The sequence below is a fragment of the Pistacia vera genome, unplaced genomic scaffold (genome assembly GCF_008641045.1).
Source record: "Pistacia vera cultivar Batoury unplaced genomic scaffold, PisVer_v2 Contig292, whole genome shotgun sequence".
NCBI lineage: Eukaryota > Viridiplantae > Streptophyta > Magnoliopsida > Sapindales > Anacardiaceae > Pistacia > Pistacia vera.
Window position 1 is genome coordinate 599,916 of NW_022196104.1, and position 113,660 is coordinate 713,575.

General features: G+C 35.1%; 13 protein-coding genes, 1 long non-coding RNA gene and 2 pseudogenes across 21 annotated transcripts; 8 read left to right on the plus strand and 8 right to left on the minus strand.

Moving 5' to 3' along the window:
* The first annotated feature begins 6,314 nt into the window (after positions 1-6,314).
* On the plus strand, positions 6,315-8,381 carry LOC116134917 (aspartyl protease family protein At5g10770-like). Its single transcript, XM_031420602.1, has 4 exons — positions 6,315-6,369; positions 6,600-6,672; positions 6,791-7,239; positions 7,375-8,381. The coding sequence occupies exons 1-4, from the start codon at positions 6,315-6,317 to the stop codon at positions 7,920-7,922; spliced, it is 1,125 nt and encodes a 374-aa protein (XP_031276462.1). The 3' UTR covers positions 7,923-8,381.
* Positions 8,382-19,951: 11,570 nt separating this feature from the next.
* LOC116134918 (aspartyl protease family protein At5g10770-like) lies at positions 19,952-20,584 on the plus strand. The gene has a single exon (XM_031420603.1). The coding sequence runs from the start codon at positions 19,952-19,954 to the stop codon at positions 20,582-20,584; it is 633 nt and encodes a 210-aa protein (XP_031276463.1).
* Positions 20,585-25,111: 4,527 nt separating this feature from the next.
* Positions 25,112-27,254, minus strand: LOC116134874 (aspartyl protease AED1-like). Its single transcript, XM_031420552.1, has 2 exons — positions 27,017-27,254; positions 25,112-26,307 (listed from the first exon to the last, which is right to left on the minus strand). The coding sequence occupies exons 1-2, from the start codon at positions 27,177-27,179 to the stop codon at positions 25,244-25,246; spliced, it is 1,227 nt and encodes a 408-aa protein (XP_031276412.1). The 5' UTR covers positions 27,180-27,254; the 3' UTR covers positions 25,112-25,243.
* A 1,315-nt stretch (positions 27,255-28,569) lies between these two features.
* On the minus strand, positions 28,570-29,698 carry LOC116134833 (aspartyl protease family protein At5g10770-like). The gene is made up of 2 exons (XM_031420480.1): positions 29,575-29,698; positions 28,570-29,486 (listed from the first exon to the last, which is right to left on the minus strand). The coding sequence occupies exons 1-2, from the start codon at positions 29,681-29,683 to the stop codon at positions 28,648-28,650; spliced, it is 948 nt and encodes a 315-aa protein (XP_031276340.1). The 5' UTR covers positions 29,684-29,698; the 3' UTR covers positions 28,570-28,647.
* Positions 29,699-36,593: 6,895 nt separating this feature from the next.
* LOC116134956 (protein ENHANCED DISEASE RESISTANCE 2-like) lies at positions 36,594-38,003 on the minus strand. Its single transcript, XM_031420631.1, has one exon. The coding sequence runs from the start codon at positions 37,874-37,876 to the stop codon at positions 36,953-36,955; it is 924 nt and encodes a 307-aa protein (XP_031276491.1). The 5' UTR covers positions 37,877-38,003; the 3' UTR covers positions 36,594-36,952.
* A 4,332-nt stretch (positions 38,004-42,335) lies between these two features.
* LOC116134992 lies at positions 42,336-44,502 on the minus strand. Of its 2 annotated transcripts, XM_031420676.1 has the most exons (3): positions 44,241-44,502; positions 44,053-44,136; positions 42,336-42,353 (listed from the first exon to the last, which is right to left on the minus strand). In XM_031420676.1, the coding sequence occupies exons 1-2, from the start codon at positions 44,331-44,333 to the stop codon at positions 44,077-44,079; spliced, it is 153 nt and encodes a 50-aa protein (XP_031276536.1). In that variant the 5' UTR covers positions 44,334-44,502; the 3' UTR covers positions 42,336-42,353; positions 44,053-44,076. The 2 variants fall into 2 exon arrangements, with proteins under 2 accessions (XP_031276536.1, XP_031276535.1); XM_031420675.1 differs by lacking the exon at positions 42,336-42,353 and having other exon boundaries at positions 43,789-44,136.
* A 1,064-nt stretch (positions 44,503-45,566) lies between these two features.
* LOC116134976 lies at positions 45,567-48,187 on the minus strand. Its single transcript, XR_004128825.1, has 3 exons — positions 47,926-48,187; positions 47,738-47,821; positions 45,567-46,038 (listed from the first exon to the last, which is right to left on the minus strand). It is a non-coding gene; the product is annotated as an uncharacterized LOC116134976 (long non-coding RNA).
* A 180-nt stretch (positions 48,188-48,367) lies between these two features.
* On the plus strand, positions 48,368-55,449 carry LOC116134834 (uncharacterized protein slr1919). The gene is given in 17 exon segments (XM_031420481.1): positions 48,368-48,669; positions 49,284-49,410; positions 49,496-49,736; positions 49,956-49,997; positions 50,329-50,400; positions 50,536-50,671; positions 50,817-50,974; positions 51,826-51,910; positions 52,604-52,721; positions 52,723-52,826; positions 52,993-53,053; positions 53,055-53,126; positions 53,419-53,422; positions 53,545-53,694; positions 54,294-54,554; positions 54,686-54,955; positions 55,109-55,449. Coding segments are annotated over 17 exon segments (2,208 nt in total). The 5' UTR covers positions 48,368-48,611; the 3' UTR covers positions 55,358-55,449.
* An 841-nt stretch (positions 55,450-56,290) lies between these two features.
* LOC116134869 (probable protein phosphatase 2C 59) lies at positions 56,291-62,047 on the plus strand. The gene is made up of 9 exons (XM_031420544.1): positions 56,291-56,610; positions 56,802-57,049; positions 58,493-58,620; positions 59,325-59,423; positions 59,520-59,678; positions 60,416-60,502; positions 60,611-60,702; positions 61,132-61,206; positions 61,456-62,047. The coding sequence occupies exons 2-9, from the start codon at positions 56,964-56,966 to the stop codon at positions 61,612-61,614; spliced, it is 885 nt and encodes a 294-aa protein (XP_031276404.1). The 5' UTR covers positions 56,291-56,610; positions 56,802-56,963; the 3' UTR covers positions 61,615-62,047.
* Positions 62,048-63,811: 1,764 nt separating this feature from the next.
* Positions 63,812-65,244, minus strand: LOC116134868 (zinc finger protein CONSTANS-LIKE 4). Its single transcript, XM_031420543.1, has 2 exons — positions 64,438-65,244; positions 63,812-64,331 (listed from the first exon to the last, which is right to left on the minus strand). The coding sequence occupies exons 1-2, from the start codon at positions 65,116-65,118 to the stop codon at positions 64,005-64,007; spliced, it is 1,008 nt and encodes a 335-aa protein (XP_031276403.1). The 5' UTR covers positions 65,119-65,244; the 3' UTR covers positions 63,812-64,004.
* A 2,144-nt stretch (positions 65,245-67,388) lies between these two features.
* LOC116134870 (ADP-ribosylation factor 1-like) lies at positions 67,389-69,624 on the minus strand. 5 transcript variants are annotated; one of them, XR_004128818.1, is made up of 6 exons: positions 69,480-69,624; positions 69,350-69,388; positions 68,818-68,836; positions 67,984-68,095; positions 67,765-67,856; positions 67,389-67,541 (listed from the first exon to the last, which is right to left on the minus strand). XR_004128818.1 is itself a non-coding variant. In XM_031420546.1 (6 exons), exons 1-5 carry the CDS (start codon positions 69,580-69,582, stop codon positions 67,769-67,771), a joined length of 312 nt encoding a protein of 103 aa, XP_031276406.1. In that variant the 5' UTR covers positions 69,583-69,624; the 3' UTR covers positions 67,389-67,541; positions 67,765-67,768. The 5 variants fall into 5 exon arrangements, 3 of the variants coding, with proteins under 3 accessions (XP_031276406.1, XP_031276408.1, XP_031276407.1); XM_031420546.1 differs by having other exon boundaries at positions 67,765-67,807; XR_004128819.1 differs by having other exon boundaries at positions 67,476-67,515.
* A 6,698-nt stretch (positions 69,625-76,322) lies between these two features.
* On the minus strand, positions 76,323-77,189 carry LOC116134967 (protein GLUTAMINE DUMPER 5). The gene has a single exon (XM_031420643.1). It carries the CDS (start codon positions 77,143-77,145, stop codon positions 76,555-76,557), a length of 591 nt encoding a protein of 196 aa, XP_031276503.1. The 5' UTR covers positions 77,146-77,189; the 3' UTR covers positions 76,323-76,554.
* A 5,525-nt stretch (positions 77,190-82,714) lies between these two features.
* On the plus strand, positions 82,715-86,437 carry LOC116134895 (uncharacterized protein At1g32220, chloroplastic). The gene is made up of 10 exons (XM_031420581.1): positions 82,715-82,913; positions 83,421-83,535; positions 83,641-83,729; positions 83,925-83,980; positions 84,060-84,115; positions 84,353-84,446; positions 85,183-85,262; positions 85,419-85,461; positions 85,778-85,869; positions 86,100-86,437. Exons 1-10 carry the CDS (start codon positions 82,858-82,860, stop codon positions 86,277-86,279), a joined length of 861 nt encoding a protein of 286 aa, XP_031276441.1. The 5' UTR covers positions 82,715-82,857; the 3' UTR covers positions 86,280-86,437.
* Positions 86,438-87,117: 680 nt separating this feature from the next.
* On the plus strand, positions 87,118-90,253 carry LOC116134899 (transcription initiation factor TFIID subunit 10). 3 transcript variants are annotated; one of them, XM_031420586.1, is made up of 6 exons: positions 87,118-87,261; positions 87,351-87,415; positions 87,955-88,017; positions 88,399-88,456; positions 88,531-88,581; positions 89,936-90,253. In XM_031420586.1, exons 1-6 carry the CDS (start codon positions 87,166-87,168, stop codon positions 90,014-90,016), a joined length of 414 nt encoding a protein of 137 aa, XP_031276446.1. In that variant the 5' UTR covers positions 87,118-87,165; the 3' UTR covers positions 90,017-90,253. The 3 variants fall into 3 exon arrangements, with proteins under 3 accessions (XP_031276446.1, XP_031276447.1, XP_031276445.1); XM_031420587.1 differs by lacking the exon at positions 88,531-88,581 and adding an exon at positions 89,123-89,173; XM_031420585.1 differs by lacking the exons at positions 88,399-88,456; positions 88,531-88,581 and adding exons at positions 88,991-89,048; positions 89,123-89,173 and having other exon boundaries at positions 89,936-90,252.
* Positions 90,254-92,909: 2,656 nt separating this feature from the next.
* LOC116134919 lies at positions 92,910-96,403 on the plus strand (annotated as a pseudogene).
* Positions 96,404-99,850: 3,447 nt separating this feature from the next.
* LOC116134920 lies at positions 99,851-108,425 on the plus strand (annotated as a pseudogene).
* Positions 108,426-113,660: the final 5,235 nt, after the last annotated feature.

Here is a 113,660-nt window from a genome sequence, read left to right on the forward strand (position 1 = left end):
CACACACATTTCAATCACTTGCTATGTCAAAACCAATGGAATGTTGTGGCACAAACGTTTAGGTCACCCCAATGCAAATGTTCTTTCCAAAATTCTGCATATTTAAAACTAAACAATATGTTTCACACACCTTCGATTTCTGCACTGCATGTCAATTTGGTAAACTTCACCAATCAGTTTTTCCTAGAACCAATTCAAGAGCCTCTCAACCCCTAGAACTGATTCATTCAGACCTTTGGGGACCTTTTCCCATTCCCTCACCTGAAGGTTTTCGTTATTCATTCAATTCATGATGACTATAGCCGATTTACTTGGACTTTCCACTGAAAAATAAATCAGAAACTCAACATATCTTCAAACAATTTCATATTCTAGCAGAGAAAAACAATTTAACTTCACCAAAAATGTGTTCAAACAGATTGGGGAGGGGAATATAGGAGTTTAGTTCCATATTTTCTTGATCATGGGATTGTTTTTAGGCATCCATGTCCTTATAACACCAAAAATGGAAGGGTTGAAAGAAAAAATAGACAATTAGTAGAACAAGGTTAACTTTTGCTCAAGCTAAAATGCCTTTAAAATTTTGGTGGCTTTCTTTCCAAACCGTGCTTACCTTACAAATAGGCTGCCCACGTCTGTATTATCTGGTTTGTCTCCATTTATATTTTGTTTAAACAAATTCCGATTATAAGTGTATTAAAATCTTTGGTTGTTGTCTATCTTACCTTAGACCTATAAACTCACACAAATTTAATTTTCACACCACCACATGCACGTTTGTAGGAATAGCATGCATCACAAAGGATACAAATGCATGGATTCTAAAGGCAAGATTTATATATGTCAAAGTGCTAAGTTTGATGAAAACCATTTCCTTTTGCAACCATGAAAATGTTGCTTTCTGTCCTAAAACGAGTCAATCACCACAGTTTCTTTCTTGTGATAAGAGCTCATTTAGAGTCAACCTTCCTTGAACATGCACCTATCTTCTTTTCCTTCACCACCTTTTCCTACAATTGGTCAGCAAAGGTCATCTATAGCTCCATGTCAAAATCCAGTCCACTTTCCAAATTGTTACTATTCAGCTCCACATCTTTCTTAGTACAAACTCCTCACATAAAACACCAATGCTGATCCTTTAGAAAAACCTTCCTCACGTCACCTAGTCATTACCAAGTTCACCTTTTATAGAGCCTTCTCCACAATCTGTCCATAAGTCAGCTCTTGAACCTACTAAACACTTTGTCCAGCCTCTTACAAATTCTCCCACTACATTACAAGACAACTCTACTAGTTCTCTGAATCCATTCATCTTGTGTCGTTTCCCTTTCCTAAACACCAGTACATCATGCCACCATTGACACCACTACTCATAACTCACATTCATTAAATACCCACCATGGTTACTCGGTTAAAGCTAAAATTCTTATATCCATGTTAGTTCATCTAGTTCGCACCTAGATACAAGTGAACCAAAGAGTGTAGCTGAAGCTTTATCTCATCCATCCTGGAAAGTTGCCAGGAAAGTGAGTTCAAAGCCTTAATATCCAACCATACTTGGGAACTTGTTCCAGCTGAATACACATGAACATAGTTGGATGTAAATGGGTTTTTGAGTAAAACAAAATTCTGATGGGTCCATTCAAAGGTTCAAAGCAGTAGATTGTTGCAAAAGGTTTTCAACAAAACCCCGGGATTGATTATCTTGAAACCTTCAGCCGTTATAAAGTCTTCTACCATTCGAGTGTTCTAAGCTTGGCTATACATATGGCTGGGATATCAGCAAGTTGATGTAAATAACGCTTTCCTCAATGGAGAGCTTAGTGAGACAGTTTTTATGACTCAGCCACAAGGTTTCATTGATGATAAAAAGCCTCTCGTGTGTAAATTGGTAAAGGCACTCTATGGACTTAAGCAGGCCCCTCGGGCATGGTTTGAGAAGCTCAAAAATGCCTTCTTAAAGTGGGGTTTTCTCTGTTCAGTTGCTGATCCTAGTCTATTTTTACAGACAAACAATCAGGTTATATGGTATTGTATGTTGATGACATATTATTGACAGGAAGTGATGATAAGTTAGTTCAAGACATTGTGTGCAAACTGAATCTTGAGTTTGCCTTAAAAACCTTGGGCTCTCTTAAGTATTTCTGGGATTTGAAGTTCAAAGAACAGGTTCAGCAGTACATATGAGCCAAGACAAATATGCACGGGATTTACTGATTAAACTGGAATGTCAGACTCCAAACCGTGCTCCACTCCAATGGCATTAGGAAACAAATTAACATTTGAGTAGTGAGCCATTTGACAACCCATCTCTCTACCGGAGTACTATTGGTGCACACAATATCTCACACTATCCGGCCTGAGATTGCATTTTCTGTCAACAAATTAAGTCAATTTCTAAAAGCTCCCACTCAACTTCATTGGCAAGCGCAAAAGACTTCTTCGGTATATTAAAGGCACTTCAAATTTGTGGTCAAGTTCACCAAAATACAAAGATTAATCTTGAATGTTTCACTGACGCTGACTGGGCAGGAAGTATTCAGGACAGACGATCAACCAGCGGTTGCTGCCTATTCCTTGGATCTAACTTGCTGCAATGGAGCTCCAGGAAACAAATAAGTAGTGGCCCTATCTTCTACTGAAGCTGAGTATAGAGCTCTTGCTCAAGGTGCAACAGAAATAGCCTGGTTTCATAGTTTATTCACTGAAATGGGTCTGCATCTTCCTGAAATTCCTGTTATATGGTGTGATAATCAGAGTGCTAACTCACTTGCATCTAATCCAGTTTTCCATGCTCGAACCAAGCATATTGAGTTAGATATGCACTACATCAGAGAACAAATTGCAGCCAAAAAGTTAAAAGTCTGCTATGTCCCTACAGAGCACCAAACCGCAGATATTTTTACCAAATCCTTGTCCACTACGAGATTTGAAGCTCTCAGACATAAACTTACGGTTGTTTCCTCTCTTTCACAGGAAACCTCAGATACTAAAGTCATCTCTCCTGACCAAGAAATCTGAGTTTCTTTTTAATCCTCTCTGTTTCAGAATTACCTCTGTTTAATCTGTAAGATAATACTGGTGCTGTAACAGCCTAGTTAAATACCGAAGCTTCATCAGATCAGTTTACAAAAGAACTGCTGCACCAAGTTCATGAGAGTGTTGTTGCTAACGTGGTTCAGAATCAGACGTTAGTATGCATGACAAAAAGGATGGCTTGATTTACGGAAGGATGTCAGTAAAACACTGAATGATGATTAAGATAGTTTAGTTTAAGGGAGGATGTTAGTAAACTGATTAATGAAAGGATGGCTTGATTTACGGAAGGATGTCAGTAAAACAATGAATGATGATTAAGATAGTTTGGTTTAAGGGAGGATGTTAGTAAACTGATTAATGAAAGGATGGCTTGATTTACGGAAGGATGTCAGTAAAACAATGACTGATGATTAAGATAGTTTGGTTTAAGGGAGGATGTTAGTAAACTGATTAATGAAGTTGTTAAAGCTGTTAATCAGTTTAAGAAGTTTGTTAGAAAAGTTGTTAAGATAGTTTTACCGGTGTAACAGCTTTGCAGTCTGTTTTACGTCTCTGTAACAGTTTTACGTTCTGTTTTCTGCTTTACGTATTTTGCTCTGTTTTCACTATAAATGTCAACTTACTGTACTTCTTCAATATAGTGAAAAATACAGAAGAACTTCAGATCTCTTTCTTTCTTTGTTCCTCCCTGTTTTCTTCGTACCTCTCACACACCTCATCGCTGCGGCGAAGACTGTAACCTCAATATTCCGCCAAGTCTTACAATTTTCAAGGCAATCACTCAACCAAACCAAGATACCTTTTCAACCAAGGGTAAACTAAGCAATATTAACAACATACAGACTCAAATAAGGATAAATCAACAAACATTCAAGTCATTCATCAAATCTTAACCACGTACCTCAAGTGGGGTGTTACACCAATATTGAAGAATTTGATAATTCAGCTCATTGCAATAGCTTCATATGGTTACCTTCAAATGGCACAATCTCCAATAGATATGATTTAAGTATTTTTCCATTGTTTTGTTTTCATGTATTTTAAATAATTCATATGTAGATTGTTTAAAGACTGGATTTCAAATTTTGTTAATTCTAATGTCTTAACTTTGTGGGGGCTCCTGTTTTTGCAGAGCCTCGCTCTGTGGTTTTAATCAAAGACCGTAGTTATCTGTTTTTTTCCTTATACTTGTAAGGTGAATGTTCTATAGCGGAACAGTTAGTGGGCATTTGCAGTGGCCAGCAATTTTCTCATTAAAGTTCCCACATTTGTACCTTAACATCAGTGGCAGCATATGCATAACAAAATCAATGCAGCCAGAAGTTTAAAGTCCACTTGTAAAGAAAGAAAACTGTATAATTACGAAGTAAACTGTGTTATAACATTAATTATCAATTTAGAGAAATCAATGGATGAAAGCCTAATTGACCTTCCGGCTTTTGGGCCTCGTACTTTGGAAGTTTCTCTAACCATGAAACATGTAAATAGGACGAATCAATGAAAAGTAAATTCTGTGTGTTTATATAAGCTTTCGTCTTTCATTAATTACTTATTTCTTCAAGCTAACAATAGACCATCAAACAAAGAATCTTTGTGCACCAATATAAGCAGTGTTGCTCATTCAACATATTTAGTAAGAATATGCTTATGGAGTTTCTCTTACCATGTGTCGCTCATTTTCATGTTTGGGGTCTAAACTCAAAGTAGTGGAAAGGCCACAATCTTACTTGTATGGTCATATTCTAAGGTGTCCAATTATGGCTCATTCTACCACTAAATATGTTGGCGTGAGAAGTGGTTTGATTATTCTGAAAAAGTGGGGAATCCATTCCCACACGTTGCTTTTGATTCTCCATTCTTTTCCTTCTTTTTGTTGGGACCGATTTCGGTCTCCCTAGCTGGTTTGAAAATGTGTATGAAACCAAATACAGTGGATATTATCTGGCCCCTGCCACCATGAAATGAAACTTTTGATTGTGCTAGTTAGTGGCTTGCTCAAATAATGGACGGTGTGTTTAGGTTTTAGTGGGACTAGCGATGAAAATGTACCTATTTTGTTAGGGAATATTCAGCAAAGAGTAATAAACGATGTTGCTAATGGGAAATATAGATTCTCAAATTTTCTTGATTCACAGAAATGTGGACGAGGGAGAAATATAGATCAATTCAGAAAAGAATGGCCAATATGAAAGCTTAAAAACTCGACATAACATATCAATTATTTCTCGTCTGATTCTATAGGGTAGCATTCCGCTTAGTTGTTGATAATGACAACACTGTTTTTGTTAGCTGGAATTAAGTTTGAGATATGATCAATGTTTTAATGGGGAATTGCTTCACCATATGTTGCAAATATCTCTCATGTGGTTCAAAATTTTACAACCCAATAAAGATTAAGCTTCGAAGAACAAAATGCAGAAATACTGGACTCAGTTAACTCAGGGCCCTCCCCCCGAAATAGTGATATGAATTATGAAGTGATTAGGAATTACTTTGACATGGCCGGCAATTCCATCAACTTTACTATTTTTGTTTTTTCAGCACTCGACAGCTCGAGAAATATTGGATCAATTAGTTTGAGTTGTAATTTATCACTGAAAACAAAAGTGGAAATGCAACAAACGAGGCTTTCTCTTTATTGTTCAAAACAAAAGTGGACAGCATCCCATGCAATCCAATCTAAGGATGGATTTGATTGGATTTTTCTGGCTAATATTATCTTCTTTGCTGGGACCAATTAATGGCCCGATGCCTCACGTCACTGAATTTTTTTTTTTTTTTTTTCCCCCTAGGTTTCGATTATGGTTGTCACTCCATGTGCTGAAACATTTTATACCCACTAAAGACTTGAAATGTCATATTCTAAGGTTTCAATCCTGAAAATGAAGTAAAAATAAATCTAGCCGTTAACGGCCTGATCTTTGACTATAGATCTAACTGTTTCTAGCTAGATTCATGGTGGATCTGGTCGGAAACAATCAAATCGATGCATGATCAACCAGATTCGATTGATCGTACATAGTTTCGGTGCCAGCGGTGATTGGAAACCAACAATGGTTGCTAGCGAGCGACTGTGGCTTGAATCGGTGTGGGTGTTTTTTTAATTTATAAACTTTTATTAGAAAAGGTAATTGTTAAACGTTTTGAATTAAAAAGAATATTATTAAACTTTGAATTGAATAGTAATATTAAAACCAACACGTTTTTATGTTTAAGATAAGATATTAAGTCAAACAAACAAGGGTAAATATTACTTTGAAATGAATGTGCCTATCATGTCGTCTATGGAGCTAATGGAGAAAACAAAGTGTCCGCACATTCGAAAATCAGGTAAAAGGAGACTAGCTTGCACTTAATGCGATTAGATTTTACGGTCTCCTCCAATGTTTCAGCCAGCTGCTTATATAAAGCGACCCAAGAAAACAGAGTTTGCACGTTCTTGCTAGTAAGCGACTAGAGGTTAAGCTTCTTCCCATGTCCACTTATATCTCCATGTTTCTCAGGTTTCTCCTACAAGCTTTCTTTCTTTTTTTATGTCTTCTCTGTTCTGTAAAGAACAGTTATGCTAAACAAGCTGAAGCCCAATGCTCTGATTGTCACATTGTTGAAGTCAGTTCTCTATTGCCCCCAACTGTTTGCAACCGGACTTCCACCACAGGTTATATACATTAATTAATACACACTTTTGAATTTTCATAATTAATTAAAAAAGGCTATTATTTTGTTGTAATTATTATTGAGAGTCTGACAGAATATTATGTCTTGCTGTTTCAATTCCAAACAAAGCATCTCTAGAGGTTGTAAGCAAATATGGTCCATGCTCTACCATAAATGAGGGCAAAGTAAAATCTCCAAATTACACGGAAATTCTGCACAAAGGCCGAGCCCGAGCCAAATACATTCAATCCAGAATCTTCAAGCCCAAACATTCTGGTAGTGATGATGATGACCATTTAAAGCGAACAAAGGCCTTAACAGTCGGTTCCGTGCCTTTTCTATCAAATGGGGAGTTCTATATCACTGTATCCCTGGGAACGCCAAGACAAGTTGTTACTCTCCTTTTGGACACTGGTAGCGACATCACTTGGACGCAGTGCAAGCCATGCCTTAAATGTTTTAAACAAAAGACCCCGTTATTTGATCCAACCAAATCCTCGACTTCTTCTCCCGTTCCATGCCGGTCGAAAGCCTGGTTACCAGGTACAAATACCTATTAATAAATTTTTTTTTTTTTTTTAATTTGAATTTAAAGATAGATGATTGCGTGCACCAATCCCTTTTGGAGCATAAACGGTATTTTTGTAACAAGAAATTTGTTGATTACTGTACATGCAGATTTCGAGCCAACTTGCAATTCCAATACGTGCCTCTACGGTGTCTCATACGGTAGCGGTAGTTCCGATGGCCACGTAGCAACTGAAAAGTTAACCATAATGAATGGCTTTGGTACATTTGTCAAATACCCTTACATTTTCGGATGCGGCACTAACGATTCCGCCGATATTGATGGAGTAACTGGGTTAATGGGTCTCGCTCGAAATCCATCATCCTTCATATCACAAACTTCCCAAAAATACTTTTCTTACTGCTTTCCATCATCTTGTGGTTCCACTGGATACATAACCTTTGGCAAATCTGATGACGATATCAAAAACAAATTTGTCAAATTCACTCCAATAATCACTTCTCCCAAACAGTCATTGTTTTACGATATTATGGTAACTGGAATGACCGTCGCTGGGGAAAAGCTACCAGTAGCCAGTTCAGAGTATACTAAATCAGAAACGGTTACTGATTCTGGAACAACCATCACGGCTCTGCCACCATCCCTGTATGTGGCCCGAGATCAGCTTTCCGTAAGCAAATGTCAAAATATAAGATGATAAAACCAGAGAGCGATGATCTTGATACTTGTTATGATTTTCGCAGTTATGATGAAGTTGTAATACCAAAGATTTCTTTCTTCTTCAAAGGTGGGGTTGAATTGGATCTGGATGTGAAGGGAATTATGGTGGTGTATAAAAAGGATTTAAGCCAAGTGTGTTTAGCTTTTCAGACAGCAGACCCTGATAACCCTACTTTTATTTTGGGTAATAGTCAACTAAGGGGAAAAGAGGTGCACCATGATATTGTTGGACAGAGGGTTGGATTTGGTCCCGGTGGTTGCAGCTAAGCTCAGCTGAAGAGGAATGAATCTTCCAACTTAGCACTTGAAAGTTAAGAAGCTGAAATTCTCTTGCTTAAATTTTATGTTTTGAATAATGTATTCCTAGTTATATGCTTGTACTTTCAAGAAACATTGAATAAAGTTTGTTATGCGCGATGCGCAAGTTTAAGTAGTATACATCTTGCATGTTAAGTCACCATTTTGTTATCATTATTGTTAGAAGAAGCATATAAGTGTTGGAGTTTGTCGATTACTTCAGCATTAAAGGGTAACGGAGACGCACTCGGGGGTCGCAGGGGCAGCGCCCCCGAGCCTGTAGGTGGTTTTGGGCTTTTCCATGTATAACCGCTATAGGATTTCTTTTAAGTTATTAATTCCTTTTTGGGTTGGGCTTAAGAATAGGAATCCTTGTAAAACTATGTTTAATCTCTTAAACCTAGTATATAAACATACTTTTCTCTTGTTATGAGTGTGAGAGCAATTCATTCATTGTAAACGAGAGAGGTGAGGCATATTGCAATAATATTGACTCATCTGGACGTAGCCCACATTAGGTGAACCAGGGTAAATCGCGCGTATTAACTTTCTTTGTTTACTGTTTGTTTTATTTTACTATTATTATTTTGTTCCTGTTGTTGTCTCTATTTCGTTCAATAAGTTTACCTCTTGTCTTGTTAAAGCAGTGAGTAAGTGAGACAAATTTAGAGAGAAAAGTTTCAACCAACAAAGTGAATTCAAATTCTGCAACATCCAATTCTATTATTGCTGTGTTTATCCTCTGTTTCTGCAGCAACTTTCCATGTTATTTTTCATTTTCATATATAACACTTCCACCCTCATTTCCTTGTGCATTTTGTGTGTAACAAAGCTGACATTTAAGCCGACAAATTATATAAGCAGCACTTGGCACTTGGGAGGATCCGAAAGAAATGAAACTTCACGCCTTGTTTATATATGGGGTTTGCTTTAGTACTGTGTATTCCACGTAGCAAAAGTGATCGGGCTTTGCTGTTAGGCAGAGAATGTCTATAGCCATTGTTTTGTTAATTCTGATTCTGATTGGGAATAAAGTCTCTCTGGTATCTATAATAACAAACAACAGCTGAATGGTCATATTTGTTACATACTTGGAAAGTCGGCTTAGCAACATTCTTCCTCCTCCAGAATTTCCTCCACCTCTACAACGGCTACCTCTGTAATTACCACCTCTATTGTTTCCATTATTCTGAAACTTATTATGAGAATTATTATTGTTTTGATTTCCATTGTTCCCAGCATTTCCATTATTTCTAGATTTCACATAGTTTGCAGCTAAATTCTGATTCAAATCAAAACTCATTGTGGAATTCAACCTTTCAGTTCTGCTGTTGTGGTGAGTTTGGCACTTCTTTGTCATGTCACTAGCCAAGTCAGCAAGTTGTTTTTAATGTTTGAAAAGTCAAATATTGTGGCTTATTAAAATGGTGCCGTTTTGGAGAATTGAGGATCATTTTTTGCTTTTGTCTTCGTAGCATTCATTCACCGATAGCAAAAACAAATTCAGTTGCTCTCTCTCTTTTGCAATGTCGCACCATTCAGTTAAGATTCTTCTTGATCTTCATCCTATGGCTGGAAGAAAGCTTGATTCCAGGAGAAGCTGATGCTGAGATCCTTTGATTGTATAAAAACTCACTCTTGGTTAACAAAGAGTGTGAAAAAGTTGATTGGATTCAAAGGGGGCTAGGGTTTATAAATTAATCATGTGTGATTCTTCCTTGTTATTGGGTTTAGAGATTAATATGATCTGTAAATCTAAGGATATTGCTGATTCAATGAAATACTACTTACCTTGAAGAGTGGACATAGGCCTTGAGTGCTGAACAACTATAATGGATTGTCTCCTTTATTTTTTTCTTGTTTTTCGCTTTATATCTTTGTTAATGAGTAAAGCCTTTACGCTTTCGTTTTAGCTTTAATACATCTTGCATTTTGGCCATTGATCTCCAAGCAATCTAACGGCTGAAGACTTACTGTTGGTCAACCATATAAAAGCTGAATTCTTTCCTCATTCTGAACTGTCTCTTTTGATCAAAATTGCTCAATCAAAACTACTCTGCTAGGGTTCTTTGAATAGTACTTTGCTCTTGTGTAAATCAGTGGTTGATCCACCCAACAAAATTGGGTCTCTTTGTGGTGTAGAGAATCAGGGTTAGAATTATCATTAGGATTATAGATTTACAGCTATAGAAGTGAAGTCTGCGTGATTCTTGTTAGTAAGGGCTTGAAGGGAAGACTGGGTACTAGTGTGTTGTAATCTTTGGTGACAATAATAATAGTGCAGCGAGCCTCCATATTCTGGAGCTCAACGTGGACATAGCTTGTTCAATCTTGAACAAGTGAACCACGGTAAAAAGATTGCGTGTTGTTCCTTTTCTGTATTTGATCTATGTTTGATTGTGTTGAATCTTGATTAGGATAAGATTGACTCAGGTTTACAACAGTGGTATTAGAGCTGAGTTCAGGGTTCTTTGAATTTTACATTCTAGGGTTTTCTTGATTTGGGAAATTTTCTAGGGTTTCAAAAAAAATTTGGGGCTTTTTCAATTAAGTAGTTCCAAGAGTCCTAGGGTTCCAAATAGAACAAGAAGTTCCAAAAATCTTAGTGAATTGAGTCCATAATCATAATCTTGATTCCTTAGGGTTTACTTCTGAACCCAAACCATGAGTATCACATGCATGGAAATCTCCCAATATGATGGGAAGATTGATTTCAACACCTGGAAAAAGAAGATGAAGGCCCTCTTATCCCACAATAAGGTGGGAATTGCTCTAGAAAAGGATGACACCAAATGGCCTAAAGAAAAGCTGAAGAAGAAGGCAGAGGTAGACGAAGAAGCGTATAATTTGACCATCATGAACCTATCCGACACCGTGCTGTGGAAGGTGGATGGCTTGGAATCTCCAATCGCTCTTTGGGGTAAACTCAAATCTTTATATGCTCTTAAGTCTGCATCTAATTTAGCTTTCTTAAAAGGTGCATTGTTTTCATATAAAATGGACACAGCTAAATCTTTAGATGAAAACTTGGATAAATTTCTAAAGATGACCCTAACCTTAAAAGGTACTTACCAAGAACTAAGAGACTTTAGTCTTGCCATGATTCTGTTAAACTCCCTGTTAGAAGAGTACCTAGTTGTAAAGAATGCCTTACAGTATAGTGGCACAGTACCTGGTGTGGATTTGATAGTTTTCGGGCCAAAATCTAAGGAACTAGAATTGAAAATTCAAAAAAGAAATGGTAGTAATCTGTTTGTAAAAGGTAGGTGTGATATTGGACAATTTGGTAAAGAAACTAGAAAGAACTCTTAGAGAAACTTAGGCTCTAAAACTAGAAAGAAAGATAAGGGGAATGGGAAACCTAAGGGAGAATCTAGAAAGTGTTTCTTTTGTAACAAAATAGGGCACCTTAAGAAAAATTGCTACGAATGGATTAAGAAGAACAAACAGGCTAGTACTGAAACCAACCTAGCTAACACTAGCAATAACATTGAGATCTCTAAAGCACTTACTATTTCCAACACGGCTAGAGGTAATGAGTGGGTGCTAGACTCAGGATGTACCTTCCATATGAGTCCAAAAAGAAATTGGTTCCAAAGACTTAAAATTGGTGAACAAGAAACTGTATTCATGGGTAATAACCATTCCTATGCGGTTCAAGGCATAGGTGACATAACCATTAGGTTGAATGATGGTAAAGTGGTTTTGCTCATTAGGGTTAGATACATACCTAAGCTTAAGCGTAACCTGATTTCACTTGGAACATTAGATGAATCTGGTTGTTCCTATAAAGCACAAAATGGATGCCTGGAAGTGTACAAAAATGGAAATGTATTGATAAATGGTGTTAAACAGAATGGCCTTTATATCTTATGTGGTCAATACTATCCTGATGTGTTTCATACTGCTCAACTATCCATTAATGTATCTGCTACAGAGAAATGACATTTGAGATTGGGCCATATAGGCCAAAATAGCATGAATGCATTGAAACAGCAGGATTATTTTGGTAATGATTATGTCTCTGATTTAAGTTTTTGTGACACATGTGTTCTTAGGAAACAGCACGGGATGAGTTTCCACAAAGGAACTCATCTTGCTGCAAAGTGTCTAGACTATGTGCATGCTAGACTTTGGGGTCCTAAAAGGGTCAAGTCACATGGAGCGAACACATACTTCTTCTCAATTGTAGATTATTACAGTTGGAAGGCATGGATATACCTTCTCAAGACTAAGGATGAAGCCTTGACTAAGTTCAAAGGCTGAAAAATCTTGGTAAAAACCCAATTAGATAGAAAAGTCAAGGCCCTTAGGACTGATAATGGGTTGGAGTTCTGTAACCTAGAGTTTGATACTTACTGTAGCAATTAGGGGGTATTAAGGCATAGGACTGTCAAGGGAACCCTACAACAGAATAGGGTTGCAGAAAGGATGAACATAACACTTCTAGAAAGGGTTAGATGCCTCTTATTTACTACTGGTTTGTCCAAAACTTTCTAGTGAGAAGCCCTAACCACTGTAGCTTACCTAATCAATAAAAGTCCCCTAAGTTCGATAGGCTTTAAATATCCAGAAGAGAGATGGTTAGGAAGGAGACTAGACCTTAATTACCTAAGGGTGTTTGGGTGTGCAACTTATGCACACACTCGAGATGCCAAGTTAGAGCCTAGGTCCCTTAAATGTGTCCTTTTAGGGTATTAAGAAGGGACCAAAGGCTATCGATTGTGGGAAAGGTATGCCCCAAGGGTTAGGGTAATAATCAGTCGAGATGTAGTCTTTAATGAGATCATGTTTCCTTACAAGCTTTCAAATGACAATGCAAGTAAGTCAATAAGTATCCTGAAATGTTCGATCAAATTGAGAGATCTCAGTTTGAGGTGGAGCCAGCAAGCTTGATAGAGCATCTTGAACAACCAGAAGCTTCTAAACCACAAAATCCTTCACTGCCCAACAATGAGGACCAAGATGAAGAAGGGGAACAGCCTTAAAACATTGATGAAGCCCAAAATGAAAACCTGACAGAATACCAGCTAGCAAGAGTTAGAGTTAGAAGGGAGATAAGGCCCCCTAACATGTTCGGCTATGCTTACCTACCCTACACAGCCTTGGTTGCTGGTGTAGAGATACAAAATTTTGAACCTGAAACCTATCAGGAAGCCATTAGCTCCAGAGATAGAGACAAATGGTTGGAAGCCATGAAGGAGGAAATGAAGTCCTTAACGTTGAACAAAACTTGGTCTCTGGTCCCAAAACCAACTAACCAGAAACTGGTAGACTGTAAATGGCTTTACAAATTAAAGGAAGGCATAACAAGCTCAAACCCGCCAAGATTCAAAGCCAGACTTGTGGCTAAGGGCTTCACATAGAGGGCAGGAATTGACTTTGCTGAAATCTTCTCACCTGTAGTTAAGTTTAAGACAATTAAGCTAATGCTATCAATTGTGGCTCATTATGATTTAGAATTGGAACAATTGGATGTTAAAACAACATTTTTGCTTGGTGAATTGGAAGAAAAGATATATATGTGTCAACCTATTGGGTTTAAGGATAGGAACCTACCTGAACATGTTTGCCTATTGCATAAGTCTCTTTATGGCCTTAAACAATCCCCTAGGCAATGATACAAGAGATTTGACTTTTTCATAGTAGGAGTTGGGTTTACTGGAAGTAAATATGATAACTGTTTCTATTTTGCTTGCATAAATAACATGCATATATACATATTGTTGTATGTAGATGACATGCTATTAATATGCAAATCTAAGTCACACATAGATGAACTAAAAGCAAAAGTAAGTGCTGAGTTTGATATGAAAGATTTAGGGTTTGCAAAAAGGATTTTGGGGATGATAATTGATCGAAACAGAAAATTAAATAGGTTGAAACTTCACCAACTACCATACCTGGAAAAACTGATTTCTAGGTTTGGAATGACTGAACCTAAACCTTTTAACATACATTTAGTAGGTCACTTTACATTGAGTAAACTACAATGCCCCAAAACTGATGCTGAAAGGTTAAAAATGAAAATTATCCCCTACTCAAGTGCCATAGGATGTGTCATATACTCCATGATAAGCACAAGACCTGATCTTTCATTTGCAATATCATTACTGAGTAGGTTTATGTCAAATCCAGGAATAGAACATTGGGTTGCGTTAAAATGGCTGCTTAGATACATTAACAACATAATGCATGTTGGATTAGTCTTTTGCAAAGGAAACTCTACATTTGATCTTGTTGGGTATGTAGACTCTAATTTTGCAAGTGATCAAAACTCGAGGAAATCCACTACAGCCTACTGCTTCACCATAGGAGGAAATTGCATCAGTTGAAAATCACAACTACAACCATTGGTTGCACTGTCCACAACAGAAGCTAAGTATGTGGTAGTGACTAATATATTTAAAGAGGCGATATGGTTGCAAGGGATTTTGAAATAAGCAAGTTTGATGGATGGACTTGTGACTGTGTATTCTAACAGTCAAAATGCCATTCATCTAAGTAAAAACCCTGTATATCATGAGAGGACGAAGCACGTGGATATGAAGTATCATTTTGTCTCAGACTAAATCACAAAAAGGAATTCAAATCTGCTGAAAATACCAACTGAAGAGAACCCAGCTCATATGGGAACAAAAGTGGTAACTCCTGCAAAGTTCAAGCATTGCTTGAACCTACTACACATCAACTGGGTTTATAGAGCTAAGAAGGAGTATATGAGAAGCTTGCTGCACAAATTTGTTGCTGTCTGGAGAAAGAATGAGGCTTCAAGGTGGAGATTGTTAATGAGTGAAGCCTTTACGCTGTCGTTTTAGCTTTAATACATCTTGCATTCTAGCCATTGATCTCCAAGAAATCTAACGGTTGGAGACTTATTGCTGGTCAACCATATAAAAGGTGAAGTCTTTTCTCATTCTGAACAGTCTCTTTTGATCAAAATTGCTCAATCAAAAATGCTCTGCTAGGGTTCTTTGAATAGTACTTTGCTCTTGTGTAAATCAGTGGTCAATCCACCCATCAAAGTTGTGTCTCTTTGTGGTGTAGAGAATCAGGTTAGAATTCTCATTAGGATTATAGATTTATGGGTATATAAGTGATTGTTAGTAAGGGCTTGAAGAGAAGATTGAGTGGTGTGTTCTAATCTTTGGTGACAATAATAATAGTGCAGCGAGCCTACATATTCTGGAGCTCAATGTGGACGTAGCTTGTTCAATCTTGAACAAGTGAACCACAGTAAAAAGATTGCATGTTTTTCCTTTTCTCTATTTGATCTGTGTTTGATTGTGTTGAATCTTGATTAGGAAAAGATTGACTCAGGTTTACAACAATCTTGATGCCTATTGATTGTTCTGTGGTTGATTGTTTTTCTAATCTTGTTGGGATTGTTCATTTAAGAGCATAGTTTTATCATATTTGATCAAAGAAACTCTGACAGCTATCATGTGCAAGCAAAAGTGAAAACATATCTTGCAAATCAAAATCATCCCTCTTTGTTGTAACAACTGTGACAACCGAATCATATTCTACACCTACTCCATTTAATATGTGCATAATGAGATCATGATTGGAAACAAGATATCCAACAATAATTAGATCATCTGCTACACTTGTAGTTTTATAAAAATAACTCATCTGTCATTTCTAAGTACTCTGTAGTTGTAATCAAAGCTTCATTATTTTGACTGGGAAGCTTGCAATTTCTCAAGAGGACTCTAAACTTCATACGATGTCTCATATTTTGACATATTACTTACCATCCTAACAAAGTTTGATCCAATTTGTTCTATAAAAGAAAATATAGATTTTCAACAATTCAATTGCGTAATAATTGCTTTTGGTTTAGGTCAAGAGCCATCGATAAAGTCGAGCAAATCATTAGCTCTTATAGGTGGAAGAACTTGAGTTTTCCAAACCCTAAAATTCGATATTTCCAATTTGATTGGAGTCACAAAACTTTACAGAGTTGTTATGAAGTTTTTGGTGATGTTGGCTATTGAGAAGAACTGATTCGAGTTAGTTTGATGATTTATCAATTTGTCCATAGCTCTGACAACAAGACTAAAAGTGAGAATTTAGCCAAGAAAGTGATAGAAAATGTTGTGTGTGATTTTTCCCTCAAGCTCGGAGAATTGTGAGTTGTAGCTTGACCCAAGACCAGCCCGACTCTATCGATTGTCTGACTCAACATAAGTTCATAAGCTAGTTGCGACCAATCCTTATAGTTGTTCAACCAATTCATAGATAACTTCAGATCCTGGATATCTCATAAACAATCAGATCAACACCAATCTTTGCGCAATCACAACGCTCTATCGCGAAAATATCGGAGTTGCATTTCAAACTTAATTGTAATCCCTTTATTTTTTGCTCTTTCTTTTATACAAAATCTGTATATAAACCCCCTCCAACAATGAGGATGGGCTTAGCAAATTATTCTAGGATTATCATTATAAGCTCTCATAGCAAATACAAAAAAAGTGGACGTAGGCTCAAGAGTTCAACTCGCTGAACTACTTTAAAAATCTCTTTGTCATTTACTTTATTGCATTTATCTTTTATTCATTGTTGGTTACCCGTAAACACGCACATATCAATTCCAATCCCGTCAAGGTTGATCGGATCACTTATAGAAAACTCTTCTTTGTAACTCTATAATTTTTTACTAATGAAAAACGTGTACTATTGTATGACAGCCTATCAACTTCACATGGATAACTAACTTTGACTCATATAGTGCCATGTCATCAAGCTTACTTAGCAGGCTAAGCTAAAACTTGCTTACTCTAACAATGTCAAATCCATCTCCATTGATACCAAGAACTTCTTCTTTGATCTCATCATTGATGATGACCACCATGGTCAGGCCTTGCAACAGTGATGACGACCATGGTTGCAACTAACTACTTTTTTCCTCTTTACATACTCTGTTGAAGAAGATGTGATGGAAAAAGACATACATGCCATTTGATCGTTATTCTTACCGTTTGAAATGAAAATCGGGTGAAACGTTGATGTTTTTTGAAACTAAGGGTATCAACTAGTATTTTTGCTAAACCTAGAGTGGAAAAATGTCATTCAGCCAAAGATCAAGTGGGTTGTGCATGCATTAGCAGTACTCCTCTGGGGTTAATTACGAATATTAATGGTATTAAAAAAAAGATATGATGCGACTTATCCAGCCCCTCTTCAGAAACTAAACACAATTTTGGATTTTCTGTGTATTTGTCTTTGCATGAGCATATCTTATGATATGAATTTGCAATGGCCAGCAATTCGATGAAGTTCTCCACACCATCTATATTGTGTACTCATTTCAAAGTATGATGATAAAAACATGTATGAAACAAATCGTAATGCCTTAGACTTTCACCAGTCCCCTGTGCTTGCACCTTGACATCATTCACTATTTTCTTATCAACTTTTTCGTGTAATGCTAGCTAGAGGATATTTTTACAAACACAATCTTAACCATTCAAGCTTAACTAATGCAAGTACATTACATTAATATGAACCTTAATCACCAGCTGCATTCACCTAAAACTATCACATAAACATTTTAAAAAACAACAGTTTCACCAACTGATTTCATTATTTTGACTGGGAAGCTTGCAATTTCTCAAGAGCACTCTAAACTTCATACGATATCTCATATTTTGACATATTACTTACCATCCTAACAAAGTTTAATCCTATTTGTTCTACATAAGAAAATCTAGATTATTCAGCAAAGAGTAATAGATGATGTTGCTAATGGGAAACTTGGGTTCGCTATTGGTAGTTGCAACTAATTAAGCTTAGCTAAGATTTATCTTCCAATTTAGCTCTGGCAGTTAGTGATAATTTGCTCAAATAATGTTAGTGTATTGTAATTGCAAGGGATGAGCTCAAATTTTTTGATGAGAATCTTCAAATTCGTCTCGATATAATAGGATTTATAACTTCACTTCTCCCTTAAAACTTATAAGGCCTCGTTTGGATCGAGGGATTATAAATAAATGATTTTGTTAAATCCATGGATTTGGTAAAATCCTTCATTTGGTTTAAAAAAAATAAAAATAAATTGAAGTCCATGGATTTTGGAAGATCTACTACCCTCTAAAATCCTTCATTTTTTAGGGTTTTAAAATCCCACCTAGTAGGTGGGATTTTGCCAATTCCATCAATTTTAATAAAATGACGGATTTTGTTAATAATTTAATTTTTCAATGCTATCCTTGTAAATAATTTAATATTTCAGCAATTACCTTTTACTCTAATTAAAAGAAATATATTTGTTGTTTTTTCTTTTTGAACTCTTCACCTTTACATCATCATCATCATTTTCAGAACATACTAGAAAAATAATCTACCCATGAGTTTTCATTCCTTTAATTAATTATTTTCAATTTCTTATTTGCAAAAAACTTTTTTATTATTTAAATTTCTCACTATGATTTTTTTTGTTATCTGGTTAAGAACTTAATGGTGGTGGCTTCTTGTTTTTCATGAAATATTAAATCAACAACGTCATTGCAAATAGCCCTCAATGCCATTACTACTGTAACTGAATATTATAACAATTACGGATTACAAATTCAGTTTAGCAATCAATCACAAAATCAATCAATTAACAAACCTTTTTAATCAATTAAATCTGATAATAAATAAAACAAAGAAACACCGATATACGAATAGAAGAATAACTAAGATTAAGAACAAAATCTCACAATTATGCTAACCGGATTGGAGTTTCCATGAACGAACTAAAGAATTTAACCCGATATGATGAGATGAAAGGCACAAATAAAAGGAAAAATAAAATTGCGTTCTGTCTCCAACCTCCAAAACCCTAGCAGCCTAAAAATTATATTTTCTATCTCAAAGGAACATATAAAAGCTTCCCTTTTAAAGTCAACTCCTAACATTAAGACAAATAACTAAACCCTTTTAGGAAAACACTTATTTCTCTCTCTTTAAACCTGCCCTTAATTTGTGCAAGTGAAATTCCAGTCATACACATGAATTTCCAGCCCTCCAGACTTGTATTGAACTCCCTCTTGAACTTGGACCAAGTCTTTATAGGAGCCGTACAAAAATAATCAAAATCAGCTCAGGATTAAAGCTTCTAGGCTAAAGCCATAAATTCCAGGTCAGTTTTGGATAGGACAACGAGCTTTCTGGACTTTGGCCCCTCCATAAGAATTGTAGTTCAGGATGTATACTTCAATTTGGGCTTTTGAATCGTCTCATTTGAGTTTCAGAAGCTCCAGTTATGCCCTTTTAAAGCTCCAGTGGTTGAACAGAAATCCTACTCTAATTAAGATTCAATTTCAGTTTTTAGCTCTGACTTTACACCAACAATTGGAGGCCCAAGTGAAGTCATCTCTGGACGTGCCACTTGGAAAGCTTAAGATGTCTACTTTAACTTCATAGATGATCCAGAAACCAAACTGCAACTCTAAGTCCATCAAAAATCTGCAAACGACCCAAAACATCCAAAAGTAAAAATGTTGAAACCTTCTAATTTTAAGTATATTTTACTAACTCTTAACCACAAATGTCTTATACATAAAAATCATCACAAATAGGCACCATAAGATATTAAACATGCCAAATAAACTAAATGCAAGGATAATAAAATTATAAAATTATAAGTCTATCAAAAACTTATCAGGAGCTTCCGGAATAATTGGACTCGACCAAAGTTCAGTATCCATAATATCACAAATGCCCGCTTTATTCAACAAGTACTTCTCATACTGTCTACCTTCATCTGCTAGCTCGCCTGGATACATAACCATTGGTAAGACCGCTGATAATGGAATTAAAAATAAGTTTCTGAAATTCACTCCACTAACCACTAAACCCCAGGATAAGGAGTTATACGGAATTGTAGTAACCGGAATCAGTGTTGGTGGGAAAAACTTATCGGTTAAAAGTTCGGATTATATGAAATCGGGTGCGATAATAGACTCAGGAACAACATTTGCATACCTGCCACAGAAGGCGTACATAACTCTAGAAATCTCTTTCGTTAAACAGATTTCGGAACATAACAAGTTAACCCCATTGAGTGATGATGAAGATCAAAGTATTTGTTTAGATTTAAGCACAGCTGAGAGTTTTATAATACCAAAGATTTCAATCTCCTTCAAAGGCGGGGTTGAGCTGGAGCTGGATGTGAAGAGAATTTTGTCCATTATCAATAAGAATAACAAACACTATGCGTGCTTAGCTTTTAGAGCGAGTACTGATAAAACAGAGCCTCTTATTTTAGGGAATGTTCAGCAACGAGCAACAGACGTGCGCTACGATGTTGCTGGAGGGAAGGTTGGGTTTGGTCCCGGAGGTTGCAGCTAATTAAGCTCAATTCGTTTATCTTCAAGTTTAGCTCTTGATCGAAATTAACAGCCAGCTGTAGAGTGTTTTAAATTTATGTTTGAAAATGTAATCCTATTATGTAAGGTAATTTGAAATATTACTGAATAAAGTCTGGCTTTTATGTCCTAATGTTTATTCTGGGAGCTCATCGTGGTTTAATTTCAGATTTTGTATTTTCTGGTGATATTAAATATTAATTTGAACCATCAAAGTCCCCTATAATAATGAATAATTTTATTAATCATTGCTATATAAGTAGTTCTATTAGTGTGAAACGTCAATCAAATCAAGCTGTTGTGGAGGCTTACTAAACACGTACTAAATGGTCACATAATTGACTGTCCCGTCTGTATGTGAATTATGGGATTGATTTTCATATTAAAAAATAGAAATATAATTCAACCACTTATTCTTGAGGTGACAGAACAACATAATATCATATTGATCACTACTTTCGCTCCCAATAATTCACACTTTAAATCTCAAGCCTTAGACATGGTGGATTTTAAACTTTCTGCTACCAGTGATATTAACTCTCATCTCATCTAATGTAAATTCCTATATTAAGTTGAAAGCTATTATTTAAGAAGGTGAATTCTTCTCAGTATATTTACGTTTCCGGCGAATTTTTTCTACAAATTGAAGAAAACAGTAATGAAAGAAGCTTAACCCAGACTCGATATGCATTATGAGTGTATTTATAAATTAGACGGTGTGTGAGTGGGACTAACATCAAATATTGATAGAGAAATTGAAGAAAAATATGGAACAAAGCCTAGATGATCTTTAGGCCTTTGAGCCATATAAAGAGGAAGTTTATGTTAAAAAACAATATTGGGTGGAGTCAAAATGATTTTTAGACTCCATATTTTGTCTTTAGCCCCATCTTCTACCTTCAAAATGTAGTATCCACATTGACCATGCAACCCAGCTCATCCAATTAAAAGTAGAAGAACAATCTTCTAATTTAGCTCTGGAAAATAATGTAAGTGTCAAGTGTGCTTTGATGTTTGACATACTGCGACCTTTCTTGGATCTAGATCATCCCCTTTTCTAACTTATCTAATTTATGAAGAAACTAAATACACGTGACAGTTTGCCACTTAACAGTTATAATTTATTCATATAAAATATTGAGATGCTTGATTAATTGATTGTGATAATCAACACAATCTGTAAACTTATCATCTGTATGAATGTCAGATTCTTTTTGGCATAAAATCAAATATTAAAATAAGCCCTCATATACATAGAAGCAAGGAGTACAATGTTAAATGAAGGCATGCTTGATTAATGATCAATTGAAATATTAGTGAACATCTGGATTGATTCTTAGCTCTTTATATCAAGTTATTTGTACGATAATCGCTGATATTAATTGCTGCTACTACCAGAAGCCCGAGAAAATCCCACTTGTTTATCATGTACGTCTTAGAATATTTTTATATTCCGCTGTTGATGACTGCCGATAATTGTTTCAGTATCTTCAGCAAAAGCCAAGCAGACTTGAGAATTACTCTCACCCAAAACAACAGAATTATGGTCCAAAGGTAAGTCTATATCATTATCAAAATGTAGGATCACAATTGGTATAATATTGATTTGATCGTAACCCTCAAGATTATAGCATGTATCCATCGGTTTTATTGGCTCAGCAGGAGGATATATTGACATCAATTCCTTAAATGAAGAGCGAAGTTGTGAATAAACTGATGGAGGTAAGCGACTGACGAGAGTTCCAGTCTATTATGGCGATTTGCGATGATGAACCATCATTTGAAAAAGGCATTTGCAGTCTTTTTTGCCCAATTGTTATACCAACAAGGTTGATAAAGTAACGATTGTATCCATCTGGATCTCTTAGAAGTGACGGATATTTGAGGAAAGCAAATTGTTGTTGCTGCTGCAATTCCAAAAACAAGAAACCCACTTGAGGTTTATGAGGATGGGAGACAGTAACAGAACAATAGATAAAAATTTCGTAAAGTTTGAGACATGAAAGAATCATCACTTAAGCCAATGCCAAGTACCCCGGCAACTTCACCAAAGGTTCCACTAACATTATGCCCACAAAGGAACTCAAAGTCATGAAACACCTCAGTGGCTATGGTTAAGGTGCAAAATTTCCACTGACATAAGACTTGTCGTGGTAGTTTTGTGTGTATTGGCGTGAAGATTTAGAAAAGGTTAAAGATAGAGAAGGATCAAAAATGGGTTCATTTTGTTGATAGCTATGAATGCATGGTTTGCACTGGATCCAAGTGGTGGGACTGCCTGTGTCAAACATTAAGGTTAAATCACGTTTAGGTGTGCCAAAGCCAACTGTGACAACATAATTGTCATCGCCAATTGGCTTCTTCTGCAGAGAAAGTTCAGCCCCTTCAATTAAATCACTAATGTTGGGGAACAAAAAGAGAGAGCGAGCTTTGGATTGGCATAGGTCAAATGGTGAGCGGGGTCCTGAAAAAAGAATTGTAACTGTCAGAATTATTTTATATTGGATTGATATATACGTCTTGTGTCAAAATAAGTAAATAATATAAGAATGGAAAATTAACCTTTATTAGTGAAAGGAGAGCTCTTAGATGCCGCAGGCATGAATGGCGCTTCACTTCCACTGCATGTTTGCGATCATCTGCCAGTTCTGTGGCTCCATAAGCTAAAGAGAAAAATAGGAAACAAAAGCGAAGAAGATGGCCAAAGTTGGCCCAGAAACGAAGGAAATCTCTCGTGTTTGAATGAATGAATCTGGTGAAACACAATGAGAGCAAATTGCCGTGAATACTTTACTGCATTTATGATCCCACTTTAGTGAACAAGTACTGTTTTATAGAAGGAGAAATATATCTATAATTTCCTTTACAATGCCACAAATTACTGAATGGAAATTTGTTGTTAAACTAAAGAGCAAAGGCCAAAGAACTTGACTCCAAAGTCGACACACAACAGCTAGCTGCAGGTCTTGCACTGCATGAGTGTAATTTTTGCTACAAATATATTCGATACCGAATTTGTTTCGTAGCTCCTACGGCTGATCCTCTTAGTAAGTTCAGACTTCCAAACAGCTGGTGGCTTATGTTTGTGGAGTAACATATGGGCCAGACAAGAGACTTCTTCTGACACTCTAGAACATGCAACGTCTGTGGTCCAGGTTTATATTATCAGACCCTTTTAACGAAAAAATATTTTCGTTAAAAGAATATTTTCTCATCAGTTCTTCAGACGCATTAACCACATTATCAATTAAAAATAGTAAATAAAATTAGGATGTGTTGATACATGAATTACACCCATTAAAATGATGCGATTGACTAATCGGAACATATAGCAATGAATGTAAATGCATAAAAAAATACAATACTATACCAACAACTTTTTCTCGTCAACTTTATCTCACAATCCTGATGTGCCAATTCGCAATCTATCACGTTAAACTTATGAGAGAAGGTTTATAAGAAAATGTTGTTGATGTAATATTATTCCATAAAAAGCAAAGAACACAACCGATTTTAAAGTGGTTCGGCAAGTTTAATCTTGAGCTTACGTCCACTGTATCTCGTATTGCTTAGAGCTTACATGAAATAACAATATGTCTAAAACAATTTGCGAACCCTTCTTCCATAATTGGAAGGGTTTTATATACAAGTTTCTTACAAAGGAAATAATGAAATTAAAAGAATTACAATGAAGATAAAAGTGCAACTCCAATATTCTCGTAATTAAGCACTAAGATCGCGCTATCATTGCTGTTGATCTGATCTCTTCCAAAATATTTAAGATCTGAACTTATTTGCGATCTGTCGAATAACTGTCAGGATTGGTTGCGACTAATTTATGCTGGGTCGAGCTATACTTTGATGAGCTTATGCTGGATCGGACAAGTGTTGAGCTGAACTAATTCTGAATCAAGCTATAACCTCGTAGAAATCTAACTTCTCCGAGCTTAATAAAAAAATCACACACAAGAGCATGAATTACTGATTCAAGCATAATAACTCTTGATGGGATGGTATCATCATATAATTCTATGAATCAGCAAAAAATGTTTAAAGATATTTTCGTTTTTACTTTTTGTTTTTTCTTCTCTGAAGAGTGTTTGTCTAACATTAATTATTAAAAGAGAAATTGAAAGAAAATGTATTAAAGACCAAATGACCTGCAGGCCTCTGGCTTTGAGGCTTGTAGTTACGAAGTTTCTGTACCTGTGTTAGCTCATTTGATAAAAAGGAGATCAACAATTTTCTCATTTAGCTCTTGAAAATAACACTGCTTTTTATATATGTTTGAAATGATGCGATCTTCCTCACATGGCAACATATCAATCACCCATGGCGGATGCTTGATTAGTTGTGGTAATCAACATGAGAATCTGCAAGCTTATCATCAGTGTGAGGTTAATGGTAATGTCAAATTCTTTTTGGCAAAAACATCGACATTAAAACAATCCCACGTATACACAGAAACTAGGTTGAGTACAACATTAAATTAGGCTAAAAAGAATAGAAGACGTTCTACTTATCTATGGTTTTGAGGATATAAAAAAGCTTGCTTAATTAATTATTAATTGCAATATTAATGAAACATCTCAATTGCTTCTTAGATGTCTACATTCAGTTACTTATACATGAATATATGACATTAGTTGCCGCAAGATCCAGCAGAAAATCCCACTGTTTTATCAACTATGTCGTAGAGTACATTTACATTCCGTTGTTGATAGCTACCAATAATTGTTTCAGTATCTTCAGCGAAAGCCAAACAGACTTTATAATCAGTCTCACTCAAAACAACAGAATTATGGTCCAAATTTAACTCCACGGAATTATCAAAATGCAATATCATAGATGGTATGATACTGCTTTGATCGTACCCCTGAAGATTATAGCACGTGTCCAACAAGCTAGAGTTTGGCGCAACAGGATATTTTGACATCAACTTGTTAAATGAAGAGCGAAGTTCTGAATAAACTGATGGAGGCAAGCGACTGATGCGGGTTCCAGAGTCAATAATGGTGTTTCGTAATGATGAAGCGTCATTTGAAGATATTTGCAATGTCTTGTTTCCAATTGTTATACCAACAAGGTTGACAAAGTATCGATTGTATCCATCTGGATCACTTATAAGTGGAGTACCAAATTGAGGAAGGCAAGTTGTTGCTGCTGTAATTCCAAAAACAAGAAACCCAGAGGAGTTTTCTGTGGGTGGGAGACAGTAGCAGAACAATTGAAGAAAATTTAAGAATGTTTGAGATATCAGAGAATTGTCACTTAAGCCGATGCCAAGAAGCCCGGCAACTTCACCAAAGAATCCACCAGTATTATGGGCACAAAGGAACTCAAAGTCTTTAACCTCATAAGTATCCATGGTTAAGGCATCGTGTGCAAAATATCCACTGGCATAAGACTTGTCGTGGTATTTTTGGGTGTACTGCTCTGAAGAATTGGAAAAAGTTGAAGATTGAGAAGGATCAAAAATGGGTTCCTCTAGTTCATAGCAATTAATGCATGGTTTGCATTGGATCCAAGTGGTGGCACTGCCTGTGTCAAACATTAAGGTTAAATCACGTTTAGGTGTGCCAAACCCAACTGTGACAACATAATTGTCAGCGCCAATTGGCTGCAGAGAAAGTTTAGGCCCTCCAAATGGGAGGGAAACGAGAGAGCGATCTTTGGATTGGTTTTGGGCAAGCTGTGAGCCGGGTCCTGAAAAAGGAATTGTTATTGCTAAAACTCGTGTAAAAAATAAAATAAATAACAACAAATATGTGAAGAATATCAACAGAGATCCAATATTTTACATAGTTCGATATGATTTATCTACATCCACAAATGAGAGAAATTCACTAATATTTTCTGAACACAATACATGAGTGCATCACACCATCAATTTACTACTTAGGCACATCACACCATCAACCTAATACTTAGGTAGACATTTTGTTCCTATAATGTTTAATACTCTTAGTATGGTACCCTTACATCAAAACTTTTGTGTCCTCACATTTTCGCATTCTCTTATTCCCTCTTTCATAATCTTGAATTGGTCTAAGCCCTCTATTTAAGGTAGAATAAAATATTATTTTTCTACTAAAATTCATATTTTAAATCCTAATAGAACTTCCTTAATTTAATTCATTCTCCTATTTTAACCCTAAGTAAAATCTCAAACCAATTCTTCTTTCCTAATACAACTTAAAATAAAGAAAAATAAATATTCTCAATTACAAATTCCTAAAATATAAATTTGAATAAAACTTAAATTCTTTTTCTTCTTGTTCACCTTTTCTTTTTTAGTAACATTTTCATCAATTACCAAAAAATGTTCACATTCCAATACGAATGACTTTATACTGCACTGATATATGTGTTTGATCTATCAAATAAGCAAATATTATAAGAAAGAAAAACAAACCTTGGTTAGTAATTAAAGGAGTGCTCTTGGATGTAGGCATGAGTGGCCTCATTTCCATAGCATGTTGGCGATCATCTGCCAATTCTCTGGCTCCAGAAACAAAAGAGAAAAATAGAAAACAAAAGCAAAGAAGACGGCAAAAGTTAGCCAAGAAACGACCCATTTTTGTATGTATGAATCTAGTGAAACACAATGAGCAAATTGCAGTGACTACTTCAAAGCATTTGTGAACCTACTTTAGTGACGAGTACTCTTTATATAGAACGAGAGAGATATCGGTATCTTCCGTATAAAGCCAAAAAATGCCGAGTGAAAATTTGCTCTTCAGCTAAAGGCCAAAGACCTGGACTCCAAAGTCGACACACAGCAGCAGGTCTTCACTTCATGAGTCTATTCTGCTACAAATATATTCGAAACGGCAACTGTTTCGTAACTCCTACGGCGCCTAATCCTTTTAGTAAAGTCACACTTCCAAAACAACTAGTGGCTTATGTTTTTGGATTTATATGCATCGAGTAACATGTGGGCAAGACCTCTTCTGAGACTCTAGAACATGTAAGGTCGTCTGCGGTCCAGGTTCTGTGTTAATATTTACGCGTCCATATGTATGATATATCCCAAGTTGTTTCAATTTCCACTAAAGGAATCTCTGAGACTGCTCTCTTTCTCCCCAAACCCCCAAACAAGTTCAGTTTAGTTCAAATTCACGTGCTTTGATTTTTATAAAACATGCATGCAGCTGTACCGGATTTGGTATTGTGACAATATGAAAATACTTCTATGCACATACAATTAGGTAACGAAAAATGTGTATATATTATGAGTGTTGACGTTATACACATCCTTATTAATTGGTTCTATATGCATTCGTTACACGAAAGATTTTCTCAATCTCAAATTACTTCACTGAATATGTTTTTTTTTTTTTCTTTATAAAAATAAATGTAGACTTCATATCTTAGTTACTTTCAGTTTTGGAGTTTGGAGGGTTAGACAACAAGGCTTCGTTTGTACAGTTGCCAACTAAAGTATGCAATAATTTGAATATAAGCTGTATGAACTAAAGGTTCTACCAGATATACAATTGGATTTAACAGATTCATTAGATTTTTACAGAACACTGAAAGTACAAAATCTGTTCACATTTGGGCATCATAGAAAAGAAGACTTGGTAGATATTTTCACACAGTTTATAACAATTATTACTTTATTTTTCTCCTTGGTCTTGTGCTTCAATATTATTATAGTTGGCCTTCAGTTGCCACAACCACCCATCCTAAATCCTACCTTTCCATTTTGGATGTCATACAGTACATTCATGTTCCTTTGCTGATGATTACCAATAATGGTCAATTTATCTTCTTTTTCGCTTCCAGCAAATGCCAAGCAAACTTGAGAGTTGCTTTCTCTCCAAGTTACTGCCGTTGAATCCAAATTTACATCGACTGAATTTTCAAAATGCAGCACCGTGCTTGGTATTTTCACATCCGGGTAATTCTCAAGATTGTAGCCTGTGTCCAAATTAGGTTTCAAAAACGCAGCACGAGGGTATTGTGACATAGATTTTCTGAATGCAGAGCTGAGAGCTGAATAGGTTGAAGGAGGAAGGCGAGTTATAACAGTTCCAGAGTCTAGTATAGTGTTAGGGACGATTGAAAATACGAAGAAACGTTCAATCTAAGTTCTCCAAACGTTATACCAATAAGATTAACAAAATAGAAGGTACTGTCACGTGGGCCAGTTACAAGAGGTGTGAATTTACTTGTTTGACAAGCTTCAAGCGATTGGGGGCCGAACCAGAGATATCCTCTGGAGCTATCAGCAGCTGGGAGACAGTAACAGAAAGTTTTACGAAACTTTGAGTTTTTTTGCGACAATAGAGTATTAGAACCCTTTTGTCCAAGACCAAGCAGCACAGCAGCACGACCAAATTTATTATGGCTAATATTTTGGCCACAACCAAAAACGAAGTTGGGGAAAACTTCATTAGGCACTACAGTAAGGGTATCGCGTATATAATATCCTTCGGTATAGGATCCGTCCTCGTAGTTTATAGAATAATTACAAGATGGTGAAGAAGAACAAGTAGCATTCGAAAAAGTTGAAGATTCAGCAGGATTATAAATGGAAGCAGTTTGTTGGCAATTCACAGAACATAGCTTGCATTGCATCCAAGTGACGTCACTGCCTGTGTCAAAAATGAATGGATAATCTTGTTTTGGAGTGCCAAAACCAACCATGACAACAAAATTGCCAGCTCCAATGTCAGCGGCGCCAAAGAGACGCATCCCAGTCCCCTTCTGCTCATCTTGGTCAAGTGTTGTATACACGTTAGAGGTTAAGGAATTGATAGAGCGAACTCTGACTTCATCTTTCAGAAGAATTTGGCTTGAATCAGGAGTTGAATTCTCCTGGGCCAGTGGCGAACAGGGCCCGTATCTCGAAGCTATTCGTAAACCATGAAATTTTCCTGCAAGCACCAGTAGAGAAACTTTAAGAACGATCAAAATATATAGGGCAAGAATTAAGTATTGGCTTTGGAAGAAGATATAGGATACCTTTAGTAGAAGCCGAGCAAGTCACCATCGCAGCTCCATAAACTAATGTCTTGCTCAAATAACAAGAGAAAAGTAAAGCAAAGAAGAAGAGAAGACTGGTAATGGCCATAGATAAACAAGAACACGGCACTGATTTGTGAAGCTAATGAACAATCATACATAAATTTATAGACTTACAACTCTACAGAGCCGAAGACTTTGTGTCAACATATAATCCAAAGCCCGCCCAATTTTTTCTTCTCCAAGGCCCCATAATACAAAACAGAAATTACGAACTTCTTTGAATTCTTCTTCAGTTTTCAAAACCAGCATTAGTAACAGGGTCCACGGGAAGATACAATTAGGCAAGTCGTTAACCAATTTAGGAAGCGAACTATAATTCGATTGACATTGGGAAATATACTAAACAAAGAGTACATTATAGATAGAATTAGGGCAATTATACATTTCGCGCCAGTTGAAGGCCATAAAACAAAAGGTTGAAATTTCTTTAAGGGTAGGTGCCATATTGCCGTAGACTTGACCCAGTACAACGCAAATCACAAGTTAATCTTTGGTGCTGTTTTAGTTTAGATACGGCAAGATATTCAGAATATCGTTTGTCAAATGGAAATGCAAATTGAGGTGCCCAATTAACGGAGAAAATCCAAACTGAGTTTCATCGTGTTCCGGCTTAAGCTACACCATAGTTGAATATTCAAATTATATATATATACAGTAAAACATCTCTATAATCATAATGATGAGATTAATTAATTTTATTACTACGAAAATGTTATAACTTAATAGAGGTGTGGTAACAATTTTTTTTTTATAATTCATGTTTTAGTAGTACAGTATTAGGATTTCAATTGATGTTTTAATACTATTAAGATTTTAATTTAACGCTTTAATTGTCTACTTTTGAAACGGATAAAAGATCATATCTTGAAACAAGCAAGAATAAGTATCCTTGATAGAATTACAAATGCAGTTATTGTATGGTCAAATTGATGTAAAGCCACAAACTATTGCCAATTGTTTTAATCATTACAAAATTATGCAACAAATTGATGTGAAGCCACATACTATTGCCAATTGTTTTAATCATTACAAAGTTAGGATCCTCGATGTTGATGAATTACAAGTTACAAATGAAGTGGATGAGGAGAATCAAAGAGTCATTGTAGAATTGAGTGATCAGATTCGATAACTTCATTACACTAATCGAATGAATATTAATGTATTTTTCAATCATCCAAATGAGCAATAGGTCATGTATGTTTTAATGAAAGAAGAAATCATTATTACAATTAGACAAGAAGATAAAGGAAATAATTATGAGGATGATAGTACGGAAATACAAAAATTTTATGTCAAAAAGCTCTAAACATACTTGAGAAGCTAGAAATATTTGGCTTCAACAAGAAGATGTTCATGCTAGAGAGTAATCTACTCACAAGTTAAAAGATGTGGTAACAACTCTAAAACATAAATCATTATCTCAAGCAACTTTAGACAAATATTTTATTTCATCTTAAACATTTAATGTAACATATCATATATTTTTTTTGTAATATACAGATAATTATTACTATGTGAAGGCAACTTTTCTTAAAACGGGAATTAAAAAAATTATAACTTATTACAATGTAGAGTTTATTCATATGTAGAGTATAAAATATCATTATATAAAGGTTTTACTATGTGTATGTGTGTGTGTATGGTAATAAAGGTAATGTGGGAGCATAAAGGAAAAAGGATAAAGAAATTAAATTAAATTAATTATATTTATGTTGACTTTTGTTTTGTTTTGTCCCACCACATGGGAGAGACATACTTTACTTTTTCACTTAGGAGTCTATAAATAAAGTCTTACTTTGTCCTTTATAATCATCTTTGAATATTATTAAATATGTTTAGAGTTGAAGCATTTGCTTTCTCTTTCTCTTTGAGGTTATAGTTATCCTTGACTTAGCCAACCAAAATGACATTTTTTGGCTATTCTTGCCATAGTAGGGTTATTCTAACCTCACCACAATTGACATCCATAGTGAGGTTTTCAACCTCGCCAAAATTGGGGTTTCTCACAACATCCTAGTGTCAGCTTGGTACCAAAGATTTGGTTTCTTCTTCAGGTATTTTTCCTCCTTCTCACTTTTACTTTCAAGTAGCCATTATTCAAGTTTTTTTCCTTGCCTAATCATTAGTTTACAGAGCTTTGGTTTAGGACAGTGAGTAGCTATTTAATTCATATGCATGTCTAAGAAAATTATGTCAACAAGACAATAAGAGTCTAAGGAAAGTGAGTTTTAAGTGGAAACGCTTGTGACCCCTCCACTTTCTTGGGAATTTTCTTGGTGCGTATTGAACCATAGTAGCACTTACTACTAAATTAAGTTCCTTTGAATTATTTGATTTTTATACCTCATCACCCCTACCAAAAAATGCCACAAAAACCCCAAAATCGTCAAAGAACTGTTCGAGATGTTGAAATTGAGGAATTACGAAACCAAATCAGAGAATTACAAGAACAACTTACAAGATAGGGAGTCACACAAGATCAAGATGATGAAATCGGCAATAGCTCCAACAGTGAAGGTGAGGGCACCAATCCATTTGGGGAAGACTCTTTATCTCGAGATACGTAGTGAATTTGGGATTTCAAGCTTCTGAGTAGATATTCCTGATGTAACGGACCGCCTGGCTCTGACACCCTGACTAGCCTGGCCACGGAGTTCACACAGCTCCCTACGTGGCAGGTAGTGTTCCCCCCCCCCCCCCCCCCCCCCCCCCCCCCCCCCCCCCCCCCCCCCCCCCCCTCTCTTAAGGGATTTCTTCGCCTCCCCCATGACTCGAACCCATGCCTAAGGGGCTATAGGCAAATGAGAAGCACCATGAGAATCATCAAGCTAGCTGTTAAAGGGAAGACTTTAACCAGATGATTTTATTGATTGGTTACACATTATAGAAAGAATTTTTTAGCTTCAAGATGTTCCTGATGGGAAGCGTGTGAAACTGGTTGCAATAAAATTGAAGAAATATGCATCTATATGGTGGGAGAATTTGAAACAACAGCGAGAAAGAGGTCATCAGAATATCAGATCATGGGAGAAGATGCGCCGAGAACTCAAATGAAAGTTTCTTCCAGCACATTATCGGCAAGACACTTTTCTTCAATTTCGTAATTTAAGACAAAGAACCATGTCAGTAGAAAAGTATACAATAGAGTTTGAGCAACTTTTTCTGAAGTGTGATATCAATGAACCGGAAGAGCAAACTATCACTCATTATCTAGGAAGTCTTAATGTAGAGATTGCATATGTCTTACAATTACAACCATATTGGAGTCTAATTGATGTTTTCTAGCTAGGGATTAAGGTTGAGAAGCAGCGGGCACGAAAGAACACTATAAATTCCATTAGACAAAGGGAGACTACAATAAATTGTGGGGAACAAAGTTTAGCACCCGTTCCAAATCCTAAAGTAAACTCCTTCAACCTTTCTCATAGAAACGATAACGAGGGTGGTTCTAGTCCCACTTCTAATGCCGCTTCAAGAAAATGTTTTAAGTGCAAAGGCTTTGGGCATATTGCTTTTGATTGTCTAAATCGAATAATTATTTCACTTGTGGAGGAAGAAGCTATTGAAAATCATGCTGAGGAGGATACAATAGGCAAAGAAGAAATGCTTGATGAGGACAGAATGTAAGAAGTACATGCTGATAATGGAGAATCCCTTATGGTACGTCGCAATCTTAGCACCGTTATGATGACTGAAGATGAAAGTTGGCTTCGTCACAATATTTTCCATACAAAGTGCATGTCCAAAGGGAAGGTTTGTAACGTCATTATTGATAGGGGTAGCTGTGAAAATGTTGTTGTCAATTATATGGTAGAAAAATTGAAGCTTCCAATTATAGCACATCCTCATCCTTATAAATTGCAATGGTTGAGGAAAGGAAACAAAATCAAGGTGTCCAAGCGTTGTTGTGTTCAATTTTCCATTGAGGATAAGTATCAAGATGAAGTTTGGTGCGATGTTATTCTGATGGATGCTTGCCACTTATTATTGGGACGTCCATGGAGTACGACTGTCAAGCTCTTCATGATAGATACAAGAACACGTATTCTTTCAAAAAGGATGGTGTAAGGGTAATATTGACTCCTATGAGACCAGAAAATTGTTTGAAGAAACCAGAGGAGCTTGCAGCATTTATCACGAGATCTAGTCTTGAGAAAGCTTGTCGGGAAATAAACCAGGTGTGTTTGTTACTATTGTGTAAAGAAAATGAAGTGTATCTTGCCTTGCCTGAAAAAGTCAAGCAATTACTTCAAGAATTCTCTAATGTTGTGTCGGTGGGTTGCCACTAATGCAAGATATTCAACATGCTATTAATTTCATTCTAGCTCTATCATTCCAAAAAAAAAAAGTGTATCGCAAGATTTTTAAAGAACATGATGAAGACATGGGACTCAATGGCGAATCTCTTCTAACCTCGAAAGAATAATGCGGGAGCATAAAAAAAAAGAAAAAAAATTAAATTAATTATATTTATGTTGACTTCTATTTTGTCCCACATGAGAAAGACATGCTTTACTTTTTCACTTGGGAGAGTATAAATAAAGTCTTATTTTGTGCTTTGTAATCATCCTTGAATATTATTAAATATATTTAAAGTTAAAAGGATTTGTTTTATCTTCCTCTTTGAGGTCATAGTTATCATTGGCTTAGCAAACCAATATGGCCTTTTTAGCTATTCTCGTCATAATAAGGTTATTCTAACCTCACCACGACTAGCATCTATAATGAAGTTTTTAACCCCACTAAATTTGGGGTTTCTCACGACGTCCCAACGTCACAAGGGAATAATCATCCACCACTCAACATGAACAGTGCCATTGCAGAAAAAATTCCACAACAATACACACAAACAAGTACATAAACTAGATCATACAGACAATTAACTAGTCTATATTTGAATCCAAACTAGTGCATTCAACACATATCAGTTCTTTTGAACTGAAAGTCAATCAAACTAAACTCAATTAAGCTCTTTTTTATTACATTTCTACAAGTTGTGCATCAATGGCGACCAAGTTGAATGGCCATAATGAACAATTGTTCACTCTTTTCTGCCGTTATTATCTCTTCTTAAACAGAATCTTGTGTAATGAATCATAAATCTTTATAACAACAACACTGAATAATATTAACTTCTGTTCGTTTCTTTTGAGTTTTGATATTGTTTTTTGAGTTATGTTTTATAATCCGACAAGGATTTCCTGTATAATAGCACAACTTTTTGTTTTCAATTGTCGAGCTATCCAATTCCAAGTTTGACATGCATTGTTTTCCTAAACTTTATGGGAAAAGTTTGATATATATATAATTAGCAGCATGACAACATTTTTTTGAAAAATGGGAACAAATGGATAGCTATAAAAGTGATAATAAATGGGACTTACACATGGGATTCGATGAATGCAATTCTTCCACGAGTTAGCCATGCCTGAACGAGAAAGTTTGCAATCATGTTATGGACGGCCCATCTCTCTCAATTACCAAAATTGCTAACATAAATCCATAAATCTATTGAGTCTTGTAGCATCTACCAACAGAAAAACATCATCTATTGTGGCCAACTGGCCATCAAATCTGGCACCAAAAAGTTATTGATAATTTTTAGGTAACATTTAAAATCAAAATTATGTATCACATTAGACAAACTCAACTTTTTCTCCTTCAATCCAGAGAAAAGTATAAGTGAAAAGCGCCATTAAACTTTGACAAAATCATGTTTACTGTTATTAAATCATAGGCAAATTAAGCAATTATGGTGTTTAAAACATGATGAAAAAATCAAAACCAAAACCAAAACCAAGCTCTGGTTCTCAGAACGGGAAACTACTAGAGCCATAAGAATAATCTTTACAATAATGTTGGTACCACGGAGCATATAAAACTAAGTAGCATTGGAAAAATTAGTTTTTTCTAGTCCAACTAAAGTTAGATTATTACTAAGTTAAATTCGGGTTAAAAAAAAAAAAAATTAAAACTATAGACCGAATAAGAGTTCCAATAGCTCTCTATCCCTATTAACAACTAAGGAGATACTCAAACTCATGAGCATCTCCAAATGACTCTTTATATGACTTAAACTTTTTATTATAAAGAGTTTATCCATAAAAACAAGAGTTCAATAGGCTCTTTATCTTTAAAATATACATTAGAGAGTGAGTTTGACTCAAATTTTACTCTCTATCCTAATTTTAATTAATAAACTATAAGTTTTTATATATTTTATTTATTAATTCTCTCTCCCATTAAGTCTCTTTCTTAAAAATAAAGAACATCTTTATTAAATTTAAAGGATCTATTGGATTTGAAAAAAAAAAATTGTGTTTTTTATATTTAAAAATTAATGAATATACTTTTTATTTATATCAAAAATTAAACAACATTATTTTAATAGCTCTTGTCTAACCACCTATCAACTAAGGACAGTTAAAAGTTTCAATCTCTTCCTCCAATCGGTTTAGTATTAAGTATAAAGCCAAAAGAGATAAAATAAAGAGCCCAAGGGAATCTCAAGGTCAAGTGGGGACGCTTTGCTGGCTCTCAAACTAAACTAAATTACAGTAGTAAATGGCATCGAAAATAACAATCCCATTTTCTACATCATCAAATCTTTTTTTTTTTTTTTTTTTTTTTTTTTCCTACCACGTGAATGTGAATTTCACAGCTAAGAATCTGGAGTAGAGCACAGAGAGCTGGTACGGACAACAGCCAGCGAGCCAATTAGGGCCCGGAGTGGAGCCATCAGCCATAGTTTGGTACCACAAGGCCACAACCACACCTCCTAACCATTCATTCTATATCTCTTACCAGAACGGAAGATTCGATTTTCAACATCTAAATCTAACCAAATCAATCAATTCTCCCATAATTACATCTCAACCTTGATTCTTCAGCAATTTACCATCATGGAATCAAAAGGAATCATACTTTTACTCCTGATCCCACCATCAAAATCTAAACAGTTGTCAGTCCCCATCGAGAAAACAGAAATAAAAATTAATAAATTATAAAAGGACATTAAGATTCACATTCCCTTCTCTTTCGGCTCTTCCTCATCCTCACAGCACTAATCAATTACGCAACCCAACACAATAACAAAGAACAGAATAACAGACATTTCAGAATTTAATGTTTCCTTAAACAAATTTTTGTTATGTTTTTTCAACATTGCTGATTGTTATTTGTTGTTTACTTGGTTACCATTTTATTATCTACAACCATCCATCCCCGTAAAAAAGGGAGCCTGAATCACATTAAAATCCGGAAATAAACGTAAAATAGAAAATTTCCCAAGAAAATTATTAAAGAAAAAATTATGTCAACATTTTTCATCCCTTTTTTCGCCATCGTCGTCGTCGAATTCGCCGGATTTATGATGATTAACCTTGGCTGGACCCAACCCACGCGCATTTGTTACAACATGTGGCGCGTCAACTACAAATGCCGAAGACATTTCCATCTGGCAAACCCTAACTGCACCAACTAATCTCTCTGGCAACTCATCCTCTGCTTGCGCCTCCACCAGAAACCCCATGTCTATAGTAACGCTCGTCACGTAACCCAATGCTAGATGCAAAATCGCATTGGCGATCGTCGAGCTAGCGATATCCACGTCAATCTCCAGATAGTTGTGTCCTCTATGGTAATTACACGTCAGAGCTTTCCCTAACAAACACGCACTGTAATTTCCCACCGCCTTTTTCACGATCCACGGCCCTTTCACGATCCTGTTTACGATCTTAAACCGCTGGTTCCTAAACGCGTCGTCTCCGTTAATAAACCGGTTAAGTAACGAACCGGAGGGGATAGGATCCTCGGTAGCGAAATAAAATACCGCGCTGTGTTGGTCCTTGCCTGGAACTTGAAGATTGACAGCGAAAATGAAGCTCTTCAATGACTTACCCAGAGATTGCGCTTTTCTGAGCGCGTGTGATACACGGTTGTCGGAGCGGGCGAGTACGTTATCCAGTTTGGTACTGGACCTGAGCCAGTCCATGCCGACAGGAGAGAGTAGATAATCACCGGCAGGTGATTTTTGTCTTTTGGAGAAGTAATTTTTGGAGCGAAGGGAGAAGACTTCCCCGGGCGGTGAAGCCCAGCCGTTAACTCCGGTGTGGAGGTCGACGTGGCGAAGGGATCCGCCGGTGATTGTCTCGGTGATCCAATCGGGAGTTGTGTTGGAGGAACATTTAGCGGCGTGTTCGGTGGTTGATATCCGGTGCTTTTGCTTTGTAGGGCACATGGTGATTCTTTTGTGACAGAAACTCTTCTATTCTTTCTCTTTAAATCTACTCTTTCTTTCTTTTTCTTTTTAGTTCTCTCCGTAAAAGTTATATTTCTCTCTACGACTCTCCGTTTCGGAGTGAAGAGTGCTGTTTGAGAGAGACTGTACTATATGAATATGAGAGATATTATTAATATCAGAAGAAGATTAGGTGATTAAGGTACCCCTCAATTTCGACGAAACTACGAGAGAGCCCCTTTAATATTGAACAGCTAATAAGTTAATGTAATTCATTTTATTCTCCTAGAAAAAAAATATATTTTTTTCTATTATTTAATTTTGTACGGAAATGGACGATAATCATATCTCTCTTATTAACCGCTAATATATAGTAAAACGTCTCTAGTTATAAAGGTGGAACTAACTAATTTTATTACTCTAAAGAGGTGATGACTTAATAAAGATATAGTTAAAAAAATTTCTTATTTATTAGGATTTCAATTCATATTTTAATAATATTATAGTTTCAATTCAGCGTTTCAATTGTCTACTTTTGAAACGGATAAAAGATCGTATTTTAAAATCAACAAAGATAACTGTTATTGATGGAATTGTAAATGCAGTTGCTGCATTGCAACTGATGTGAAGCCATAGATAATTGTCAATTGTTTTAAGCATTACAAAATTAAGACCCTGATGTCGATGAATTACAAGTTACAAATGAAGTGGATGAGGAAAATTAAAGAGTCATTATAAAATTGAGTGATCAAATTCGACAACTTCACTAAACTAATTAAATGAATATTAATGTTTTCCTTAATCATCCAAATGAGTAACAAGTCATGTATGTTTTAACAAAAAAATAAATTATTTCTACAATTAAACAATAAGAGAAAGGAAATAATTATGAAGATGAAAGTACGGAAATACAAAAACTTTCATGTCAAGAAGATTTAAACATGTTTGAAAAGTTAGAAATGTTTTGACTTTAATAAGAAAATGTTCATGCTAGCGAGTAATGTAGCCGCAAGTTAAAAGATGTAATAACAATTCTAAAGTAAAAATTATTGTCCCAAACAACTTCAGATAAATATTTTATTTCATCTTAAACCTTTAATATAATATACCATATTTTTTTTGCAATATACAGATAATTATTACTATATGGAAGCAAATTTCCTTAAGACGAGAATTAGAAAAATTATAACTTATTACAATACGGAGTTTATTCTTATTTATAACTATCCCATATTGGGAATATAATTTTTTATGATTGTGTAGAATTTATTCCTATATAAAGTATCATTGTGGAGAGATTTTACTGTACTTAACAACTTACTGCATAACAAATAATAATAATATTACTGAATCTATAATTGGGATATTATCAACTAGAGAATAATGTTTAAATAAATTATAAGAAAATGACGTAAATTTGGAAATAATAATGTTTTGTTAATTATCTATAGATTTAATGGAGAAAATTAAAAGATATATCTATCCATATACTAATATTTATACAAAATATGTTTTAAAAATCATTCAAAAAAAGTAAAAATAAAAAAAAACCAAAAAATAAATTTAGTAAAATAAAAAAACAACTTAATTGAAAAAAGAGAAAAGTTAATAAACCATTGAATTTATTAAAAAAAAAATGAAAACCCTTAAAAAAAATGCCCTGCTTTACTCTTTTTTTTTTTTTTTAATTATTATAAAACAATTTTAGAACTAATTATAATTTTAATATTAATTCACTTTTTAACTAAACATATTTTAAAATTATAAAATACTACACTTTATCAAATGGCATTTTTACAGTTAAAAAATGTTAAATCTAACTATTTTTTACAATATTTTATCTCTTTTAAAGTTATTTTAAAACTTATGTCTCCTTTTTTATTGTTTCATTAAACATTGTTCCTTAATTAATAATGTCCTTCTATAATTTGTTACTATAATTTATTTTTTAAGAATCTTTTTAACTGATTATTATAGGAATTACCGTAAATAAATTGGTCAACGATCAATTTTATACTTATGAGTCATGACTAACCAAATCAGTTGAGGGACCATTGAGATAATTATAATCCTTTTTTTTTTTCTTTTTTTTATCCTCCCTTTCGGCACAAAGGACCCTAATGAAGGTTTATTATTCTATAATCTTATGCTTTAGCACAGCGTGGCAATCCTTAATAATGCTGCGTTAGTGAGTTGCATGGCCCCACCTCAGTCAGTCCTGAACTGTAAAGAATAGGGACCTTACTTTTATTATAAAATATTTTTTTATCTTAGAGCACGAGGAGAAAAAAGGTATGGCAATTAAGTAATTTAGGGTGATGCAGTTGGGGCGAATTGTGAAGTCGGTTTAGAGTAAACGAAGTTGGAGTGGGACGATAATTTTCACAAACATGCTTTTGATTTTGTTTTTGTTGTAGTTGTTGACTTCATCGATGTTGACGATCAAGATAACGACACGTGGGAAGAGTAATTAAGGCAGTATAGACATTAATGATGCGAATGAACGGATTGGGTAACTCAGTTAAATCACACATGCCACAGTAGAGCTATTTTATGACACGTGGCAGTGTCAAACGACATCATGTTGCAGTGTGGCAGCTGTATTATATGACAATACCAACTCACAACGGCTATGTAGTATGTACAATTATTAAATGTCTCCACGAGATCACTCAATATTTAAGTTGTTTAATACACTATTAATTTACGGAATATTTTATAAGAACATAGTTATTGTTCGCCCATATGTGTTCAAAATTAGAGATCAATGACCATAAGTTTGTTGGCATCTTCACAATTAACTATCCCCTTGATGACCTAAGATATGATGGCTTCGTTTTTGTCTCTTTTGGTTAATTAATTAGAGTGTAAATAACTTGATTTGTACATAAAAACAAAAGAAAAAACTGAAGACACAAAAGTTAGGAATCAGGAAAATACCCACCAACACAAACCGCTTGATCATAAAAGACAAATTCACAATTTTTTTAATCAAATTTCCATCATGCTTTACAGATAGTAGTATTTATAATCTTTTTTCTACTTTCTACCGTCCAATATCTCAAAAGTAATCATATCCACATATAATATTTACCTAATCTGCCATCCCCTTGTAATACAGTGATACGCTACCCTCCAGAAATGGAAATTCCAGCATTCAACCTACCGTGGAAAGGGATCTTGCTTACTATAACCATCTACACAGAAAGAGAAGCAAAATTTATGCTCAAGCTCATCTGTACTTCGCGCAAACTTCACTTGCTATTTTGGTTACTAGAGCTTAACTTACAATTCATAAATAATTTGCATGTCAATTTTCTTCCCACAACAAAGATAGTCACTAAACTAATTCTACTAAATATAGGTAACCACTAGATTTTGACATAATATAATAGCTGTCACCATTATTATATGTCTAAATGCTATCAAATAATTAAAGCCTCAATTACCCATATTTGAAAAATTATGAACCATCCAAAGTGTAGATTTACTCTATGCCCATAATAGAAGGTAGTGAGAGGTCAAGCGCTTCAAATTCAGTTGATCTTTAGTCAACCCCCACCCGTCCTACCATGTATGAACCACTGTAGAGAGGTCTGCCCCTTGCTTGTGGAAATTTTATTTTAAGTAATCTTCTTGTTAAAGCTGAGAGCTAAGGACTACAGTAGAATAGCAGGATTTTTGTCTACTTTTTGATGGAACGGTGAGGAATATTGATGAGACTCAGTAAATGAGCAAGCTTTTCCTTTCCCTTTATGTTTTCTTTTTCTTCACCAGATAACCCTCAAAAGGTCACCCACAAGCTTATCTCATATACTAGATTTTCGTCCAACTGTTTCACCCATCATAAATCATCATATACCACCTAGTATATCGCTTTGAAACTAACCAAGCACTACAATTCGACCATGGTGCAGACATCTTCAGTTGTGCACCTTTTCGAAAATAAAAATTCATTCTAACTCAATGTCATCTCTACTTCACTAGGAGTTGCTCATCACGTTTATAACACTAAGCATGTCAACAGATTAAAAAAAAATTCAGTGCACAAGTAGAATTAATGTTTACAATTATCTCTGATAATTACTTTAAACTGGAAAATCAAGTAAACCAGCTCAATTCATATGATCTCCAAACCTAGTCCCATTAAATCATGTGATTACTATATAGAACTACGAAAAGTTACACATGTGCACAAGTGCATGCATGTCTTGGGTAAACAACAGAAAGACCAAAGATAACACTTGGACCATTCTGCCTGTTTTTATGTATAACAACAATGATAAGTGAGCAATTCAAGTGAGTATACATGAAGTCAAAGCAAGATCCTCCAGAGAAACAATGTACAGACAAGGAATAAGTAGCACAATCTGATACAAAGAGAACTTAGCTCCACAGAAGAGAATTGCAGCCTGTTACAGTGTTGTAAAAACCCTCTCTACATAGAATCATATTCAGCATTGGATGAAAGAACTTCCTGTAAACATAATGTAAAAATATAGTTGGTTCCAATCGCTTGAAGATTAAAGTAGCTGAAGAGTCTAATTTTTGCATGGTAATGAGGTCAATATTCTTTGTACCAATTCCAAGAGATGGTAATTGTCAAAGAGGGAGGAGGGAGGGCACATATCCAAACTTTACACCATATCAATGTTCACAGAATACATAACTCAATTGAGACTAGAAATCTAGTTTCTGGTATTCTTTATAGGTGTTTGACTTAATTTGATTAGATACACAGTAATTATAAATCTACCTTTAATGAGAATAAAGGGAGAAGAGAGACATGGTCCCATCCATGGTTATAAGAAGAAGAGGGGAAAAAATCAATGAAATCTAGAAACAATAATATGTATCACAACTAAAATTTAATAGCTAATGTGATTCTAGGTTTCACTGGAAAAGTAGCTTCTTCAAGCTTTAGACAAATTATTTCATAACATTTTATCAAGAGTTACGTTGTGAACTTTCCTCTTCGTACATTTCCAATAAGTATTCCAACAAATTCATGAATAAATATAAATTTATGGAGACTAGTATCCAGTTTTTGGCAGTCTTTATAGATAATGGACTTAGTTTGATTAAATAAACAGTAATTATAAATCGGACCTTGACGGAAATAAGAGAGAAGTGACCATATCAAAATCCACAGAATGCATAACTTAATTGAGACTAGTGTTCCGACTTTCGTATTCTTTATAGACGATGAACTCAGTTTGACTAAATAAGCAGATAAATCCATCCTTGATAGGAGTCCAGAGGAAGTGAAACACAGCCCCGTTCATTGTTACAAATTTTTTTATAAAAAGTCAATTAAATTAAGAACCAACAATTCTGTATCACAACTAAGACTCAAAACCAATGTGGTTGTAGGTTTCGTAGAAAAAAGGGCTTCTGCATGCTTGAAACAAAATCATTTTGTAATGTTTTATCCAGAGATATGGAGTAGACTTTCTTCTTCATAATGTTTTATCCAGAGATACGGAGTAGAGTTTCTTCTTCATTTATTCAAATAAGTAATCCCACATACTTATTCAAAGTAACACAGACCAACAGTTAATCATGCATCTTACGTTAACATATTATCATGTCCATGTGAAAATCTTGAGAAATTCAAAACTTTGATTTTCAATATTTTTATCTTAAGTAAATAATGTTCACAAGCAGTTATCATGAAAATGAAAATAAGAGCCATTGAATTACTACCTCTACCAAGCATATTAAGAAAAATATCACCAATTTCATATCGGATCATGCAACATAAGAGCTTGATTGGTGGTAAAAGTAACTGAAACAGCACCAACTCATCAGGCCTCTTAGGCCAACCATAGTTCTCAAAAGTATGAAAAATATCTTGAAATTAAAATCAGTTCAATTCTTGAAAAGTAATATCAACAAGCATAATAGCATTAGAAGATAATGGTATAACCAATGGAAATTTCAGTTTCTTAGTTCTGTTACAAATCAACACGATAACTTAACCAAAATGGCAATCAGCATTCGAAGAACAATCAAATTTTACATAGATCACCATTTTAAACCAAGCTCACTATCCACATCCAAGCTTATTAGCAAACCAAACACGAAGCAAAAATCAATTAATATTCAAGCTTAAAAAGCTTGAATTTAGTACCAAAAAAATAACAAAAACGCAATTATTAAATGGTAAAACAAACCTTTCTCTATATTGAAGTGTAGGTTTAGTGAGCCTTTCGTCGCTGAGGCTGTCTTTCAGTAGCTAATCTATAAATCCAGTAAACCTAAATCATGTAAATACCAAAGAAAAAAAACAGATCAATGATCTATTTCGATGAAATCTAAAGAAGTTCATTGCTAATTAAAGTGGAGTAATTATCGAGAGTACCAAAGCGAGGACATGAGCAGCAATTAATAAAACGACCATGTATGGCACCAAGTCGAGGAACCATGGCCGCAAAAGCTGTTGCTCATTCGCCATTTGTCGAGTGAAAGCTTGAAATAGAAATTTTAGAACGAGAACAAAGGGCCGAATAGGACAATGCGCAGTACGCCCTACCTTAAAAAGGCCCTAGTTTTGAAATTCACTCAACCAAGAAAGCTGAAGCTACCCATTTTAGACGGGCGGTTAGGTTCCTCTAACTCTAAGTGGTTGGGTCGGGTCTATGCTAACCTTAATATATATATATATTTTTTTTAATCAAATTTCCATCATGCTTTACAGATAGTAGTATTTATAATCTTTTCTCTACTTTCTACCGTCCAATATCTCAAAAGTAATCATATCCACATATAATATTTACCTAATCTGCCACCCCCTTGTAATACAGTGATACGCTACCCTCCAGAAATGGAAATTCCAGCATTCAACCTACCGTGGAAAGGGATCTTGCTTACTATAACCATCTACACAGAAAGAGAAGCAAAATTTATGCTCAAGCTCATCTGTACTTCGCGCAAACTTCACTTGCTATTTTGGTTACTAGAGCTTAACTTACAATTCATAAATAATTTGCATGTCAATTTTCTTCCCACAACAAAGATAGTCACTAAACTAATTCTACTAAATATAGGTAACCACTAGATTTTGACATAATATAATAGCTGTCACCATTATTATATGTCTAAATGCTATCAAATAATTAAAGCCTCAATTACCCATATTTGAAAAATTATGAACCATCCAAAGTGTAGATTTACTCTATGCCCATAATAGAAGGTAGTGAGAGGTCAAGCGCTTCAAATTCAGTTGATCTTTAGTCAACCCCCACCCGTCCTACCATGTATGAACCACTGTAGAGAGGTCTGCCCCTTGCTTGTGGAAATTTTATTTTAAGTAATCTTCTTGTTAAAGCTGAGAGCTAAGGACTACAGTAGAATAGCAGGATTTTTGTCTACTTTTTGATGGAACGGTGAGGAATATTGATGAGACTCAGTAAATGAGCAAGCTTTTCCTTTCCCTTTATGTTTTCTTTTTCTTCACCAGATAACCCTCAAAAGGTCACCCACAAGCTTATCTCATATACTAGATTTTCGTCCAACTGTTTCACCCATCATAAATCATCATATACCACCTAGTATATCGCTTTGAAACTAACCAAGCACTACAATTCGACCATGGTGCAGACATCTTCAGTTGTGCACCTTTTCGAAAATAAAAATTCATTCTAACTCAATGTCATCTCTACTTCACTAGGAGTTGCTCATCACGTTTATAACACTAAGCATGTCAACAGATTAAAAACAATTTCAGTGCACAAGTAGAATAAATGTTTACAATTATCTCTGATAATTACTTTAAACTGGAAAATCAAGTAAACCAGCTCAATTCATATGATCTCCAAACCTAGTCCCATTAAATCATGTGATTACTATATAGAACTACGAAAAGTTATACATGTGCACAAGTGCATGCATGTCTTGGGTAAACAACAGAAAGACCAAAGATAACACTTGGACCATTCTGCCTGTTTTTATGTATAACAGCAATGATAAGTGAGCAATTCAAGTGAGTATACATGAAGTCAAAGCAAGATCCTCCAAAGAAACAATGTACAGACAAGGAATAAGTAGCACAATCTGATACAAAGAGAACTTAGCTCCACAGAAGAGAATTGCAGCCTGTTACAGTGTTGTAAAAACCCTCTCTAGATAGAATCATACTCAGGATTGGATGAAAGAACTTCCTGTAAACATAATGTAAAAATATAGTTGGTTCCAATCGCTTGAAGATTAAAGTAGCTGAAGAGTCTAATTTTTGCATGGTAATGAGGTCAATATTCTTTGTACCAATTCCAAGAGATGGTAATTGTTAAAGAGGGAGGAGGGAGGGCACATATCCAAACTTTACACCATATCAATGTTCACAGAATACATAACTCAATTGAGACTAGAAATCTAGTTTCTGGTATTCTTTATAGGTGTTTGACTTAATTTGATTAGATACACAGTAATTATAAATCTATCTTTAATGAGAATAAAGGGAGAAGAGAGACATGGTCCCATCCATGGTTATAAGAAGAAGAGGGGAAAAAATCAATGAAATCTAGAAACAATAATATGTATCACAACTAAAATTTAATAGCTAATGTGATTCTAGGTTTCACTGGAAAAGTAGCTTCTTCAAGCTTTAGACAAATTATTTCATAACATTTTATCAAGAGTTACGTTGTGAACTTTCCTCTTCGTACATTTCCAATAAGTATTCCAACAAATTCATGAATAAATATAAATTTATGGAGACTAGTATCCAGTTTTTGGCAGTCTTTATAGATAATGGACTTAGTTTGATTAAATAAACAGTAATTATAAATCGGACCTTGACGGAAATAAGAGAGAAGTGACCATATCAAAATCCACAGAATGCATAACTTAATTGAGACTAGTGTTCCGACTTTCGTATTCTTTATAGACGATGAACTCAGTTTGACTAAATAAGCAGATAAATCCATCCTTGATAGGAGTCCAGAGGAAGTGAAACACAGCCCCGTTCATTGTTACAAATTTTTTTATAAAAAGTCAATTAAATTAAGAACCAACAATTCTGTATCACAACTAAGACTCAAAACCAATGTGGTTGTAGGTTTCGTAGAAAAAAGGGCTTCTGCATGCTTGAAACAAAATCATTTTGTAATGTTTTATCCAGAGATATGGAGTAGACTTTCTTCTTCATAATGTTTTATCCAGAGATACGGAGTAGAGTTTCTTCTTCATTTATTCAAATAAGTAATCCCACATACTTATTCAAAGTAACACAGACCAACAGTTAATCATGCATCTTACGTTAACATATTATCATGTCCATGTGAAAATCTTGAGAAATTCAAAACTTTGATTTTCAATATTTTTATCTTAAGTAAATAATGTTCACAAGCAGTTATCATGAAAATGAAAATAAGAGCCATTGAATTACTACCTCTACCAAGCTTATTAAGAAAAATATCACCAATTTCATATCGGATCATGCAACATAAGAGCTTGATTGGTGGTAAAAGTAACTGAAACAGCACCAACTCATCAGGCCTCTTAGGCCAACCATAGTTCTTAAAAGTATGAAAAATATCTTGAAATTAAAATCATTTCAATTCTTGAAAAGTAATATCAACAAGCATAATAGCATTAGAAGATAATGGTATAACCAATGGAAATTTCAGTTTCTTAGTTCTGTTACAAATCAACACGATAACTTAACCAAAATGGCAATCAGCATTCGAAGAACAATCAAATTTTACATAGATCACCATTTTAAACCAAGCTCACTATCCACATCCAAGCTTATTAGCAAACCAAACACGAAGCAAAAATCAATTAATATTCAAGCTTAAACAGCTTGAATTTAGTACGAAAAAAATAACAAAAACGCAATTATTAAATGGTAAAACAAACCTTTCTCTATATTGAAGTGTAGGTTTAGTGAGCCTTTCGTCGCTGAGGCTGTCTTTCAGTAGCTAATCTATAAATCCAGTAAACCTAAATCATGTAAATACCAAAGAAAAAAAACAGATCAATGATCTATTTCGATGAAATCTAAAGAAGTTCATTGCTAATTAAAGTGGAGTAATTATCGAGAGTACCAAAGCGAGGACATGAGCAGCAATTAATAAAACGACCATGTATGGCACCAAGTCGAGGAACCATGGCCGCAAAAGCTGTTGCTCATTCGCCATTTGTCGAGTGAAAGCTTGAAATAGAAATTTTAGAACGAGAACAAAGGGCCGAATAGGACAATGCGCAGTACGCCCTACCTTAAAAAGGCCCTAGTTTTGAAATTCACTCAACCAAGAAAGCTGAAGCTACCCATTTTAGACGGGCGGTTAGGTTCCTCTAACTCTAAGTGGTTGGGTCGGGTCTATGCTAACCTTAATATATATATATATTTTTTTTTATGATAAAATATCATACCTTAAATTATAAATTATATTTTAATATTTATCACTTACTTTCACGTATATTTGACGACATAATGACACTACAACAAAATCAGCTCCCCGAATTGTAAATCTCAGTGAGCGAGGCAGTAGCTTGGTGTTCGCTGGAGGCGCCATCTAGCAATACGTGTCATTATACTATTAATTCTCAAACATAACCGTACTCTCTTAGTCTGCCTCTCAGTACTCGTCCTTTACCGCTTCATATTGCTGAACAGACTTTTACCACTGGCGCATTTTAACAAACAATTTCTGCGCACTGGATATTTCCGATGGTGCTTGAACTCAACTACTCCATACATTTCGTTTCATGAACGTTACAATTTTAGCCAATGAGGAATGTCTTTGCGAGTCTCAACCGTCGTCGCCGCTTCATATTGCCTTCCACTAGTAATGCTCCTCATTTTCACTCTTTCTTCAAGTCTTTTCTAAATTATCATTATTATGTTTATCATCTTTTGCCTTTCATTTGATAGCAGAGAAAGTATTGTTAAATTAGAGGAACCGTAGATTACGTTTCTATTTTCAGTTATCTAAGGCATGACTGAGAGTCTGAGACCAAATTATAAATAAAGAAACGCTGAATGTGTGATCATTTTCATACTCTTTTTTTTTTTTTTTTTATCAGGAACCAAAAAGATGAGTGGACTGAGTTGAGTTCATTAATATATTAGCTTTTGCTTTTACTGCTTCTTCTTTATTTTGATTTTGTATACTTCTTTTTTTTTTAAAAAAAAATTCAAGCATTGCGATACTTCGTTGTCTTATTTTTAGTTTGGTTATTTAAGATATTCATTAGCATTTCGTTTTATTTATGGACTCACTTAGATTTGTGGTAACTACATCGCGAGAGATTTAATGTACCTTCTGCTTGTAATTGGTTGAAATAGTAACTACCAAAATTTAGTCATGTATATAGTTGTGCATTATGGAGATGTATTGGTTTGATATTCCGTGCATGGAGACCTGTAGGTTTTATTTTTACCAATTGATTCCTCGTGCAGCTTTACCTCGTTGTAGCACCTTTAAATATGATTTACAGAAATGTTTAGCATTGGAAGATCTGGAATACATTGGATTTGCAAGAAGAGAGGATTTTTGGTTTCCATCATACTGTTGGCAAAAAAAATTGTAAGTCTGTGGCATCTTCAATAGGTGTAAATATGTAGCATTTAGTTCCATGATTGTGTGATTAAGCTTAGTTAGCTTTGCGCAGATATTCTACGACCAGTGTTCATGGTGAAAGGCCATCGGCAGAATATGCAAGGTGGAGAAAGGAATCACTGGAAAGTAAATTTGGGGTTGCTCTTGGAGCTTATAGCTCCGAAAAAGCTTCCATTGCTTATCGTTTTGGTCCATTCTTGGCTTTGTATAGAGCAGCAATCATCTCATTCCATGTTTTGAAGTTGACCATTTGGCAATTCTTCATTCATGACATCAATAAGCGTGCTGTCATGGTAATTGCTTATAGTTTTTGTTCTGAAAACTAATACTGGTTTGATAAACCATATGTTTGAATTTCTTTTAGTACAATCTTAGGATGGTTGAGGCAGTAAGATTACTAGCTATGACATGTGAAATTTTACTGGCTATGATATGTGAAATTTCTAATTTGATTGTGGAAAGACAGAACCTTAAACTTTGAAATTTACTGTAATTTGTGCGATTCATTGCAGTTTTGTGAAACCCTAATCCGCTTGGGGCCTTTTTATATCAAGGCAAGTTTCTTTTTTCTTGTACAATAGATATGCTGATAGTTCTGACCAGAGTAATTGTTTTCTTTTCATGTTGAAATTTTTCTTTGAACTCCTATGACACATTTGACTTGGAACTTTTCTCCTTCCTCCAATAAACTCAACTCAGATATGTAAGCTTCTGTATTTTCTTATTTTTGTTTCTTAATATCAATTCTCCCATGTATGATGGCTGCGGAATGGAGTGAGGACAAATGGTTTACATGGATAGAGTATGTTAATGCATTGGTTTGTTCTCAAACTTCTTTTGGAAAAAAATGCAGAAGTTTGATCTAATCTTATATAAAATTCGCAGCTTGGGCAGGCGCTTAGCACAAGACCAGATATATTGCCAACTGTATATTGCCAAGAGCTTGCTAAGTTACAGGTTTGACAGCTTTCTAATTAGCTTCTTTACTAGTTCATTATATCATCAAACTTTTTATTCTTACATGACATGATTCTTTTGCAGTTTCCTTGTTTCTGTTATTCTTATAGTCAAAAACTTCTCTTTTACTGCCAGGACCAAATACCCCCATTTCCTACTGATGTTGCAATCAAATCTATTGAAACTCAGTTGGGTGTTGAAGTTTCAAAATTTTTTGCTGATATTAGCCCAGAGCCTATCGCAGCAGCATCGTTGGGACAGGTGTATAAAGGTTCGAGAGTCTTTTGATAGGAAGGTTATATACCTTCAATCTGTTTTTATTGTTATATTTCTCTCTGTTATGCATTGATTTGCACAGTATAATCTTTGGTGAAACTCAAGGTAAATGTATCCTTTTGTCACTTCAAGTCTTGCAGCTCACTTGCATTCTGGAGAACTGGTAGCTGTTAAAGTACAGAGGCCTGGTATGTTGCTTTCATTGACCCTTGATGCTCTGTTATTTAATATGATTGGGGGTCAATTAAAGCGATTTGCTAAGGCCCGTAAAGATCTGTTAGTTGCAGTGAATGAGATGGTGAGTATTTGTACCTCTAGTGTATAAACATTTTGCCTATATTATAATGATTTCTGTTGTCATTTGTGAATTTCGACATTTGTCAAAAATGTTAAGAAGTCTATCGCTGCAAAAATCATGCATTAGATACTTGAAAAGTAATGGAGGCACCATGTGCTTCAAATATTCTGAAGGAATTTGTTAGATAAGAAGCAGTAGTTTGAGGTTCTTATTGTGGATGACTTGATTGTGGCTTAATAGATGGAATGTCAAGTGTTTCTGGCCATATGCTATTAGACCACTCTGTGATGTCACTTCACATTCACCACCTTTGCAAGACATAGTACCCATTTTGTTATAGCTTGAAGAGCTGGAGAAATAAATCACAGGTTTTATACTTGTGTTGGGTAATGGTAATTGCATTGGAAGTATTTCTAAGTAATAATTAAGTTTCAATAACTAATTTAAGTGATGCTAAACTACCATATATCTAAAAAGAATTAGATAAATTTGCTGTGAAAAGTAATATTTTAAAATATGCAGAAAAATGGCTGGGAAAACTGGTTTAATTATAAGAGATCAAATGCTGAAATAAATTTGATTACATTACATGGATTAAAATGAATTATTAGTGACCCAGACGAGGGTCTATAGATCTGACATCGTCTTTATTATTGTATGATAGTTCATGTGTCCCATGTATCTCTATTAGAAACTTAGAACTAAATAAGGTTATAGATATCTGGAGAAATATTGGGTCATATGATCTATAACTGTTCTTTTTCATATTGGTTTCTCTAGCTTTCCATTACATTTTCTTTAATGTGATGTGCATCCTTATGGACATCTTCAGGTCTCTCTTGAATGCACAGGTAAGGCACATGTTTGATGAAATTGATTACATACAAGAAGGGAAAAATGCTGAACGTTTTGCTTCTCTTTATGGTTGCTACCCATGTAAGTTCTTCCACCTGTTGTAGTTGCTGCATTTTTTTTTGTAGTTTGCATGAGTTTTGATTTGATATATTTTCCGCTGTGAGTTAGAATCCTATGTGGATACTGAAGTCATGGTTTATATTTAACACTTCTGCCATTTACATGAGGCTGCATGGTTGACTGAAATCATAGTATATAATTTGAAACTTTTGAAATTTATGTTAGGCTTCTTAATTGACTAAGCATCTCTTGTTCAGCCCATCTCAAAACATTTTTACCTGTATGCCATGTTCAGAAAGCTGATAGATATCTTGAAAGCGGCTTATCTTGTATTGTATTTGAGAGGCTAATTCTTCTCCTTCCTCTTTTTTTTTTTTTTTTTTTTTTTTTTTTTTTTAAATTTTAATGGTTAAGGAAAAGTTGCCAAGATAAATATGCACTTGGGATTGTATTACTGAAGACGTATGCCATTTTTGAACCACAAAACTTTTTCCCCTTTTTAAAGTTATATCAAGTGTTGGGCTGCTGTTTTTCTCAGAAATCATTGTTTTGGATGGGGTTCTGGGTGATTGACACTTTTCTTCAGCCTACTTTTATTTTTCTGGGTGATACACCCTTCCCACTTTGCATGTCTGAAACTGTTAAGTTTTGTTTCCATACACTCTCCGTAAAGCGTGGAGGTAAGGTTTATAAATTGCTCCTTATGGTTGACAGGTAATGAACAAAAGAGAGATAGAAAAGCTTCTGGTCCAAATGCTTTTAAATCCAAGAAAGGGAACTGTGTTAAAGTACCAAAGATACACTGGGAGCTTACACGAAAGCTGTTCTTACAATGAATGGATAGATGGAATTAAGCTTACAGATGAGAGGGGCCTGAGGAGGGCCACTTTAGACAGGAGGAAACTAATCGACCAGGTAAAACATAATAAGCTCCCTCATTAGCTTTTACAAAATTCATGTGTGTGTGTATTTTCTCTTGGTGTGCACTTTAAATACTTTCGGTGAGTTTAATATTGTGCATGGTCTCAACTCAAGTACATGTGACGTAACCTAATTTAATATTTTTTTTATTTGGCTTCATAGGGATTATACGCTCTTTAGACAGTTGCTTGAGGTAGGATTTTTCCATGCTGATCCTCATCCGGAAATCTTGTTGCCATTGATGAGGATCCATTGCCTATTTTGACTTTGGAATGATGGGTGATATTCCTCGTCATTATCGAGTGGGCTTATTCAAGTTGTAAGGCATGTTTGAATGAGAATCTACCATGGAAGTTCTGTCAAATGAATTTTTGTTGTGTATTTAATTTTTATTTTTATTTTCATTTTCAAGATATCTTATTGTAATATGCAAATATACTGCACGTTCTATGACATGATATGATATAAATGCATTGAATGGATCCTAAATGTATGCAGTCTCCCTTTTCCAGTATCTAATTCCTTTGGAAATGCAAACAATGTTATTGTTTTCCTTTTGTTTTGGTTTTCTTTTCAAGTTCTCTGCCATTAAAATTGGACGTCTGCAGTATTGTCAGTAGTTCTCATTATTGAAATGCTTTCTTCTCTATATGATGATGCTGGATGTAGTTGTGCTGTGCTATTCATTGCCAGAGGCCCTGAGATCATGTATGTGTTGATTCTGTCTCTTTCAGCTGGTGCACTTTGTTAATCGTGACTCCCTGGGTTTGGCAAATGACTTTCTTTCTTTGGGATTTATTCCTGAAGAGGTTGATATACAATCTGTTGCAGAGGCATTGCGTGCATCTTTTGGTGGTGGAACTCGGCAATCTAATGATTTTCAGGTTTGTTCTTGTAGTTTCTGTCCCTTTTTATTTTGAATTGTAAAGGGGTTGTACAAGTCACCCCAGTTTTCTCTATATGAATAAAATCAGCATAGGAGTTTTAAGCACATCAAAGGATCCATCTCTATTGTTACACTCTGCAGAATCAGGAATAATCTGTATTTATTATAAATGATAGAAGTATGTGATAAAGCTGTACTGCCACTTGGTGTTTAACTTCATTTTTTTTTTTTTTTCAAGTTTAAAATTCTTTTTGCTTCTAACATTGCCAATTCAAATGTGGAAATATATTTTCTTCAATAATTAGTAATGTCAATCCATATGTTGTGCACAGTTTTGTTCTATCATCTTATTTTTATGCTTTAAAAAAAGGTGTGTATGTTTACCGGATCACCCACTGGCTTGAGTTTTATGATCAATACTATTTGGATGCATCTTCACTCCAACAAATGAGTTTTTCAGCCTGAGCCTTATTATGGTTGTCGGTACATTTACAATCAGTATCTTACTGATGCTTTAATACTGAAAAGTGAATGTGAAGGTTCTGTAAATTCTTGAAGTAAATAATGACGCTCCTAATTTTTTTGTTTGGAATTCAGGGAATAATGGAGCAACTATATGATGTTATGTACGAATTTAATTTGTCTCTTCCCCCTGACTATGCCCTGGTGATAAGAGCTCTTGGTTCACTAGAGGGCACAGCTAAAGTTCTAGATCCTGATTTTAAAGTTGTTGAGAGTGCATACCCTTTTGTCATAGGAAGGCTTTTGGCTGACCCAAATCCTGATATGAGAAGAATTTTACGGGAACTTCTCATCCGTAATAATGGTTCGATTAGATGGAATCGACTAGAGCGTCTGGTAGGTCATCTTTCCTCTTTATTTTTTTCCTTTTTAAAATTTTAATTATGTGGAGACCAGTTCACTTTACACTGGACCAGTACGTGCTAGCTATTTCAGATAACATTTGAAATGAATCCATCTTCTTTCAGATATCTGCAATATCTGAACAAGCATCTGAGTCATCTGGTGATTCTGAAGATAATATTTCAAGTCCGTTGGAATGGAAATCATTTGACATGCGTGCTGTTGTTTCTGCCACTGAAGATCTTTTACTATTTATTTTATCTGAAAAGGGTCAGAGGGTACGGGTGTTCCTGCTCCGGGATATTCTTAGTGCAGCTGATGCTTTTTTGCAGGTGGAAGTTTTTGGTTGCATTTTGGATGAGAAAACTAAAGCAAGGAATACTCAGCGGCCTGAGGTTTGAATAATTTCATCTTATTAATTTCATTTACAGTCCCCCTGCCTAATTATCTTTGTGGTCCTTATTTAAACAGAGACTATGTTGAAGACTCAGAAAGTAGGTACTGAATTTGTAGAAATGTTATAGATGCTGTATTTTCATATCTTGCAGGGGCAGGCAATGGTCACAAGGGTGGTTAATGGGTTTCAATCTCTCTGGCGCTCGGTAGAATTGGCTCCAGAGGTGTGGACAGCAATGTTCATCCGCATGGCGTTGAAGCCAGAGGTGTATAAATTCAATATAGACATCATTTCTGCGTTACTAACGCATTTAAGCCACAAATTTCCAGAGACTTTGTGGCTCTCTCTATCAAGACTGCTTCACAAGGTGGTGAAAAACCATAGCTCTAGCAATTTATAAGCCTTTTTTCTCGGGGGCCATGTGCCACCTTTACAGTCATTAATATGCTTTTAACAAGTTCTTTCGTAACCTATTTTGTCTGGTTTGCTTAATAGTTTATTATTTTCCCTGGCTTGGGCAACGAACCTGAATACACACTCAATTGTAAAAAGCAAAAAATAAGTGAAACATCGAACTTCTACAATAAACTAAACTAAAACTCAGGAATTGAGTCTGGTAGAGAATTAATTGTGGAAAATTAAACAAGAGAAAAATGTCTTGACCAGTCAAATGTAATAAATTGAACTTGATATGGGTGCCACGTGGTAGTCATGAAAATATTGATTAAAAAAAATGAATCAGCTTTATTGCCATATGGCATGTCTTATTGACACACTACATTGCCCATGATGGAAAGGAAAAGGGTGCAAAAAAAGAAGCTTGAATAGTGAGTTCAATTAGCAAGATCTGGCAACATCTGTAATTTAATCATTCTTAGTTACATTTGTGGAGACAAGCAACGATGGTAAGAGTGCACTCAATGATTTGGCCAATTGGTGATTCATATTATTCTTCTTTTTTAATCTTTGGCCTTATTTGATTTGGACTGATTTAGATTTATCGATTAGCGATGATATAAGCCTACCAAATATGTAATTACTATAATCCATTTGTTTAAATACCTAATTAATTACTCAGTCAACACTTGTCATCCCATTAACCAAAAATTAGGATTACTTAAATTAAATTTAAATTATTTGAAAGTCAATATTTTGTTAGTTCCCCTTTGATCAGATTCGGATTAACTGTTAATTGCAGAGGGGAAATTGACTTTGTACATCACAATTAAACCGAATGACGCTACAACTCTTCTGCATGTGTGCCACGTGTCAGATACAACCACCGCATAAAGACGATTCGCTGTTTTCGTTTTGGCATTGACTCAGTCCTATCGTAAACTTGAATTGCGCTACAGCGACCCGTATTACTACCACCTCTCCCCCATTTTTAGCATGAAGCAACTAACCTACTTTGTTTCTCTTTAAGGCAAAACCAAAACCTCAATTCCAATTTTTTTTTCAAAAAGAAAAATTATTTTTATTTGATTTTTGTTGTGCTTGCGTCTTCAATCCACAACAAACCAAAACTGAAACCAACATGAAACAGAATTGATTTCTCTCTCTCTTTCCTTTTAACGCCTTTTTATTTAGCTCTCTCTATCTCTAATATTCTTTCTCACTGTTATGGCATTTCCTTTCTCTTATCTTCTTCAGGTACTCTCTCTCAATTTACTAGTAATCATTTATGTCACTACCAATTTTGTTTTATCATATTTTGCTTTAATTAGCTGATTTTTTCTGAATGTGTTTGATTAAATTTGGATATAAAATTTTGTAACACGTGATTAAAATCAAAGGATCTGTGTATTTCGTTTTAATTTTTGGTTGATTTTGTTAACGTGCAGGTTCAGCTTGATAATTCGTGAACTTTGAAATGATCTGACGAATGTACAAATACAATCAGCTTTAAAGACTAATAACAAACACTGTCGTTAATTTTACTTTTAATATTATTTTCTTAATTTTCATCAAAGAGTGCGGTCAAACTGAAATTGTGAGCAAAAAACATGGGCTATCTTAACTCAGTCTTGTCGTCTTCGAGCCAGGCTCAAGTTCATGCTGATGATGCGCCTGTTACCGGCGGCGGCTTTAGGTTTATTTCTGATCTTTGATTAGATCTACAAATTGATTTGATTGGCTTATTTGTTGATTACTTGCTATATTTGTTAATGTCCTGCAAATGGTATGATTTGGCTTTGCATGTTAATTACCTGTGATGGTGTGTCAAATTTCATGCATTTATTGTGAATTATGAATGTTGATGTCTTGCTTATTACTAATTATATGCTGTATATTATACCTTTACAGACTCCTGTTTAATTCAGGGGTTATATGTTCATTTTGTTAAAATATACTTTACGTTTTAGCTGAACCATGGAATAGATCTCGGTTTTATGGGGTTTTATAGCTTGTGCTCTTGATTAAGGAGCAAACATTAGAAACCTAATGAAACTAGAGGGAAACAGCATGAGGGGAAGTTCATTGTGGGAATTGTCAGGATTTTATTTGTTGACTTTTTTTGGGAATTTTGTCGGTTGCAAATTATTGCTGTTTGAAGCTCCATGAATTTGGAAAGGTTTGACGTATGGTCTCTTGATTTTCTGTTCCTTTTGTCCATTTTGCTGACGCTTCTCATGTTACATCATTTTGCTGTTCCTTTTTGCAATTTGTTGATATTTGACATAAGAGAAACCCGTGTTCAAATTGCATTTTGTCGTGTTGGGCGTTTGAAAGTCACCCTTTGTTCCCTATTTTCTTGGTTTTGCTTAATTCCATTTTGTTGTGGAACACTAGTATGTCGCGCTCTAAATAGGAACACGTCATGCTGTGTTAAACAAAATATTAGTTTTTAGCTTGTTGTATTTCTGACTTTATATATCCAACAAGCAGTTTTTGAACTTTTCGGTTGTGTTGAACATTCTAGCTAAGAAAGCCATGGTACTGGCGTATGATCGGACATGTGGCTTTGAAAACTAGATGTTTCATTAAATTTTTGGACATGATTTTTGACTGATGAAAATTTGTTGTCTGAAAGTTACCTACATATTTTTCGCTTATAAAAAGTATAATAAATGGTCATTTTGTTTGTGACTGTAAAATTACTGTATAAAACTCCAACTGTTTCTTAGTGATGTTTGGCTCTTGCAGATTGCTGGACTTCCATAAGTGAAAATAAAATTGTAATGTAAAATTGTTTGTATAACATGAAACCTTCTTTTCATTTTGAAGGCCAAAATTCCTTTTGAGACTGTATACCATAATCACATTAGCTGTAAGATTTTCTTTATAGTTTATCATGATGTAATTCTGCTTTACCTAGGGTTGTATTTTCTTTCAATTGAGCAAATATAACTCAGTCAAACACTACCCGACTTGAGCTTGGCTCAAGATGAAAATTAGAGAATTCTTCAGTTGGTTTATCTTGAAACTGCTATGAAATATGCGAAGGAACTCAAAATATTGGGCAATGTTATCTGAGAGTTATAGGGCACAATATGTTACTGACCCTTAATGTGGCATGTTTTTATGACTACAGTCAAAATGGAAAGTTCAGCTATGGATATGCAAGTTCTCCAGGGAAAAGGTCTTCAATGGAAGACTTTTATGAAACAAGAATTGATGGTGTTGAAGGAGAGATAGTTGGTCTCTTTGGAGTTTTTGATGGTACTCTCTCTCTCCCTCTTTTTTAACTGGTAGTACTATCAAAGGCGTTGGTGTCATAATATGATAAAATTACTTTTTCTAGTGTAATATGCCCTTACAATTGAGAGTTATGAAACTAGTTTACATCAAGTGTAAAGTGCACAAAAGTTTGTTGTCTTATTGAATATTAACGGTCAATCGTCACTAATCAGCTGGAGGTAAATCTCCTCTAATTTTTGGCATGAGATGAAGATTATATTGATCTTTGAGTTTTGTATTGCAATTATATACAAGTATTTTCTAGTTCTAGTTTTGTTAACTTCTTGTTTTCATCCTTTCTTTTGTACTGAGGATAAGGTCAGTTATCTTTTTCCATCTAGATGTTTTAATTTCTATTGGAGAGGTTTGGCTGAAGGGATTTTATGCAGATTCTTGTATTGGGTATTTGCTACAATGTAGTTGCAGTACTTGAAGCCATCCTCGAGGTCTGTTTTTGGCTTGGAATGAGGGATTCAATATTGGTAAATTGTAGATTGAATGCCAAGGTGGTTTCTACTCTAGGATTAATTTTTATTGCTTGGTGTCTCATGCCTTGCCACGGCCTTGTAAAAGTGGAAAGCCATGTGATAATGGCTATTTGTATATATTTCTCACATTATTTCTCCTTCATGTTTTTCAATAATCTGGTTTTGAAAAATTTGTAATGCTCCAAATGGTTGTTCCAGGTCATGGGGGTGCACGAGCTGCTGAGTATGTGAAGCAAAACCTTTTCAGTAATCTGATCCAGGACCCAAAGTTTATCTCTGACACCAAATCAGCTATAGGTTAGTAACTTCGTACTCTTCATGTATTTATATGACATTACTTGGTTATTCATCAAACTGAATTCTTGTTTTTCTAAAATTGTTCCATCCCTGCAGCTGACGCATACACCCGCACAGACTCAGAATTTCTGAAATCAGAAAATAATCAGAATAGGGATGCTGGATCAACTGCTTCCACAGCCATCCTTGTTGGTGATCGTTTACTCGTTGCAAATGTCGGAGATTCCAGAGCTGTTATATGCAGAGGTGGTAATGGTAAGACACTGAAACTTTGATTTGTGTTGGTCCTTTTGCTTTTCTGAAGAAGCTTAAATCTTTCTGATTCATCGTGTCACTATCACGAGCTTGGGTTTCAAAGTGAGAGTTCCTTCCAGATTTGTTTTAAGTGTTGTTTTGATGGTCTATCTTTCTCATTGTGTAATTTTTTTAAATAAGTTGTGAGTCCTATGTGCTAGCCTTTATTATGTTTTTTTCTTATAGGCATCATATGTATCTATGCATGTAGAATAATGTATGTATGCAAGTGAATACATACCTATATATACACACAGCAACATGTCTACATATGTAGATTTATTATCATGTGATGAATAAGTTCAGTAGTTAATAATTTCAATTTTTATATGGAAAAAGAATCTTCTTTCACGACCTACCTTTCTCAAACCTACAAAACTTTTGTGGACCCACCTCTCCCTCTAGAAATCAAAATGCAAGCCATGAGCTTCAGCTTCCCCTGGGTTTGATATATATATATATATATATATAATCACTGTGCATTGATTGCGATTAGTCTCTTGTCACTAGAGTGTGAATATCTTGTTGCAATTGATTAGTTATTTGGCTACTTTATGGTTGTTTATGTAATTATAACAACAATAAAGTCGAACTTTGTGCTGTTTCATAATTTTGGTGGAGAATTGTTTGATAGCCATTTTGCTACAGTGTTCAATTACTACATTATTTACTTCTGCGAAAATTGTGATTTTCTGCAGCTATTGCTGTATCTCGAGATCACAAGCCAGACCAATCTGATGAACGGCAACGGATTGAGGATGCAGGTGGATTTGTGATGTGGGCTGGTAAGTACATTTAACTAAGAATCGTTATGTTTTCTGACCCCACTTCCCTCCTCTCCACCCGCTAAGTACCTAAACTTTTGGTATTTATGACTGAAATTATGTGAACAGGAACTTGGAGAGTGGGAGGTGTTCTTGCAGTTTCTCGTGCATTTGGTGATAGGCTTTTGAAGCAGTATGTTGTTGCTGATCCTGAAATTCAGGTCTGGTTACTAATTAGCTGATATATGAACCAGAAGATGGAACTGGTCGAGTTTTTGACTATTTATTAAATAAGCATTTAAATTAATATTTACTGAATGTATAAAACTGTCATTGTTACTTTTAATGTCTCTGGATTTTATATCTTAAGTTCTTCAAGGATGGGGAAAGTGGTTGAAGACTCTAGACAGGATCCTGAAATGCAGAAAATTAATTTGAACATTGCCGGAGTATCTTTGGTTTCTAGATCCTTAATTTGAAGAATAATCTTACAATCTGACCCAAAAAAATTTTTTGCTCAAGTCATGATTTTAGACCTGGTTTTTGTGTTTGAAACGTCACTTTGCTGACTGCTCTTATTTTTTCTTTATCTGTCTCCTCCTATGTTTTGTTTGCACATATTTAGCTACTGACATCTCTGAAAATTTCAGGAGGAAAAGATTGACAGTTCTCTTGAGTTTCTTATCCTTGCTAGCGATGGACTGTGGGATGTTGTCACGAATGAGGTTTGCAATAATTCTTTTTCTTTTTAATATAATCTCATTTTCCCTCTTTGATGACCCTTAATTTGGTAGAGTTTGTTTTCTCGACTAGTTTGATTCATATTGACATGCATTGTCTTTGAACTTGTTTTAGGATTTTATGCTTTTATTGTGAAACAGTAGTACACAATCCATTTGACTTTCAAGACAATTTAAATGATAGATATATTTCTTGCTTCTAACTTTGATCTTCTGCTCTTATGGTTTTCTCAGGAAGCTGTTGCAATGATTAAACCAATCCAGGATCCAGAGGAGGCGGCAAAGAGGTTGATGCTCGAGGCATATCAGAGAGGCAGCGCAGATAATATTACTTGTGTTGTTGTTCGCTTCTTTGCCAATCAAGATGGTTCATCTCTTGGCGGCTCTGCATAAACGCCGTTTCCCAGCTACTGCTGGACTTTGTTTCTTCTCTACCTGGGTGCAATAAATGCTTGGTAGTCTACAGTTGGTCATAGAAAAACTACAGTTCTCGTACCGTACCGTGTAAGTTTTAGAAACGCAAACAAACTTGCGGGGCTGGTGATGTGTATTACATATTATCAGTCTCTAAAATAGATGTACCTCAGTTTAGCATCTGTTTTTGGTTCATGAATGTATGTAGCTAGAAATGTGTATGTATGAATGTGTAAAGAGTCTTAAGAGTGAAGTTTTAATTTCCCATGTTGTAAATGTAGTTGAAGCCTCTTTTTTCTTGCTCTTATTGCTTACGTTTCTAATTTGCAATTAGGCTTTCTTCTTTGAGGTTTGATTGACTGTTTAAAAATTAAAACCTGGGCATCACCATTGATGTGATGTTTGAGATCTCTTTCTGTGCCATTGGCTTTCTGTTTGAAATGTGAAGCAAAGGCAACCCCGCAGCTTACTTCAAAATATTATATTTACCAATAATATTGAAAGCTACGACTTTAAACTCTTTTCATTGTTTAGATGAACAAAGATCGATGTTGTTAAGCTATGAGACCATAATTTCAAAATACAAAATCATTGGGAAAATGGTTTGGTTTTGGTTACCTGACTTGAACATGATGGCCTGACCATCTTATGACGTTCCGATGTGTCTTTCTCAAAGCAAAACAGACAAGGATGAATATCACAATCACACCCTAAACAAAGATCAAAATGGTTAGATTGTGGTCAGATAGTAAGATTTTACCTGGGTTATCTGAATTCTGAAGGTCTTGTAACTTACTTGGCTCATTACCTTTGTAAGGTGTTCAATAGACCCAAAGATTAGTGGAGATATACGTTACCCAAACACTGTGATGATAATAATAATAATAAAAAACCGAAGGTCATATTTGCTTAAAACCTGCATGCAAACATGAAGAAACATACAGCAAAAAGTAAAGGAAGAGAGAGCACTCGGAGTATGAAACAGTATTGTCTCGTCAAGGCAATTCTGCCATTACGAACGACAAGCGAACCAAAATATTCTCATCATTATGCTTCTTTTTTAAGTTATTTTTTTATCCAATCTCCATTTTAGAAGAAACACACCCATTCAAAGAGAGAGAGAGAGGGAGGGAGGGAGTTGCCTCTGTGCAATATGAAGTGGTGGGTATTGCATAAACTTATATACTGATGAATGGAGACTCTTTTCAGTTTATTTAATTGTAATTGGCTGGAAAAATTGACATGCATTAACATTATATATTTACCCGTTGCTTTCTTTAGTTTATTTAATTGAGTAAACGTACTTGGGTACCAAGAATCCCTGGAAGCCTTGACCTTTGCCTTGATTGCCAAGGTTTGGAATAATTTTATTTTAAGTAACCAAATACTATTTAATTGAGTAAACGTACTTGGTTGCCAAGAATCTCTGGAAGCCTTGGCCTTTGCCTTGATTGTCAAGCTTTGGAATAATTTTATTTTAACCAACAAAATACCTACTCACAAAAGCTGAAAAGGGAAGGAGACAAGCAAAAGTTTCACAAATTTTACACTATGCCAAAGCTATTTATGATGTCCGACTCTTGACCGTCGGCATAAATTGTTACCATTTGAAAAAGCGGAGGAATCCAAAATTTAATTTTGTTGCCTGAAACTCTGATCCGTTACCCATTTTTTTCAAGTGTTCATCTGTTATTCCACTTTTGCAACATGATTGCTCTTTAAACAGAACTGTTTAGAGCTCAATGTCTTTGGATGGACTTCAGATTTCTTCCCGTCTTTCACTGCTGTCATCGGCAAAATAAAATCATGTTGCGTAAGCTTGTTTGCACAGTTCAATTTGTCATCTTCTTTCCTTTTCAGAGGATCAATCATCAACCCCCTTTCTGCTTTCCATGTCTGTAAATGAAATCTCATCCTGACCTAAAATTCTGAAAAGCCCAGCACAAAACTTCCAATAAAACTCTTACCCAATTTGGCATCACCATCACACATCTCACAACGCAATCTAACTCTTTTAATTCACCATTCCCCATTTTCTACCGTTTACCAAACACCCAACTCAGGTCATTTTCAATATCACCAATCGTCAAATCACTTTACTTATACAATTAATATATAATTAACCGTATTACCGTCACCAATTAGCTCTCAGATTCTGATTCTTAAGCTATTAAAATATTGTTAATCAAAGAGAAGAGCTTTCTCAGCCCAGTACATTAAATTAAAAGTTCATTACAAAGCAAAAACTCCATTACTACCAAATCGACGGTCCACACTCCATCGATCAAACATCTCAACTACTTTATATACATAAAACCAAAAATAAAATTAAAATTAAAACATGGATTTATTACAAAATTCACTTTAAATTAGTAGGACGGAACGACGCCGAATCCGTACATACTACTGTTGCTACTACGATCAACTTCGACTTCCGTGTCTATACGCTTCGCGAACCTTCCTTTGATTCTTGGCCTCATCTCCGCGTACGCTTTTCTTGATGCGTACCGTATCGTCTTCTCAAACTTCCGATTCTTTCTCTTCTCTCTGTACCTCAACACACGTGCCTCCCTGTCTGCTGATGAAAGCTGAACCGTCTGATTTGTTGACTCCGTTCCTCTGCTGTACGGATTCGATATGTCCGTCATCGCACTACCATCTGGCACCACTCCAACGTCCAGTGATGACGATGATACCTGCATCCCAAACCACACCGTCACCGTCACTTTTCATTTCTTTGTTTTTTTAAAATAAACATGTCAAATTTGTAATAAAAAATTATATTAAAAAAAAAAAGCTTACACTGTGACTGAGACACTGAGTGTTGTATCCGTAGCCAAAAGATTTGGAGCCGGAAAAATCCAGGTCAAAGCAGTGGTCGTTAACCAAAGGAGCATGAACGTTTTTGCTTTGCACAGGGACAACTCCATCAGTACCTGAACTGTTCTGTTCTTGGGCCTCAAGTTTCGGATCCACAGGCCCAAATTCCAGATCCAGATACGGATCCATATCCGAGAACGCATACTGGCCAGTGTTCATTTCAGGGCCATCCTCAACCACCTTCGGGTTTGGCAACAACCAGGAAGCTGCTTCAGCCTCCTCCCTGCTGACATCGCCTCCCTCCACGTCATCAAAGTAACGATCGTCGTCCATGAAGTTGACGACGCCGTTATGTTTGACGGCGGAGTTCACGGAGTCGTAGAAGGGAGTGACTGGTACACGCTCATGGCGACGAGCCAGGGGATTAGCCGAGTGTATGTCGCGGTCGCACGTGTCACAGAGGGCAGCGGCGTCAGCCTTGCATGTGACGTGCGCTGGTGCATGTTCACAGACCTCGCACACCCGGACTCGCGCGTGGCGAGACGCGAGCTTGTTGGCCGCGTGGATTTTGGTGTCGCAGTTGACACATAAAAAAGCGGAGTCCGCCCGGCAGAACAGAGTGGCCGTGGCGGATTTGCAGGAGTCACAGAGCTTGGATGCCATTTCAACTCAGTGAGTCACAGTTTAGTTAAAAGGTAGAGAGTCTGCTGTGGGTCGCCCCTCTATTATTATTACAACACACTATCACGAGAATACAGTCCCCTCTGCGTCTTTGTGTGTACTTGGCTAGCTGTTGTTAACAGTTGTGTCCATGTATGGGTCTATCTAGTGGGACCAGGGAGATCTGGAGATCCACCAATGGATGAGAGACACGTGGATCAGGCTTAGCCGAAAAAATGGATTTTATTGAAAAAATTTGGTGAGTTTAATATGGGGAGTTGTCAACAGTCAATGTTGGAGGTGGGGACCACGTTGAGGGTGTGGTTGTAATTATGGTTAAGGTGTTTTAGTACTGAGATGGGCAGCGGGGGTCGGTGGGACCGTTGGGACCCAGTGGGTTTGCCAAGTTGGCGTTCGAGATGGACCTGTAGAGTGTTGGTGGTCACGGCTAGATTTATGGATAACTTATGTAACGTAGACGGACGAGATGATCCATCATCCATGCGTTGCGCCTCTCTGTAGTAAGACGTCCCTATCGGTGTTTCTGCTTTGATTTTGATTTTTGATCATCAATATTCAGGAGTTTATCGTTACAATTGCTTGATGTTTGGGCCTCAATAAGTTGTCTCAAGAAAGGTTGGTTAAAACCATCATTAGATTATTAGATACATAGAATGAAAAAGACTTTTGAATGTATTATTTAAGAGATCTTGAATTCGATTCTTTTCGATTTTTAATAAGGATGACCATTGAAAGGTTTATCTAATTGTTAACTTCAAAGTTTCGATTTTTAATAAGGCTAACCTATGAAAGGTTTATTCAATTGTTAATTTCAAAGAACCGAGAGATTAGTTAATAAGATTGGAAGATTTATCTAATCATTAACTTCAAAACTTTAAGAGATTGTTTGAGATACACACAAATTAGTCACAACGCTCTTAATAAAAAACATAAAAATAAAAGGAAGATTGGTCAAGGACGTTTGACCAAAACCCAACCATATGTTATAACTTATAACAGTGACCTATCTTAAATCCGTTTCTATCTTTAGAAAAGATAAGATGAGCATACCACAATATGATCTGTTGAAGTTGGATGGTGCAATGTGAAAGGGTTGGCACCAACAGTACTTGCGTATTCTCTTATCTTTTTTAAGTTATGGCCTCTTGGGCTTAGGCTTGAGTGCGATAGCCCCACACGATTACATTTACGCCAAGGGTCTTAAAATCCCATTACGCATTTATACGTGGCCGAATGCAGTATTGACTCTATTCAAATAATTTAATTCTTGCAAGGAAAAAAGAATATTAGTTGGTTATATTATAACTGGAAGATGACAAACTGCTACAATACTATGCAGAGCAATGCTCATCAACACTATCCTACTCTAGCCCATAACGTCTTAAAAAAGGGAAAAATAAGAATAGAATATGCATATTTCTCACTTTTCATTTCGAAAATTACATCTAAATGGCTGTGGTCAGTCAGCACCTTTCCGCTATAGTTTTCGAGAAGAGTAATACTACACATACATCATTTTTGTACAACATTTCTCATACAATCTAATGTGACAAAAGATGATTGAATAAAAGTTTATTTTTAATTTAAAATCAACCAACCATATTTTGCCACATCAAGTTGTATGGAAAATGTTATATAAAAATGTTGTATGAGTAGTATTATACTTCCGAGAAATACAATTAATATAGGACGGCAAAATTTTAAATAAATGAAATAAATAGCAAAGATATCGGTGCCAAGAATACCAGGCAATGCTAATACCACTTATCAGTAAAATTGCTAAGAAAATTTCCTTGATCATCACTACCCATTTACTGACTTGAGAGTATTACTCAACCTGCAATTTTAGTTATTATCAATCATTTGTTAAACTAATTAAATACCATAGGCAATCAACTAACTCAATTTGCAGAATTGAAAAATTGTGGGAAAGCAGGCAGGTTTCTCTACTTTTAATACATCAATTATATCCAAAACCAAACACATTCACGACTACTCCAAGAATGAATCATACCAGAATCAAACAAAAAGGAATAAATGCATGAAATTCTGTAGACATCAATGTAACGGTAGAGCAGTAGTTCCTATGAAATCGAGGAAGCAACTTAAATGAACAAGAGAGTAACTTAAGCATTTGACAAGGACAAACTACAAAGATCTAGCAACACTAGTGAAGTCATTTTATAAAATGAATTCAGTCATTAATGCAAATGCCAGTAATTGCAACAGTCAATAGAAAACTGCTTACCACTCCAAGCCCTCAAATAGCCCTTCACCCTTGACAGCACAAGTTTTAAAGATGGCCCACTGGCAATTTTTCATTTTGGGCAACTCCAAAGCCTCGCTCACAGCAGCAGCATCAAGTGCATCAGGGAGATCCTATTCATGTCAAATATGCTTTTAACCTTAAGAAAATTACAAAAAACAATGTTGAGAATCCTGTCGGCAGAATATTACAACCATGAGCAAACTGAACTTGGCACTTCCCCCTTCACTATGTCTGGAGAATGGAAAGACCTGTTTAGGTCAGCTAGCCTCACAAACCAATCTCTGACCATAACTGATACAACCAACAGAACATAAGACATTCAAAATATATCATTAAGAATGGAGGAGAAAATTTGTGACCTGCTTATTTGCAAAAATGAGGGCAGCGGCACCTTTCCGTCTCCTACTCAACAGTTAGAAGACATTAATCAGCCATCCGACAGCCCATTAAGCTTACAAAAAAGACAGTCACATTTCAATCACATGCAATTATGAGATATATGAACATATTCATACCAAACCTAATACAACTAATGCATGATAATATACTTCATAATCATGTATTTTCTACGATAATACCTCCAAAATTGAATGAAATTCCTCTTTGGCAATTAGAATTCTATCAGTATCACTCGAATCAACAACATAAATCACCGCATGAGTATTTGGGAAATAGCATCTCCAATATGGCCTGCAAGACAAACAATACAGCAAACAAAAATTCAACCCAAGAAACATGAGGGGTAGCTCTTTGGAGTTACATGCCCTTTAATTGCATGCCAAATCACTAGTAAGCAAGCAACAAATGTACATCATCAGTGGACAACACATACACAACTCCTAGAGGATGGTGACACAAATGGAGAAAGAACAATAATGAATAGAACACCATCAATCAATACACAATAACCAAAGAGAGTAGAAAATACATAACAAGATCATACTTGTCAATATCAACATAATATCTGTAGAAAATACACAATAACTATGGTGACCACACACAGAATATGTTTTGATAGTAGCAAATGCCGTAACAGCAACTTAACTCTTGTACCAGCTTATATTAGACATCTCTAAGAACTCTATTTATATAACAAGCTAAAATTGTTACTCATCTAGAATAATCATGTTTCGAATTCCTCAAGCTAACTGTAATGATAATAATAAGTCCTGGCACCAATGCCAAAAGACAACATTAGTGTTCATTAGCATCTCATGGTGTAGTTCATAATTAAAGAAGCTTTCTGCTTCAATGTCACATCAACTGCATGACATTTTGAGAAAAAGCATGATTAGCAATTCCCAGAGTTGATGTGTTCACATCGTCAGCCAATATATTTCTAAAGATGTAAAATGCAAATACAGCATATATAAAAATCACTTCAAAGAAATTGAATGAAGCAACAAAGTTACCTGATACTGGTCAGCCCACCTGTTGCAACAAACCAAAAGTCCAACTGAGAGAAAAATTAACAACTGAAATATGATAATCAAACAGTTTCCGTAAACTTACAACCCAACAAAAGAAAACAAATCATGTTAGTGTTAAACTGAACAATGGTCCAAGAAAAGAATTAATCAATCACATTTAAACAAAAAGAACACACTCTAGTATCCATTTATATAATAGTTGTTGCAATTAGCAAATGATTGCTAACAAAAAATTCAGAGAGAGCCCAGTTTAATAATTCATGCAAACACTAAATAGAAAAAAATTCATTCCAACTATATTAGTAATTTAATTGCACAAAAATAAAATGATGAACACTTACCTAAATCCCAAACTTGAAATTTGATGTTTTTATACTTTACAATTTCTACGTTAAATCCAATTGCTACATCCAAACAAAACCAAAATTTGCATAAAATGAGCAGCAATAAACACGACCATTCATACAAAATTACGTAATGAAATTAAAGCATTTATAGATTTTCCCAAACCTACTTGGAATTTTTGAGACTACCTCGCCCATTTGAAGCCGATCTGTATCAAACCAAACATAGAAACACATATAAAAATTAAAAAAATATAATACTAATAATAACTCAACGCATATACAGAGTGATAGAATTACAGAGAATTGTAGTTTTGCCGGCATTGTCGAGGCCAAGGACGAGGATTCGAGCTTCTCTGCTGCCGAAGAGAGAAGAAAACATTTGAGTGAATAGAATGCTCATTCTCTTTCGTTTCCAATTACCTCACTTTTTTTGTCATTTGAATGTGTTAATTACTAAGTCAAAATGTTTTATTTCTTTTTTAATTTTTTATTATAACCATTATATTTTTTTATAATTTATCAATATGTTGAAAACATTTTTTTGTACACACCTCAAAATTTATTATTATAATTATTATGCTTCATAAAATCTATAGCATGTATCCTCGCATGAAAATTTTGAACACTTGGAGTTGGAGAGCTGGAGAATGGGCTTGTCACATTTTTCTGCCTTTCCAAACATAGTATATGTATATTTTTTTTTTTCTTGTGCTGACCAAGGGTTACACTTAGATTAATCATTCGGGTCCTAACCTGAAATTAACCATGGCCCATACTCTAAAATTAACAATGGGTTAAACTCTAAGTGGTGACCTTATTAGCAATAGAGAGAAATCAAATTTAGGATTTCTTAAATAATATATTCAAAAGTTCTTATTGTCTCACCCGATCACTCAAGAGTGATTTAAAAATAATATTATTAGCTATATAAAAAAAGTTGTATTAATTAATTAATTAATCACAAAAATCAAAGGACAATTAACTTAATTAGTATACTTAAAAGAAAATTACCACATGAATAATAAGAGTTAACAAAAGTTTTAATTAATTAAACAACACTATTAATTGATTTAGCCCATAACATTTTGATTACAGCAGGTAGATATAAAGGTTGGTTGATTTATTAATACAGAAACATTATTTGATGGAATAAGAACTCAGATCAGAAGATGGTCTTTATATATCGACAGTTTGTATCACTTTCGGGAGCAACAGCAAACATATCGATCCCTGCATACACCATCTGTATTTGGACCTTGCAGCCTGACGCAATTTTGAATGCATACATCCTCTGTGCACTCAAACGCAAAACGAATAATAGGGACCAAGCATGGTTTGTTCTTCTTCTGTCCGAACGTGACTCTACCTGCTCACACCAAAATAACACAGCGAGTTGTAATAGAAAGTCTGTGAATGGAAGGAATTAATTAATATTGACAGATATTTACCGCATGATGAGGTGAAAACCAGAAACAACACAGCGAATATCAGAAAGGAATTGAAAGAACTTCTAGTCATGTTCGAGAATGAAAAATGAAGTCTCTAAAATGGGTTTAATTTTGGACTCTTTGGTGTGATGATGGATTCATATTTATAGGCTAGGGATTAGATATTTAATTAATTTATGTAATATTTCAATATCACGTTAATTATAGGATTTTTTATGGAACAATGAATCCAAAATTAATTTTAAACTATAATTAAATTACTCAAATTGGGATCCCTATTTTGTATAGATATAATCAGTCGTATTATTACATAGTAAGTATTGAATTTTTTGGGCTCTCAATTACATATGTAATAAGGTAAATTAGAGAGATAATTAGATGAAAATACATTAAATATGATATGTAGCTAGTAGATTGAAACAGTAATTGGCCATTTAATTTGTTACTAGTAAGGGCAAATACTCTTAATTACTATCAGGATATTGTGATTGGGATCAGGGTTTTCAGGAGATAGATTATCTGGAGAACTGGAAGAAGATAATTCAGGGTGAACATCCATTGATTTGTGAGCTGATTCTGGCTTTCGGGCCATTATTATCAAATTCCTCTTGTATTCTGGAGTTTCATGTAATAAACTTCTCTTATATATACTTTCAAAAAAATTATTGGAATTGCTGTGCCATTTTATCATTTTCAGATGGCCATACATAATGGATAATATACAAGTGTTTCTGCCGTTCACGTTTGGGATTAGTTTTGAGCGAGCTTTACAGTCATCCTTCTTGCTCTGATTGCCACTGCTATTTACACATTCATTAAGCTCACTTACTAATTCTCTTGTGGCTGAAACCCTCGTTATCCCTTCTCTGCATGTATAATTATGCTACTGTCGCTTATTGTTAACTGTTTCTAGCTTATAAAGTTACTCCATAAGTGTTGTGCGGACAATCCGGAGAGGATAATTCCCTAGTAGGAGTGAAGATATTTAGATTGGCTCAATTTGAAAGGAAGATATTCATATTGACTTGGACTCCAACTAAGATAGCCATAGATCATGCAATTTCTTAATTCTATATATTTGAATCTTATTTTAACTCTATCATGTACATGAGTGTTATATAAACTCATCTCAACTTGTTTTCTTGGGTGGGGCAATTGTTCTAAGCATATTTTCCTATGAATTTTTTTGTTCTTTGTAAGCTCTCAAAAGCAATAAAATAACAGTGGATGTATGCTCAAGTTCTAACTTACCGAACCACTTTAAAAATCTTTTTGTCATTTACTTTATTACATTTATTATTCATCCACTGCTGGTTATCCATAATCATGCACACATCCATTTCGGTTCTGGTCAACCGGAATTCTCTGATTGGTACAGATTTTGTATCAACATTGGCACTAGAAGGGGGGGCTTGAACACTTTGAGCTCTCTCTGTTTTCCAGCAGTTTCTTTTCATCTTCTAACTGCAAAAAAATCAGCCATGGCTACAATCCATGTCACCAAATCAAACTCTAGAATCGAAGCCGTTGACAGATGGGGAGTATTGACCATTATAAAGTATGAGTCTAGCAAAGTGGTAAACATAAGAGTTGTAGATCTTCGAGTAAGTTTTCCAAAGGTTGAAGAATCATCCAAATCCGAGGTCTGCAACTCAAGTTATTGTCAAGATATTGAAACATATTTCAGATCGTACAACCAGATCTCTTAGATCGCGCACCTAGATCTTTAGCTTCAGATCATGCAACCAGATCGTCAGCTTCAGATCGCACACCTAGATCTCCATGCTTTCTGATCGAGCTCTCTATACTTTCTGATCGAGCTATTATCTCAAATCGAACTCTCTATGCTTTTTGATCGAGTTATGCTCTCAGATCGAGCTATGCTCTCAGATCGAGCTCTCCATGCTTTCTGATCAAGCTATACTCTCAGATCGAGCTCTCCATGCTTTTTGATCGAGTTATGCTCTCAGATCAAGCTCTTTATGCTTTCTGATCGAGCTATACTCTTAGATCGAGCTCTCTATGCTTTCTGATCAAGCTACGCTCTTAGATCAAGTTCTCCATGTTTTATGGTCGAGCAATGCTCTCAGATCAATTCATGCTTTATGATCGAGCAATGCTCTCATATCAAGCTCTCCATGCTTTCTGATTGAGCAATGCTCTCAGATTAAGCTCTCCATGCTTTCTGATCGAGCTCTGCTCTCAGATCAAGCTCTCCATGCTTTCTGATCGAGCTAGGCTCTCATATCAAGCTCTCCATGCTTTTTGATCGAGCAATGCTCTCCGATCAAGCTCTTAATGCTTTTTGACCGAGCAATGCTCTCAGATCAAGCTCTTCATGCTTTCTGACCGAGCAATGCTCTCAGATCAAACTCTCCTTGCTTTTTGACCGAGCAATGCTTTTATATCAAGCTCTCTATGCTTTTTTATCGAGCAATGCTCTCAGATCAAACTCTCCATGCTTTCTGATCGAGCTATGCTCTCAAATCAAGCTCTTCATGCTTTCTGATCGAGCTATGCTCTTAGATCAAGCTCTCCATGCTTTCTAATTTAGATATGCTCTCAGATCAAGCTTTCCATGCTTTCTGGTCGAACTATGCTCTCAGATCAAGCTCTTCATGCTTTTTGGTCGAGCTATGCTCTCAGATCAAGCTCTCCGTGCTTTCTAATTAAACTCCTCGCACTCTCAAATCAAGCATTTTATGCTCTCTGACCGAGCTCTTTATGCTCATTGATTAAGCTCATAAGCTCGCTCATTCGCTTGAGATCACGTGTTCAAGATCTCTTAGATCAAGTTAGGCATAACTCAAGTTCTTCAATTCGAGACTGTAGCCTATAATGTGACAGCCATCCAGATCAAAGACATGAGTTTTTGAAGCGTGATTACGCACTCCAAAAACTAGGGAGCTATTGTTGTGCTGTCAATCCGAAGATGATAATTCTCTATTAAGAGAGAAAATATTTTGATTTGCTCAATTTGGAAGGAAGATATTTAGATTGACTTGGACTCAAACTAAGGTAGCCGAAGATCATGCAACTTCCTAATTCTACATATTTGAATCTTATCTCAACTCTATCATGTAAATGAATGCTATATAAACTCATCACAACTTGTTTTCTAGGGCGGGACAATTGTTTTAAGCAAATTTTCCTAGGAATTATTTTGTTCTTTATAAGCTCTCAAAAGCAATAAAATAACAGTGGACGTAGGTTCAAGTTCTAACTTGCTGAACCACTTTAAAAATCTCTTTGCCATTTACTTTATTATATTTATTATTCATTCACTGCTGGTTATCCGTAATCACGCACATATCCATTTCAGTTCCGGTAGAGTCAATCGAAATTTTTTGGTTGGTGCAGATTTTTATATCAACAATAAGAAAAGTTTTTTTTTTCCTGATTTACAGCCACCACAAAAGGCAGGCTAGTTGCCTGGTTGTTTTATTTATGGATAAATATTATTCGATATCGTCTTACAGATGGAAAACTCACATCTGGTGCTCTGGAGAGAACCTTTACATCGATGTACGTTCTTGTCATTTCGTAGCATACCCCATTTGTGCTTGCACCTTGGAGCTTAACGCAGTGATCAACGCATACATCCTTTGTGCAGTTAAACGTATTACGAAGAATAGGAACTAAGCATGCATTTACCTCTCTCTCCTGCCTTTGTACCTGCACCTCTCATGCCAAAAAAACTATTTGTTGTGAACTCAAAAAGAAACTACCTATCATCAGTTGCTTGAATTTGGACAAAGATTCACCACATGATGAGAATAGCTGCAACAAAACTACCGGAACCTTAAAAGAAGAAGAGCTCGTCATTTGTAAAAGTGAAAGTTAATTGTGAAAACATAATATTTATAGGCCATGTATAATACAAACTGCTGTTGTTTTCTCTTCTATTGATTTACTTGAAGAAGTTCAAACAGATTTGCTAACAAAACTGGGTCACACGTTCTGTAACACCTCATGACTTGATTATTCTATAAGTTAACTTATAGTTTATTAATCTGTCCTCTTATTTAACTAAATGAATTTAAGAGACTAAATGAACTTCACAACATAAGATAAAATATTGAACCACTACCCTTTAGTTGGATGATAAGACTTTAGCCATTTAGTGAGTTATCTAAAAGTTTTGTGTTCAGGTCTACAAAGTGACCACCTATCACATTTGTAATTTATGTGACCCATTTGGTTTGTAGGGTGTTTAATGGATCCCAGAGATTAGTTGAGGTATAATTGATTGCTCAAAATACATTCAAACTGGCCTGGACACCTTGATTATCAAAAAAAAAAAAAAAAAAAAAAAAGTTATTACAATGTAATAACTTTTTTTTTTGGGAAGTATATTACAGGGATCAAAGATAAATAAATCAAATTTGGTAGAGGCCCTTAGTATTGGGCTGCGCATGGGCTAATAAATATATGTCCAATAAGCATTAGCTTGAATTGCCTCTTCTCCATTATTTTCTCAACCGGTATGCATATCTCACTTATTAAGCTAAATAGCCAACCTTAGTTTTTTTTAAAATTTTTTAATTAATCAGAATAAAACGGCACTACATTAAATTAGAGAGGGCAATATTGATTAAATAATAAATACTTATACGTACACATTTTTTTTTTTTATAAACTGATGTGCAATATGATTGGATGATTTAAAAATTAAATATAATCACACACACATATATATTTTGAATTATATATATCGTAATTGAATACATATATGTTTTTCATCCCATTAAATTTTTTTATGCGATAATAGAAAAATGATTACAGAAATTTAATCACATGTGATTTACATATTTTGTAACAACTACTAATCAGAAACATATTTTTACTCATATAAAAGCCTGTATCAAACAGATCTTTTAAAATAATAGTATAATATAATTATGCTCTTGAATTCTCTATACGTATTACGTAATATATGAATTTATTCAAGTCTGAAAGACTTACTGTATTAATTATAAATTATGTGTTTTGATGAAGAAATTTCATACTAATCCAACGGTGGCCAGTGATTGTTCTCAAGATCTACACACTCAGTGCCCTAGCAGCATATTTTATTTTTTAAGTTTTTCATTTAAAAAATAAACGCGGCTCCGCGTCGCCGCACTGGGACAAAGAAAAAGCAAAACCAGCTCCTAAAATTTCACACGTAGCTTTCCAACACCTTCCAACCACTCACAATCCAGCACGTGTCTCCAGCTTACGTCCCAAGAAAATAGCGAGAGGCTGATCTCATCATCAATCAATGCCCTCTCTCTCTCTCTCTCTCTCCCCAACTAACCCCAGCAGTCGCCTGACTTATTCTCCGGCGCCATCACCACGTATGGGAAATTATTTCCCGGCAACATAATTGAGAGAAAGAGTTAGACCTTTGAAAATATATGTGGCTCTGTCATTTTGTTTGCTTTATTCTCCATTAGAAATTAGATTAGAAGTGAAGTGATTATATTATATATCTTCAACAAAAGGTTATTCCATTAACCATAATCTATACGTTATATTATATAGTATCTTTCTTATATGCTATGAGATTAGATATAATATTTAATTTGAACCAAAACTTCCATTTACAGCATTTTATTTTTGCTCTTCAGACTATGTGCACGCCGCAGGTTTATAAATTATACTGTTCTTTGCACTTCACCATAATTTCATTCGGACAAAAAAGCTTGCTCAATTAATCAATATACATAAGCTGGAATTAGCTGTAAAGATAACTCACTCTCATCTCTATTCAATTCATCTCACCAAAATTTACATTTCCCGAATCAAAATGGGACGTAATCTAGAACCCACAAGACCTCAAAATCGAAAAAACGAAAACAAACGAAATTAAAGAAGAAAAAAAGATCTCTTGATGCTCTCTCTACAAAGAAAGAGGCCAAAAAAAGAAGAAGAAGCTCTGGTTACTGGTTTTGTTGTTCTTGGTCTCGTTGGGATTCTTGGTTGTCTCTGCTGTTTTCTTCATGAGGAGTTGTCAATATTGCTTCGTGTTCATCAGCCATCTCTTTCACTTTCTCACCAGTTTCCACTTTCTCTCCCTCTTTGTTTGCAATCATCTCTTTGCCATCACCAAAAGAAGAAACTTTGCTGCACACAGGCGTGGCCAAGAAGGTTGGTTTCACATCACCAGCCATTATAACCAAAACCTTCTCTTCATAAACCTTCACAGCTTTAGCAGAACCACCCTCCTGCTCTTTCTCGCCACTCTCCAAATCCCTGTCACCATTTTGATCACTGCCATCTAAAAGACTCGAAAATCTCCAGTAAGAACAAGCCAAGATCAAGAGAGCAAAAGCTATCAAACCCAGCATCGCCGCTAACCCTCCAAAGAGGTAAGGCACCGGAGAGTGCCATGGAGACCGCTGTTGCGCCACCATTACCGGCGGAGAAAATGAACCTTCAGTTGCTGGTATCGTTGCTGTGGCTGCTGCTGACATCGTCATTGTCGGTGTTGCTGGTGTGGACTGTGCGTTGAACTTGGCAAGAGTTCTCATTTTCTTGATTTGTAAAAGAGAGTTTGAAGATCAAAAAGAAAGAAGAAATGAAGAAATGTGAACGAACCTTGAGAAGTTGAGACGCGAAGGTGAGTTTATTTATAAGTGGGGAAGGTGGGGTAGCGAAAGAGGGAGCTATTTACTTAGTTTTTATTTTATTTTATTATTTTTCGTCGGGGGTCACGGATTAGGCTCTGTTTGGTTGTTGGATATAATTAACCCGGATCCTCTGTATCCGGATAGTGACGTTCGTGGATGTGTTGGTCGGGCCCAGCAGACCAACCATCATGGGCCACCTTCTGAAGTGGGTCCAAGAACGAAAACCAATGGCAGCCCTATGAAATGGGAGAGAATAATTTTTGGAATTTTTAAGGTGCAATGCAATGTCATTGTTTTAACGCATGAAATTGCTATGAACATAACATTTTATTTTTTATTTTTTATTTGTCATTGGGATAGTATGAAATTTATATTATATTCTCAATTTAAAGAGATAAATTCAATGCTACCACTAATTATATTATATTCTTTTATTTCTTTTATTAAAAATGTGTTATGGTGTCAAGTCTCAAATAATCTGCCCATTAATTATAATGTAGAGGTATGGGGGCAAATTGTCATTGCAAAGAGGGAATTAAATTGGAACAATTTGTTTTGTTGTTTAACTAAGTGGGATTTAAGAAATTAGATAAAATCATTGGTGTTTGCTAATAGTGAATCATGCATAGATAATCAACGTCGCTTTTGATTAGAAATAAAGAATAAATTAAATGGGGGTGCGGGGTATTTTTCAAAAGTCAAAAACTGCACTATGGATATGGGTGAAAGATGATGACATGATGTAATATTTTTCGACATTGAAATTAACAATGGAATTTATCATCTTGAGAGAAGCATAATTTGATGGTCCATATCTTAAGCTACAGTGAAAAGGCACTGGTTTTCTGAGTTGAGAGTGATGACATGATCATGAAATGATGTGGGTATAAGGAGGGCAACCATAATCATTAAGTAAAGATAAAAAAACAATAACAATTGTAGGTAAAGTGGCAACAATCGATTCTGCTTTTTCTGATCTCCATATCATCTCTATGTTTCTTCACTGTAATCTCTATCTATTATGCCAATAATCTTCATCGCTTTATTTATAAAATTATTTGAAGATTCGACGCCTTCGATTTTTACACAAAACAACACACAGTAAGGAACAATTGTAAAAGCTAGCCTGACCTGACTGAGATCAGTAAGAAAAGCCTAGAGCATGAATGCATGCATTCGAATAAGATTAATTTATAATTTATATATACTTTATTATCTTGAATGGTTAATTGCTGGCTGGGGTTTCTTTCTCCAGCTAGCTCTCTCGCCCTCATGCATATGCCTGCAACTTCGTATAATTGCAGAAATACTTCTGTTCATGTGCTTAATTTCTATGAACACATTAACAATTAGGAAAAGTATATGAGATTTAATGAATGGCTATTATATCTTGATCGATTTCGATCAAATTATCTACCCACTCCACTTGCCACGTTTTAGTTAGTAATTAATAATAACCTCGTTAGTTCAGAAGTCACATGACACCATGGCATGCAGATGTAGGTAATTCACTCGTGAATTACTGTTGGAGAGCAGTTGCTGACCCACATCTGCTGATTAGAATCGCCATCTTAATCATGTATAATTTTGCATTAGAGAGGTATGTCACATAGACGCAGTAGAGATGGTGGATCAAATTTGTGATGATTTATTGGCAAACAAATCGAGCCTAAGCTCCAGTAACATTAATGGTATACGCAACTGGGTAGTGAAGAGAGTCGTTTTTCCAATGATGAACATACTCACCCAACACAAAAATCTTCTTAGTGTTATTCTACGTAAGCTATTTCGTACATTGGATAGATTCACTGCCAGTGCCAGCCACCTTATCTTACGATTAATCTTCAAAAATCAAGGTGATGAAACTGTTGAACTTGCCTTTCAAGCCACACAAAGAGAGGATCCAACTACACCACTTGGCTATATATATATATATATAATATAAGCACTCATTTTGAGTTCCAATTCATCATCTTCTTCTCACTAAACATCTGAGTACTGATTCTCTTTCACAGACGTTTTAATTTGATCGGAAGTTTATTTATTTATATGAATACTAGTTTGATCTGGGATTTAGAAAATCAAAATGTTCATTCCTCAGTGAGTTGATTAAGTGGTGGTTTAGGTGGGGATGGATGATGTAGAGGGATTGGAACCCAAAATAAAGAAGTTTAGGAAATTGTTTTGTTGGGAGATGAGCGAGGTGCCGAGGCAGGTCGGTGTTGGCGCACCATGATTGAACCCGGCCCACGCCGCCACCATTACTTTATGCTTTGTTTGCCACCCTTTCACTCTCCGCCCGGCAGGCCCCATTGCCTTCGGACTTTACCTCTTTCCTCGCTTGGCCTCACTGTTTTTTCGTATCCAATCACCTAGTGGCCGTACAAGCACTGAGAAGGCAACGCACTCGCTTTGTTTTTATGTGGGTCCTCGGTCGGGTCCCATTGGGTCCTAATTGCTAGTGTGTAGGACCCGTTTATTTCCCATTTTTCAAGTATGCTGTTCCCACTTTTCATCATCTTCCACCCACCAAAACTTTTGTTCATTTCCAATTTAATTCTTGTTTTCTTTCAACTATAATTTTAACATTGGATTGTCACATTTGCCCTAGATTTTTTATTTTTTTTGGAATTTATACTATTCTTTGTCTCCTCACCGATGCTTCAAATATTTTTTTTAGCTTTAAATTTTTCTGAACTTTTTTCCCTTTCTTGCTTCAATATATATTCTGTTCATCTGAAGCAAAGCCACTTGGAGTTGAAATCTGCCCTCGTTTTTATTCTTTCAGTTAATGGAATCATCAATCTTTCTTTCTGTGTTAACTTTAAGCAAATAATCAAACGCCACTTTTGTACTTAGCTTGAGCTTCTTTTTAAGCATAATTTTTAGCTGTAGCACGATCTTTATTATTTAAATCATTGTTCCTTATCATCATAGAAGCGAAACATCATACACCAGAATTCACCTGATAAACATGGATCACGTGAACTCTATAGATCAAACTCATACTATAATTATATGATCATTTGATATTGATATTCCCTATCGCATCAGATCAATGAAACAACATAATTTAATGATAAAAATAAATAATATGACATGTCCACTACATATATATATCCATTATTAAATTGATCACATAACTAAGTACAGTACCTCCATACTTAGTGTTGGTTACTTTATAAATAATTAGAAGATTAGGAAATAATTGTAATACATTCTTTAGAAACCTAAAAAGAGGAGAATAGAACAAATATGTATATGAATATATGAAATATCGTATCTCTATCATCATAGGAATTGTTGATATGATGTGGAATATAAAGTATAGTAAACAAGTAGTGGATAGGCCACTTAGATTGGCTTTAATTAAAGATTCATAATCGTCTAGTTAAACATGTGATCTAGTGTGTTAACGAACTGAAAGGGGGATAGATGAAGATGGAGAACTTTTATAAAGAGTCAGCTATATATTTAGTGTTGGAATCTTTTGTCACAGCACAGGCAATAATGGGGTGACAGAGAGAGCACTGTTCCCCCATTTGGGTGGAGGATTTCAATCCATATCGGCCATGACGTAGCTAGCTTCTCTTCCACATAAGATAACACAAACCCTAAAACAACCTTAAGCAGCCGGTATATATATAACCACATATAGATTTAACCAATCCCTAATATTATCGATTTTGACGTGACACTTCATCTTTGAGTTTGATTCGTCTATCTGTCTATTTCATGTATAATATGATTCTTTATCTTTTAGTTTTAAATCAATCTTGTGATTTGAGAGCTATATCCTGGTTTCTCTTGATTATGAAAAGGGGTTTTTTAAAACTTAAATATTCATGTTTGAATCTTACCTAATAATTTAAATTTAATGAGTTTAAGTTTACAGGTTCTATAATGAATTGAAGCAGTTAATTAGTTGAGCTGATCACCTAACACTTACTTACTAGCTGCTTTTTGGAACTTCTTAATTGGTCCTGGAGTTAGAGAATTAAGTGTGCTTTCATGTGTTTAGCCTCAACATATATACTGGTATGCATCAAGTGAAAATAAAATTAGGTTAAGTAATTAGATGATCTTTCATATTGATATATATGTCGTAAGGTATTGAATCAATCACCTGATCTGGATTGTGCATCAGTATTGCACAAGTTTATCACTGTTTCCCAGAATTTTCCTTTAGTTAGGGATAGCGACTTCAGTTGATTTTCATAGATATATAGTAGTACTATATAAATGCATCAGGTGAGGGACCATGAAATCTTAGATACTCTGTCTTTTTCCACCACTCTGCTGTGCTACTGCTATCAGAACAAGCCTCTCCAACTTGCTCTAGCGAGTGGATTTCAATTCTTTATATTGTTCGACTCTTGAGCTCTTGATCAACCAACTTCTTTTAATTTTTAATCCTGTTTAGATGCATGGTTGGATTTGTATTTTCTAGCTCAAGTTTCATATCCAGTGTGGGAGGCCACCATATAATCCATATTACTTTTGTTTTGGTTTAGATGAATAATTAAAGAGTATCTTCATATTTTGGATTCGTTTCAGTTGGCAATTTGACACTGGAATATATGATCAAATCTGCATGTTATTTAATTATTCCCTTATTTAATCATCTCAATATGCACAATTAGTTTGATAATTACTGGTCATACTTATAACCTCAAACACTGATAATCTTATCAACCAACTCACATGGTAAGTAATACATCTTCTTGTTATTATTATTATTATTTTTTTTTTTTATGATTAGAAATGTTCGGACCAGTTTACACGTATCTTAACTATTATCCTAAGACCTTGAAACTATCGGTCGAATAAGAATTCCAGTGATTACCGCTATTAACAATCGTCGAGAGATTCGAATTCAAAATCTTTTGAATAACATACCTAAAAGTTTTTATTGAATCATCGATCACCTAGATGTAATTACATTTTTTTGTGATTTCTCATTCTAAAATTGATGATTAATGAACAGGACTTACACGATGAAAATGAATTATTATCAGAAAAAAAAAAAGAAAAAAGACAGAGAGAGAGAGAGATTGCTTTTCCAGTTGTACGTAAGTTGTTTAATAATCCTTATATAATAAGGAAGCCTAAGATATAAAATTATTTATATTAAATTTTTTAAAATAAATTTAATTATTAATGGGGTTTACAAATAAATTTGATGGGACTTAAATAAGCCCACTGTTTTCAATTTTGGGCCAACAAGGCTTATCTAAATGGCCTGTAATTTTGTCCGAGGCCGAACTTTTGGATGATGTAATTCAGCCCAATGAGGCCCATTAAACTTCATTTAGGCCCATTAAATTTGGGAGTACCTACAATTTGTGGAGCCCAAGCCAATGATCATCAGAACAAATGCACGCGCTCACGCGCATCTTACCGTCTACCGAAATGTGTCAAGTGTCAACACTACCCTTATTATCTCTAGGCTCGCATCGAGCCACATGTGTTATGCTACCTGTCATCAGCGTTACGCGCCATGTGTTTTTCTCTGTGAACAAGCCATACTTCTCCAGTTCTCGGGGCCGAAAACCGGTTTAAACGAAATTAAGAAACAAAATATTAGAGTGAACAGAAATTGAGAAGTATCAAATGAGGACCATCGTGTCACGGTTGATCCATTCAAAACCATCACCGTCTGGACTCTAGTAAGTAAATCTTTTCTTCTTTATGTTTCTTATAAAGTTACAAAATTTCATCGGTGTTGTTCTCTTCGGTTACGTATGATTATGCGTTTTCTTTTTTCTGGGTTTTGGAAAATTTGCATATGTATGTGTTTAGTTTTTGAGGTAAAAGAGTGGAGCTGAAGTGAATTTGCATTCTCAGTATAACTATTAAAATCCAAAGCTTGTGGTGGGAAATATTTTGTGCATTTTACTAATGAATCATATAAACTATTGATTTGAGTTTCTGGGAATATTTCGTTACTTATGGGTTTGTTTTACCATCATTGAATCCAATGCGGTACATAATGTCTCTGTGACTCTACTTTACATAGCACATCATTGCACTTTCGTTTTGTCTTTGGCTTGAATTCTGTAAGTGGCATTTGTTAGCTGTGGTGAAAAAATTGAATGAATTAATGAATGCCTTCTCTCGCTAATTATTATGAACTGTGTCGTAGTTTTCCTGTACTCACATTTCTATTGAAACAGTGCGGTGACTGCGTCAAGGAATGGGAGATATCTGTCGAATGATTCTAATAAGGTTGATGAACTTAAGGTTGAGGAAGCGGAAACAGTAGATGTGCCCCCGTCTCCATCAGAGAAGGTAATGTTGCAGCGAAGAATTTGCTTTCCCATCCCTGTGATTTGTTGTTTTATTGTATGCTTTGATTGCTTTCCTGCATTTTGACTGACATGTAATTTGATTCAGTTACTTGTTTTGGGCGGCAATGGGTTTGTTGGATCACATATTTGTAGAGAAGCTTTGGACCGTGGTCTCACTGTTGCTAGCCTTAGCAGGTATTAGACTCCTCTATGATTATAAATCACTTGTAGGCTCTGATTGTTGGTTATTGTTAACCAAGTGGATGCCAATAATTTTGCCTCCATATGCTAATATTTGCCGGTTAAGTTAACACTTACATAGCCTTTTAATATCTTGTATAGCATCTTATTCATCCTATTTTCATTAAAGTGAGTGTTTCTTTCTTTCAGGTCTGGTCGATCATCTTTACATGATTCCTGGGCTAACAATGTAATTTGGCATCAAGGTACTAATTCTTGGCTAGTGCTTATCATGAGGACCTTATACTTGATAAATAATAACTGTAATCTGTCTTGCAATTCTAGGAAACCTTCTTTCACCTGATTCATGGAAGGAAGCTTTGAATGGGGTGACTGCTATTGTAAGTTTCCTATTAATCCTTCAATAGAGAGCTAGTTTGGGAATGACAAATCTATGCTTGTGGATACACACACACTAACTCTTTAGGACAGTAGGGAACTGTTTTTAACTGCATAAAAATTCTATTTGTTATATAATTATTTGATTTGCTAGTTACTTTGGATCTGATCATCTTGTCATTATTGCTTTCACTAGTGAGATGATAGTTTCTCTGGCTAACTTGAATTTAATATTCTAGATCTCCTGTGTTGGTGGTTTTGGATCCAACTCTTACATGTATAAGATCAATGGGACTGCAAACATCAATGCAATTAGAGCTGCTTCAGAAAAAGGTATAAATATATAGTTGTTTAGCTTGTTTTTTTTTAAATTAAGTTAAGGTGATATCTACAAAAGGTGGTTTAGAATTGTATGAATGATATTTTCCAAGAAGCATTAGACAAAACATATTACTGATGACTGATGTCGTATCTCATCCAATGTGACACAGTCAATAACTTAAGAACTCTGAAAGTTGAAAGTTTTTCTAGTAGTAGTCTATTATACACCAAGAGAATGGGATTATTTTGCCTCAGGTGTACCAATTGCTCTTTACGATCTTTAAATGCAACTGAGGTGTGCTATTGTTTACATAGTGAGGCTTTTTCTTATGTTTCTTTGTTCTTGTTTCTTAGTGCTTATTTTCATGCTACTTAATAACCTTAGGTAAGTAAAATACAGTTAAAAATTCTTTAACCTAGCAGTTTTCACAATATAATACCTATTTTCTTTTGAACTTCAGATCAGATCACTTGACGGTTCCTTTTGTTTGACATGCTCTTAAATAAAATTCTATCAGAGTGGGAAATTATTTTTTGGCCTTCTTTATTTGTGAAATTTTACTTTATATAGATTTGGCCAATCATGTATAGAAACATGATCTGGTTATTTGGGAGTGTTGGGAAGGTGGTAACAAACACCTGCTCGGTAGAGTGGACTATTAAAGAATGGAGTTTGATTCTTTCAATGCAATATATTAATTTACCCAATTTCATTGGTTGATTGACCCTTCATTTTTTTTTCATGCAGGTGTAAAAAGATTTGTTTATATATCTGCTGCTGATTTTGGCATAGCAAATTACTTGCTGCATGGATATTATGAGGGAAAGGTAATCTTTTCTGGTATTGCTGGTAGTTAATTGGTATTAAGAATCAATAGAAGCTGTTGAGAATTGGAATGGTCTTATTTCTTAAATCTTATAATTATTATTTCCCAAGGATCCAAATAACCTTCATTCCTAACCTTTTATTTTCATTTTGTATAGAAATCTGCTGAAACAGAGTTACTGACCAAATTCCCTTATGGAGGTGAGTTTTCTCATCTCAAGTAGTAAGCTTTTAGTAGTTCTCTAATTTGTTGCTCTAGTCTTAATTCAACTATATAAGAATTGAGAGAGGAACCAACAAGTGTAGATTTTTTTTTTGAATTTGAATAGCAGTATCAATTTTGAAAAAGCCAGCTATGGATTTGCGATGTATAGGTCTTTGTTAGTATGATCTAGTGTTCTACTACCACTAGCATGAGAAACTAAAATTGTTTTGTGGTTTGCGCTATGGAGACTGAATTTTCAGGTAATAGTTCTAGTGTGTTACTAACATTCACATGTCTTTCTTTATTTTCCAGGAGTGATTTTGAAGCCTGGGTTTATATATGGAACTCGAACTGTTGGGAGCATGAAAGTACCTCTAGGCGTAGTTGGTTCTCCTTTGGAGACGGTAAATGGCTTGTGCTTCATATCATATATTTATCTGTTTCTATTTTATGTTGATGCAGTTGCTATTAAACATTGAAAAAAGACTCTAGATTTTCTGCCCTAAATATAAATCAGTTTTAGTTTTTGCTTTAGCAGAGGAAAGATATGAGAGTCAAAACTCAACTTTTATAATGCGTCAGGGAACTTAATGTCTCATGGGTTATTGATTAGCTTATACTGAAACCTCAACAGGTTCTCCAACACGCTAAACCATTGAATCAGTTGCCGCTTGTTGGACCTCTGTTCACTCCTCCTGCTAATGTCACTGCCGTAGCCAAAGTTGCTGTGAGAGCTGCAACTGATCCTGTGTTTCCTCCTGGCATTATCGATGTCCACGGAATTCTACATTATTGCCAACAGAAGTCGAGATAGATTTGTTCAACTCTTTACCTTCTTTTTCCCTTTTTTCATCAATATAGAGCTGTCAATACTAGACGACAATATTTTCTTGTTAAATGGAACTTCACAGAATGTTCGGCGTTCCGAGTTTGAGTTTTTGGCAAACTGAGATTAAAGATTTGTTTCAGTCTGTGTTCTTTAACGCAATAAAATCCTCCAAAGTCTGCATATATGTGTTTGCAACATCCATTTAAATTGTTAATTGGCCTCCTTTGTAATAATGCTTTGTGCCTTTGGATTACAACGACTTGAAAGAAATTGCAAACCTACACAAGGCCATGTGAAGGTTTCTATTACAAAGTTTCTATGACAAATCAGTGAATATGAACATTTTATAAATTTTTAGGTTTTTATTTATAAGTTTTACGGTAAGAGTTTACAAATTATTATACTATTATATCGTTGAAAAACCCAAAGTTAAATATAAACAAATTATTTTGCATATTCCTATAAATTATAATTTTTATACATTTTTTTTAGTAACTGACATGTCTGGATTACGCATAGTTCGAAAAATCTTTAAAGGGAGCTATTGAGCTTAATGGAAATTTGAATTTGAGATCATGCGTTCTATTAATTTGTAATCCTCTTAGTTTGCCTATGAGCGGATAATTTTTATACATATTATGATTTAGGGGTCATAGATATTAAAGTCGTATTAAGCAGAAAATTTATTATTTTATATTATAAATATTTAAAAATGAACCTTATTATATTTTTATTACTATTAATATTTGAATTAAAAAAAAAAAAAAATTCAGCATAAGTGAAATAAGGATTAAAGGCGCTATATATAAATAGATCTAGAGAGAGGTGGTTAATTTTGGAAAGGGTAAGGCCAGAGTAAAAGAAAGAGAAGATGAATCATAACCACCAGCAATCGAGCGACGGACGTCACGACGACGATGCTGCTCTCACCGACTTCCTCGCTTCTCTAATGGACTACACTCCCACTGTAATTTTCTATTTATTTATTTATTTTTTCTGTTTCTTTCTTATTTACCGATTCGTCTCTGTTTTAATTTCTTTTTCTTTCTTTAACAGATACCTGATGAATTGGTGGAGCATTACTTAGCAAAGAGCGGTTTTCAATGTCCCGATGTTAGATTGTAGGTATTTCTTCTTTATTTTTTTTCGATTTTAAACATGAATTTTGTTCCTGGGGTTTCAAATACTTCTTCCGAACCTTGTTTTTAGGTGGCTAGTGTTGAATCCTGAATTAAGAGCTCGAGGAAAGTGCTGACTTAGCTATATATGTTTCAAGTTCTTATCTTGATATAGCATAGTTTTGAAATTTTTTGAAGAAAAAATAAATAAAAGAAATAAACCGTTTGAAACAAATCTTTATTTTATTTGGAAGGAAGCAAAATTTCAGGAAGGCTGAAAGTTATGTTTCTTCTTGTAGCTTTTTTGTTGGTGTGCTTTCCAATTTGAAGGAGTTAACTTACATAAGTGATTTACCTGTAGTGAAGCTGTAGACTTTATGCTGAAGCTTTGCAAAATCTATGCTTTTGTTGCTTAACTGTTTGTTTAGCTTAATTCTTGACGCTAAAACTCCAGCTTTTTAATTTTTGTTGATTGTTTGTCCTTTTCCTTTGAATATCGTATATTGTCAAGTTAAATTAACTTCATATTTTATTTCTTTCAGAATTAGGCTGGTAGCGGTTGCCACGCAGAAATTTGTTTCAGAAGTTGCAAATGATGCTCTTGTGTATGCTATTAACTTTTTCTCCTTGTGTTCTTGCTTTGACCTAAATTCCAAGGCTTTTTTATGAGTTGGATGAACGTACCTGAAAGCTATGGTTTTCAAATGAACTTGCGATTAAGTTGGCAAACATGTAGTACAACATTTGTGGCACATTCTACCACACACAAAATCTTGGGGTTGAAATAATTTGGAATCTATGTTTTTTTTGTTTTTTCTACTGGGATCTAGCATTTTGTTAATTACATCCAAAATTTTCCAATTCAACTAGTAAATCTGCCTATAAACTATTTTAAGAGTTTGCTGTGTAGTGGTTATCTTGTTTGTTTGTGTTAATTTGGAATTATTGTTGGAAGATTTATAACGCAGTTATGCACCCTAATGTAGGCAATGCAAGGCAAGGCAGGCAGCAGTGGTCAAGGACAAAAGGGAGAAGCAACAGAAGGTGCTCAATCTTTTGCTTTTATTTTAAGAATGTACTGCTTGTTTTTGACTTGTCTAATCTTTTTGTTGGAACAGGACAAGCGCTTAATCTTGACAATGGAAGATCTTTCAAAGGCACTGCGTGAGGTAATCACTAAAATGTTTATATCATCTTTTTTTGAGAGTCAAATTTCTTTGCTAGTCTCATCACAGTTATATTTTTCCTAAGAACTCGAAGTGAGGAATTTATCTCTCTGGTTTGTATTGGATGTCAAACTCTGCAATTTAACGTTGAAACATTACATGATATTTGTATGAGTTGTTGAGATTTTTGGAATGAGAAACATTGGAAGTGTTTGTCTCTTTGAGANTTTTTTTTGTTTTTTCTACTGGGATCTAGCATTTTGTTAATTACATCCAAAATTTTTCAATTCACCTAGTAAATCTTCCTATAAACTATTTTAAGAGTTTGCTGTGTAGTGGTTATCTTGTTTGTTTGTGTTAATTTGGAATTATTGTTGGAAGATTTATAACGCAGTTATGCACCCTAATGTAGGCAATGCAAGGCAAGGCAGGCAGCAGTGGTCAAGGACAAAAGGGAAAAGCAACAGAAGGTGCTTTATCTTTTGCTTTTATTTTAACAATGTACTGGTTGTTTTTGGCTTGTCTAATCTTTTTGTTGGAACAGGACAAGCGCTTAATCTTGACAATGGAAGATCTTTCAAAGGCACTGCGTGAGGTAATCACTAAAATGTTTATATCATCTTTGTTTGAGAGTCAAATTTCTTTGCTAGTCTCATCACAGTTATATTTTTCCTAAGAACTCGAAGTGGGGGATTTATCTCTCTGGTTTGTATTGGATGTCAAACTCTGCAATTTAACGTTGAAACATTACATGATATTTGTATGAGTTGTTGATATTTTTGGAACGAGAAACATTGAAAGTGTCTGTCTCTTTGAGAATTTCTTCATACATGTGGGATGATTATGTGACTCTTAATGTAAAGTCAAACTATATCATTGATGTGGCCTTTTGTCATTTTCATATGATGAACATATAACTATTATGCTTGTACTACTTGTGGGATAAATTACGTGCATCAATGATGTTTGAGTGGAACTAAATTTAACATAGCTTGAATCAATTATTTTGTTGTTTGATATCACCTTTAATTTTGACTATTAGGCAGATTAAGGGGTTGAAAGAAACAATATTTGAATGTCTTTTAGCATGTTATATATGCCATCAAATGGTTTTGGACATGGTTAATTTTCTTTAAACTGGAACTTCAGGTTGTAATAAGGTTTAGTTGTATAAGGTTGTAATAAATCTTATGGTCAGGGTGATAGTATATGCAATCGGTCTAATTTCCTGATGTCTAGTTAAGATATTGAGAAAACCATAATTTTTTTAATGTACAGATGTGCTTTAATTTTAATTTCTCTTTTCCCATTTATATTTCACTTAATGGTGATTCCATTTTTATATTTGAATGAGCAGCACGGTGTGAACGTGAAGCACCAGGAGTATTTTGCTGATAGCCCATCAACTGGGATGGATCCTGCTTCAAGAGATGAATGAGCGAAGCTGAACATATAAAACAAGGTCTTTATGGTTCTATGTACTGTGCTAATAACATCTCTGCCGCTACTGCTGGCGTATAACCCTTCTGCATATTGTTTGTATTGTGAGGAAACAATTAATTTTTAGTGTAGTAGTTAACTAGAAATCTTGTACATTTGGTTCATATTTCTGAGTAATTGTTTTCCCAATTTAAAGACATTTAATATTTGATGTAACAAAGTGATGCTTTTATCTTTTCTTTCTTTTATTCAGTCACCTATAGAACAAAGTTTGTCTAATACTATACAGGGTGACGTATCAAACATGCCTTAATAAAAGGAATTCAATGAACTAATTAATCGAAAATTTTGGGGTAAATTACAAATGATTACAGATCAAATGAAGTCATCATCTCGGGAGGTTCCTTGGAGATTTGCCATTGACCGTTCTTTGTGCTTATACATTTTTCTTTAATTTTTCATTCTTTGAAGGCGTCTTTCTTCCTTACAACATCGAGCTACCCATATTGAAAGTCTTCTAGTTATAAGGCATTAATCCTTTTCTTTTCTTTCTTTCTTCGTTGTTTCCAATACAAATTCCGACAGTAATGCAAGGACTGTGGCCACGAGTAAGACCTTGCTTACAGAATTCTAATTCAAAATTCCTGCGAGGGCCGGCTTTGGGTAGGAATTGAAATTGGAACCCAGATATCTGTCAGTTCTGATTCTACTCTAAATTCCAGTCTGGCCTAATCATCACTGAGAAGTTTCGTAATAACTTTTCTGCAAGATATATTCCTAAAAAATTAAATTTATTGTGATATTCCAATATTAATTGAGACAGTAATGCATGGACTGTGACCACGAAGTAAGACCTTGCTCACAAAATAATTCAAATTCCATCTCCTTCTGAATGTCTAGGGACTTTGAATTATTCCAAATCCATAGCTAGGGCTGTCAGACGAGTCGAACGGCTCGCGACCCAGCTCGACTTGACTCGTTTGAAGCTCGTTAAGAGTTCGACTCACAGTGAGTCGAGTTGACTCAACTCGAACTCAATGGCGTGAGTGAGTCGAGTTCGAACAGGGGGAGGCTCAACTCGTGAGCTTGCGAGCTTGGTGTGGCTCGAACTCGTCGTAAGGACCTTTGGGTTAGTTTTATAAAAAATGGTAAAACACGACACTTTCTCCCCCAAATCGTAAACACTAAGCAAACGAACCCTAAACCTCTCCACTGTGAATCAACCAATTTTATCCCGCCTTGTTGCTGTCATCGATCGAAAAACTAGTCGGAGAAATGACTACTCCATCGTGCAGACATTGAAACAATTTCTTCACCCCCAAATCGACGCAAACCATAAACCCCTAAATCCACTTCAACCCTCAAATCTTTGGTCCACCATGAAAGTGATGCCCCTAATCACGTGTTCTTGTTGTCGCAGGTCAGAAATTGAAGGAAGAATTTGGTGAGTAAACAATTTTTGTTGAAAATATTTCATGAGTTGGGAAGAATCTTGAATATGTATCTTAGTGAGCTTTGAATCCGTTTTGGTTTTCTTGAATGTTTAATTACTAACACATTGATGAATTGGGTCAATGCTAACAGTTTTTCATTTTTTGTTTTAGGAGCTCGCGAGCCGGTTCGGGCCCCTTTTTTCTTGACTCGACAGGATCAAGCTCGAACTCGAGCTCGATCCTGTAGCACACGAGCCGAGCTCGTTAAGCCAAAAACTCAGCTCGGCTTGACTCATTTACACCCCTATCCATAGCTCCACATAATTAGTTAATTAATATGACGTATACGGTTAGATTAGAAGACCACTTGCCCAAGACTGTGGAATAGCTAAAGTAATTAAGTCATAATTTATAATCCAACTTGATTAATATAACATATCCGAATTTGTTTCTTAATGAGAAATTGTCGAAAGTTTTACAAGTTGAAAATATCCGAACGTTGCATCGAAGATCCGAATATGTATATAAAAAAAGAATTCAATGACTACTTAAAAGTGATGCATATAAACCCCCTGGTTTATTGTACCTTTAAAAAAAGAAAAAAAAATTATAACTAAGAAGAAACAGTATTAACATAACAAACAGGTGGTTCCTGGAAGGGAAGCTACGGTTTGATGATTAAGCATTATGTGAAAACTTATTCAAAGTGTTAAATATTCGTCTACTTCTACAGTCCTTTCACTGCACAACCTAGTTTTAGGTTCTTGCTTTTGAATTACTTGATTCATTTTGACTTTGAATTATTATATATGGTTGAAGAAGAAGAAGAATTAATATCATTTATAAAAAAATTTGACTGAGGGAGGGGACATACCCTTTTGATTGTACTATAAGTTAGAATACCTCTGGATAGTTTGATTTGGTCAAGGTAAACTATTCATATTTTAAGAATCAGACTAAATCATCTCTCTAAGTTGTACGTTCAACTCAAATATACAATATGTTTAACTCCTATGAACAATGAGTTATTGACCTTGGATAGTTCAAGTGGTAGAACGAGCGTTGTGATGTGTGATTAAGACATATGGTCTCAAGTTCGAATCCTCTTGGGTCCTAAGATTTAAGTAGGAGATCGTCTCCTAGGTCCCAAGATTTAAGTAGGGGGCCGTGACGGTAGATTACTGTTCTAGTTTTCTCTGAAGATAAGTCGAGATATGCAGAAGTTTGCCTAGATACTTCGATCACAATAAAAAATAGAAGTTATTGAACAATCATATATCTCAAACTTTCACACATTTTTAGAGACTTTTTGTTATATAGTCCCATTAGATTCTTTAATTACAATGATTTAGTAACTAACCACTGTGAATATATATACATATATTACAAATACTCAAGTCATATAAATCTGTGTTATCACATAATTAATATCTTACGAGTAAGCGTGAGAATAGGGGCATGGAATCCTCTCGCAGTCAAAGTCAGCAAGAAATTGCTGGAGTTTAGTCCTTCTCATGCACGATATACTCTTCCTTCTACGCTCTATATAAATTCATACTTTTCAAATCGTATCTGATTATTATATATATGTATACAATACAAACTAGTGAAGCTATCAAAACTTCAAAGATGAGACACAGACCAACCAATCTTGTTTTCTCTTTCTCCTTCTTTATTTCTCTGTTATTTATTTTCATCTTCTTCACAGACACAGCCATTTCACAAAACACTACAATCCCAGTTAATGTGGGGGTGATTCTTAACGTAAATCAAGAGTTGGGGAAGATGAGTTTGAGCTGCATGAACATGGCGCTTTCAGACTTTTATGCCACTAATTCTAACTACAAAACCAGGTTGATCCTTAACACCAGAGACTCCAAGGGCGATGTAATTGGTGCAGCTGCTGCTGGTACGTAAACTACAGCTCCCTCTCTTCTTTGGGTGGTTTTTTAAAGCCATTTCTTGTTATAGCATCAGACTTATATGGTTTCATTAATCGTTTTTCTTTTACTAGCGACTGATTAAACCAAAAAAGTATACGTGTATTGCCTCTTAAACAACTAAAATTTACACCAGAACTCAAGATTAACTTTGTAGAAAAATGAAGGCCATATATAATGCATACTTGTTAATTTTTTTTATACGTTACAAAAGAATTAACATAGTTGACCACTGGAATAAATATCAATAGTATAATAGTTGGCCCAAAAGTCTACATGAATTTTCAAATGCTGCTCGAGGGTATAGTCAATTTTGGTGCTAACATGTGAGAAAATAATAAGCAGGGACAAACAAATCTTAATTTGTACAGGCAATAAACAGAGAATATTTGACTTGCATGTCAGTGTCAGCCTTGACAAAGCAAGTGAAGGAATCATTTCAGAGAAGAAGAAAGAAAATTCAGAGTCATTAAATGGATGAATTTTGTTTTAACATTAGTAACATAGAAATTTGTCAGAAAATTCTAAGAGTTTAGGCTCTAAAGTTATAGAGGGAGAAACTAAAGTTTAGTTACTAAGTTGTATTGCAAAATTTCTTCTTTATTAAAAACTGTCTTTCGGTTCTCGATCCAAATTATTTTAATTTTATTGAAAAATTCAAGAATACAACCAATATCTATCTATATATAATAATTTTATTCTTTGAAAACTGAGAATGTTGCTTGTTCATTTAATTTATAGCTCTGGACTTGATAAAGAATGTGCAAGTACAAGCCTTAATCGGACCAGAGAATTCCATGCAAACCAACTTTGTCATTGATCTTGGAAGCAAATCTCAAGTGCCCATTCTTTCATTTTCTGCAACAAGCCCTTCTCTTACTTCCCTCAAAAGTCCATATTTCTTCCAGGTTACGCAAAATGACTCCTCTCAGGTTGGTGCCATAACTTCAATTATTCAAGCCTTTGGTTGGAGAGAAGCTGTGCCCATTTATGTGGGCAATGAGTTTGGTGAAGGAGTTATACCTTATTTAACTGATGCATTGCAAGCTATTAACACACGCGTCCCTTATAGAAGTGTCATTTCTCCTGTTGTTTCTGATGACCAAATTGTTAAAGAGCTTTACAAGTTAATGACTATGCAAACAAGAGTGTTCATTGTGCACATGTTGCCTTCTCTTGGCTCTAGGCTTTTTACTAAAGCAAAACAAGTTGGAATGATGAATCAAGGGTATGTTTGGATCATTACTGATGGATTAACTAATTTGTTTGGTTCATTGGAGCCTTCGGTGATTGAATCAATGCAAGGAGTGTTGGGTGTAAGGCCTTATGTTTCGAAAACAACAGCGCTTGATGGTTTTCAACTTCGATGGAAGAGAAAATTCCATCAGGAAAATCCAAGCCTTGTTGATGCTGAACCGAACATTTTTGGACTGTTGGCTTATGATGCTATAATGGCACTAGCTATGGCAGTTGAGAACGCTGACACTACAAACTTTGGCTTTGATATGAAAAATGTTTCCACCAATGCAACAGACCTTGAAGCTTTTGGTGTCTCCATGAATGGTCCTAAACTTCTTGAATCATTATCAGTAACTAGATTTCAAAGCCTCACTAGAGATTACACGTTTGTTGATGGGCAGTTGCAGTCATTACTTTTCAGATACTCAAAGTGAATGGTAATGGAGAAAGAGAGATTGTTTTGGACTCTAGAGAAGACTATGAAGAAATTGAACTTAACAAGTATAGATTCTACTTCAAAATCTCATCTTGGGCTTATTATATGGCCAGGGACTCTACACTGTTCCAAGGTTTGGGAAATTCCAACTAATAGAAGACATACCATAGGCGTGCCGGTGATTATTGGCTTTAGTGAGTTTGTAAAGTCATAACGGATCCTATTACTAACAAAACAATAGCCACTGGTTACTGCATTGATGTCTTTAATGATGTAATGCAAGTATTGCCATATGCTATCAATTATGAGTTCATTCCTTTGGCCTGCCTGATGCCACTAGCGGTTCATATAACGATATGATCTATCAAGTCAAGCTTGGGGTAAAATTCCTTATCCTTTTAAAAGAATTGCTCATAAAATTGTTGCAAGCATTAGGATTGCATAGACTTGATATAATGACACTTAATTTGATCTCCTTTTTCCATAATATGAGCAGAAATTTGATGCCGTGGTGGAGATACTACAATTGTGGGGAACAGATCACGATTTGTGACTTTACTTTACCATATACCGAATCTGGAGTATCAATGGTTGTGCCAATCAAAGACAACAACAAGAAAATGCATGGGTGTTCTTGAAGCCTCTGACATGGGACCTTTGCTGACAAGTACTTGTTTTTTCCTTTTCATTGGATTTGTCATTTGGGTTCTTGAGCATAGAATCATGAAGATTTTCGCGGTCCGCCTGAACACCAAGTTGGAACAACTTTTGGTTCTCCTTCTCAACCATGGTCTTTTCACACCGTAAGTTCCCTTCATCATTTTATATCTTATACTATAGGTAATCCCTTTTCCGCAACAATGCAAGACTTTTACATTTGTTGTTGTCCTTATTTTCTTAAATTGTAATTACAGAGAGAGAGTGATAAGCAATTTGGTCGGTTTGTGGTGATTTGTAGGTTTTTTGTAGTCCTCATACTCACCCAAAGCTTATAGCTAGCTTGACCTCACTTCTTACAATGCAAAGGCTTCAGCCAACTATGGTGATGTAAAAGTGGATAAAGAGAGGGGAAAATGTTGGGTTCCAGCAGGGTTCTTTTGTTGTGGGAATCTTGAAAGAATTAGGCTTTAACGAAAAAAATCTACGGGTTTATGATTCAATAGAAGAATGGGATGCCCTTTTTGAAAACGGAACTGCAAATGGGGGTATGCAGCTGCTTTTGATGAAGTCCCTTACATTAAGCTGCTTCTGGGAAATATTGCTCTAAATATACCATGATTGAACCTTCATTTAATACTGTCGGTTTTGGCTTTGTAAGTTCTTTAAACTCTCTTTAGTTCTTGAATTTCTTCCTTCTTCTAAATGTGCTTAGTTTCTCATAGGTTTTTTTTTTTTTTTTTTTTTTGGTGAATTATAGGCCTTTCCGCTTGGTTCACCTCTAGTACTGATGTTTCAAGGGCGATCTTAATGTTACCGAAGGACAAAAATGAACAAAATTGAAGATGCATGGTTTAAGAAAAAGCTGCCCTACCCAAGCACCTTAGTTTCTTCTCAAAGCCTTGGCCTTGATAGTTTTTGGGGGCTGTTTCTCATTGCTGGCACTACTCAATCTTGGCTCTTATCTTTTCATGGTTACTTTCGTTTATGAGCATAGGGAAGTCATGAAAGAATCGGATCCCAGATCATCATTATTGACAAGAATTCGTACTTTATTAAATCTTTGTTTCCAAGGATCTTATGGCCCATACTTTCAAAGAAAAAATTGGCATCCATGTCCATGGTTTAGGGGCAGCTACACCTTCTCCACTACCCAACAAGTCCCTCAAGTTATTCACAGCACACAGATCAGTACTTTTGTTCCTATGAGACAAGGGACACCTTCAACTGAGTATGGTGATCCAAACCTAATCCAAGGGTCAATCACCTCAAGAGATTGTACATGCTATTAAGCTCAGAAGACAAATCAAGAAGGAACATGAAATCCATAGCTGTCCATCAAGATAAATGATGTAGATATTCTCCATGGATTATATGACAATAAATATATAGTTACAGACGCTACTTGATATCGAAGCAGCTAGCATACAATGTAAACCCTTTACTTAATGAATTCCTGTGTTAACTTAAGTTGCGAGCTATATTATACTGGAAGTATAGAAAATGTTAGTTATTTATTTTAGTTGGAAAATTGAATCTTAGTGATATTTAATGTTTTAGAATGTATCATCACTACCTGAAGTATCGTAATAACTAAAATTAAATTGATTTTGACAATTCCATATATTAATTCTGACAGTAATACATGGACTCTGACCGTGAAGACCTTGATTACTGAATTTTAATTCAAATTTCACCTTTTTGTCCAAACTATTGAATTTAATTGATGTCTAGAGACTTTGAATTCCAATCCATATTATTAGTCAATTAATGTGATGTCTAAGGTTGTATAGAAGTCCTCTAACCGAAGATGTAGAGTGTAGAGCAGGTAAAGTAATTAACACCAAATTAATAATCAAACTTGATATTTTCAATACCCCGTAATTCACTCAATTTCATCTTCATTCAACTTTCCTTGACAGCGAAAACATATACAAAATTCAGAAAACACGTATCCCTTCTCATTTGTGGACGTAAAACTTTTTAACATTTAAACTCTAAAACTTTCGTAGATTTTCTCTAAGTTTTTAACACGTAAACCTCTAAAATTGTCATAGATTTTATCTTCTATAAACTATTATATTTTTATGGTCAGATAACAAAACTTTAACTTCTGAGTGGATTACCTAGAAGTCTTGTGTTCAAGTCCTCGCAATGGCTAATTGTAACATTTGTACTACCGGCTGATCCATTAAGCTTGTAGGTTTTAGTGGATTTTAAGGATTAGCCACGTCATTAAAAAAAAAAAAAAAAGCCGTTTTTTAAAAAAGAAGTCAATGGGTACCCAAATGAATACGGCATAACTTCATTAATTATTAAAAAATTGTCTTGGCGGTTGATTATAGAATCTGATGATGGGGATTTTGGAAGTAGGTACTTTAGAAAATATATTTGACATAACAAACGATGGTTCCAGAAGGGAAGCTAAGCTATGGCTTATGAGTAAAATTTAAGCATGGTCGTTAAAATACTCCTTCAAAGGGTTGAATATTCCTCTACTTCTAGAGTCTCACTATACAACCAAGTTTTAGAATCTTGCTTTTTAATTATTTCGATAGATAGTTTGATTTGGTCAAGGTAAACGCTTATATATGGTTTAGAATCAGACAAAATCACGTCTCCGAGTTGTTAAACTCAGACATGTAAGACTCAAATGAATAATGAGTTGATGACAAATCCTATATTTGAGTTCCACACATTTTTAAAAGAGTTTTGCTATAAGCACAGTCAAATTCCTGATCATCATGCCATTATTGACTGAAATTACGGTAACATGTGATCCCAACAATACGATTACTTATATGTCGAACAATTACAGATTATTACTGTAATTTTAGATCTAATTAATATATATATATATAAACAATTACACATTATTTAGATATAACTTTGAGATTCAATTTTGTATACATAATTCACATATTAATATGGAAAAAAAAAATTACAAATTAAAAATATCTATAAACTTTGTGGTTGCTTCTTTGGTACAAATTTGCTATTATTTGACAATAGGGGCATGAAATTTTTCCTGCAATCAAAGTCAGCAAGAAGTTCTCTATGGCATTTCAAATTAGAAAATTATTGTATATTTAGTCCTTACCATGCACAGTATAGTTCTCTTCCTTCTTCTAGGCTTCATGTATATTCAATGCATACTTGTCAAATTAAATCGTATCTGAATTTTCACTATATATATGTAAAGTTAAGCTATCAATTGTCTAAACTAAACCCTTAGTATCAAATTAAGCTTCAAAGATGAGACACATACAAACTAGTCTTGTTTTCTCTTTCCCTTTCTTTCTTTCTCAATTATTTAGGGTCTGTTTGGTTCATTATTCTAACAGTTTTTAGAATAATATTTTACAAAAAGTTAAATTGAGCGGGTATTATGATGTAGGATTTGAAAATTAACAAAAATACCCACTATGTTTGTCTATTTACTAAACACCCCTATAATAAAATATTAAAAGTTAACAAAAACACCTCCAACTCACCCATTAAATACAGACAGCCGGCCACCACCTGAGTCGCTGTATCGGCGCATGACCGGCTAGATCTTGCCGGTTGTGCACCGATATGGCCTTTTCCGGCCAGATCCACGATGAATCTGGTCGGAAAAGGCCAGATCTACGGCTAGATCTGGCCATTGTTGGCCAGATCTGGTCGCATTTGATCGTCAACGACGGTCAAATATATGACTGTCGTTGATGGTCAACAACGACCAAATCTTGTCCGTCGTTGATGACTGGCTACGGCCAGATCTTTGGCTGTAAATCTGGCCTTTTCCGGCAAGATCCACCACCATAGATCTGGCTGGAAAAAGCTAGATCGGAGCACTACTGGCCAGATTCAGCTGGTAGTGTGCCATTATATCAGATTCTGGCCAGCTTCCAACAGTGGTGGTCGGAATCTGGTAAATGTGGGTTACTAGGGTGTTTTTACAATTTATAAAAAAAATATTTGGGGGTATTAGTTAAATTAACAAATTTAAGGGATTTAAAATAAATTGAATAATATTTTGAAAATAAGATAATTTTACTGTTTAACTTTATTGGGAATACTAATGATAGTATTCCCAAGAGTGGAACAATCGGAGCGTTACTTTTATCTTCTTCACAGGCATAGCCATGTCAGAAAACACTACAATCCCAGTTAATGTGGGTGTGATTCTTAATCTCAATGGAGAATTTGGGAAGATGAGTTTGAGCTGCATCAACACGGCGCTTTCAGACTTTTATGCCACCAATTCTCACTACAAAACCAGGCTGATTCTCTACTCCAGACACTCCAAGAGCGATGTTATTGGTGCAGCTGCTGCTGGTACGTAAACTACAGCTTCCTCTCTTTTATGGGTGGCTGGTTTTTTAGCCATTTCCTTTTATATTGTCTTAATTAAGCTACGTACTGATCATGATCATTTGATAATTAAATATATGGTTCTCTTAATCGTCTTTTCACACATCTTTCATTTACACCATTTCAACAAATAGACGATTTTGGAGACCAAACCGCGTAATCAAATATGTGGTGTTTGACCGATGTAAGAGTTTCGTGGATTCTAGACAGCCGTCACAAGCCAAACTCAGGTTTAGATTTTCCAGAAAGTGAAGGCCAGATATTATTGATTAAACATGCATGTTAACATACATAGTCGACCATTTGAATGAATAATAGAATAATAATAGTACAAAAGTTGTGAAAAAGTCTCCGCCAATGATCAAATATTGTCAATTTCGGGGGCTAACATGTGAGAAAAAAATGAGCAGGAACAAACAAATCTTAATTTGTAGTGGCAATGAATAGAGTTATAGAAAATATTTGACCTGCATGTCATCAGTTTCAGACTAGTGAAGGAATCATTTGAGAGTAGAAGTGAAGTAAGAAGTTAGAGATGCAGTTATTAAATTAATTAAATTCAGCTCATTAAAGATGAATTTTGTTTGAGCTTAATAATTTTTGTCTCAAAATTCTTAGAGTGTAGCCTCTGTACGTGTAGGAAGTAATTAATTTTAGTTTGTACAATAATATTATATTTATACAAGTGATTTGAACTTTGGATATAGATGGTTTCAGAATATCTCATTAATCATAAGATGGTAAGATAAGAGATATAAATTAGTAAACCATTGGTTGGGATTGTCGAATACCTCGCTACTTTTTCTTTTTAAATATTATCGACTTCCTCATTATCAAGATATTATTAAATAGAAGTAAATTTGTAATTCGAAAAGTGTTGATAATCTTCTCCTATCAAAATTTTAATATAAAATCCAACTTCTTTTATTATTGGTTTTGTTTGTTAGGTGTGGAGCATTAAAGAATAGAATATTCTGTATTAATGTATAGGAAATTCTGCTTATTTTGTTTCCTTTTGTGCAAGATTCCTATGTATATTTTGTTACCTAGTTTATAGGATTCTTGTTATTATTACGACCTTGTATAGCTAGGATTAGGCTTATATATTATAACAATATACAATTATTCATGGTATCAGAGTGGTAATTTCCTCCGGTGTCCCTATTCTTTGAAAATTGACAATTCCCCCCTATCTCTAGGGTTTCATGCTTTTCTTCTCACAACTGCCACCCCTAAACTTTTCAAACTTGCAAAGTTTCCCCTGTGAGCCTCCAGCATCTGACACAACCTGCACCATCGCCTCCCTCAGTTTGAGTCGCACCACCATTCTCCTCAACCACTACACCTTAGGTCGATCTTTGGCTCAAGCTGCCTCTTCTTTTCCTCCCGATCGTGACACTTCCTGCCATCTCTTCTTTTTATCCTGATCATAATATTTCCTGAATGCGAGTCGCCCTGTTTTCTGATTGCAACACTCTTCAACTTCCATTGTTTCAGCCGCAACGATTCATCTTTTTCAACACCGTTATCCATCATCTCATCACGTTCCAACCACTGGTTGCCCATCCACCGTGTCGTTTTGTCGTCTCCAACGTCTCCTCGTATTCCCGTTTGTGATTGTTTGACTCTCTAGCATTTCCTCATCTTCTCCAGCTGTGACATCTCCTCGATTCATCTTCTCCAGCCGCGAAATCTCCTCTATAACTCTAGCAAGATTTTCCCTTGACACCCTCAAATTTTGAGAAGTGACAACCGCCACCCATAAAATTCGAGAAGAGAATCCTGCACCTTTGCAATCTCCCATGGTCGATTCGACTTCATTTGTTGCGGTCATAATCGCCATAATCACTGGTTCTAGCGCCTTCCTCCCTGCCTAGACAACGTCGTTAGTTATCCCTCTGTCATCCTTATCTCTCTCCATGGGTGGCCTCTTTATCCCGTCGTCGGGCTTCTCCTCTCCCACAACACCAATCCAGCTTCCCCTAAGTCTCTCTTCAACCACCAGTTACCACTTTGAATCATCAATTGTTTCATCACCAATGGTTCTTCCTTCCACGATTGGTTCCCTACCCACTGTCATTGCTGTCATCTCTACCCACCTCTGTTAACATCGACAACTACTTCTCTTCCTTCATGGTGCGTCACACGTATCGTGCCTAAAAGTCTCAATTCCTTGACGTTATTGTCATTCATGACCTATAGTCCTTGATTGTAGGCAATGCACATCTTCCAACACCTTTTCTTCCAGATGGTACTTCTAACCCGACTCACTTTCATTAGTTGAGGGTTGATCGCTTGGTCCTGACTTAGACCAAGTCTACCATTTCACCTTTCATTGTCNTTCAATCATCAATTGTTTCATCACCAATGGTTCTTCCTTCCACGATTGGTTCCCTACCCACTGTCATTGCTGTCATCTCTACCCACCTCTGTTAACATCGACAACAACTTCTCTTCCTTCATGGTGCGTCACACCTATTGTGCCTAAAAGTCTCAATTCCTTGACGTTATTGCCATTCATGACCTATAGTCCTTGATTGTAGGCAATGCACATCTTCCAACACCTTTTCTTCCAGATGGCACTTCTAACCCGACTCACTTTCATTAGTTGAGGGTTGATCGCTTGGTCCTGACTTAGACCAAGTCTACCATTTCACCTTTCATTGTCCAGTCATTGTTATTATCGTGCAGCATCACTATTGAAACATGGGCCTTTCTTGATTGATGATTGAATCTCTCTCTAGAATTCATCTTCAGTCTATTCGTGACAGGTTGCATACCAAACCATGGTTGATTATCCCATTGAAGCCAAATTTGTGTTTGACTTTCTTATTGTAGTTGGCTCCCTGGTTCTAGATTTCGACTTGGTTGAGTATGTTGTGGATGGATTAGGTTTTGAGTACCAAGGATTCAACACCTCTCTACATCGTCGGATCTCCCACATTTGATGAGTTGCACGATCTCCTGGTTCAAGAAGAGCGCCTACACTAAAAGCACTTAAGTTTGCCCACTCAGGTTGTGGCTATGGCTGCTACTCACAACTTGTAACAATCATCCAGGTCCTCTGGCTCTTCTTCCAATCAGCACAACTAACGATCCTGTAATCGTGGTAATCACGAGCATGGTCGTGGCACTCAGTCCTCTCCTTGATAACCACCCCTGCCCTCATTTTGGCCTCTTTGCTGCCCATTCGAGCTGGTGTTCTTTCTCAGGGTTCCCGTCAGATTTGTGACAAGCATAGGCACTCCAATCATATTTGTCCCCAAAGTGTCAATTTGCCTACTCAGAGGATACTGTTGCCACACCCTTTACTGTTATGTCTGTATGTGATCCCTTTGACTCCAATTGGGTTCTTGATTCTAAAGCCATACACCACATGACGCCTAATGTTGCATTTTTGTCCTCTCATCAGCCTTATACTGGTACGTCTTCTGTTATTGTTGGGAATGGTCAATCTTTATCCATTACTCATAAGGGTTCTGTGTGTCTGTCAGAGTCCCTTAGTTCTTGAGATATTTTATCTGATGTTTTGTGTTTTTTGTCACTTCATAAGAATTTGTTATCTATTCATAAATTTACATCCGATACTAATTCAATATGTTATCTTGAGTCGTTTGATTTTGTGATTAAGACGAAATGGACAGGTCAGGTTCTTCTCTCTTTTCACAACATTAATGGGCTATATCAGTTATTATCCCCAATTATCATCGATATTTCTTCTTTTTGTGTGTCTTCTGATGTTTGGCATTATTGTCTTGGACATCCTTCCTTCAATAGACCCATTAGCTTTATGTTTAACCTCCACTGTTGTTTGATGCTTGACATCATCGTCTTGGACATCCTTCAAGCTTGACTCCTGCACTCCTTATGCCACACCCTTTGGATCCTCTAAATCGTCACTGTCCTCCGATGATGATCCTTTTCTTGATACCATTCTCAATCACAGTATTGTTGGTAGTATTTAGTATCTCACTCTCACTTTACCCTACATTGCTTTTGTTGTGAATCAGGTTGCTCAATAATTATTTGCTCCACCCATCGTGACATGCGTGCTGTTAAGCGTATTTTTAGGTACATTAAGAGAACTTTGTTTTGTGGTCTCACTTTTCATCGTGATTGTGGTCTTCATCAACTGGCTTATTCTGATGCCGATTAGGTTGTTGATGTCGCTATTTTTCTTTGTCGCAATATGATTTCTTGGACTGTTAAGAAGCAATCTATTCTGTCTTGCTCCAGTGTTGAGTCCAAGTATCATGCTCCTACTCATGTTACTGTCGAAGTTCGCTAGTTTTGTTGTCTGCTGCGTGAGCTGGACATTCCTCTATACTCTTCTCCCATACTCATTTGCAACAATCAGTCTGCCTTCCATATGGCTACCAATTCTATCTTNCATGCGTGTTGTTAAGCGTATTTTTCGGTATATTAAGAGAACTCTGTTTTGTGGTCTCACTTTTCATCGTGATTGTGGTCTTCATCTACTGGCTTATTCTGATGCCGATTGGGTTGTTGATGTCGCTATTTTTCTTTGTCGCAATCTGATTTCTTGGACTGTTAAGAAGCAATCTATTATGTCTTGCTCCAGTGTTGAGTCCAAGTATCATGCTCCTGCTCATGTTACTGTCGAAGTTCGCTAGTTTTGTTGTCTGCTGCGTGAGCTGGACATTCCTCTATACTCTTCTCCCATACTCATTTGCAACAATCAGTCTGCCTTCCATATGGCTACCAATTCTATCTTTAATGCTCGCACTCGGCATATTGACATTGAGCTTCATTACAATTGTGAGTTGGTTGCCCATAAAGCTCTTCATCTCTGCCATGTTCCTAACAATATTCAATTTGCAAACATTTTCACCAAAGGTCTATCTTGTGAACGTTTTTTGTTGTTGTGTTTAAGGGTGTTCAAATTCGGTTAATCGCTTTCTTAAACCAAACCGGTTTGGGGGGGAAGACCGGTTTTTGGGTTAACCACTTTAAAAAATCAGTTAGCCGGTTTTGAATCAGTTTTCCCCTTTTTATTAGATAAAACATATATTTTTTTTTTTCCAAAATTAAATTGTAAATATCAACAATACATATCCAAATAAAAATTAAACATTCATACAATACAATATACGCATAGTTCTTCATGGAGAAATGTCTAGAGGAAATATAGACTTAGATTATTAGATTCTTCCGAGGGGTAGTGAAGATGAAAAGTATATTAATTTGTTTATTTTGTTGTATTGGCTTTGTTGCATGATATATAACATATTACAACGGGCTTGATCTTTAAAACAAAGATTTAACATTGATACATGTTAGTGCAAAATTTCTTCCATATTGAGGATTATCTTTTAGTTCTCAAAATTATTTTGTCTTCATTATAATAGTGTGTCAAAAAAGTTTAAAGGTAACAATAAATAAAACATTAGTTTTAGAAATATAATTGAAGGATAACTTTGTATGGAAAATTAACCGTTATGCTTATTTTACAGCTCTAAACTTAATAAAGAATGTCCAAGTGCAAGCCATAATAGGACCAGAGAATTCCATGCAAACCAACTTTGTTATTGATCTTGGAAACAAATCTCATGTGCCCGTTCTCTCATTTTCTGCAACAAGCCCTTCTCTTACTTCTCGTAGAAGTCCGTATTTCTTTGGGCTACGCAAAATGACTGCTCTCAGGTTGGTGCCATAACGTCATTTATTCAAGCCTTTGGTTGGAGAGAAGTTGTTCCCATTTACATGGTCAATGAGTTTGGTGAAGGAATTATACCTTATTAACGGAAGCATTGCAAGCTATTAACACACGCGTCCCTTACAAAAGTGTCATTTCTTCTGTCGCTTCTAATGACCAAATTGTTGAAGAGCTTTACAAGCTAATGACTATGCAAACTAGAGTCTTCATTGTGCACATGTACCCTTCTCTAGGCTCTAGGCTTTTTACAAAAGCAAAACAAGTTGGAATTATGAATGAAAGTTATATTTGGATAATTACTACTGGATTAACTAATTTATTGAGTTCATTGGAGCCTTCGGTGATTGATTCAATGCAAGGAGTGTTGGGTGTAAGGCCTTATGTTCTAAAAACGAATGCGCTTGAGAGTTTTCAAGTTCGTTGGAAAAGGAAATTCCAATAGGAAAATCTATGCCTTGTTGATGCTGAACTCAACATTTTTGGACTGTTGGCTTATGATGCTACAATTGCACTAGCCATGGCGGTTGAGAAAACTGATAATACAAACTTTGGCTTCGATATGGCAAATGTTTCCACCAATTCAACAGACCTTGAAGCTTTTGGTGTCTCTAGGAATGGTCTTAAACTTCTTCAATCATTACTAGGAACTAGATTCAGTGGCCTCACTGGAGATTACACGTTTGTTGATAGACAATTACAATCACTAGCTTTTCAGATAGTCAATGTGAATGGTGATGGAGTAAGAGGGATTGGATTTTGGACTCCATAGAAAGGACTAATAAAGAAATTGAATTCAACAAGTACAAATTCTACTTCAAAATCCCATTTGGGACCTATTATATGACCAGGGGGACACTACATTTGTTCCAAAGGGTTGGAAATTCCAACTAATGAGAAGAAATTGCGCATATGAGTGCCATTGAAGAATGGTTATACTGACTTTGTAAATGTCATAAGAGATCCTTCAACAAACAAAACAACAGCCACTGGTTACTGCATTAATGTCTTTAATGTTGTGATGCAAGCATTGCCATATGCTATCAATTATGCGTTCATTCCCTTTACATTGCCTGATGGCACAAGCATTGGTTCATAAAATGATATGATCTATCAAGTCAAGCTTGGGGTAAAATTTCTTATCTTTCCTGCATAGTAGTTTTTATTTGTAATAGACTTGATATAACAACACAAATAGTTATGTGCACATAAAATTGTTGTGAGTATTAGAATTATTTGATCTCCCTTTTTGTAACGATGAACAAAAATTTGATGCTGTGGTAGGAGATACTACAATTGTTGCCAACAGATCACAATTTGTGGACTTCACCCTACCATATACCAAAGCTGGAGTATCAATGATTGTGCCAATCAAAGACAATAACAAGAACAATACATGGGTGTTCTTGAAACCCTTGACATGGGACCTTTGATGACAAGTGCTTGTTTTTTCCTTGTCATTGGATTCGTCATCTGGGTTCTTGAGCACAAAATCAATGAAGACTTTCGCGGTCCCCTGGAACATCAAGTTGGAATAAGCTTCTGGTTCTCCTTCTCGATCATGGTTTTTTCACACCGTAATTTCCTTTCGTCATTTATAATTTATATTACAAGTAACAATGCGAGGTTTACATTGATGTTGTTCTCTAATATTCTTGAATTGTACTTACAGGGGAGAGAGTGATAAGCAATTTGGGTCAGTTTGTGGTGATTGTATGGTGTTTTGTAGTCCTCATACTCACCCAAAGCTATACAGCTAGCTTGATATCACTCCTTACAGTGCAAAGGCTCTAGCCAACTATTAATGATGTAACAGAGTTGATAAAGAGAGAAGAAAATGTTGGGTTCCTGCAGGGTTCTTTTGTTGTGGGAATCTTGAAAGAATTAGGCTTTAACGAAAAAAATCTATGGGTTTATAGTTCAATGGAAGAATGTGACGCCCTTTTTGAAAATGGAACTGCAAATGGCGGTATAGCAACTGCTTTTGATGAAGTCCCTTACATTAAGTTGTTTCTGGGAAAATATTGCTCCAAATATACCATGGTGGAACCTACATTTAATACCGCTGGTTTTGGGTTTGCAAGTTCTCTAAACTCTCTTTAAGTTCTTGAATTTTTCTCTCTTCTAAATGTGCTTAGTTTCTCAAGTAGCTATTTTTTTTTTATTTGGTGAATTTACAGGCCTTTCCACTTGGTTCACCTCTAGTACATGATGTTTCAACGGCGATCTTAAATGTTATCAGGGCAAAAAAAATGAACGAAATTGAAGATGCATGGTTCAAGAAAAATAGCTACCCTGATCCAAGCACCTTAGTTTCTTCTCAAAACCTTGACCTTAATAGTTTATGGGGGCCGTTTCTCATTGTTGGCACTGCTTCAATCTTGGCTCTTATCATTTTCGTGGTTACTTTCGTTTATGAGCATAGGGAAGTCATGAAAGAATCGGATCCCAGATCGTCATTATTGACAAGAATTCGTACTTTGTTAGAAATCTTTGTTTCCAGGGATCTCAGTGCCCATACTTTCAAAGAAACAACTGGCATCCATGTCCATGGTTTAGGGGCAACTACACCTTCTCCAAACAATCACTACCCAGCAAGTCCCTCAAGTTATTCACAGTCTCACAGATCAGAACTTTTGTTCCTATGGAGAACAAGGGACACCTTCAACTGAGTATTGTGATCCAAATCCTAATCCAAGTGGTCAATCACCTCAAGAGATTGTACATGCTATTGAGCTCACGAAGACAAATCAAGAAAGAACATGAAATCCGTAGGCTGTCCATGAAGATAAATGATGACTTTTGTTATGTAAATGTGTGCCCTCTTGTGTTTTGTGTTGAGTATTCAAATTACATGTGACCTGTGGCAATAGAGTATATCACTCATAATATACCGCATTGATTAGCTTTAGGAGATGATCGAGGAAAACATTTAGTTATTATGGATCAAACACATTGATGATCTTTTACCGGGATCATATTTGATCCTGATCCTGTGCGTATATAAGTTGTGAGAGTTGCTTAAATAGTAGACAGCCCAGCTTTCTACGCAACTTTATATTTATTTTTCATATAAATGCCCAGCCTTCTTATTGTTAGTCTTCTACTCAGTGATAATCATAAGTTTAACTGAGTAGTAGTTCTACACTTCTACTATGGAGAGAAAAATAAAGATGTGGGTAAACATGGTAAGTCTACGTGTAAAATAGGCTTTTTATTTTACTAATTATTTTATTCATAAATAATATTTTTTTTACCATCTCTATCATCTTTCATCATTTTTTCATTTTCTCTTTTAATATCAATTATAATCCAAATATTTATGAAATCTTGAAAACTTTTTTGAGAGGAACGAATCAAGTAACACTTTAAAGGGGTTTTATTGGTTGTAGTTTTTTTTTTTTTTTTTTTTAAAATCATTTTGAATAGGTTTTCATTTTCATATTTTTAGAATATTTTTTTTAGATAAACATGCCAAACTTGTTTTTATTTTTCTCTTTTAAAAAAAAAAAAAAAAAAAACAGATTTACAAGATTAAAAAAAAAAAAATACACCCTTATTATTTACCATTTTTTAGGAGGGATGTAAATTTTTTTTAAATTTTTATTGGAATATTTACTAGATATGTGATTATTAAAATGCTATGACTGGTTACATATTTATATTCACCCAAAGATGACATCCTTATAGTTTAAAATTACGTCTCACAAATTACAAAGGAGGCAAAATACAATTTTGAAAATCTTTATATAATTTATGTAAATATTAATAGCATCGACAATCATAAACTTCGATCATTTTTGGACCAATATCCGGCCGAAAATATTTTATGGGCCCAAGTGGAGAATGGGCCGGTTAGCTCATCATTGGCTATAGCAGGCACATACAAGAGGATTTGCCATCAATTTTCCCCATTGGGTGGCATTTGGGATTTATTTTTATCTTAGCTAGCAACTTTTTCACATGGTTTTTGATCTTTTTCCTCTGATGTAGGCCATGGATATGACATTTCTATTCGTTGGTTCCAATGAAAATTGCAGTGAAGGATGGAAATGTAAACCTGTAGGCAAAGGTTGATATCAAAATGGAGTGCTTGAAAACGGTGGCGCTTTTCCATAATAAAGCAACATAATGTTTCAAACTACTTCCCCAGTTTATCTCTTTGATGAGAGTCACTTATAAAGTACTAAAACAATAAAATTCTATCACGTGGATAATTAATCGCTTTAAAATCTAATAACAATCATGTTGGTTAATTATGAGGGAAGAAAAAGTAGAAAATAATTCTTAAACGACATTCATTCGTCGGTTATGAGAGGTGAACCGACAAGCATTTCATGTACAGACAAAGAGCATTCATTTGTGGGTCACCTTGTCTCAGCATATAAAGCAACATAATGCTCTCAAGGGCCGGAGCCCCCACTGACATTGGAAATTTCTTTTAAACCCCTTCTATTATGTATTTGCAACCAAAAGCCCCTTTCTTCTATTAAAGTAGTTGCCATCATTTTTTCCGTGTTTTCATTTTTTTTTCCCTTCAACTTCCAATATATTTTAAGCCTTGATTTTCTTTTTTATCTTTTGCTATTGAATATAGAGTACAACAATAAAACAACTATTGTATTTTAGAATTTCAAAACTAATTTTTTTTTCTTTTTTGAATAAAAATCTTCATCTGTTCAAAATAGAAGTATTTATTGGTACCTCAAGTTTATACATGGTCAATATTTTGTATTCTTTAAATCTGCAATTTTTAATGTTTTGTTTTTTCTTTTAATTTTACCTCCACCTAAAACAGAATCCTGGCTCCATCACTGAGTGTTCCCACAGGCAAAAATAATGCCTATAAATTAATTTTCTTTAAAATGTAACTCTTTTAGTAGAGAGTCTATTGTACATAAAATCATCTGATGCAATAAAATCTAGTAACAATCATGTTGATTATTGCATTTCTAAAAAAGAAAATATATATTTTTCATTCACCAGTTAAATAAGATGGTTTGTTCTAATACTTTAATTTTCTATGATATATAGTACACCTTTTTACTTGAAAGAAAATTTCATTTGATTTCCCCTGCATCTACAATGGTAGTGTCTGTGGGCTTCCCACCAAGCTGCTTTCTTTTTCATCGATATTTTGGTGAAGCCAACCATGGATATCCTTAATCTTCTGGTAAAGCCAATTATAGATATCCTTCATTTTCTGGTCAAGCCAATCGCAAGTATGCTTCATTTTCTGGTGAATCCAGTGACAAGTATCCTTAATCTTGGGAAGAAGTAAACTGCAGTTGTCCTTAATTAAGGTGGCATGTTGGCAGGCAACAAGATTAATGGACACAAAAGCCCATAGAATGAAAATCATATCTCCAAGCAAGAGGTGTTATATGTGGTTCATACATTGTCTCTTTCACGGTAAGCCCAATTAGTAATTGGGTTTGGAATTGTTTTGTAAATATTTGGGCTTGAAGGAATTTAGTCCAAATTTAATTAGGTTTGTTATTATATGTGTATTGTAATATTGAAAAAATCTAAGGTGGGAAACTATATTAGACTTGAGAGAGAAGAGAGGAAAAGTGAACTGCCTTCGTTATTATTGTATTGTTGCAGTTTTCTAAAACTCAATAAAAACTCCTTGTCTTGAATGGTACGTAATTCCCCACGAAACAAGGTAAATCAATTGTCTTCTTTACATTTTTGCTTCAATTATTTTTTTGTGTTTTGGTGATAGATTGCAACCAGAAGAACGCAGATCATTAACAGTGTGTGTTAGTTTTTTTTTTTTTTTGAGAAATTCTTCAAACACAAGAGGACGTTAATGAAAGTCAAACAGTATATACGATGGATGCGCTCTTATTTTAATTTCTCTTCCCATTTTTATGTGGCACTGGCATTTTTATTCCATTAAGTGTTATCACCATTGAATGAGCAGCATGGCGTCATGTGGAGCAGCTGGAGTATAATTTGCCGATAGGCCTTCTTTGTATTGTCTTGTAAACTGAGGAAATCTCGTACATTTTGAAGAGTAATTCTAATTATTTTCCCTATCTTGAAAAAACTTTGTTTAACGTAATAACATTAGAAATTTCACTTTTTTGTTCTTTTATTTGGTGGTCTGTTAAATAAAATAAATTTCATTTATTCATAGAACATGTTTGATTGGGTTTATTTAGTATTAAACAAAAAGGTGTGATGCATCAAACGCGTTTAAAAGTGAGGTACTATATATATATATGTTAATAAAAAAAAAAAATTATGGTAAATTACAAAAGATTACCAATGAAATGAAGTCATCAACTAAGGAAGGTAACTTAGAGATTTGAAATTGACCATTCTTTGAACACATACATCTTTTGATAAATTTCTTATCAGTTACAAAATTAATACATGTTGCTTTTCATTATCATTACCTGGAATTATCGTAATAACTAAAAATTAAATTGATTTCAACATCCAATATTAATTCCGGTGGTAATACGTAGATTGTGACTATAATTGTCACCTTGCTTAATTTCAGAATTTTAATTCAAATTTCACTTTCTCCGCCAAACTTACTATTGAATTTAAATTGATGTCTAGAGACTTTGAATTCCAACTCCATAGCTCCATATTATTATTTAATTAATGTGACGCATATGGTTACATTAGATGTCCACGTGCTGAAGACTGTAGAGTAGGTAAAGTAATTAACACAAAATTAATAATCCAACTTGATATTTTCAATCATCCCATAATTCACTCAACTTTCCTTGACAGCGAACATATATACAAACTTCAGAAAACAATATACACTTATTCACTTCACATGTATGGACATAAAAGTTTTTAACTAGTAAACTTCTAAACTTGTTGAAAGTTTTTGTCTTTTAACAGTTGTTTTATAGGTTCACGCAACAATTTTTTTAAATATTTTAGAAGTCAATGGCTACCCAAATGATGCGGCATGACTTCATTAATTTAGTTAATAATCTTGGTGGTTGACTATAGAATCTGATGATGATGATGGGGATTTAATTAAGAAGTCAATAATTTGAGAAAACAATATTTGACATAACAAAGGGTGGTTCCTGGAAGGGAAGCTAGGATTTGATGATTAAGCATTGTCGTTAAAGACTCATTAAAGTGTTAAATATCCTCTCCTCTACTTCTAGGGTTCCATTGCTACACAACCCAATTTTAGATTCTTGCTTTTCAATTTTTTTGACTTTCAAAAATTAATTAAAATTTGAAGAAGTTTAAATAAAATTAGAACAGTGAAAAATAATTTTTTTGACTAACTGTGGGAGAAGAGCAGATACTCTTTTGATTAGCCAACAAGGATATCAATCCATATATAGGTAGTTTGATTTGGTCAAGGTCTCAAGGAAAACGATTATGATTTATGAATTAGACATAGTCATATTTAATCTTGACTCAAACATGTCCCACTCCAATGAATATGGAGTTAACGGCAATCATTCATATCTTTTACTTTCAGACATTTTTTAAAGAGTTTCGCTGAAAACACAGTCAGATACTTAATTATATTTTTCACATCATTCACTGAAACTGTTATTATTTAGTAATTACCAACTGTGAATATATATAGTTAAAGTTTATTGTTGCTTCTTTCGTACAAATTTCCTGTGATTTGACAAATGAAGCATGGAGTTTTCCTGCAATCAAAGTCAGTTCTTGCTAGCACAGACGCACAGTGTAGTACTCTTCCTTATTCACATCTCTCTCTCTCTCTCTCTCTCTCTCTCTCGCTATATATATATATATATATATATATATATACACACACAACAGATTGAGCTCTATCAATTATATATCTAAACCAAACTTCAAAGACGAGACATAGACCAACCAAACTTGTTTTCTCTCTCTCTTTCTTTGTTTCTCTATTATTTATTTTTGTTGTGCAAAAA

What these genes read in the sequence shown, in the direction of transcription:
- LOC116134917 (XM_031420602.1), top strand. Translation starts at nt 6,315, where the DNA reads ATGTCGTCTATGGAGCTAATGGAGAAAACAAAGTGTCCGCACATTCGA. An exon ending in TCCGCACATTCGAAAATCAG is followed by an intron (nt 6,370 to 6,599) that starts GTAAAAGGAGAC and finishes TGTAAAGAACAG; the next exon opens with TTATGCTAAACAAGCTGAAG. An exon ending in GTTCTCTATTGCCCCCAACT is followed by an intron (nt 6,673 to 6,790) that starts GTTTGCAACCGG and finishes AGAGTCTGACAG; the next exon opens with AATATTATGTCTTGCTGTTT.
- LOC116134918 (XM_031420603.1), top strand. Translation starts at nt 19,952, where the DNA reads ATGCCCGCTTTATTCAACAAGTACTTCTCATACTGTCTACCTTCATCT.
- LOC116134874 (XM_031420552.1), bottom strand. Translation starts at nt 27,179, where the DNA reads ATGGGTCGTTTCTTGGCTAACTTTTGCCGTCTTCTTTGCTTTTGTTTT. An exon ending in TCCTTTAATTACTAACCAAG is followed by an intron (nt 26,308 to 27,016) that starts GTTTGTTTTTCT and finishes TTCCTTTTTCAG; the next exon opens with GACCCGGCTCACAGCTTGCC.
- LOC116134833 (XM_031420480.1), bottom strand. Translation starts at nt 29,683, where the DNA reads ATGGCCATTACCAGTCTTCTCTTCTTCTTTGCTTTACTTTTCTCTTGT. An exon ending in TTGCTCGGCTTCTACTAAAG is followed by an intron (nt 29,487 to 29,574) that starts GTATCCTATATC and finishes TGGTGCTTGCAG; the next exon opens with GAAAATTTCATGGTTTACGA.
- LOC116134956 (XM_031420631.1), bottom strand. Translation starts at nt 37,876, where the DNA reads ATGTGCCCTACAAAGCAAAAGCACCGGATATCAACCACCGAACACGCC.
- LOC116134992 (XM_031420676.1), bottom strand. Translation starts at nt 44,333, where the DNA reads ATGGCGAATGAGCAACAGCTTTTGCGGCCATGGTTCCTCGACTTGGTG. An exon ending in CTGCTCATGTCCTCGCTTTG is followed by an intron (nt 44,137 to 44,240) that starts GTACTCTCGATA and finishes TACATGATTTAG; the next exon opens with GTTTACTGGATTTATAGATT.
- LOC116134869 (XM_031420544.1), top strand. Translation starts at nt 56,964, where the DNA reads ATGGGCTATCTTAACTCAGTCTTGTCGTCTTCGAGCCAGGCTCAAGTT. An exon ending in TGACACCAAATCAGCTATAG is followed by an intron (nt 59,424 to 59,519) that starts GTTAGTAACTTC and finishes CCATCCCTGCAG; the next exon opens with CTGACGCATACACCCGCACA. An exon ending in TGGATTTGTGATGTGGGCTG is followed by an intron (nt 60,503 to 60,610) that starts GTAAGTACATTT and finishes TTATGTGAACAG; the next exon opens with GAACTTGGAGAGTGGGAGGT.
- LOC116134868 (XM_031420543.1), bottom strand. Translation starts at nt 65,118, where the DNA reads ATGGCATCCAAGCTCTGTGACTCCTGCAAATCCGCCACGGCCACTCTG. An exon ending in CTCAGTGTCTCAGTCACAGT is followed by an intron (nt 64,332 to 64,437) that starts GTAAGCTTTTTT and finishes TTTGGGATGCAG; the next exon opens with GTATCATCGTCATCACTGGA.
- LOC116134870 (XM_031420546.1), bottom strand. Translation starts at nt 69,582, where the DNA reads ATGAGCATTCTATTCACTCAAATGTTTTCTTCTCTCTTCGGCAGCAGA. An exon ending in CGGCAAAACTACAATTCTCT is followed by an intron (nt 69,389 to 69,479) that starts GTAATTCTATCA and finishes GGTTTGATACAG; the next exon opens with ATCGGCTTCAAATGGGCGAG. An exon ending in AATTTCATTCAATTTTGGAG is followed by an intron (nt 67,808 to 67,983) that starts GTATTATCGTAG and finishes ACTGTTGAGTAG; the next exon opens with GAGACGGAAAGGTGCCGCTG.
- LOC116134967 (XM_031420643.1), bottom strand. Translation starts at nt 77,145, where the DNA reads ATGAGAACTCTTGCCAAGTTCAACGCACAGTCCACACCAGCAACACCG.
- LOC116134895 (XM_031420581.1), top strand. Translation starts at nt 82,858, where the DNA reads ATGAGGACCATCGTGTCACGGTTGATCCATTCAAAACCATCACCGTCT. An exon ending in CCCCGTCTCCATCAGAGAAG is followed by an intron (nt 83,536 to 83,640) that starts GTAATGTTGCAG and finishes AATTTGATTCAG; the next exon opens with TTACTTGTTTTGGGCGGCAA. An exon ending in TGAATGGGGTGACTGCTATT is followed by an intron (nt 84,116 to 84,352) that starts GTAAGTTTCCTA and finishes TTAATATTCTAG; the next exon opens with ATCTCCTGTGTTGGTGGTTT.
- LOC116134899 (XM_031420586.1), top strand. Translation starts at nt 87,166, where the DNA reads ATGAATCATAACCACCAGCAATCGAGCGACGGACGTCACGACGACGAT. An exon ending in CAATGTCCCGATGTTAGATT is followed by an intron (nt 87,416 to 87,954) that starts GTAGGTATTTCT and finishes TATTTCTTTCAG; the next exon opens with AATTAGGCTGGTAGCGGTTG. An exon ending in TTTCAAAGGCACTGCGTGAG is followed by an intron (nt 88,582 to 89,935) that starts GTAATCACTAAA and finishes TTGAATGAGCAG; the next exon opens with CACGGTGTGAACGTGAAGCA.